The sequence below is a fragment of the Epinephelus moara genome, chromosome 13, assembly GCF_006386435.1.
Source record: "Epinephelus moara isolate mb chromosome 13, YSFRI_EMoa_1.0, whole genome shotgun sequence".
In the NCBI taxonomy this organism is placed as follows: Eukaryota; Metazoa; Chordata; class Actinopteri; order Perciformes; family Serranidae; genus Epinephelus; species Epinephelus moara.
This window is the reverse complement of record NC_065518.1, coordinates 24,315,143-24,459,321: the sequence shown is the minus strand read 5'-3', so window position 1 is coordinate 24,459,321 and position 144,179 is coordinate 24,315,143. Positions and strand designations below refer to the sequence as shown.

General features: G+C 40.9%; 6 protein-coding genes, 1 long non-coding RNA gene and 2 other non-coding genes across 9 annotated transcripts; 5 read left to right on the top strand and 4 right to left on the bottom strand.

Moving 5' to 3' along the window:
• Window positions 1-37,108: 37,108 nt before the first annotated feature.
• Window positions 37,109-65,600, bottom strand: si:dkey-121b10.7 (heparan sulfate glucosamine 3-O-sulfotransferase 6). Its single transcript, XM_050060484.1, has 2 exons — window positions 64,535-65,600; window positions 37,109-38,753 (listed from the first exon to the last, which is right to left on the bottom strand). The coding sequence occupies exons 1-2, from the start codon at window positions 65,065-65,067 to the stop codon at window positions 38,135-38,137; spliced, it is 1,152 nt and encodes a 383-aa protein (XP_049916441.1). The 5' UTR covers window positions 65,068-65,600; the 3' UTR covers window positions 37,109-38,134.
• A 25,087-nt stretch (window positions 65,601-90,687) lies between these two features.
• Window positions 90,688-90,806, bottom strand: LOC126400357 (5S ribosomal RNA). Its single transcript, XR_007570964.1, has one exon. It is a non-coding gene; the product is annotated as a 5S ribosomal RNA (ribosomal RNA).
• A 498-nt stretch (window positions 90,807-91,304) lies between these two features.
• On the bottom strand, window positions 91,305-94,881 carry msrb1b (methionine sulfoxide reductase B1b). The gene is made up of 4 exons (XM_050060488.1): window positions 94,698-94,881; window positions 92,948-93,090; window positions 92,708-92,825; window positions 91,305-91,911 (listed from the first exon to the last, which is right to left on the bottom strand). The coding sequence occupies exons 1-4, from the start codon at window positions 94,750-94,752 to the stop codon at window positions 91,895-91,897; spliced, it is 333 nt and encodes a 110-aa protein (XP_049916445.1). The 5' UTR covers window positions 94,753-94,881; the 3' UTR covers window positions 91,305-91,894.
• On the top strand, window positions 92,050-92,168 carry LOC126400355 (5S ribosomal RNA). The gene has a single exon (XR_007570962.1). It is a non-coding gene; the product is annotated as a 5S ribosomal RNA (ribosomal RNA).
• Window positions 94,882-95,755: 874 nt separating the features above from the next.
• Window positions 95,756-101,466, bottom strand: neurl2 (neuralized E3 ubiquitin protein ligase 2). Its single transcript, XM_050060485.1, has 3 exons — window positions 101,202-101,466; window positions 96,976-97,776; window positions 95,756-96,019 (listed from the first exon to the last, which is right to left on the bottom strand). Exons 2-3 carry the CDS (start codon window positions 97,760-97,762, stop codon window positions 95,904-95,906), a joined length of 903 nt encoding a protein of 300 aa, XP_049916442.1. The 5' UTR covers window positions 97,763-97,776; window positions 101,202-101,466; the 3' UTR covers window positions 95,756-95,903.
• Window positions 101,467-103,140: 1,674 nt separating this feature from the next.
• Window positions 103,141-126,825, top strand: tex2l (testis expressed 2, like). Its single transcript, XM_050060476.1, has 12 exons — window positions 103,141-103,278; window positions 109,173-110,589; window positions 114,345-114,545; window positions 116,357-116,687; window positions 118,468-118,745; window positions 118,937-119,086; window positions 120,078-120,177; window positions 120,765-120,897; window positions 123,116-123,253; window positions 123,717-123,926; window positions 125,910-126,030; window positions 126,119-126,825. The coding sequence occupies exons 2-12, from the start codon at window positions 109,204-109,206 to the stop codon at window positions 126,290-126,292; spliced, it is 3,222 nt and encodes a 1,073-aa protein (XP_049916433.1). The 5' UTR covers window positions 103,141-103,278; window positions 109,173-109,203; the 3' UTR covers window positions 126,293-126,825.
• Window positions 126,826-137,213: 10,388 nt separating this feature from the next.
• Window positions 137,214-140,694, top strand: LOC126400059 (NADPH oxidase organizer 1-like). The gene is made up of 8 exons (XM_050060483.1): window positions 137,214-137,366; window positions 137,469-137,549; window positions 137,643-137,715; window positions 137,966-138,149; window positions 138,239-138,447; window positions 138,554-138,664; window positions 138,945-139,062; window positions 139,352-140,694. Exons 1-8 carry the CDS (start codon window positions 137,292-137,294, stop codon window positions 139,989-139,991), a joined length of 1,491 nt encoding a protein of 496 aa, XP_049916440.1. The 5' UTR covers window positions 137,214-137,291; the 3' UTR covers window positions 139,992-140,694.
• Window positions 140,695-142,149: 1,455 nt separating this feature from the next.
• LOC126400255 (NADPH oxidase organizer 1-like) lies at window positions 142,150-143,036 on the top strand. The gene is made up of 5 exons (XM_050060815.1): window positions 142,150-142,306; window positions 142,447-142,527; window positions 142,623-142,695; window positions 142,801-142,936; window positions 143,030-143,036. Exons 1-5 carry the CDS (start codon window positions 142,232-142,234, stop codon window positions 143,034-143,036), a joined length of 372 nt encoding a protein of 123 aa, XP_049916772.1. The 5' UTR covers window positions 142,150-142,231.
• LOC126400066 (uncharacterized) lies at window positions 143,036-143,831 on the top strand. The gene is made up of 3 exons (XR_007570945.1): window positions 143,036-143,173; window positions 143,307-143,438; window positions 143,713-143,831. It is a non-coding gene; the product is annotated as an uncharacterized LOC126400066 (long non-coding RNA).
• The last annotated feature ends 348 nt before the right edge of the window (window positions 143,832-144,179 follow it).

Here is a 144,179-nt window from a genome sequence, read left to right as displayed (position 1 = left end):
TTCCTAAGAAGATAAAGTCGCTGTGAACGTTTCTTTAAATAAACTCAGAATTTCCAGAGAAGCTCACATGGGAATCCAGAACCGTACCAAGATATTAAAAAATTTCCATAGTTTCAACACGTTGGCCATTGAGTGTTTCCTGCAAATAATCATCAACATGGTGGCACACCATCTTTGGTCTTGGCCACATTGATTTCTAACTTGCTCATGTGACACCAATTGGCAACTGTTTTAAAAATTGAATAATTGTTTTAGTAAAAAAACTAATTAACTGATTAATTAATAATGAAAATAATCATTAGTTGCAGTCCTAATCAGTAGTAAACACACCACCATATGATATTGAATTATATACTAGTGACAGGACCCAGTGTGTATCGGCCACCAGTGCTTTAATTTTTTTGCTCATCATTCTTCCACTCCTGTACTTTTAAACGCACAAACTTTACTTGTAATGGAGTATTTTTACATTGCGGTATTCCTAGTAAAAGACCTAAATACTTCCTTCCACTGCTGTCATATTTAGCGACTGTCCTCTGGACCTCCACGATGGCACCAGACAGGAGATTTGTGGTTCGGCTGCACACCCTGTGTAAAACATGAGAAGACAGACGGAAGCAAAGACAGCGGCGACTGCTCAGAGGCATGGCAACACAAAGACAAACACAAAGCCAAGCCCAAGTCGTCTTAGAGACGGAGGGATTGAAAGGATGTGACAGCTACATATTCCTTCTTTAGTCGTCTGTGTGCTTGTTCTTTGTCCAACAACCGACTTTTGGTTTGATCTAAATGAACATTTGTAATCAGGAAGTCTTAGAATTGGTGTTTACACTATATCCACATGTGATGTACCAAAAAACCCTGCACAGGAATACAGGAAGTGGTTAGACAAGTTGTAGTATTTAGGTTGGTGAACCAAAGGGTTTTAGCTCACATGCAAGCATGCACACACACATAGACAATAGAGCTATTGTTTTTCAGTGCAGAGATATTCTGTGAGGATCTAATGGACCAATCATCATTATTTTATTGAATCCAATCATTAAAACATATTGTTCGGAATGGTGAGCAATATTTTGGCATGACCCATACGTCTACATCCAAGTATAGCTTTCGCAGTCGTTGGCAGCAGTCTTTATTGGCTTCCAGAAGTGGAAGACGTCCAAACTACAAGTATGTGTACACTGTAATTTCCCTGCCACCTGTGTGACTAACTACACTGTAGCTGCTCCACCGCTGGGTCTGCTCACAGCCATTGAATCCAGCTGGGCTCTGCTAGAACAATGCGCTCTGTCTCCTCATCCCCGTGTCTAGCGAAGGGAGGGTGCACGACTGCGGAGGAAACCTTAAATGATGTTAATAACGTGCTGTTGAAAAGCAGCACAGAGACAGAAATCAGTGGCATGCATGATGTCAGCTCCCATTATTGCTGTGTGCCACCATGTTGAGGTAATGGGAGCAACACTGTGGCGCTGGTCATGTTTTTGCTATGAGTCCTGACCGAGACTGAAGTGAGGCAGGAAACGTTACATTACATGACATTTAAATGAAATGAGGGGGAAAGTGACATTTATGTTGCGAAAACATGACTGAACAACAACTCTTTTCAGGGAACATTCCCACACTGATACTGAATGAAATGCATGTTGTTTTGATGCTGCTTGTGGTTTGGGCGCTTTTACGTCACTGTCTACAAAAAACAGGTATCGGCACCTACACGCCCAACTGAGGCATGTCTTTTATCCCTCTGTTGTCTGGTTTGCACAGTTATGGCCTTAATCCAAACTTGTGGTGTCCTCATATGCAAGTTAAAATGACTGTGGGGGATGGAGGAGATATTCAGTTTGTGGCCTTGCCTCACAAACCTCTCTGCAACCTCGGCTGGTGCCATGACAGAGGTGGAGTCAGTAATTAGCTGTGCATAGATAAAGGCAAAAAAGGTGCCAGCTAGGTGACATTTGCTTGTTAGCATGAAACAAGAAATATAGCTGAGGCAGGTTGGGCATGAGTTACTGCCCCATGCAAAGGAGTTCCAGTATCATGGGGTCTTGTTCACAAGTGAGGGTAGAATGGAGTGTGAGATGGATTGGTGGTTTGGCGCAGCATCTGCAGTGATGCTGGCGCTGTCTGGAAGGCAAAGCTTTTGACTTACTGGTCCATCTACGTCCCAACCCTCACCTATGGTCATGAGCTCTAGGTAGTGACCGAAAGAATGAGATCGCGGATACAAGCGGCCGAAATGAGTTTCTTTCGTGGGGTGGCTGGGCTCAGTCTTAGAGATAAGGTAAGGACCTTGGACATCTAGAGGGATGTAGAGGGAGCAGAGCCACTGCTCCTTCAAATTGAAAGGGGTCAGTTGAGGTGCTTCGGGCATTTGATCAGGATGCCTCCTGGGCACCTCCCGTTGGAGGTGTTATGGGTACGTCCCACTGGTAGGAGGCCCCGGGGCAGACCCAGAACCAACTGGAGGGATTACATATCTTGTCTGGCCTGGAAGCAACTTGGGGTCCCCCAGGAGGAGCTGGAAAGTGTTGCTGGAGAGAGGAACGTCTGTGGTGCTTTGCTCGGCCTGCTGCCCCTGCGACCTGGCTTCGGATAAGCAGATGAAAATGGATGGATGGATGGATGGATGGATATAGCTGAGGCTGATGAGGCTGTCATTAGTTTTGCAGCTATTTGGCCATAAAACAAAGTATTGGACACATTTAAATTTTGATCTTATGGTGCAAAAGAAGAAGTTAAAGTCCCGGTAAAGTAAAATCAGAGATTTCTTTCTAGACACATTATACATGTAAATACACAAAAAATACTAATATGAAAAGACTGGGAACCTTGTATTAGAATATTGTGTCCGTTACCCCAGAAAAATCATTGTGCACTGCAGCCTTGCACACCGAGTCCAGTATGTTTTATTGTTTCATTCGTAGTGAAAATTTGTAATACACAATAAAATGTAAAGACACTTTTGCTCCCTTGCTTCTCTCCACTGGAGTTACCTCCCTGTCTGACCTGGGGCTGACAAGTCACACTCTCCCTGTCTGTGCCATCATCATCCACCTTAATATTATTATCTTACCTGTTGAAACTGATCTGAGTTATGAAATTATATTGTGTGACTCATTCCTCTGTCCTGTTGCCATTTTCTTCACTGCATCTTGGTCTAACAACTCTCTAAAGGCTTTGCTGGCTGTGAAAAACACAAAAAATCTAACCTGTTCTGAAAGCTATAACAATGGATAAAGGTTTCAGAGTCAGTGTGCAAACTCCATTGACACAACAGGAGATTGTATTTAGAGTTTTTGTGTCCAGGATTTTTTGGGTGGATCTGAAAACAAGGTTTAATGCCTCACTGGAGCAATGCTTTCCATAGCCCCTCCCCTACTATATAAAACCTACTGTATGTCACTGCTAACATTAGAATGCATAGCATTAGCGTAATTTCGTTCACTCCCTGTGCGTGAGCGGCAAGTTTGCTACGTTCGTCAAGCTCTCTTAGCTCTTTAATTACATGAATAAATAACTTAAATGCCAAAATCATATACACAAGCAAAACAGTTGTCACGAACGTACCTTTCAGTCTTTCCGTCCAGTGCTTTGTGCTAACGTTAGCTGCTGTTAGCTGCTAAATTAGAGTCTGTCTCTGCGCAGTGGCTCACTCGTCCTTTGGCCCGGGAGGCCTGTATGGTACTGTGCAACTGGGTTAAGCCTAGTTCACATTACATGATTTTCACCCGGATTTTGTGTCACGGAGAGTAATCTTTTGAGTGTTCATACCTGGCGACGTGTGTTTCTGTCATCGGGAGTCTCGCCAACTGTGTTACGACCTGTGTGCACACCACAAGATTTCTCCACGGAGCCCTCGCCGACAGAGCCCCAGATAACGCGGTGACATCACCAAACGTTTTTTAACTTAGAGACGACACATCGTATTGGATATTCTTCCCAGTGTGGAATCAGATCTGCCTCCAGGGCCTGGGTCCAAACACAACGCGCTCCCCGTGATCCTGTGGACGCCACCATTGTTGTTGTTGCTTGCCCTCCTCACATTTCTTCCGTCCTCCTGCGTGCTGGCATGGGACGTATCCCGCCTCTCATTGGCTGATGCTCTTTATCTGGACTTCCCTCCCACAGTTCTTGAGACGTTTCACTCTGAACTACAAATCTCAACCTCATGGTGGTGCTAGAGCAAACTATGATCACTAAAGTCATTAGGATTCATCATCTGGAGACCATGAATGTCAATCCATCTAATAGCTGTAGAGATATTTCAGTCTTGACCGATGTGGTGGACTGACCTACCAATGAACCAGCGTTGCGATCCTTAGAGCCATAATGTTAGCGTGGCTAAAACTGTGGATCTTGAAGAAAAGATTTTTTTTTCAATTTAAAGTCATATGTTTTATTTCACATAGGCTAATACTTTCTACACACACACACACACACACACACACACACACACACTCGTCTTCAGCTCCCAGTACAGTATATCATTACTTTCTGATCTGCATTTGGAACACATGAGATGTTTTGTATGAGATATTTCATGGGAAACAGAGGTGTATTATTTTATTCATCCTAAATCAGATTTTCAGTGTGTAGGTGAGTGTGTGCATCTTGTCACGCATGTCATGTGTTTAAATGTGCGTATGCGCATGTGTGCACGCATAGTTTTCAGTATCAAGTCGCGCATCGCTCAATTTAAACTTTTTATCCACTCAGACAAAAATCCCTCCTGATATACTGCTTCTGTCAATTTAATGTTACCCAGAGAAGTTTTCACCCATTCATCATTTTAACTGTGGAAAGGCCAAGAGCTGTATTTCAGCTACATCAAAGCCCGCCCTGCTGTCCCAGTCTATCACAAACGTCTTCGCAACATCCACTGTTTAGGTAGTTCCCCTCTGACAAGCCGTGACAGAAATATCTTGCTCCACATTTGACCCCTACCAGTCTTTTTTTTTTTTTCAATACAAAGAAAAAAATCTTTGAAGTGTTTTTCCTTCCACAAATGAGGGGAGAAACACATTTCTTCAATTATTACAGAGTGATATATGAAACAGAAGCTTTCATTTCTTTGCCGCATGTGTTCCACTGAACAATGAAATCATTATATTCTGGAGCATCGCTCCTAAAAGTTGGTACAAAGCAGGACACAGTTTCACGCTATAATGGCATTTATGAGCTGATTGTTAAATGACTTCAGTGTTGCTTTGTTTAGGTGCTGATTTTCTGGTATGCAGGACTGACGGTCTGTGCAAAGCATCATCTGTATGGCCTCAACATATGCAGACAAGCATCTTTTCTGTTTTTTATAATGGAATACTGTCTTTGGAGAGTTTCATTAGAGAGTGAAATATGCAATGTTTGAATAACAGTGACATCAAGTCTAGTAAAGTGCTTACTGTTTGGAATATAAAACTCATTATGGTGTATTACTGGACTTATTGTAAAACTTTGACTTTCCAAAGAGTACCAGATTTGGGCATGAATCATTTGTATGTTTTTTTTTTTTCCAAATGTGGAATGAACACACTGGCATTTTTGTCCTCTAATTTACTGGTGCCATGGTTAGACGTGCTCGGAGAGAAGTTCAGGAATCTCATTGTAACAATATAAAACAAAATATGATTTATCAGATCTGCATTTTTATGCTTATTCATTGTTTATGTTCATTGTGTGGTTAAAAGTTTTTCTCTTCCTCTGTCTTTCTCGTTTACTTATCGTAGTTACGATCTGTTTACTGAAGAACTGAATATGCAGTACAGCAGAGACAACCAGATCATCTGATATTGTGGTATCTCCAGATCTCAAGGATGTTCTGCCCACTGACGACAGATCTCTGCTGTACACCATGCCCTGCAATCAATACTCCTCTCATGTCTGTCCATTAAATATGAAGCCAGCCAGCAGATAGTTAGCAGTTAGCACATGACCCCTGCGGAAACCCCAACTTGTTGTTCTTTCACTTCTCTTCGTAGAAACTAGATTTAAGGGACTGTTCTTTATTTGTCAAAGGATGGAGGTGGTTAGATTTGGTAATGTTTCCTGATGAAAGCATTTGTTGCACATAATGTTTTCAAGGACTGTCAGAAATTCAGTTTTTGTCAAAGTCAAACTAATGAGATGAATTTTGGGAGCTTTAGAGGCGCTGGTAGGTAGATTTTTTTACCTTTAGACAAAGCCACACTATATTTTCTCCCTGCTTCTAATCTTCATGCTAAGCTAGCCTAGGGTGATTATATTTTCAAATCCCCAAACGACCCTTAAGTGAACCGCACGCTCATGCACTCGCATATATAAGCTTACGCATGCACCATAGGAACTGTCATCAGGATGGGGGACAATTATTTCAGTGCTTAGCACACCTACTGAGCGTACCTTGCAACACCATGGATACCATCAACAAAGCATTTTCATCATGCACAGAAACACAGAGAAAATGTTAGCTTTAAAAAAAGAGTATGATATGTTGTATTTATGGATGCTATTGAACAAAGGATGTTCAGAAAACTGACAGCAGTTTTGCGTGTGTTGTTCTTGTGTGTGGATCATACGGGGCACTTTATGAAGAAAGGAGTAGAAGAGACCGACATTATCTTAACCATTAGCATACTGACAGGTTCTGTCAGAAAGAGCCGCAAACATCATAGCAACAGCCGTGATACCACACATTGATTAAATAGCACACATACAGACAGATCAGTGTTGAATTCAGATGCATGGTGCAGTAAAGTTTTTGGACATTTTAATGTTTTCCAGATGTTAGTTGGGACTGGGGGACACCCAGCTTGAAACTGGGAAAAACCAAGCAGCTGAAAAATGAAGCCAATGTGAAAGTGCCAAAAAAATTGCAGTTCATCGAATGACCACTTGGGGCTGGCTCCAAAACAGAGTCAGTCCCCATAGATACCCATGTTTAAATGCCCAAATTTTCAGCATCAATTAACAATGTTTACAGCCTGATATAAAACCGATTTTAGTCTCTATAGCTATTTTCAACATTCTTGACAACTGCACAGGAGTTTGTTTTTTTTTTTTAGAACTCACCTGTTAACATTTCATGTCTAAAGTTATGAATATTTAAGGGCAGGGCTGTTTGACTGACAGGCTGTCTGCGGGGCGTCGCTACAGTCCTTGACTCAGATCCACTCCTCGCTCCTCCACAGCTCCAACCTCTCGTCCAAATACAGTCACTTCTGGCTGCAAAAAAACAAGATGGCGACGGCCAAAACACTGAACTCGAAGATTTAAAACAGGGGTCCACAAACCAATGGGTGACGTCACTGTAGCTACGTCCATTATATCTACAGTCTATGAGAAAAAAAACAAACAGCCAACCTGAATGGTGCTGCTACTGCTAAGTAGCTGTAGCAACATATATTAAACCCCTCTTTAAACACACTTTAATAAGCAGTATTCCTGAAGCAGAAAAGACATAAGAGTAATAGCAAAAAAACTTTTTTAAGAGACTGGTTGTAAAAATAAAAAACTGTGGAACCAAATTATCTAAAAGACACTGCAGCTCTCTGTCACCTTTCCTGATACAGAAGGACAATTAGTATTTAGGAGACTTCTACATCGCCACTGCAGAAATGTCCACAATGAGCCTTGCATTGCAGTGATGCATTAGACGCCTGTGAGAGCGAGCCACGCCGCTCTGCACCCATACCGAGGCCTTCTTCAGACCAAACTCCACCATTAGAGAGAAAAGGCTCCGTCTCATCTGCCTCTCCCAGTCCTCTCTCCTTGGGATGGTACTAACATCACATATGGAAGATATCATGCTGTTTCAGAGCAGCTCTCCTCACCGAGCACTAATAACAGTGTGGCTATGGGTTTAATAAAAAGGAATGGAACGAATTATGGCCCCATCCCAGCCAGGGCCATCATGTACTGCAGCGCATTAGCGTGGACTCAGCAGCCAGTCCAGACCAGCAGAGACTGGGAGGGATGACGGCGAGAGAGAGAGAGAGAGAAAGAGTGGGGGAGAATGTGACTGGGAAGAGCCAGGGTTCCCAGCAATTAACCAGTCAGGCTCTTAGGGTTCGATGCTGTGGTGAGAGGGGGAACACACAGAGAGATATATAGAGGGAGTAAGCCTGTGGGCAGCACTGAGACAGGCTCTGCCAGGGGTAATGGGACGTCAAAACCAGTTTTACAAAAGATGTTAAGCTGAGTCTTGATTAAAATGGAAGTCAGAGTATGTCATGCTCAGCTAAATAAGTGCATAAATGGGAACGCAGGGAGTCTCTGGGGACTGAGCAGTAAAGAACCCACTGAGAACGAGAGGAAGATGTGGAGCTGCAGGAATGTAAAATTGGAGACAAGAAAAATTAAACTGGAAGCTGGTTGATTGATTTGCTGAATGAGTGATTGATCAAGTTAGTGACTTATAATAACAGTCAAAACTAAGAAAAGTGGGCTGTACTTGTTTTTATTTTAAATCTCTTGAAGTCCTTTAGGGCAGTGGCTCCCAATTTGGGGGCTGGGACTTCAGTTCCCCTTCTATGACATTTTCAGTGCCACCAGACTCTATTGAGAAAAACAGTAATTTAAGCTCACCCAACACAGGAGCTGCTGGTCTACAGCTGCCTCCAACAGTGTGACTTTGGTGAAACCAAACTAACCAGTAGACCAGCAGCTACTGTTTAGCAATGTTAAATTATTGGCTTGAGTCTGGCTTTGAAGGGTGCGATATAATGGCTTTAGTTCCCATCAGAAATCACTGGTAAAGCAGTGAAAATCTAGCGTCTCAGTTAGGTGGCTAAAATGTTTTGCTGCTGACCCCTCCACAACATACAGTGCTTAGCGTCCATTTCAGTACTCCTGTCTCCAAACTGGAGCGTGTGCTGACTGACATCTACTGTGACGTGGATACAACCCCACTTCAAAAAATCCAAACTCTCTCTTTAACCTTCTGAAAATTGTTAAAGGTGCCCTGGAGTTTTTAAAAAAAAAAAAATAAACACACAAAAGTTTTTTGTACATTCAGTTTTACCATAATGCATTGTGTGTGTTTACTTTCTTTACAAAAAACAAACATTTGCAAACACAATTTTTAAATGTCTTAAATCCTGCTCTGTTTATGTCGGGCCTTTTCCAAGACACCCCCTACATGCAACAGCGAGTCAGCATCAATGCCATCTTACTGTCCATGTTTTTTAATGCTGTATTGTGTTCAACATGGAAGACGCTCTGTACAAATAAGTTCCACGTTTACCCTTACAAACGTAAACTAAGATAAACATTTGTCATACAGATGTTAACATCTTAAAGGTAACATTGTATAATAGATAAAATATATCCTTTTCTAGTCTCTAGAAAATAGTTGTGTTAATTTGAATGTAGTGCTGTATATTTACAAGAACTGTTACAAAAACCAAGCAGCTTATAAACATCAGAGTGGAAAGCCAAAAGATGTTTACAAAAAAGAAAAGAAAAAAATGCTACCAAAGAAGCTTACAAGTAACTTTTATTTCTATTTATTTATTGATTATTATATATATCAATTGATTTAATTTGTTTAAGTTATTTATTTCTTTTAATGATAAAAACATAATATACAAAAATTAAGGTAACCAACTGCTGATCAGTGGAACAACAGGAATCCATTGTCAGGATGCAGGCTAAATCATGCTGGCTGCATGCTCGTGTGTGTGTCCTCTTTTACATGCATGATTCAAACAAAATGGATGCCCATTCCTAAAGTCATTGTTACATTACTCTACTTGTGATGAAAAATTCCACAGGGTACCTTTAATATATACTAGGGGTCCCGGTTCGGTACGTACCTCGGTACACAAGTCATGGTTTGTTTTTTTTCGGTACAGTAATGAAAAAAATAGACAACTATTAAATATCTTTTACTTATTGGTAACCTTATTAAAACATACCACCACAGCAGTTAACTCTTTTTACACAATTTTTGAATGAAACAAATATATATAAAATCCTGCTTTTTCACATTGTTTGAATGAAAATAGAAATATAAAAGTGAAAAATAAAATCCTGCTGTTTTTTTAACACATTTTTTGAATGAAAAATATAAATATACATTTCTGCTTTAACAGTTTTACTCAATTAAAATAAAAAGTATAGTGCAGCTGGTCAGCTTTAAAGCCTGCTCAGATTCAGTTTTACTAGGAACTTACTTAGCTTTCCCACTTTGTTAAAGTGCAGTAAACAAAACATGCTTATATCTAAAGTGCAGCTTAAACAATTTTACTCAACTCCAATGGCGTTGGTTATTTCTTTAGCGCGATGGTCAGGGAAACGCTCTTTCTTTTTAAACGACGACGATATCGTAGTTTGCACCAGATTGCTTTTTCTAGTCGTGCCGGTTAACGTTCAAACTCGGGTGGTGTCGCTTTAGATGCGTTAGCATGTTAGACGTGTTTCCAAGTACATACCCGACCGCTGTTCTGCAGTGTCGGCACACTGCTTTTGTCTTGTCCACTTGTTTATTTCCATCTTCGTATTTTACCCTGAAACCAAAGTGTTCCCAAACGGAGGACTTAAGGTTTGCGGGTGGGTCTTCAGGTTCGTCAGGCTCACTTGCCATGTTGTCAAAATGTGAGAATGCGCTGCACAAAGTGAAAGCGGAGATTTACGGTCGGACTCGGTCCGTCACTCAATTATGTCCGTCGGGGAACTAGATATTTTAAATGGTTCGGCTCGCAAAAACGGAATTAAAATAAAACAAAATAAAATAATATCGTGCGCCCAATAATTCGGTACAGGGTCGTGCCGAACCGAAAGTCGCGTACCAAACGGTTCGACACAAATACATGTACCGTTACGGCCGTAATATATACCATGCTTAACATGTAGATATTAAGGGGACACAACCCTGAAAGGTTGGGAACCACTGCTAGGGTACCATGAGTCAAGGGCTGAGATCAGATATAAGTGTGGCTGAGTACTTGCAAAATTCTTCTTGCAATTTTTTTTTTGACGAAATCAAACGCAACAGAGCAGTGACACAGAAATGGGACGGGGACACACATATTTTTTTAAAATGTTATTTTAAGTAATAAGTAACTACTACAAGTGCTCACAAATGTCTGGAGATGTTCTGTTTTCATTATTAAATCACTGGCAACAGTTCACTTACACACACACAGATACTTCACGCTCTGTCTTTCTCAGTGTGTGTTCCTCTCTCATCTTTGTGTGAGTCAACTGTTGCTTTTTTTTAATGCAAAAAGTTGCATGACGAAAATTTGGGAGTGCTCGCCCTTCCTTTTTGGTTAATCAAAGTCAAATGCAGTGACATGTTAATATAAATTCTTTATATGCCAGTTTGGCTGCTTAAACAAACACCTTAAGATATAATACAATAACATGTCATGGCCAGTTAAGTAAATCTAGTTTGTGGTGTGAAAAAATCCTGTTATTTGTATTAAATTTAGTTTAGGAAAAATCATTATTTTATTCTACTTGACATGGTTGTCTTTGCCACATACAGGGAGCCTCACCCTGACATTTCACCTCTCATGGGGGTCTGGACCCCACCACCGAGACCCCCTTGGAGTGTCACCCCTGTGATCACCACCTTAACGACCATATTGCCTCTTGTCTATTTATGTGAATCTAAAAAGTCAATCAAGCTTGATTAAGAGAATGACAGAGCGGATGAAGACATGAGCAGAGCAGTTGGCAGTTGGTAGTGAAAGTTGGTGCCGTCGCTTCCTGGGTGGGCAGACCTGGCCGTAACCTTCGCCTCAGTATGCAGTGACATGTCTGTCCTTAGATCAGCTGCCAGCGCAGGAGATGACATGTTAGTTCAGACCTACAGCAATGCAGGGAATCCTAATGGCTCCATCAGGACAAGTGCACCGTCTGTTATGTTTTATTTCCTCTGCTTCTGACCTGCGTGTCACTGTTTCAGCCTCTGCCTGAGATTAAGTCTGTTCAGGCAGCAGGCTTATAATTGGTCGGTGGCTGTCTGGGCTATTTTGAAGCTTAGATTCAACAACTTTGCTACTGTCTGCTTCACCCTTTTACTGTGTTTGGTCATTTGATACAGACCTCCATGCCAGCTCACCGTCTCTGTCTGTCTGTAAAACGGGTCTGTTTCATTGAACCTACACAGACGTCTGTTATATTTGGATTAGAAGACACCAGCTCGCCTGATTTGCTCTCCCACTCTCTTTTTGGGACATTTATTTTGACCTCTAAGTCGTTTTCCCCTTCACTGTCTGTCAGTGACGTTATACTCCAGACCACCAGAGTTGGTCTTCTGCTATTTCACTCTGGCATTGGGATTACATACCTACAGTATATGTAGGAATAATTACATCTTGAAGGTTTTTCACTGAAAGCACTCATTGCCGCTCAGTCCTGCTACTGCACACTGTCGCAATGATTAAATAACACAGAAAATTTACTAGAATAGTCGAAGATTATTGTATAAAACTAAATATCAGTGACTTGTAAGGTAATCCATCTTTCAAAGATCATTTGGAAGATTTTCCCTGCTTGTTTATTTTTCAATAACAGCTAATGTATGTGTAAATGGGGACTCTATCATGAGTAAGTGCCAATACAGTCCTGATATTAACAGACTAGCCGCGGTGTAATTGATTTCCTTTTGGCCTCATGACTACTCCAGTGTGTCAGAGTGATCAGGTCCAGCGAGCTGCAGCCTGGTGAGCAGCTCTTACGAATGCATTGGCATGTCAAGTTGGCCAAAGATACATTTGTGTTGTAAAAAGATATATTAACTCAGACACACATGCACGCACAGACGCCACATACGCACAGGCATAAAATCGCATACATCTGCTCACCATCCTTGTAATTGTGGGTCCATCAATATCATATTACCTGTTCCTTTAGCTGCCTATTGATCACGCCTGCAGCGGCTGTTCGTGTGCTGGTTACGATGTGCTCTATTACCTGTGTGTAAGTGTCAGCCTCTCAGATCGGGGGGTGTTAGGACTGTCCGTGCATCATGGGAGGGTTGGGAGTGGAGGGGGATTATGGTTTGTCCAGGCTACACATTCATCTCTGGGAATGTGAAGTGTCTTTGGTTCAGATGGACACTTTATGGCATGAGGAGCATGTTACAGTGGCCTGCATAGGATGTATGGATTAGGTTCTGACCGGTATGGATTTTCAAAGGCTCATTTTAAATGTGATGGTTTTGTACTGAAGGTTGCATTCAATTATCATATTTTAAATTGACCATTACAATACAAATATATGATCTGAAATAACTGCCTTGTTCACTGATCCCCCATTCAAACCATAATAAACTCTCAATACAATTTACTGAGCAGTAAAACCGGTTTTAGACACATATTCAATACTGTTAGCATCTGGTGCAGTGTTGCATGACATTAAATAAATTCATATGAAAAAAAGAAAGAATTGCATTATGGGGCTTGTAGTAAATCAAGATAAGTCTACAGACATGCTACTAACTGTAATGTTTTACTTAGGCATACTTATATTCTCACAATGCCAAATTACAGTTCACCATCATATGCTGTATCTTAAATCAGATACTTCTGTACTCATGCTTGATATTTAGAGTGCGTAAGTGCATTTAGACTGAGAAGTATGGCAAAATTTGGTGAGCTACGAGTACCCAGATGGTGCACTCATAACGGTCTGTTGGACACTTCTCACCCTCAAAGTGCTCTAGGGAGGATATTTTTCTGTAGGCTGATGCAGAAGTTAGCACTACATTGGTTCCCTTGTCGAAAAGCCTATGGGATTTTTTTTTATTTGATTTTTTGCAGAAAATAAGCTCTGTGACAAACAAACAGTTACTTATACTTACATTTTGCACACCACTTTTATGGTTTTTTATGCCTACATGCAATCGCCAGAAGTAAACAGATAACGTTAGGCTATGAGCAAACTACACTATGGGCACATGACCTAACGTCACCACCATAACAACACTATAGAGCTGTGTTTGCGTGGCTCGGCGTGATGTCGTTCTATAGTCCAATTTAGCCACGTGTTAGCAACCACCTTTATAAAGACACAGAATTTTTAAAGTTCACGAGAAGGGTATTTGCTTCATATTTTATGTCATAGACCAAAGTGTGAAAGTCTCTTAAGCTTTCGTCAACCACAAACCCTTTTTCAGGCATCTCATCAAAAACCTATTAGAAAAACCCACTGACTTTGAGACAAGAGAACTTTGAGTGCTAAAATGCTAACTCATTTCCAGGTTTCAGGATTTGGGTCCATGTCATTGGTCCGACATCCCATTAGTCCGACGGTCCGCGGTGCTGAACGGCTCCCGGTGGGCGTATTTCTGCCTTGATGGTGCGCCGCGACCGGCTCTGGGTCAGCTGGGAAAGGCTTGAGGCGAAGCAGGCTCACGGCTTATGTGTTTGCCACTTTCTTTTTCATTTTAACCCACACCATGATCTTTTCCTGACCCTAACCAAGTGGTTTTTGTGCCTAAACCTAACCAGACCTTAACCACAGGGCATCATGATGATTTCGGAACAACGGGACTTCGGAACAATGGGTTTAATATGATCGAAACAATGGGATGTCGGACCAATGGGCTGTCGGACCAATGGGCAGTTCCCTCAGGATTCATTCCTGCTGCACTCTATGGTCGCCATGTTGGCTACGTAGCAGAAGGGGGCGGGACCACAGACACATTTCAAACATGTGGAACGACAGCCAACTACCACGATAAACACCAAAGCAATTCTGTAACATTTTGGTAGGCAACTGCAAATGATTCATTTGCTAGCTAGCGAAAAGCAGGACATTTTATCAGCAAGCACTGCTGAACGCTAGCCCGTCAAAATCTGCACATTACACAAGTAAGTACATAGTTTATGCAGTGTAGCCAACTATATGTTCGTGTACTAACAGAAGTGTCTGATTTGAGACACGGACATAGATTGTTTGTTAGCATGCTAGCATTTGCAAATTTGCACTAAACACAAAGCACAGCTGAGGCTGATGAGAATGTCCTGATTTAGCAATACCTTGACCCGACTGTTGCACTACAGGAAAAGTTAATGGATAACCAAAATTCAGCAGGAGGCATACCTTAATGTCTGGACAAAATGCTTTTGAGACATTACACTAAACCCCACAAATGTTAACCTTATGGTGGCGCTAGAAGAAAAGTCAGAGAATCACTGAAGTCATTCGGATTCATCCTCTCAGGGTCATGACTCTCTGTACAAACTTTTAAAGCAATCCATCAGATAATAGGAGATGAGATATTTATTAACTAACTGACATTGCCATTTCTAGGGCCATGCTGCTACCATGGCTAAAAAATGTGTTCATGCTATTGACACAACATTTTTTTATGGCTTCAATTTCAATTTCAAGTTCTAGCACCCTTGAAAAATGGTAGAGAGTAGTACACTAGATAACGTGGAGGGAGTGATTGTCACAGTCTGGAACAACCTGTGAATGTAATTGTAGACGAAACTGTTAAATCCTTTATTTTAGATAGCTCTGTCACATCCCGACAAAGAGTGAAGACTTACTGACTTCTTCCAAGAAGCCGAACGAGGAGAACAATAACCACCATCATATCAGCGAGGAATCACAATGTCTTGCCAGTTATCAGATTTTTTTATTAAACGCTCCAATATGTCTAGTATTTCAGTCTGCCATTGCATAGCCTATTTGAGTCTGTTTCCCAGAAGTGAATATTCACCCTGACAAGATCAGACTTCAAGATCTACATTATGTCTCTTAGTATAAAAGTTAACCTTCATTGTGGAACATGTGCAGCTGTATCGCTGCTTAGTGTTGTGGGCCTTCTGATAAATTAGACGCCTGAGTTTACATCAGTCCATCAGTAACATCAGAGCAGTCAGTCCATATGATAAAAAACATAATGATATCTGTAGTGATGTTTGTCTTTCCAACATATTCCCATCTGCTGAGTACTATTTAAAGTCATTGGGATTAATGGCAGAAATATTAGATATGTAATTTTTGTCTTTGTTAATTTCTGGTTTGTCTTATCCCTCAAACCAAAGGATGTCAGTCTGATGTGGGAGCATCTGCCTCAGAGTGACAGAAATGACAAAACTGTAGTTTACAGACATTGTGGCTGGAAAACAATGTGATATTTTGGAGTAGATGATGAACAGTTATGACTCTATATTGTCAGTGCATTCATATTATTTTTTGTTGATTTGAATTGTGAATGATAACTACATCTGTTTGTAGTTATAGCTGCTGATCTTCTATCTCAGCCTGTGTGCTTCTTATTGTGAAGGGAAAGGAAAAGAAAGATGGAAAGTGTGTGTGTGTGTGTGTGTGTGTGTGGCCAACGATTTCTATTTTTCTTGGGACCTCTCGTCTCATTTCTCTCCCCGGTGTTGAAGGCCTGACCTGGACACTGAACTCATTCCCTCTTTCTCCATCCTTGTCTAATCGCCCTCATCCCGTCTTTTTGCTCTCCCTCTCTTTCTCAGTTGCCCTTTAGCCGTCTGTACGCAGTAAGTAAACAAGCACTGTTTGAAATTGTAACAAAGTGGCTCACATTTGAATATTTATACCAAACCACAAGCAACGCCGTTGAAGAATGAGAACAAAGTAGGGCAAGTAATCATAATGCAGCTGAGAATCAGGCCATTACTTAGTTCACAGTACTTATAGAACAATAAAAACCAGAAGAGAATATACTACCAAGTGTACATAGTGGAAGACCACATACAATTTTAAATAAAAACTACATGTAAGATAATAAATGGCAACCGTTTCACATCAAAACAGCATATCTCATGTTCTGTGCTGTACGAGCCTCAAAGATAACATTAGCCAAGTACATTCAATGACATGAAAAATTTTCATGATCCTTTTAGGAAATTTGGTATCATTGGTATATTCTAAACACTACTGAATGAGTTACTGTCATGTTAAGTCAGTACTGTAGATATTTGTAGCAGAGGAGCTACTTGTTTTGAATGTCTGATGGACTTATACAGTATTTTATACTTCATAATTTGTTAAAGACATCAAAGAAAGTCTTTCATGTTCGGCTGGATGGATAATTCTTCGGCCCTGATGAGACAGAACATGTTTTAGCAGCCTGGAGCAGCTTTTTGTAATTGTGCTCAATGAGAGTGAAGCATTTTTCTTGCTGCTTTTGCGTTGCTGAACGCCTCACTTTTAACTCGTTTTAACTCAGACCAGAAAAGTGGTCAACATCATTGGCGTTCTTTTCCGATCGTCCAATCAGATAAATTGAAAGGTGGTCCTTCTGTGGCATTTACAACAAGTTAGTGGAGCAGGGACATGGTTTGTGTTAAGCTAGTTCACTTTAAACATTGTCCAAGGCAAGCTGCAAGACATATCTGAGCAAATTGTAGTCTTAACCACTGTCTAACGTTCTACCAAATGTAAATAGGACAGACAATTGACAGCAGATTGTCAAACTATCCCTGACTAATCCTAAAATAAGCCTTGAACCGACCACTAGGCCTATCCTGATGAAGCTCCTGGATCAGCTGCCCTGTGATTTCTCATCTTTCAGAGGGTCTTATATGTGCATACAGATCTCCTTTCCCTGTGTCCGATGTACTATCGGAACTGGAAGAGCAGGACATTCTGATTCAACAGATGGAGCAGGAGACCCTGAAGAAAAACGCTTCCGAAAAGGAGTTGTTTTTCAAAGGGTTGGAGGACCTCAAAGGAAAACAGGCTTTCACCAACACTAAGCTCCAGACTGAGATGGAAGTCAGCTATGGCCTCTGTACTCAACTTACCCAGCTCAAAGAAGAGCACCAGGACAAGACCAGGGAGCAGGAGAAGGACTCCCTCCAGGATTCACAGAGGGTGGAGGTGCTGGAAGAGATAAAAGACTCTGAGAAACAGCATGAGAAGGAAAAAAAGGAACCTTCAATCTGGAAAAAAATCAGACACCGCATTGGTTTGAGGAAGAGAAAGAAGAAGGAGGAGAAGCTGGAGGAGGAGTCATAATCCACCTGAGGCTTCTTGAGACATACTTGCATTCATTTTGCATAAAAATTCAATAAAGCATTTATAAAATATTTTACATTTGTATTATTATATTGTTATATAGATTTATATGATATTTTATTATTTTGATGTATATAATATTGGGTATATATATATATATTTAATGTTATAATAATATAATTATAAGTTAGCTCAGTTTATTATATATACATATAATATGTTCATTATATATAATTATATTTTTATGTATTTCTTATATCTATACAATAAAAAAATAAAATAAAAAATAAAACATAAAAAATAAGAAAAAAGGTCGGCCTATTTTCTTGTATTTTTCTTGTAAAATTAAATTGTAAAAAATGTAACAGCACCTAGATTACATTTGTGTTATATATATTTCTACATGGTTCATTTCGAATAAAGTAAACAAATAAATACAGTATTTTATTTTATTTTTTTAATATTTCTTCCCATTAAAATTGTTACATTTCAAAACACAGCACAAAATATTGGCTATCATTTACAAGTTCTTCAACTTTTAAACAACTAAAGATTAAAGGGTGACAAAAGGCTGTTTTGTCAGTGGCTACAAAAATAACCAGAATAGCACTCATATAATCTTCCAGTTTACTGGTGAAGTTTCGGCAACTAAAACTGCCGAGGTAGGATTTGCAAAAGAAGTTGGTTGTGGGTAAAGAATAAAGACAGGATCAATCACAGCTGTGCACCATGTATGAAACCAGCATACAGTTAGCTTAGCTTAGCATACAGAGCAGAAACAGGGGGCAACAGTCTAAGCTTTGCTTTCTCCAGACTTCAAAAATATGTCCGCCAGCACCTCCAAAGCAACAGCAATGCTGCTGTGTTGTCTGAATCTGCAGCAGTCTTTCTCTGGGGATCTCTTGGTCATCTCTGCAGCAAAACTAGTGTCTGTAAACCGTAGGCTGGTGTGTGTCTGTGTTCTGGTTTTCTAGTGTGTGTGTGTGTGTGTGTGACATGATTCTTATTGAACACTGACTATAAATCTCTGACCTCCGTGCAGCCTCTGAGTAAAGCGCTCTGATATTAAATAATGAGACCAGGGGACGTGATCTGGTCCCCTGTCAGGCCCCCCGAGGGATGAGATGTGATATTGCTCCCATCTCTGGCTCCAAAGTGGGAATTAACTGTAGCCTGGCTCCCAGCAGTACACAGGAAGAGGACACTGTTTCCAATGTGCTCGGGTAATCACTGGAGATAATAAAGCTTGATAATCTTTCCTCATACCGACAGATAATATTTGCTCAGACTCAGCTACTGACATTCAGTGAGTACACAGTGAGTCAGCACAAGTACACTTTGACCAGGGTGGGTTTTTAAAAGAAAAATGATACTAATGTGTGTTATAAAATTTCCACTGTGGTCTCGAAAAGAAGAGACATGCACTTGAAAATATAGAGGTTATGAAAATTAAAGCAAGGTGCTGGTGAACGTCCAAGTTGTGTTAGTTAGCTGAAGTAAACTTTGTGAGTTAGCATACTGGCAAAAATATTTTAACTACTGTTACAAGCATAAGAAGAATAAAAAGACACAGTAGCCAACGTCACGTCACCCACTGGTTTGTGGACTACTGTTTTGAAGCCTCAAGTTTGGCATTTTGGCTGTTGACAGATGATCATCTATCATCAATTTTACTCTAAATGGGGCCATATTGTACAAATCATCATGCTGTATTGAGGAGGACTTGAAACTGGCGATTGAGACCATAAACCTATCAGGAAAATGAGAAAACTAAGGTCATAAATCAAGCGAGAAGTTGGGTCATTTTCTCATAGACATCTATAGTGTGTGCCAGGGATAATGTTTTTCTGTAGGCAAGGTAGCGTCACGCTGGTTCCCTCATCCAAAAACCTGTGGAATTTTTCCATTGGATTATTGCTGAAAATAAACATTTATGATACTTAAGGGGCCACACACATGCTGCATTTTTTGCGCCCTCAAATTCATTGTTTTGAATGTAGCCGTGCGGCAGACCTGCTCAATCGCCAGAGCGACGCTGTTGTGGTGTACATGCGTTCCCCAGCACCTATTATCAGGATGCGACGATTGCACCCTGAGATAAACTGAGTTCAACTTTTGGAACGCAACAGCCCACACTGCATGTCATGTGATGAGGACCGACCAATCGCAGCCAGCAGATATCTTTCCCTGAAGTTGATCATTTTGGTGCAGGGCTGTCAGAGCTTTACATCTGTCCCACGGAAAACAGGCCCCCACACAAACAGCACCTGGAAGAAGATCAGCTCTGCAATCAATATATCAGGTAAACCGGACATGATACGGTGCTTGTTAAGGTTACTTAGTAACCTCAGACACAACATGGCGCTGTGCTCTTGAAAGCTGGCACAGAAAAGGCACAAAAGTTGCATCCAGTGCCTGACCTCGCCATTTCCAGGTGGTAAAAGACACGGCATGTGCACGGCCCTTTACACAATTTGTTCAGGAAGATGATCATCACAAATGAACACCATTTTAATTATTTTTTTTAAGCCTAAATGCAATCGCCAGAAGTAACAAGCAAATTTTTGGCCGTGGAAACTCCATGACCAAACAGAGCTGATTTCAGGAATCTAACCAAAAATGCATTTAAAAAACACCCATTGACTTCAAGACAAGGGAACTGGGAACGCAAAAATGTTAACTCATTTCCGGGTTTTAGGTCACACTCCTGAGGCGCTCTGTACAAGCAATCAGTGGAGACGCCCCCTGCTGGCCATTAGGAAAAAAAAGCAGGTTTAAGGCACCTTTGCTTCACTTGGCTGTGCTTTTCAGAAACGAAGGCTATGTCTACTTCATTTTTTTACAGTCTATGGTTACAAGAGCCATGATACTGCAGCAGTGTGTACTGTAGAACACAGAATACAGATGTTTCACATGCTGTGCACTGGCTGGTTTAATTTTATGACAAAATTTGGCTTCAGCTAGGTTGCTATCTTGAAAGGCTAGGTCTCATCTGTGTTTACTGTAGCTGCCAGTGTTTTCAGTTAGGGTAGCTTACCACACACACACACACACACACACACACACACACACACACACACACACACATACACATACACAAGACCAAAAACAAATGAAATAAATGAATTAATAAACTGATAAATTGAATTAATTATTAACTGATTGGTGGTACACAAAAGGCCTTTTTATAACTAATAAAAGAAGTATGGAGCCTTATTTCTTTACACTGTAATTTAATAATTCAGCAAACAATATCATTTATTAATCTACTCAATTAGACAACATTTTTGACTTGTCTGATGACCTTTTACTGCATTTTGTTAGCTTCGGGGCTCTATAATTAGAGCCTAAAACAGCAGTTAAACCATCATGGGGCACTAAATAAATAACAAAAAAAAAAACTTGAGACAGATTAAATTAAACAATAAATCCATAAATAAATTAAAAGATGAAAGTAAAATGAAAACAAAAGTATCTACTGTGTCACAGTTTCACTATTGTCAAATGTGACGTTGGTTATACTATATATAATATAGTTTATAAAGGTTATAACTTAACCTTTAATATATTTCTCTATTTTCTAAATGACCAGTATCAGCAGCAGACTTAGGACATACATGTTGGTTGTATTGCCTCACACTCTGTCTCATAACATGCAGAAAACCATCATGAATTGGTTTTATAACAGCAACAGCACATTTTCCATATGAGCAGGAGTTTTTGCTTTTTCCTCTCTGCAGCGTCCCCCGAGCTGCTGAAAGACGATCGGGTCCTTGAGGACATGCTCCTTCTCCTCAGCGGGAGCGAGAGGAAACTCCATCTGACCTGAGAGAGCCTTCAGAGAGAGGCTCCAGCATACGAGGGGAGACCTGACTCCCCAGACATCTGTTAGGTGGAATGGCATCTAATTTACCTTTTGGTGCAGAGGGAAAAACAAAGGACAGGAGGGGAGGGGAGGGAGGGCTGTAGGAGGGAAGTAGAGGGTTGGGAATGGGAAATAGAGGTCTGTATGTGTGTGTATGTGTGTGTGTTTATCTTTGCTACTGCCTGTCACATCTGCCTGTGGCATTTCCCATGTACATTTTGCCCCATGAATACTGATTCGACCTACACAGGAAGTGATGGATTTTATATGGAATTAGAAATAATATCACGATTGTGCATAGAAAGAACACATTACACACTTTCAGTTACAGTCCAGAAGCACTTGGCACCAAGGCCGAGCATCTCACAGTGTGTGTGCTGACTAAAACAAAGTCTCCCATGTTGTCTGTGAAGTGAACTCGAGTGAGCAGCAGCCTGTTGTCAGAGAGCAGGCTTCAGAAACAGCTGTGTAATGGCAGGTCTCTCACACTGAGGAAACTATAGGGAAGCAGAAAAGTGAGCAGGTGAGGTTTGGGGTCATTCCAGGTCCTCAGGTTAACTGCAAGTCACACTTTGCAAAAGCTCTTTTGTTAAGAAATTGTAAAAGCATGTTTAAAACATAAGTTAAACAAAATAAACAATTAAATATAATCAGTGTTCCTCAATAAATTGTATCAATTGAATTAATTAATTGTCATTTATTTATCTAATAAACCCTTTATCAAAGTTTTAGTATATCAAATATATCTTTAGCTTTTACTGTTTTGTTTCAGGATTTTAGTTTCTCTCTCTGGACTGTCTGTATCAAGCTGAACATGTAAAATATAACATTTTCCGTACATGTTAGGAGTAGTGTTGGGCAATTACTAGTTACATATAAATAAATTACAAAATAAAATTAACTGTTATCAGCCACAATTAGTGAAAAAATATGTAATTAAATTACAGTTACTCATCAAAACGTTGGTGATGAAATGGTTGATGAAATCTGAATTTAAATGATTTTTCTTTTAATTGACAACAAATATAAATCCATATAAATAAATAACATATGCACAGCTTCTTCAGGGGGCATCACATCTTTATACAATGATATTAAAAGGAAAAGAAACACAATAAAGTCCAAGCCCTTACCTCAGTTCATGTAAATATATTCTTCTCAGTGACAGGTTTAAATGTTGAATTTAATATGAGCTCTATTTCTGGACATTTTTCTGCTTTATTATCCAGTTTAAAACATTTGTTAAAAACAATAACTAAAAGTAATAAGTTTCCTTACTTTGATGAAGTAATTAGAATGATTACATCACTTATTTTATTTTAACAGGGTTACAGATAATCTGTAACCTATTCAGTTTCAAAAGTAACCTTCCCAACACTGGTTAGAAGCACATAGAAAAATGTACATTTGAATTCTGGCTTTGGTCAAAGGGTGACCACTGAGAATATTTTTAATTGTTCACCTTTGTATTCAAAATAGAGAGAGCTGGGTTTAAAATTTAAAACAATTATTCTAGAAAGATTAAAATGAATAAATAATGATCAATAAATCATTAATAATTAATAATTAATGACCATAGTTCATTTAAATAAATAACTGCATATTCTCAGTTAGACAACTCACCTTTTCTTTCTAAGAATAGCCTGTTTCAGGAGTTTGACATACACTTTAAATCAGAAAAGAATCAGAAATACTTCATTGATCCCAGAGGGGACATTGTGATTTGTTACAGTTGTTCCAATTAATGCAAAGAATTCCGGAATATAAGAAGTAAGAATAAGAGTATGAAAATAAAAAGTAATAAAAAGTAATAAAATACAATAAAACAGCAATAAAAATGTGCAATATGCTACAATGTTAACACTGGTGCTTAAGATGTTAAGAATGAAATATATCTCTTCACTGTGCTGAGTCTGTAAGTGTGTAAAAAGGTCAAAGGTCATCCATAGATACCCACTGTGGGGTCAGCTTCATTAGGTGTTAATGACCCTCCCTGAGGGCAAGTTGTCAGCTGCGCTTTTAAACCTTTTGTCTTATTAATCACCTTCTTTATTCATGATAAAAAAACAACCTGTTCTCTGCGATCTCTTCATCTGGCTGTTTCTGCACTTTCCCCGTCTCCTTCCTTTCCCCGAAACGCTAACTGACTGAACCACCAAACATCTTGGATCTGAAACAACACGAAACCTCACTGAACTGGCTCTGCTGAACATATGGTGGAATCAATGAGAGGGCCCATTCATTAAGCAAACTGTCATCAGGAGGCCGCTCAAATGGAAAATAGCGTATACGAGCATGTAACACAGGAACTTGGATTTATTCCCAGTGATTTGTAATTAATGTATGGTACATGTCTCTGGTCCTCCCTTGATCTGCTAATTAGAGAGGAAACACGGGTGCAAATCCTCTCCGCTTCGTTGGAGGAATGCGGCTCTTGCAGCCAGAACCAAGTGTTTGCTCCTAATTTGAAGCTTGCTTGTCAAAGTATTGAAGGCCTCACATTAAACTAATCACAGGCTGTATGATTTGGCGGCCATTCAGGGATTTTATGATAAACAGACAACAGCAGGACTGAGAGTTTGAAGGACACCTTTTTGATGTTCAAAGCTTTGATTCCAATTCCCTCTGGAGTTGACCAAGTTCTTGTTAGCAGGATATGGGTGAAATACAACAGTCCTCTTTTACAGAGAGCTGGCCTCTAGTTCAATCACTTTACTGCCAATGCAGTCCCTCTAGGGGCTTCTGAATGTGGGGGTCTACATGGAACAGTTTAAAGGAGGGGGGCACATTTTCAAGAAGTGTAAATGTGTTAAGACTCAAATTGAAACCCCTGGTTCTTGACTACAAAGACTGTGCTTATTAATGGTTACAAACAACTGCATTTGTAGTTGCTTTGTGTATTTTCACGTCTTCATGGCCATTTTGCATCTCCTTGTGGCAATTCTGTGCCTCTTTGTGGTCATTTTGTGTCTCTACATAGTAATTTTATGTCTCTTTGCAGTTGATTCACATGTCTTTGTGGCTGTTTTATGACTCTCTGTAGACTTTCATTTGTGGTCATTTGTGCCTCTTCTTGGTCAGTTTGCATTTTTTTTTAGTCATTTTTGTCTCATAGTGGTTGTTCCGCACCTCTTTATAGTTGCATCAGGGGTCATTTTGCCAACTCCTTTTCTATAGTAATGTTTATCGTAAGCAGCACAACAAAAATGATTAACATTTTACTCAGACTTCATGTGGGCTATCTGACAAATTAAACGTAATAAAGACATTAACGTTAGTTCAATAGGCCCATGAACATCATTGATGGGCATTGGCTAAATGTGTGGCTAAGTAACTGTATGAGAGCTAACATTAGTGATGGTGGATTGATTAGCACTCACAAATTGGCCCATTTTCATCAAAAATGCTTCACGCTTGGTCAGTGACTTCCAGTGTTAGACACCAACAAAAAAAAAGCCATTCTGTGACATCGGCATGATACGCAGCCAGTCGCTGTTGTTGTTTAATGGCACCTGGCCGCATCAGGAGGAGAAGTGGTGGGACAGCAATAAATGTTAAGGCGGTGCAAGTCTGAGTAGGGTAGGCGAGAGGTGTGATGGATGGGGCCAGCATCCAATGACCTTCACCCAGGTGGCCGGTGTTCACTTCCCGTAAGATTGTAAAGCCAAACCCTGTTCTTCTTTCCCCAACTGTGTGTGTGTTGGCAAAATGCCGTTGCTGAAGGAAAAAAATGTCAATTCGTGGTGCTGTACTGACGTAGTGAGTTTATTTTGAAAGACACTGTATGCAAACGGTACATTTCCTGTGAACATGGAAGTGCATTTTGAAAACAGACAATGCATGTAACAGGCAGAAGTTGACACGGCATCCTAGACAGTCAACAATCAATGCACCCAGGGTACCTGGCACGTCATATGTCGACGTGGAAAGTCCATGACCAAATGTCGATATGTGACGAGGTGGGAGTGAGAATGTGTTGTTCTTTTTACTCTACGCAATTACACTTCTAAGTGAAATATTATTTATTTCCACAATTACAGTTCCAGTGGAAAATGACATATTGATGTTGATCAAAGGCTTCTGCTGGGGTACGGAAACACCACTTGGACAAACTACATGCAGAACTGCAGTAGCAGTAATACTAGAATTGGTAGTTATAATAATGGCAGTTTGTTAAGTGTATTTATGATTATAATTACGTTTACTAATGATTATTTCAGAAAGAAGTGTCTGATGTGGCATAACAAATTTTAATTTAATTATATTTCTTTCAATCAATATATAAGGGTAGACATTTTGAGCATATCTGAAAACTGGAGGGGATACGTCCTCCTCAATATTGTTATTACTGTCTTGCTTTATAGTGATTTTGTATCTCTCTGCAGTCCTTTGTGGTCATTTTATGGCTCTCTCTAGGCTTTTTGTGTTCATTTGTGGTTGTTCTGCATCTGTTTTTAGGCATTTTATGTCCCTTTTTAGTCGTTTTCCGACTCTTTGTGGTCTCTTGTAAACATTTTGCATCTCTTCAGGTTCAATTTGCATCTGTTTTTAGTTATTTTGTGTCTCTTTGTAGTTGTTTTTCCACTCTTTGCAGTCTCTTTGAATGCAAGTTGCATCTCTTCATGGTCATTTTGCATCTGTTCTTCGGCACTGTATGTCTCTTTTTAGTAATTTTCCTACTCTTTGTAGTCTCTTGTAAACATTTTGCATCTCTTCATGTTCATTTTGCATCTGTGTATAGTTGCTTTGTGTCTATTTGTTGTCATTTTCTGACTCTTTGTAGTCTCTTGTAAACATTTTGCATCTCTTCAGGTTCATTTTGCATCTGTGTATAGTTACTTTGTTTCTCTTTGTTGTCATTTTCCGACTCTTTGTAGTCTCTTTGTATGCAAGCTGCATCTCATCATGGTCATTTTGCATCTGTTTTTAGACATTTTATGTCCCTTTTTATTCATTTTCCAACTCTTTGTGGTCTCTTGTAAACATTTTGCATCTCTTCAGGTTCATTTTGCATCTGTTTTTAGTTACTTTGTGTCTCTTTGTAGTCGTTTTCAGACTCTTTGTAGTCTCTTTGTATGCAAGTTGCATCTCGTCATGGTCATTTTGCATCTGTTCTTAGACATTTATGTCCCTTTTTAGTCATTTTCCAACTCTTTGTAGTCTCTTGTAAACATTTTGCATCTTGTCATGGTCATTTTGCATGTGTTTATAGTTACTTTGTGCCTCTTTGTAGTCGTTTTCAGACTCTTTGTAGTCTCCTTGGGTTCATTTTGCATCTGTTTACTGTCATTTTGTGTCTTTTTGTTGTTGTTTTTCCGATGCCTTGTGGTCTCTTTGTAGTCATTTTGTGTTTCTTTTTGGTCATTTGATTGACTTTTAAGAGGAAATGTTCTTCACTCAGAGGTTCTGGTCCAGGCTCATTTCAGTAATCCATCCATAATAATAACAAGCCAGCTGTCCATCACCTCCTCACTCTGGTAGGTGGGGTACGGCGTGGTTTCTACAACAGAGTTGCATGTTTTGATATTAGCACGTTAGCCAAGAGTCGGTCAACTTGAGACAGAGACGTAATAATTATCTGAGAATTGTTTCAGCCTGTGGCCAGTCCTGGACATTCAGTGTCCGGTGGTATATCCTGAGAAAGATCCTTTGGTTTCTGGCAGAAACACTAAATAGAGGAACTGGATATTTAGCGCTTAGAACTGAAGATTTGGGCCAAATTCAGAAAAGTGTCGGAGAAAATGTGGTACGTATTAATAAAGGATCTTTGTGTTGAGAGTGATAGAGTTAAAGTGTCAGACTCAGGTATATCTGGCTGACAGCAGACTCTTCCTTTTCCCCACACTTCCATACTTTGAGGTCAAAGGGCAACAGATGACTCCTCTATTAGATGACCACCAGGACACACCCCACCCACAAAGAAATCAGTCTGCTTGGCAGTTGTTTCATTAAATCTATGCTTCTGCTCTGATTATGTTACACTGAGTGATCTACATTTCAGATTAATATATTATTCTGTAGCTGATTGAAATCCCACCACAGTCACACTCAGCCGCAATCTGGCAAAACATAAGGGATCATACATAATAATGTCAATGAAAGGGTTTCTCCACGAGTAATTTCCTCAATAATGACCAATTTAGCTCTATCATTCACAGTAAATGAGTCCATTACATGGAGACGGCAGCAGATCGCAATCACTTTCCCCTCATCAGTCTGAGAATACCCCTCAGCATATGAGGGTCAAATGACCATAAGTGACCCTGGTAGTGGAATGCACTTTGAACTCTGACCTCTGGGCAGGCCAGAGGGCTGATCCTGACCTCCACAGAGAGGAGCAAGTCGGGGAGCGGGGCAGTGACCACTGACCAGTTGCTTAAGTCACTTCAGGAGTGAGAGGAGATGTTGTTTGGGGTCATTAAAGGGGAATGTGGGCAGGCTGTGTGTGGACACTGTGGGAACAGAATAGGCTTGTTTTCAGTAACCAAACTGAAAACCAGCCTGTTTTCGTGCTTATTCAGCGGGTTTTTAGAGTACAATGATGGCACGGTTTGGTAAACATATTAAGGAACATGAAGCTGTTAAAGGGCCAATTCACATCCAATTCAAAAAATACATCTATTTCCTCTTACCTGCTATTTTGTGTAGGTGTGAGTTGCTGAGTGTTGGTGATATCGGCTGTAGAGATGCCTGCCTTCTCTCTAATATAATGGAACTAGATGGCACTCGTGTGGCTTGTGGTGCTCAAGTGCCCAAAAAAAAAAAAAAGAATAAAATAAAATAAAATAAAACAATTATGAACAAATTAAACCCCCCCAAAAATAACATTTGAAAACTCAACAGCAATGTCTCTTTCCAGAATTCATGACCTGGTTACTCAAAATAATCCACAGGACTTGTTGTGAGCAGTTTCATGTATTTTTTTTCCCATCACACTTCACCCATCAACCGTATCACCATGTAGAAGGAAGCATGCTTCTACCTATGTGCTTCATACAGCTGTCTCCTTACGCGTTGGTAAAATGTTTGGTATTTCAGAGCAGAGAGTGAAATTTCACCAAATGAACCAAGGAATCATTGGCATCAGGTCAGACGTGCAGCAGGCACTGTGGTAAGCTGTGTAACTGCCGAACAAGTGTTGTGGTTTATAAAAACTTCCCCCTGTCCTCCAGCTGTTGGATGCCTGATTGAACCCAGTGCAACGCCCTGAAAACAGGCTGGCAGGCAGCGCTCAAGCAGCCACTCCCCTCCCACCCGAGTGAGGACACTTGACCTCCTCAACAAGGGTCACCAGTCACTTTCATTCAGGGTGTAAGGATCTGAAGGGGTGACATTCGTCCATCCATCCCAATATCCGGGTTTGGGCTAATCCATGCTTGTTTGGATCCTATGCACCCTCAGTGGAGCCAGACGCTCACATGGACCATTGACAGGCAGGTCATTGTGTGTGTGACAGAGAAATGTATCAGGAATGGAGCCAGGGCCTTTTTGGATAAAGGCCTGTTCTGCAGACCTGCAGCTGAACCAACCTGTTTGCATATCAATACCTTCAGACCTGAATAACTTCAGTCAGCTGATGAATGAGAGATTTGCTGCTATCTCAGGTCTCAGCGATCTCTGGTGCAGAGAGAGGCATAAAGGAAACTTTTCACCAGCTGGGAACTCAGCGATATAGCTGGCTGGTTCCCTTTACGCGCTCCTCATCAATGAATGGTTGGGGTTGTGTGACTTAAAGAGTTTCTATAACTGGAAAACATGCAGGTTGAAATAAACACCACCCACTTGTCAAATGCTACCAAGTTTTTGTAAGAATGGTTGGTGATCATCAAGTCTACCCTGAAAATGTAGTTTTTAAAGAAAAAAAAGACTTTTCCTGCCCTAAAGTTATGTTGTAGATTTTCTAATCCTGTTTTTGCTTTTTAAATCTGCAGTAACTGATTTATTGGTCATTTGGCATCGGCATTCATCTAGAGCAACGTCTCTGGATACCTGGCAAATGTAAATCAATTATTCCCCCTCCTTTAATCGCTAATTTTGGTCTCCACCAGAATAAATATCTGGAAGTATCTGTCTCTTTAGCTGCTAAATGTCCAGGATGTTCACCAGCTGATATTAGTTGCTAACTTTAACCTCGTTCCCACAAAGCAGTCCAGTTCAGTGCAGTTCCTTACATATTAGAATGGTTATTTTTGCGTACTTTTGTATGGTACCAATATAACCGTTCAATACCATCCTAATTTTTCGTCACCCCTCTGTTGAGGCACCTAGCACACTTATCCACTTGCTCGACAACGACTCACTACACAAACCCTCTATTTCTGAATATCCCATTGATTGCGACAGTGATTGTAAACACTCCGGCCTGTTTTTTTTTTCTTCTGAAATGTTGGTGTGCAACCCCGTTCCCTGGACAATCGGTGAGGTGCAAATGTTCCTCTGCATCGCCCGGGAAAAGGAAATACAGCGAGAGCTGGATGGAGAGGTGACATGGCTATTACTATCCAGTGACACAGGCATGGTTTAGGTCCATGCCTGTATGGGTTATATATATGGTACTAAGGGTACCAGAGATGGGGACTCGAGTCATTGTGACTTGGACTCGAGTCGACTCGAGTCGCTGTTTTGATGACTTGTGACTTGACTTGACAAAAAATAAAAGACTTGAGACTTGACTCGGACTTGGAAGTTAAAGACTCGGGACTTGACTTGACTTGAGACACGATGACTTGAATGACTTGAGTGTTATTCACATCATGTTTTCGGTTAGAATATAAAATTAATAAATTAATTTAAAAAATAATGTCGATTACCCGGTAGGAGCGCAGGCTGAGAATGGCGTTGTCATGATTGGATCACTACCCTGTCAATCAGTCATGCCCTCTCTACGTACCTTACGTGTTTATTGGAGAAACAGGCCCTCTTATATCAGATAGGCATCAACATGTCAGCGGGAGGGGTACCGAGAGTCATCGTCTTCGGCTTTCGGAATTACCATTATTACGGCAAAAGACGAACAGCACAGTGCAAGACATGCGGCATAAACATCTCGGACAGCCAGGCGACAACTTCAAACTTTGTTCGTCATTTGAAGAGCCATTCTGCCCAGTAAGTGATTGTCAATTAGCTAATATTATCTGGTTAGTCGGTAGTTAGCTAACGTTAGCTTGATACGATACGGGGTTGGGGTGGGCGGCTGGGTCGGTTTGGTGGAACTTGTTTTTTAATTTATTTGCTAACATTAACCCCAGAAAACGTGAGCGAACATTCCGACCAGTTCATCACAAGAACGGCTGTACGTTTTATGAACGAGCAACACAGGGTTAAATGAGCTAAATGGGTGATTTTGGCCGCTGCCTTGGTTAGTGTGTGTGTGTGTGTGTGTGTGTGTGCACATGCATGGGGGTCGTCCCTGCAAAGTAAACATTGCAGCGATGAATTTAATGTTTAGTGACAGTTATCTTGTCTTTTCACTTTATTAAGATCAGATTCTGCAGGTAAAATTACAAAAATAAGGTGACTTGACTTGGACTTGACTTGACCTATTGCAGGACTTGACTTGACTTGACATAACCTGTGACTTGACTTGCCCAAGAAAAAATGACTTGGGACTTACTTGAGACTTGAAAATTAAGACTTGAGACTTACTTGAGACTTGCACATGTGTGACTTGGTCCCATCTCTGAAGGGTACTATGACGAAAGTGTTTGGTGGAAACGCGGTTTTTGTCTGTCTGCAGGGGTTCATCGGGGGTTCCTATGTATTTTTGCAAAAAAAAAAACAAAAAACAAAAAAACAACTGCCTGCTTCCACCAAAAACAGTAAGATTGACAAAACAGTACACAACAGTAAAGTTGTAGGCTGGAAAACCATACAATGAGCTGAAAGTTGCTTTAAAGGTCCGCAGTGTTGAGGATAACTGCAGAGTTGGGTGATAATTCTGGCTCTTCAACCACTTTGACATTACTTGCATTTTTTGATTAGTGCAACTTTAACCTCTTCAGAACTCTTGTCAGTTCCAATGGACATAACTTTTACAGGATGTCTACATCTATGATCACTGTCTTCTGACTCCACCCAAATGCAAAGACTTATTTGAGTGGAGCCAATCACACTGTTCTTTTTTTTTTTTTTGTTTCTCTTAAAGATGTTATTTGGGCTTTTTAGCCTTTAATGTATAGAACAGACAAGTGTGAATGGGGGAGATAGAGAGGGAGTGACATGCAGCAAAGGGCCACAGGCTGGAGTCAAACCCGGGCCGCTGCGGCAACAGCCTTGTACATGGGGCGCCTGCTCTACCCCTTAGCCACCAGCGCCCTGAATCACACTGTTCTACAATATCCGAAGTGGTCTGCAGTAGAACCACGCCCCCTTTTTCAACAAGCATGGCTGACTGTGAGGCTCGGAGGAAGCACAAGGCACATTTTAATCTATAAATCATATTGTTGAAGGACGTAATTTGTGTTTAAACAGCTTTTAAAGTAAACATAAGATGCTAATTATAAATGTCAAAACATGGTATGAAAGATTTATAGCTTTTACTCAAGATTTCTTAAAAAAAAAAAAAAAATCCATCCATTGGAATGATCCGGAGATCTAAATGTCATTGGAAAATGGATAGGGGAAATACAGTTTAAATGGGGAAATAGGCCTACTGTTCTAGATTTCATTTTCTAATGATACAATCAGCTTAGTATGCATATACACAGGATGCAAATATGCTGCTGCTTATGTACACAGAATATCCATCTCAGGAATTTTTGAACATACTGTTTTGATATTTTGAGTCGTGATGATAAATACAGTATAGAAAATATATATATGTATATGAAATTGATGAGGTAACCAGTCATGAATAATAAATAAACTCTTGCTTTTTGTTGAAAAACGGTGTATTAAGATTATTTATTGCCATTTTTACTATTACCTGGTTACATGCATTCAGATACTCTGTCTGTTGGGATGGAGAGAAAAAATCATTCTTTGCTGATGATTTATGAGTGCATTAAGAGTAGAAATTCACTTTAACAGTATTTTTGTGTTTGGAACATAATTTGGCTCTAAACAGGTTAAGTTCATCTGCTATGTTACCTTAACAGAAAAAACTATACATTTATAAACATAAATATAAATGTCATACACGTGCATTTAACAACCACGTAAATGAGAAACTAGATGGATGGACCAGGAATCGGGGAAAGATTAAAGCCATACTCTGGTCCAGCGTCCTTGCGTGCTCCCCTGTGTATGTGTGTTTAGGTCCTGCATCGATTACAGATGTATGGAAGATATATCAGGTGTTAAATAATATTTTACAAATGTATGATAGCGACCCGTGCTCGACCCCTGAGTTAAATCACAGTGACAGTGGGACATGGTACGTATAAGCACATATCCCCGCTGCCTATAAACTAAACAGGCAGTTATTGATCTGTACCATTTCCCCTCAGTGGAGGTCCCAGAGGTTGAGAATGCAATATTAATGGATCAGGGGGGAGTTGTTGTATGCCTGTGTGTGTGTGTGTGTGTGTTTATTTGTGTGTGAGTGTGTGCATGTGTGTGAGAGCATGCATCCGCACTCATAGCTCATGCAGGGTGACTCCATTAACCAGCTTGGCGGACTGGCGGTAGTGGTCAGCAGTTTATGGCGGCCAGGCTCACAGGTCAAGGGGGAGTGAAGAGGTCAAAGATTGTCCATTCCCAAAAGGTCTCCAATCACAGCAGTGAATTGATCGCTTACACATCAGAAAAGCCACTGTCCGTGAGTTAACTTCACATTTAGCCCCTGCAGCCATATGACCCCACCTTTACCGCCCCAATCAGTCGTCCACTCCAACCACCAACTCCTGCAACTGGGAAGTGTTTGCCAAAGACTGACTAACTGCTCACTTGTGCTTAAAATGACAGCTCCGAATTTTGGGAGATATGCTTATTTGTTTTCTTGTTGATAGAAGGAAAAGAAGATTGAAACCATTCTCATATCTGTGTGTCCAATAAGGCCATAGCCAGGCATAAGAGGTGCCATACCATTGTTCCGATGGCTCGTTATTCAGAAATCCCAATATCCCTCAAATTTTCCCATTGGACCTAAAGCCCATTGTCCGACAGTACCCCTGAGAACAAATGGCCATTGCTCCTGAATGTCTCTTTAAAAATGCACACTGAAGTTAGAAAGATTCACGGCCTGCAATCAGTCGGCCCTGCTTCCACAAATGTTTCACACTCTCTTTCCCTCAGTTGATTGGGAGCATCTGTGTATATATGTTGAATATACATGGCTGTCGAACCTGATGGTAAAGCACCAATTACACAACTCGGCTGCTCCAAACATTGGACCTCCAATCTAAAAACCTATCATCCCTGTGAGTCTGTGAAGAAACGTGAGTAGTTTGTTCTTCTTTGAGAATTAAGCCTTTGTTACCCTCGTAATATTACTGCTGCATGGAACAGTATAATGCGGGAACCAGGGAAGAAAGATTGTTAGACTAAAGCACCCAGTGTATTTATGTATTGTTATGATATTTCATATTTTCCTGAATGAATGTCCTGACATTGTTGTCAAGCCACACTGTTTGTCATATATTTTGTCCTCCAAGCTTGTGCAGGTGCACTGTTATAAACATCATACACTTAGCCAGTCATTCTATCTTGTATTTTACCATAATTGTAGCACGATAGCCTTCATTATCCCTCTCTGTGTAGCTGCCCTCCACCTAAGTTTATTGTGTTGTTTATTTCCATATTGGCATTTACAGCCTCTGTGTGTTGAACGGCTGCATTAAATGAAGTGAATTACATAAAATCCCACCAACAAAAATAGCACAGCACACCTCTCTCATTTGCTCTAGTCTCTCGGTCTCAAGGTCCACTGTCTGAAATGCAGTTTCGGGACGTGTTCAGAGTTTGCAGCATCCACCAGCAGCTGCGGCTCCCAACAACTGCTGGGAAGTGCACAACTTTCAGTTAAACATTTGAAAAGTCTCATTAGAATAACCAAAAGACATAAAAAGAATTAGTCGGTGATTTGTGCTAATTGTTACCTCATTAGTGCTCTGATAAACAGTAAATTATTTGAATTGTGCCATATTGCTGTTTTCCAGTACTGTAGCTGCTATCTCATTGCTATAGAAATGGATTAACACTATGTGTTACTATTAACCGCACCCAAATTCTCTGGTTAAGAAAGAACGTTAACTGTTAAACAGGAAGTAAAGCTGGTAGGACATGATATCCGACAGCCTACTGTAACTTCAGCAATATTATTTTTCCTACCATGCCTCTAGCCACTTTTACACTGCCAAATTTTCCGCGAATGTTGGGCCGTTTTGCCGGCAAGCTGAGAGCATTTAAACACACTTGATTCGAGGTGCCCAATTTTCCACCTCGTAGGGTAGTCATATTGGTGGAATGCCCAATTTTCCACCTCGTAGGGTAGTCATATTGGTGGAACCCTTTTAGTTTAAACAGACCGAGGAGGCCTTCCGCAACAGGAGGGGCTGTTGAAGACTTGTGGGAGGAGCTGTTGATGACGCCGCACGTGCGAGCCACTGGCGGTGGATAAACAGGAAACAGCTGATAGCAGGAATTAGTGAGCAGCTAGTAGCAAGAGGGAAATGCAAAACTGACAGACACTGTAAAGATGAGCAACTGGGGAGGCAAGGAATTGCGCGCCCTTCTTGCCCTTGCAAACAAAGAGACCATTAACTGTCAGATGACGGGGATAGTGAAGAACAGGCCGACTTACGAGAAAATAGCCGAAGGACTGACTAGCCGTGGCTTCCCTCCCACATCACTGTTTACGTCACACGCTGAGCTACACGTTTTGTTACTTGCTCACGCCCCCTATTGCCCCGAAAAAGGTGCATTCTGTATAAACAAAAGTAGGTAGGCGGCATTTTGTTTTTATACTGCCAATGCTGAAAGACTGATTGGGCCCTAACCCCCCTAACCCTAACCCTAACCCCTAACCCTAATTCCCATCTAAAAAGGGCTTCTGACTGACTCACTGTGATTTCTTACCCTAACCAATCTTATTCCTCATGTCTTAACCCAACTAACCAAACAAACCAAGAAGGAAAGAAGTACTAGCCAGTAGAGGCATAGTAAGAAGGTCCAATGACATCATTTTGCGTGATAACTTGTCATGTGGTTCTGTTTCGGAGAATGTGTAGCCCTTGTATTCGGAGCAAAGGGCCTTTGGAGCAATTGCAAAAGCATTTGTGTTCAGGATACCAGCTGTTGAACCAATTGGTTTTCAGTCAGATGTGACATTTTTTGGGCTACTGGGGTTTCAAAATTAGGAGCCGTCGTAACAATGGACAGCCCCCACTGGAAACGAGTTACGTTATTTTGGCTCTGTTTGAAGGTAACAACATCTGAATCAAACAAACATGTTAATTTTTGAGTTTAAGAGGTGCTGGTAGGCTGATTTTGTTATGTTTGGATAAAGCTAAGCTCGCTGGCTCATCATGTTTTTAGCCTGAGCCAAGCTAACCAGCCGCTGCCTGTAGCTTTATATAGCCAACAGACAAGAGAGTGGTATTGACACTCTTACCTAACTCTCAGCAACAAAGTCAATAAGCGTATTTCCCAAAATGTCAATCACTTTGACCATGATGGCAAGTTTTGCTGTTAAGTTTCCAACATGGCTCCCTTTAAAGGATTTAAAACAGCTTTTCAAACTGTGGCAGGCCTTATTGTTGTTTTAATTGTGTTGTACTGATATAATGTTACTGATTTATTTAGCAGATTTTAACTCAGTGGAACGACTGAGTTAATGTCAGAAACAGCGAGAAATGTTTTAAAAGTTGCAATCACCCTGACATTTAGCTGCAAGTTGGTAGATTCTGTTACATTCAGTCAGAGCAAGGCAATGTTTCCCTGTTTCCAGTGCTAAGCTAACTGGCTGCTGACCCTAGCTGCAACTGTTGTTGTGAATAATATTCCTCATTCATTTAAGTCCCAGATTATAAAAGTTATTTTTTTTGCCGTTTGTGAGTTTAACACTTGGTTTAATAAATAAGCAAAGGTTCAGTATTAAACTAACAGTCCACAAGATTTCCATACACTGTAAATAAATGTCAGCTTTCCTACTAAATCATCCCTTAAAATCACACAACAGTGATTAATTGCATTTTCTTTTCTAATCATCCAGTGTCTGCTCGGTCTCTTCCAGGAAAACAATCATCTGCTAAACAGATGTATTTTAGATTCCCGGCAGCCGCAACATGGGTTTGTTTGGAATAAATACAAAGAGGATGAACTGAGTGCTTCTCAGAAATGCCTTGCAAAAATCAGCCCCAAACACATGTTTCAGAATAAAAGTTTTAGTCAGAACTTCCAGCAGAATTTCATATACAAAAAAAGGTCTCAGAGAAAACATCTCAACAATAGTTTGTCATCTTATAAATTAAGCTTTTAGAAATATACAGTTGCATGTAAGTACCGTTTGTGGAGGTGAATGTTGATTAAATGAAGTAGAGAACATTCACAGATACAGGTGTTGTTTGCAGAGAACATTTTATACAAGCATTGTATTGACGACATAAATAACAGCAAATTTACAGCACATGGTGGACTGTTTAATATTTATGGTATCTTTTTGCACCAGTACCAGGTATCCTCCTGCGTTTGCTACATCTTTAATTTTTATTAAAGACAGTCCAGAAATGGAGATTGCATCGAAAGAACTGAAGAAAAAAAGAACTGCATACACTGTATAAACGGATTTAAATGAGTCTGAATGATTACTTTATGTCTCAATAACCCACATTTACATTTATTTTGATTGTGCCATTGTGCATAACTCAAAACCCCTTTGCTTCTTTTCTCTGAGTGTTTTCTTTTTTCAAGCAGAGCTGGTTTATCGTAGCTTTGCCAGGCTGTCAAGGCTTGTTACTCTTTTGCCATTTGGTTTAACTTTAGGCACATCTCTTTGCAGTGTTAGCGTCTTTGTGGAGTTATTTTCAATATAGAGGCTGTGCTTTTAAGTGTTCTGGACAGCAATAAGAGCTCAGTGTACCTCTGGCACTCGGGGTGCCAAGTGCTCGTCACTCGTCACACTTCAGCAGCAGCAACCAGCACTTCTCACAAGCTTTTCCTCAGCACTGCTTGCTAAAGTGGCTCAGGGGATCGAAGCTCTCACAAACTTTGCTAGCATGGCTGTAAATCTGGAGGAAGGCGGGACTTTTCATAGCTTAAGAAATGAAGGAAAGGCATATTTTGCACAGTAACAGCTTTGGTAACACACAACGTCTTCAAGATATCCCTGTCTGGTTCTGGTAGTTGGCTTAACAAGAATGCTACTAACAGTTTTTAAGAGCTTTGGCGAGTAGCCGTTCAGTCCCAGCCAAAATTGTGGCCAGTCATTTGGTAAAACTTGAGATTGAAGGGTCTGTAGAAGTCTCTGAGCCGATGCAGGACCTCAGAGGGGATCTGGGGATGGGGCCTGCCCTTCGACTTCCCCAGGCAGCGCGGCCTGCTGCTCCCCTCGGGCTTCTTTAGGCAGGGGAAACCTTTGGTCTGGTTGAAGTAGAAGTGCTTGTCTGTCACCACGCGTTTGAGCCCCAGGAAGTCCTGGACTCGGCCCATCTCGCCCGCCGGGTCCGTCACAAGGCGTTCCCCGCTGACGAAGAGGAGGCGTGAGAGCGGGAAGAAGCGCAGCCAGTTCTCTAGGTGCTTGGCGTAGATGCCGATGCGCACGGCACTCCATGATGTGTCGATGAGGCCTGTGGTGGCGTTGCGGAAAGCCAGGTTCTTGAAGGACGGGAGCCCGGGAGATTTGGTAAGAGTCTGAGTGTAATCAGAAACAGCCCGGGTCACCGGGTCACGCACCACCACGATGAGCTTGGTGTGGCGGCTCATGGAGAAGACGCGACGAGGGGCTTCTTTGGTGATAAAGTAACTGGGCGTCTTCTCCATGGTGATCTGACCCTCCAGAGTACGAGGCATCAGGTTCCTGCATGACAGAGGAAAAAAAAGACAGCCATTAATAAAACTGTAATCTAAATATATGAGTATACCTCCAACATACTGTATGTTCAAAAATAACATCTTCATATTAGAAGAAATGAACACACTCCCATGACTTTCTCATAATTCTCAGAGCATTCCTGTGATGATGCCTCACTTGCCTTGAAGCCTTTTTGATTTCGCTTTGTAATTAGTGGGCTAAATCTGCGATTAGAGGGAGATAAACATGACATTAGCTGCTGGCATTGATGGAGTGACCATGTCAGTGCAGACTGGGAGGGAGTCTGTGAGCGGCTACTGTAGGAAAACCGCAAGGCTATATTAACCTCAGGAAAGTAATTTCCTCTCATCCGCTGCCTCCTCCTAAACAGCCTGGACTCTCCCTCTGCGCTTGGTCCTTGAAGCTGGGAGACCGTCCCGCAGGACCGAAATAATAGCCACATTACTGTCATACCACTGGTATTTGTAGCCTTACAGCAGGGTTGGAAAAGTTACTATACAGTTTCACTTTAATTGCTTGTTTTTCCTTTTTGTGTGTACTACGAGGTAATCTGTATCACATGACAGTGTAAAAGCAACAAACAAAAAGAAAAAAAAGAATTTGGTTTAACAAGCTGCCAGCCTTGTTTGGATATATTAACTGAACATCACCAGCTAGCTTAACATTAGCGCCACATGACTGCACACAGCTGCTTTACAATCCTCACAGTGATGCTGTGGGCTTCACACACCCTCCAACTCTGACCGAAAACAGTTGATTCTTAAATGCAGGCTAAACAGCAGCTAATGTTAGCAACCCACACTACATGAAAACTTAAAAAAAAAAACGTTGTAACTGGGAGGCAATAGATGCTAACTGCATCTTCAACCCCTGCATCAAGCTAACGGGGTCTGAGAACTGAATTTCCTAGTATACGAAGGCATGGCCCGCCATTTGATTGGTGTACCCTGACATTCTTACCCTAACCCTAACCAGCCCCACTCCTCCTGCCTAAACCCAACCCCTGCAAACAATTAAGGCAACAAGTACTAGCCAAACAGAGGGAGAGTAGGGTAGGTCATGCCTTTGCTATCCTAGGAAATGTAAATTCACATTACAGTAATGCAGGGGTGTCCAAATTGTTTTGAATGGGGGCCAGATTCAATAATGTGAAAAAACCTAGGAGCCAGCTGCTTCTCACATCACATGGGTTATTTCAAAAATCACATACAAATAAGACAATTGCAACTGTTTCATTTTTCACTGACTAAATAGTCAACCTTCCACCAATCTTGAAAGCAGCTGTCAACTTTTTTGCTGTGGCCTCTCTGCTGCACAGCAGGAAATGTCTGCTGCTAGGTAACTGTTTGCTTGTTTACCCTCTGCTTAAAAAAACACATTAGTTCTGCCTGCGCACTTGACACATGTCTACAAACTGTGTGATAGTCCTGCCATCGTAAAATGAATGTAAAAATGCAAATATAGTGTGTCACATATAGTATATTTTGAAAGACAAGCTGCGGGCTGTTTAAAATCAATCGGCGTGCCAGGCTTTGGACATGCCTGCAAAATTGGATGACTTTTGTCAGTAATTAGTAGTGTAAGGGATTGCAACTGGTAATTCTGTAACCACACTACAGTCACTTATCCTAGTGAGCCTTGGCTCTTGAACTGGGGGTCTGAGACCACTGAGGGGTCCTCTGATTTACTGCAGGGGAGCTGCAGAATTATTGTTCAATACATTTTTTTTTTCTTTTCAAAAATTAAAATATGTGTGTTTTTGCCTATTGCAACAAGTTATCCTTGTTGGAAGTTTCATCCCTAACCTACATGAAAAAGCAAATACAGGTCAAAACTGCAGACTGAGGCTGATATGGCCCTCTGCCTGACAACCGGCATCTGCCTGTGCATGTAGTATAGGGGTCCCTGCTGTCTTTCTTTCAGCTAAAGGGTCCTTAGCCTGAAAAAATGTTGAAGACCCCAGCAGTAGAAGAATTGCAATCCCTTACACTAATTGCTGACAAAAGTTATCACATTACACATTTCTAAATACCACATTACTGCCTGACACCAGACATTAAATACATCTTTCTTGCCCTTATGTCTCATTTAAAAACAGCAGTTCGTAGCAGTTAGCGTAGTAGTAACATTGTACTTCCAAAGCTGACAGGCCTTTTTCATCGACATTTGACTCGCCATAGGAAAAAGCACACGTTACTAACAACAGTGAGGATGGCTCTGTCCTCAAGTGTCCCAGTAAGCCATGACAGTGTGACAATGCGCCAGCATGAATAACCGAAGCAGCAAAATGGAATTCAGCCATCGCTGATTTTTTATTACTAACACCTGTGCTTCTCTGTAACATGTCAAAATATCCTCAGTGAAAAGGGTCTATTGCTGACATCTGGGTACTCAGGAAGATTGCTGAAAAGAGATCTGGAAGGGCAAGCAACATAAGAAGTGAGACAATCACACAGTTTTAATAAATGCCCGGGTTAGCCAAACTTTGGAAGAAAAAACAATTTTATCTCTGAATAAAGTGGTTTAGCTAATTAGGCGAAACTGGTCTGATAATCTGACCACTCGTTTCTTCCCCCGTTGTTTTATATTGCCACAATCCTTCTTACGAATTATTTTGGTGAGTACAATGTTATCATTACTGATAGAAATGAGGACCAAGTATGAAAATAAGACTCAGTTTGTAATATACTGGAATTAACCTTTAATTTATTGAATATTTTGGCTGCGGTAGTCGAAAAAAAAGGTCCAAGTTCAAAAGTATCCTGTAACAAACAGCAGAGTTTTGTCTTATGGTAGCCATGTGTTTGCATTCAGTCCTGGATGTTGCCTTTGGCCCTGTGATTGTTATTATCATCAGTGGCAGAGGTATTCTAGGCACACTTTGGCTCTCACAGGACTGGGCTGCCCTCTTCCTCTTGATCTTTACCCCTACTTAGATGACTCAGAGGCTGAGGAGACGAGGTAGTACCTAAAAAAGATCAACAAACCCTGACCAGAGTCTGACTGAGAGTCCTCATAGCCTGCCAGTGTACATTGTATATAAAACGAGGGAAATGGGAGGGAAAGGAAAACCTATTTGTCTTGTGTCCTTTATTACATTCAAATGCTACCGTAACGCTAAAATGGAATTTAATAACCTCCGCTGTAAAAAGAAATGCCCTGCCAATTTTTTTTTGTTGAGTTTAAAGAGGAGATTCAAAGCTCGGGCTTAGTTTGTGTTATAGAAATCTAAGCGATGAGGAATGCCAGTGGTGCAACTGTGAAAGATCCCCCAGCTAATTTCCATGCTTCTCCCTCCCTCCTCCCTCCTCAGCAGGCATGTGGTGACGGTTGGGTCGGAGTCTTCGTGGTTGGTCTGTAAGTGAAGGGCTTATAGGGCTCTGAGCTCTGGTGTGTGGTGATGGAGCCGACTCCATTCCTCTCTCTCTCTGATCCAACACACACAGTTAGCTCCAAGTCCGACATGTCCCCTGGCATGAATCTACAAGGGTAACACCAAATACATAACTTATGGTATTCATAAGGAGCCCCTGAGATGTATTACAGGCCTAAACAAAAAATCAGGAGTAATACAGCAAATACCAAAGGGAGAAATGTTTGGAAAAACAATGCTGTTTCTATGGCTAGTCTCAACATCGGGGTGTATTACAATGAGCATTTCGGGCCAAAGCGTGAGCTGCAACCTATCGCTCCGAAGCCAAGTTTCTGTGAGGCTGTGGGTCGCGGGCTTATTTCTGGTCACCACATGACGTGAGTGGCAATATAGTTTTTATGGATCTAAAGCTAAATTTCTCATTTGGATCCAAGGACAAGTTTAACAGCTCTGGCTTTGACAGGAAATTCCACACTTGGATACTTTTACTCTCATGTGCCATCAATCTGTCAGATTATTTTGTCGTAATTACTGCTCGTTTGGTTCATCTATCTACCTCCTCTCTCATCTACCTGTGTTTGCAACGTTTCACAAACTGATTCCCGACAACCACAGAAAAAACATTCCTGAGAAATTAAGTGTTTCCAGTACAGAAAAAAGGCAAAGTTGCATCCTTTAATCATCATATTTTTGGCTGCAATACACTCAAGTCCCTCAATATTACTTGTCAGTGGAGTCTTCCAGTATGACTGGTGAACATTACTTTGCATTCATGTGGTGTTGGAATAATCGGAAAAATGAGTTCCCGGTTGGGAAAATTCACGTGATGGTTCGAAACTCAGAAAGCAAAAACTTTGGTACTGTGATGCCGAATTTACCTCATATATGCAGACACACAGCGGACGAAAGTAAATGTTTGGTCGATTGTAAAAAACTTTTTATTATTGGATGTCATTTTTTGCTTTTGTATTATAGTATTAGGTTGTAACTGTTAATAGCTGTCCACCCAGAGTGGGTAAAGTTTTAGGCAACATATCTTCATATGGTTTGCGTGATATTCTACGAATTTGCATCCCAAGAATGACATTTTGTACTTAATTACAGAGGTTAGATTTAGGCAAGTAAAGTTAATGTGGTTAGGTTTAGGAAAAGAACCATGGTTGGGCGTCTTTAGCTTTAGAAAATAAAGGTACACAGGTTTGATTTTGGAAAAGACACATGGTGATGCCGTACCTAAAAATGACTCAAAGTTAACATGCTTCCTAACACCAGTCTCTTGAGGAAAGTCCAATGCTTTGTGACTCATCCACCATTACAACCTGCCACTTTGTGGGACTGCTTCTTTCTTTACACACATCAGGGCATTAGTCATTTTGCTGCAGTCTTCCTAAATTTGTAGGTTATACACAAATTACTGGCTCACAGTTTCGTGGTATATATACAAATTTTGGTGCATTACTTTTCGTAGGAAGAATGCAAGAGCCACATACACATACAGTCCGATTTGATTGCAGGTGGAACAGACCAGTCAAACCATTGCATAATATCCTATAAATGACAAACACCTCCAAATATTTTCCTTTTTTTGTTAAAGAAGTACATTTAAAAAACGCCAATCCATTTAGAAAACAGCCAGTGATGTCTCCAGAAGAATAAATGCAATTTTAATAATGTAAATTTTTTACTCAGTCAGTCAGTCTGCTGCTCACATGTGCATTTTTCTACACATTTCCACTCCTGTGTAGTAACCCTGACAACACCACACCAAACTAAAGTGAAAGAAAAGCAATGCAAAGGCCTCTGAAGCTGTATTTTACAAGAGGAAAGCTACTCAGTGTTTAACTTGCTCCTGAACCCTGGAACATTTTAGCCTTCACAAATGCATCACTATTACAGTAGGTGTGCAAGGTCATCCAGTGGGCTGGATTGGACTCTTTGGCGGGCCGGTTCTGGCCCCCGGGCTGTATGTTTGAAACCCCTGGTCTACGGGGATGTACTGGTGCAGCAAGTTTAGGTACAAAAAATTCCTTTGAAATATAAAGTTTTAAACTGTTATCAATGTGTTGATTAAATGCTCTGCGCAATAAAATACAACACACATTTTATTTCAGGGTCAGTGTTGTTTCCACATAATGACTTCAAGCTCATAAACACTTGAAAGTTGGAGGAACCACGTCCCAACTCGGGAAATGCGATCATCTGAGGAGCACATGAATGCAGCATTAGTTCATAACAGAGGCTGCACAAATAAAAATCTCTGCTCTACAGGGACTGTCACTAAAACTTAACTGTCTGTGTTTCACATTGTGGAACAGTTGTTTCTTATCAAACAAAGTTGTTGTGCCTCCGAAAAACCTCGACTGGCATCTTCTTTTTTTTTTCTATCCAGAGGAATGCAAAGAAAAACACACTACAGAACAACACTATGGGCCCAGATATGCAAGATGCAAGATATTCTCAGTATTTGTGTTTCTCCCTGTGGCTACAGGCAGTGCTATCCAAAGCCCGCAACCAGATCTGAGAGCTGAAAACAACCGAGGTGCCGGTGTGTTTGCACTGTTTGGTGTTTTGCGAGTGTGTCTATGGCACTAAATGGATGTTTGATTTCATCCAATCAGTCTAATGGAAGCCATCGTGTTCCATTCGGGGCTGAGTGGGGCTCCCATTGACATCATGTTTACATTTTGAACCACTAGCCTGTAATCACAGAACAGCGCGGCTACAACAGAAAGCCCAGGAGGAGGCCACACTGGTGGAGTACAGGGAGGAGGGTAAGGGGGGATAAAACAGAGGGATAGAAGAAGAAGAGAAAGGGAGTGGGCAAGAGTAAAAGGAAAGAGGGAACGTGAGGAACGAGCACAGATGAAGAGAAAAACAGCAGCAGCGTAATCCTCTCATTAACCTGGAGTCGTTGCTCAAAAGCATCTAATCTCTTCTTCTCTCATGAAGATAGTGTTTGTTCTTTTATATCTGATACCAGCCTCTGTACGGCTTCCAAACCGTGTTTAGGGAAACCTAGCGACCTCATGTTTGTTTTCATCACACCTTTACCGTTAGCATCTGGAGCAGGAATGCGCTCAGCTTTGAAAGTGCGCAGATGTGCGTTTATCTGTGCATGCAAATGTGTCCAGACGCTCTCACTCCACATCTAGCTGCGCTCTGTGTGGGTGGGCTGAGCTTTATTAGGGCCTGTTTGAAGCACTGCAGGCTAATAGGCTACTGTTTATGACTAGAATATGAGGGCACATGGGTGAGCCGTGTATACCGACCTGCGTCAGGCTCTCAACAAAAGCAACAGGAGACAAGCGGGGGCTGCTTCATGTGAAGACAGATCGGATGAATAGCATTTTCCATTTCTGCCTGACAGGCCGAGTTCAGATAACAACATATTTGGTAAGAAGTGAGTTAGCACCAGAATCTTTGGACATTTGTACTACAATAAAATGATTGTGCCAAAAAAATGTAAAATTTCCATGAAAACACTATGCAGGATTTGCAGTAAGTGCAAATACAAGCCAAACCGCACTCTGCACCCTGGCTTGCTAAACTGCACTCTCTGCCACAGACAGACAGCTATGTCAAGTTAAAGCTAGTGGGTGGTGAGATAGCCACAGCTAGCCTTAGCTAAAGGTATATTTAGTTTCAATGCCTAGTAATAGCTGTTCTCTGTAATTGAAAAATATCAAGTTTGATGAACTGCCATCTTGGTACATGTAAATGATGCAGTTGCTAAATCCAATCCACTTACGTTTATCTAGTGCTGCTAAAGGGTAATTAGCCTAGCTTAGCACAGAAGAAGTAACTGCTTATGTCACACTATGTGATCTGGTTAAAGGGGCATTCATTCAACTTTACATATAAAGTTGAGTTTAGCAGTCATGTGTGGCACTACGCTGGCTCTGGAGGACAAAAATAACCCTGGTGATGTCATCAGGGTTATCTCGGCTTTAACCTAGAGACTACACATTTTTAACAGTAGGATTAATGGGTGACTCCATTATGTTTTTTTCTGTCTTTTTTTGAGGTTTTTATATCATTCTGTAGCTTTCCTGTATTGTTCCTGATGTATTCAAATCCCAAAATTCAAATTTAGGTCTCAGTATGTATGTATTAGCCTTCAAATGCTATTTTTCCAAGCGCTTTTAATAACATTTTCCAACATGACCTGATGTAGGTTTCTGCATGCTGTCTTGGTTGCATGTTGTAAAGCCCTCACTCTTCACTGTACGCTTTGTTCCAGGGCTGATCGGCAGTACTTGAATTTTCGTAGGCACAGTCGCTGGTATTTGTTCATTTATAAAGCCGTACTGGGTAAACTCCCCTCATACATTTGTACTTTGATTGAACAGTAATTTGACTGCAGCTACAGTCTGAGATCTCAAGATTTTGTCTGATCCTAGTGTGTAGACCGAGCTGGGAAAAAAAGCTTTTATCTGCTCTGCTCCTCTCATTTGGAATAACCTTCAAAAAGAGCTGAAACCATGTGAATTGGTCTCCCTGCCTGATCTTAAAGCTCTTATAAGTACAAGGATGAATAAATCAGTTGGCTTTTGTCATGGTGTGTAGGTGTTCTAACATTTCTACACGTTGCTGTAAATCTTTTTTATTGTGGTTGTTGCTTGGCTGTAACTTTTCTTTTGCTGCTGTATTGGCCAGGTCTCCATTTAAAAAAGAGATCGTTCATCTCGACAGGACTTCCTGGTTAAAAATTGTAAATAATAAATAAATAAATAAACAAATTCATGTACAGCTGTGGACACCACGTTTGTGCGGTTCCAAAAATCATACAGTAACGAACTAACTAAACAATCGAGCTGGCAGGAGACCAACAACTCCCATGTGCCGTGAGGTAAAATTACTGTTTCTGTCAAAGGAGTCTTGTGGCTTAGAATAAAGATCGATAACTTCAATTCCTTGTCGGAAAGGGCTGTCTGACAGTAAAGCGATAAAAAAAAATCTTAATATAGTGAACACTTCACATCTTGATTTTTTTTAGGTGCTCTATTTTTCAGGAGGCTAAAATACATTTTGCTGTTGCTCCCGTTCACAGCCACCAGACTCCTAATGGCTGTGGTCAATGCAGTAACCTACTTCACCGCTTTTTGATAACGGCTGAGTGAGAGTTTCCATTTGATACACATGGAAAAGAATGCAGATGGACCCAGCCTTTAAGTGTGTTGGCGTTCGACACACTTGGGAATAAAATTTAAATATTATTTCAACTTCACGTTTTCAAGTCTTTCTCTTGCAAGTCTCCAAACTATGTGAAGGTGCAACACTTGGTCACTGAAGTATCCCCTTTAAATAAATAACATTACATCACAACAAAATGTTTAATGAAATTGTTTTGTATTAGATTGTTCATTAAAATGAAAATATAAATGTTTTTTTTTTAACAAATGGTAGACTGGCACAAATACTGTATATTTTACTGAACTTCTAGGTCTGAATGATAAAAAATAGGCCAACTTACTGTTCAAAGAACAAAAAGCTGAAAGAGTTTAGGTTTGTAGACAAGCACGGATTAAGAAAGCAGAGGCCCCTGAGCAGAAAAATCTTTTCCCTGATGATCTGAGTGAGTTGCAAATTTTTCGGAAGTCTCTCTTTGGAAATAAAATCACCAAATCTAGCGAGAAAGTCGCCAAGTTGGCAACGCTGATTCCCAGAAACCTATCGTAATATATTCCTGATGTGCAAATAAGGTAACTCTGCATTCATTGGTTCATATTTCGGCACACGCCATTATTTGATTTGATTTTTAACAAAGCAAAGACATGATACGTTTGTGTTTGGTGGCCCCTAGAGATCTCCAAGCACTGGCCCAATTGGCCTGGTGGATTATTCTAACTATGCATTCCCTGAAGACTGTTAAAGGAGCGCAATATTTGTATTTTTTGGGTGTTATGTTTAGTCCAGACAAAATATTTGGGAGGTAAAAATATCTCAAAGGGCCTAAAACAAAGGCATTACATCTTGTCTATCTGTTTTGCAGCCAGAAAACCCATTCTTTCCTATCAAATTCACTGTTTCTGTTGCTCTGTGACTTTGTAGGGCACGAAAGGGTTCACACTGCTTCTCAAATATGTGTGTGTGTGTGTGTGTGTTTAATTCTAAGGAGAAAAAAAAGGCACCTGCAGGTACTGTAAACACAGCGGTTATTATCGCTTTTCTAGTTGGAAGCAAACACTCCATCCAATCTGTTTGTACACCACCCATCTCTCCCTTTTCTATGCTTTCTAGTATGACATACACAACACAGACACGTACACACACACATCAACCATCTGAACATGCCTTCCACAGGATGGATCCACATCTGGGAGCAATGAAGCCCTCAGTATGTGTGTGTGTGTGTGTGTGTATGGCGGAGATGAGGGAAGTGTTTCTGGGTTAGGAAGTTTCCCTCTGGTACCGGGGTTCAGAGCTCCGAAAGCTGTGATCCATACCGGCTCTGCTAGGCCCGGAGCCAGACCCCCAGACCCTCTTAATCCCAACCAGCCTGCACTGCACGGAAATGTACTCTTCCACCCCGAAGGTCAGCAGCAGATGTTTGTGATTCAGAGGGCGAGACCACCTGGGATCACGGGGGATCATGTAATGCAACATGTCATCGTGCAGAGTTCTCTCTTGTACATGCAACGTTTCCCCCTCTTGTCCTCCCTCTATCCCTCCATTCCTCCTTCACTCACCTCTATTTTTTCCACTTTCCCCTTTCACAACTTCAAAGCCTCCACTTGGCCTCTGCTGTATCCTTCGCAGCGAGATTGTTATGAGTACATTTGACACGTATGACGGGATTTTAAAACACATTGACATCCTCAACCACTACAGAGGGACACATGAAGACAGATACAGGCTGCCTGCGTGTGTTCAAAGCTCTGTAAAAGCTGCTGCGTGGAGGGAGAGGTTTGTCATTACTGACGGCAAATACAGGGCTGAGGAGCTTCTGTGGGCTGATTAGAAGTCAGCGGGGACTGTAAGCAGCTCAATAAAAGGGGAGGTAAAGTAGTACTTCTCTTTGTGTCTGTTGGAGTCGGGCCATTACATTCGTTGGATGATGTTTCTGGCCAAAATTTAGCTCTTTGTTAAATGTATCAAAAAACATATTTCTTGGACATTTTCTTATTTTTTCAGGTATTCTGGTCGTCGGGCTGCCAAAAGGAGATTTTAAGTCTAAAGTAATTAATGATAAGCAATTGCATCTGGTTTTCATTGTGGAGTTTTTGTGTCTTAATGCAAAAGAATTCAAAAGGAAATGGTCTATATTTTTAAGTTTAACATTTACGGGGTTTCTGAAGTGTTCACCAAATTAGATTTAAGACTTCTTAAAGAGTTTTTAATACCACATAGTATGTGATTTAATACCTTTTCCACAGTCAAAGAATAATATTAATACCAGTGGGGACAATAGGGCCTATATTAATTTATTAAGCATATGAATTTACTGACTTACATGTCACATTTTTGTTAGCACTTCCCAGTTAAACATAACAATAATTCCTAATAATATAATGAATCAATTCACATGACCTGGACCAGAATAAACAGTAGAAATTTGTGGATTATCATAAATATAAAGCAGTATGTCTGTAGCGGGAACTTAATTCAGTGCTTTTAATGTCTTTTCTGATCCACTCTGAATATTGGCACATGATCCACCCCTTACACAATATTTGCATTACATAAATTGCCCTCAGCTTTACTGTATCACGCTTCAGCGTGTGTGTGGCAGACTATTACACACTCCGAAGGTTACCGTCTGGCTGACGCACCAGGGTGGCGGGGAGTATTTTTACCGAGGAGGTTTGCATCACTGGGGTAGGTCGGTAGGAAAGAGATGAAGAATGTGTCTAGCTGAGGGGAAAAATAGAGGCGTAACAGTTAATAGAGACATCACAGGGCCTGAGAGCGGTGAGTGAGAAGTGGTCAGTCAGAGTTTCCTCTGAGGAACCAGGGCAGCCCTAATGACAGAGGAAGATCTATATGTGTGTGTGTGCTTTTGTGAGCGAAGCCGCCAACTCTACATAGTTTGATCTTTACCATTAGCTTGCAACTGTTTGACTTAAGTCTGTCTCTTAATTGCTGACTGATGTACCACAGTAATGATTCATCTTAAAGGAACAGTTTGACATTTTGGGAAATACGCCATACGCTTTCTTGGTGAGAAGTAAATGAGAAGATTGATACCACTCTCATGCTTGGATATCTAAAGAGAACTGGATACAGTGTTAGAGGCACGGCCCCATTCATTCCTATGAAAGCTGCTCACTGGTGCATGAAGTGGCTAACATCTGCCATCCGAACAGTACACTTCTCGTTTCGCCCTCTGCTACCTTGAATGGGGATAAAATGATTTAATCATGCAGCTCTTTTAGAATCTCAAAATGTTATTGGACTGAATGGATCAAATTCTGATCACAATGATAAATCAGTCCCACCAGGATCTCGCAGCAAAAAAAACCTAGAATTTGCGGCCAATTTTGTCAAAAATTGAGATGAAAATTGTGACATTTTTATGTTATTTTTTGCGGGAAATTGCAGCGCTAATGACAAAAGGAGAGGACTACTTCCAAAAAAATATGTCATGTAATCACTTGCTATAAATAATATTGCGGACTTTTGTTGAATTTGCCTTAATTATTGCGATTGCAAGATTGCGATTTTCTGGAGGGACTGATAAATGAATCATTGTGTGGAGGTTGTGATGCTAAAAAATGTATCCACTGATTTAAAGACTTCTCTTTTACAATGTAAGTCTATGGGAAAACGTTTGCTTGGGCCCAATGGCATCACGTGACAGGCCCAGAAGAAGTAATACTACCTTTTGGCCACTAGGAAAATTGGCTTCAAAGCCTAGCACACTTCCTGGAGGCCTGCGCTCATGTATATACGCAAAATATATAGCTTGAGCCAACAGCCGGTTAGCTTAGCTTAGCCTTAGCATACAGACTGGAAACAACTAGCCTGGTTCTGTCCAAAGGTGACACATTACGTCTCATTAGTTTAATTTGTCTGCTGTTTTATGGGAATTTTTGTCTGGCACATAACCCCCATTAAACAATGTAAAACAAGATATAAAGTGTTACTGTAATTAGTGAGCCTTAGAGGAGCTGGCAGGTGGGTTTTGTTACCTTGGAACAGAGCCATGCTAGTTGTTTCCCTCTGTTTCCAGTCTTTATGCTAAGCTAAGCTAACTTGCTATATAATTATTACCTTACAGTCAGGACAGGGTCAATCCCGTTTTCTAGCTCATGGCAAGAATGTGAACAGGCTTATACCCCGGCTAAATATAAATTATGATAAAGTAACAAAGTGAAAATATTTTACAGTATATTAATGAGAACCATATTATCACCCAAGTACTTAATACCTTAAAGAATGACCACAGTAAGAAAATAAAGAACAGGAAGAAAGGATGCAGTGATTTTATCTCTCTGATAGCGTAACAACCTGTAATGGCTGAACATGGAAATAAGCCTGTTATGTGTTCAAATGTTTATGTATGAGTTTACTGTATGTGTCCACATGAGCCAGTTTAAGTGTGTGTATGTGTGTGTACACTGATTGCTCCCACCCCTCCTGACTTATCAAATGGGAAAATCTGCAGTCGTGTTCCTGCCAGGCCCACAGTGGCCTACTTGTGTGGCTTTATCTCTCAGCTGCCGGGGGCCCCGGGGGCCCCGGGGGCCCCACCCTGCCTTCATCCGATCCCCTGAACACAGGATGGAGGGGAGGGACGGACAGATAGATCGGGTAGATCCTGACCCCAGTGATGTCATGATGTCCTTGCCACAGTTACATAATTGGACTGTTCGTGAGATGAACGCATGTCAGTTCAGTTTAGGTTACTGGTCATTTAAATTTAAATTTATAATGAAATCAGCACATTAAAGTTAAAGCAATTAGCCAGTTACTTGACTAGGTAAATGACAGAAAATGGAGTGGAAATTATTTTGATAATCACCTAATTTTTAAAATGATTTTAAGCAAAAATTCAGCATATCAACTGATGCTCACTTAATTTTTTTATGACACTAGACTCACATGTCAGTGTGGGCTCTGGGAATGTCTGACGGACATATTTTTTTTGCTATAAACCAAACAATAAATGAAATATTTGAGAAAATACCACATAAATTAGCTGCAGCATTAGTGCACATATTCATATTAACATATACTTAAAGTATTTAAAAATATCAAGCAATGAGAATCTTACTTAATCATTAATATCAGATATTATACTGATTGTACATCACCTTTTTTTCTGTAAACTTTGGCACATAAATTGGGAAAAATAAATGACATCATATCCGAAATATGGGAATATTCTGAAATATATTGCAAGGACGTTATTCCATGTTGTCCAAAAATATATTACATATATTAAAATATTTTATTATGGATGGATGGATGGACAGACAGACAGACAGATTGACAGATACAGATAGATAGATAGATAGATAGATAGATAGATAGATAGATGTGGCCTTCAGTTCAGTTCAGTTAAAGATTAAACCTGAGTCAACACGTACATACTTTAATGTTTACCCTCCTCTCTGAGTCTGCACAGGCGATAGAGAAAACAACCACGTTTTCACTAATTAAACAGCTCCTCTAAATGAGTACACACACACACACACACACACACACACACCTCACAGAAACACTGTAATCGACTCAATATGGACTTTTGCTCGTCTGGCAACTCCCCAGGTCCCGACCAATAAGAACACTCGATACTGTCCGATCCTGAAAACCCACTTCCGAGCAGTTTCAGCCTGCCACTCCTTGTGGTTTCTCAGCTCATTGTTAGCAGCATCTTAAGCTGAAAAAACGGAAATCACTGCTGGCAGAGGCACGGCTTTTACAACTGGAAACAGTCCATTCAGCGCTCTGCTATTAGTGCCATCTATCAGGCTCGTCAGGGTGGACTCAGCACGCCTTGGCTACGTTTACACACATCAAACACGCAGGACACAGTGGAGTTTGGATGCACATGAAGCGGGAGCTGGTGTCCGTTTCCAGATTTCCTCCCATCACAGCGTCTTGTTTGATGTTTTGCTTGTCCTCAAATTCAGCTCCAGCTCTGTGTGCCAGAGTTTCAGGCATAATTAATCTCATTTCCTCTCAAAGCTGGCGCAGACATCACCAACAATTAACCAGTTCAAGTTGGTTAAGTCAAACCGATGGGAGTTTTCTAGGAAAGGTTATATAGCAGACAAAGAAAGGTGTGTTTCTCTGTGGGATCCTCAGGGTGGCTGTGGGTTCTCACGACCCCCCACCCACCCAGGCAGTCAGACATTAAACAGAGATAGACACCAGTGAGAGGTCCACTGCCACACACACACACACACACACACACACACAGTCAATAATTACCTGCCTCTACAGACAGAGCAGTGATGGTTAACTGGGTGTGGGTTTGAGAATCTGTTCTGCCCATAAAAACCAAACAGCAGAAACTATGAATGAGCGTAACCATATCAGTATGTATCTCTTTTCCTGACAAAATAAGTGATGTAATGGAGAGTGTGACTTCATATTGAATGTCTTTCTTTAGTGTATTTGTGAGATAAATAGAGCCAGAAGAAAGCAGAATTAAAAGGTGACTCAAATCCATGATCCATGAAATGACTCACTGTCTTAACCCACATCATATTAGGTAACTACTACTCGGACAGGGCAATATGAAGGAAATTATATCTTAATATTTTTTATTCAATGCCTTGATACTGATATTGCTACGATATTGTCGGATTGACTCTTGGTGCTTTTACAAAATATTCACACAATGAGATTTTTGATAAATAATCACCAGTAATGTAGATGTAATGACTAAGCAGATAAAGACAAACAACAGAACAGCTACAACAGTTTGCTGTGTTCAGAAAATTACATAATTTTACTGTAATGCAGCCTTTAAAACTAGGAAAAGACAAAAGACAAGACTTATGATGCCACGATATCCAAAATCTAAGATGATATCTAGTCTCATATCACAATATCGATATAATACTGATTTAGTGCTCTACCCTAACTACTATCTTCTCTGTTGGTCGAACAAAACAAGTGAGCAAAGACCTCATTTCAGGCTTAAGGAAATTGTAACAGACATTTTCCACTATTTGATAGACCAAACAACAGATGTATTAATTGTAAAAATAATCTGCAGATTCATCAATAATGAAAATAATGGTTAGTTGTTTTTTTTTTTTTTTGGCTTTTATTAGACAGGACAGTCCAAGCGCAGGGGATAGAGTGAGGGGATGACATGCAATGAAGGACCGCAGGCTAGAACTGACATTGCCCTGTATATGGGATGCCTGCTCTGCCCACTAAGCCACCATGAGCCCCTTGTTTATTTTTTAAAAGTGTTTTTTGTTTTGTTTTTTATTTTTGGGGTGCATTTGCCTTTAGTGATAGCATAGCTGAAAATATACAGGAGAGGTGGGTAAGAGATGGGGGGATAACATGCAGCAAAGGGCCTAGGGTTAGAATTGAACCTGGGCTGCTGCAAAGAACTATGACCTATGTGGGCACCTACTCTATCAGGTGAGCTACCCAGTTCAAAATATGAATTGTGTTTGAGTACTGTGCTTTGAATGTAGAGGCTCATACACGCCTTCAAAAACATGTAGACAGGTGCATAGGGAAGAAATTGTCCATGTGTGAAGAAAAGAGAAATCCCACACACTGTCCTATCGCTTGCAAACTTTATCAAGCAAACAAAATTTGCATATCGCGTTTTGAAAAACTCAAGCATCAACCAAAGTTAACAGCATTGTCCTAGAAACAGGCGCAGCATGCAATGTGGGTTTGTTTTGCTATTCCCTTTTTGACAGAGTGGGCGTGCAGCAGGAAAACCCAGTGATGCTACTGGTCTTGTTTCCACAGTGACACAGATACTCGAGCAGTTATTCCACAGACAGGCTGTCTTTAAAATGAATTCACATTTGATATGGTTTTCATATGTTTACATAAGGTGTTGGCTGTATTATTATTTTAATGTTACCGGTATGCTGCTAATTTTATTTGTGGGTTTTAATATAAAACTTGGTGATTTTTATTTAGTGTGTTTGTGTCAGTACTTTTTTGACATTTTCAGCACTTTTTACCAGTACCGTGAAAACTATCACTATAAATGTCATAACAAATTGACACGCTGTTTCATCTCCAGTTGAAAACAAATTATTTTACTGCATTTTTGAATCATAAATTGAGATCCCAACAACAGATTTTCTTAGAATTCTGATACAATTTCAGTGTAATTAAACGATTTTGGACAAAAACCCACAGTCCTCGCTCTGCACATGTTCAGTGGAGGCTAACATGAAGCTTCAGCAGTCAGACAAATCGAGTTAGACAAATCGAGTCAGTATCTTTCAAAGTTAAAAAATTCCTTCTTTGTGTTATGATCCCTCTACTCAGCTAGGAATCCCTGTTCAAACACAAAGAGGTCATTCTCACATCGAGTGAACTACATTAAGAAGGGATGACTTAATGGCCAGTATGAACAGGAGGAATACTTACAGTGACCAAAAACTCTTTCAGTGTACATATGAGCATGTGTTACTCTTCTGCTGTTTAATAGGAACATCATGTTTTATTATCTAATCATCAGTAGTGCAAGTATTAATTTAATTTTTAATTTAATTTAAAAAGTGACTGGTAACTATGGAATATGAGTCAAATGAAGTCAAAAGTGACATAATTTGGCACTAGAACCTCAAAACTGTGCAGCACTTCAGTAAATATATTTGTCACTTTCCACCACCGCACGTACCTTACACAATCACAATTTTGTTCCATTTTTTATTCCTCTTTCAGTTCCTGTTTTCCTGTAAATACTTATGTCAAATTTCTTTGTCATCTTTAGTCATCTCTAGTATGCACGCAAACTAAAAACACAAAGTTGGCGACACAAAGCAAAGACAGATGAAAAAAAAGAGGTTGAGAGGAAGTAAAAGCATGACATAGAAAAGGACAGTGGAAGTAAAAAGATGATTAATTTGTTGTGGTCCATCAAACATGGCGGCTAAATGGTCATCCTGATCTCCATCTGTTTAACAAAGAAAAGGCAGACTTTGACGAGTTTGTGGCTAAAGTAAAAGTACGAGTCTTTTACTGTAAATGCACATTCTCAGTCTGATCGTCAACCCAGACGATTGAAATTAAAAATCACTCTCAGATTTTGATGAACGACACAAACCGTCTCTTTCTGCGCGCCTTAACTGTGATTGAAGTGTGGTGAGGTTCATAGTTTCCCTGGCGATCCTCTCATCGTGCATCTGATTCCATTATTTCTGATTGGATGAGACACGGCATGCTGGGAGTCGAAAGGTCGACCAATGACAAGCTGTCAAAATATTGATGACTGAGTTGGATCAGACCCTTTTTTTTTTTCACCGAGTAAAAATCCATACCTGTCCCGCACCAATTTATCAAGTCATGTTTGATTATATACATATACTTTTTACAGCTTGATTTACACATTAATTCTGACAAAAATCCCTTTACATGTAAATAGCAGCACATGTCATGTCATGTTTATTAGCTCTGACAGACTTGCCGGATAGGGTTGCTCATGTTCATGCATCTAACCGACTAGTTTTTCCTTCCTACGCTGATGCGGCTCGAAATACTCGCAAAGCATTCAACCCTGTCTTCTGCACAAAGCCTCCTTTCTTCCAGCGAGATCTATACATTTTCTATTTTTCCAAATTCTTCCCTGAAAGCCTCTCTTTCCCCCCAAAACCCCTTTGTCAGTCTGAGAAACACTCCCTACAACATGCGGCTTCCAAGAATGCGAGCGGAGAGGAATTCAACCAGAGAATCCCCTGTGATTGGTAGAAAAGTCTGACAGGAAATAAAACCTGGACATTCCTGTCTAGGTAGCTGAATTATACAACATGCTTCCTGAGAGAGAGGAGACTATGAGACAAAGAAATGAGTCGATAAGGAGAGAGATTTAGAGACAGAGAGAGAAAAACATCGACTCTGAGGACAGCTGCTCTAACAGGAGCAGTGGCTTTACATTACACAGTTTGAGTGACCTGAACAAGCCAATAAATCCGCCCCGGCAACACTCCGACTGTGTGGTATAAATGTCAGCAGACGAAGGGAGTAACAGCTCCTTGTCAACAAGATTGAATATTCAGAAGTTAATTCATTTCTGCTGCAACAGCGTGATAAAGGCAGAGAGAGACAGATCAATAGAAAGAACCTATTTTAGGCGATCGATATCGGGAAATGACATTTATATCTGCTGGATATTTATAGTGTCAAGAGCAGCCTGAGAGGCGCTGAGACAAACGGGGGGAGTGGACGGACTTTCAGGTAGAGCTGAGGTAGTGTGAATGAATCTCACACACATGCTCACACTCACTCACTTTGCACACCATGGCTGTCTAAACCCTCATTCCCCACCACGAAACCACAGAATCGTTTCCAGTAGATGGCAAAGCCAAGGCTTTTCCACATATAAGCATTTTTTTCTAAAACAATTTGCCAAATGCTTCCTTTAAGGATGTCCATGTGTTTTACTTGGTTACCAGCTGAAGACAGAGGCCAAGGCTCTCTCTCAGAGCTCAAAGACGCAGACAGCGCTTTGAAATGAAGAGCTCTGTCAGAGAATAAATGTTTAAGTGATACTTTCCAGCCGGTTTCAGATGATATTGTTGGCCTCACATTCAACGGTTCTGTTTCAAATTGATATATGTGAAACACAGGGTACTTAACATGTAATTACACTAAATGAATAATATTTTTATAACTATATATGATATCTGGCAGTATGGAATAGGCTGGAGGGCAGAAAGAGAGGTAGGAAAGGACAGGAGCAAGGCACAAGGAAGTCCGATGTGTCTACTGATTATCATTAGCTACAACATATGCAGACATGCAATAACTAACACATTATTACACTGAATTAATAACATTTTCAGCACTATGGTGATGTGTGTGACAAAAGAAACGCAGCGCCCTGCTACTGTTCTGACGATTATAATACCAAAGCTCCAATAGTCCGAAAAATGTTCCATTGGACCGAAAGCCCATTTTTCTAACAGCCCGGTATCCCGAAACAAACGCCAATTGCTCTGTGGGCCATTTCTCCAAAAATTGGCTACACCCTCTCATACAGAAGTACATGGCTAATTATTTTGTAGAATGACATCATCTGACCTCCCATTCCTACCATGGTCAAGGCATGACCGCCCTGCTCTGATTGTGACTGGGTTACCCTGATATTCTTAACTTAGGCCAATCTCCAATCCAGGTCATGCCTTGCTATATTGGGAAGGTTCGATTCTGCATAATAATTAGCCATGTGCTCTGGAGAAATGGCCCTTTAGAGCAATGGCATTTCTTTTTGGGATACCGGGCTGTTGGACAAATGGACTTCTCAGCAGAGGGTACATTTTTCAGACTAACAGGGCTTTGGGATTTCTCTGGAAAAGCAAGGACCCTTTATCCATTACTTCTAGCAAACTATTTCAACCATTTATCCACCACTTTTGGCCATTTCAACCGTTTATCCATGACTTCTATCTAACCATTTCATCCATTCATCCATGACGTCTAGCTAACCATTTCAACCATTAATCCATGACTTCTATCTAACCATTTCAACCACTTATCCATGACTTCTATCAAACCATTTCAACCATTAATCCGTGATGTCTAGCTAACCATTTCAACCACTTATCCATGACTTCTGTCTAACCATTTCAACCACTTATCCATGACTTCTATCAAACCATTTCAACCATTAATCTGTGACGTCTAGCTAACCATTTCAACCACTTATCCGTGACTTTTAGCTAACCATTTCAACCATTTATCCATGACTTCTATCTAACCATTTCGACCATTTATCCATGACTTCTATCTAAACATTTCAACCATTAATCCATGACTTCTATCTAAACATTTCAACCATTAATCCATGACTTCTTAATCTGTGAAACATTTCTTGCTATATCAATAACAACGACCTGATCTCTGTATCTGTGTGTGCGTGTGTGTGTGTGAGTGTGTGTGAGGGTGTGGGTGTGAGTGTGATATCATGCCTTTATGCACATGACAATGTTTAATTTAATGTTTTTTTAGGGAAGTCCTCTTGTCAAGCCCCTTGAGGGTTTTTTGGACCTCCTTGCATGTTCCCCATTGTTCTTTTTTTTTTTTTTTTCCTAAAAAAGAAGTTCTTATATCACTGACTGTAAATTGTTTTAATGGTAATTGTAATGTTAACTTTTTTTTTAAATACGTGCTAAATAAACAAACAAACAAACAAGCAAACATCTAGTGAACTATTTCAACCATTTATCCATTAAGTTGAGTTAACTCTTTCAACCATTTATCCATGGCTTTTAGCCAACAATTTCAACTATATGGCTAACAAATTTAACCATTTATCCATTACTTGTAGTTAACTATTTAATTTATTCATTGCTTTTAGCCAGCTGCTGAGACCTACCTGCTTGCTCAACCTGGTCTCATTACGAAGTCATGCGCTTAGGCAGCGACTTCCGTGTCAGACACCAACGAAAAAAGCCGCCCTTTCATGTCAGAATGAGACATGGCAGGGCACTGTCAGTGTCTAATGGCATCTGACGATGTGAAGGGGAAACATGCCCGGACAACATCGTAAGTTAAGGGAGCAAAAAGTCTGAGTAGGATGGGTGGAAGGTAGGGGTGGTGGATGGTTCCAAGAATCACCGACTTTCACCCCAGAGGTCAGTGTTTATTTCCTGTATTAATGTAAAGCCAAACCCGGTTGTTGTTTTTTTCATAATCCTAACCACATGTATGTGTTGGCTAAACGTAACCACGTGTTTGTTGTTGAAGGAAAAAAAGTAAAATTGTGGTGTACATTTATTTTGAAAGAGACCGCATGCAAACTGTGCATTTCCTGTGAATATGTAAGTGTATTTTGAAAAGACACAATGCATGTAACAGGCTGCAGTTGACACGGTGTTCCAGAACGTTTACAGCAGACACATCCAGGCTACTTTGCACATCATATGTCGACTTAGAAAGTCCACAACCAAGTGGCGATATGTGACAAGGTCGGAGTGAGAATGTGTTGGCTTGCTTGCTAACTACTTTTTGTGCACTCCAAAAACTATGTTGTGTGTAACAGCCCTGTAGAATGATATATTCAGTGGAAGCTGTTCTGACCTGACGCCATCATTCGTCTGTGCCTTTCAAAACACTTACTGTTGGGAAAAAATGACTACTTCGTTAAGGTCATTGGACTTTCATCATCATGGTCACAGTAATAACCACATAGTTAGGGTTAGGGAACGGTCCCGGTCATGATTAAAAGCAACCAGAGTTGACCGTCAGCAGGAAACAGAAATGAACAGAGGTCTCCCATGGTGACGTCCGACATTTTGTGGAGCCATCCATCCAACCTGACTGCATCCCTCTGCGGACTTTATCCTGTCAGACTCAGACTGGGGTCGTATTACCCACCTCTGCTAAAAAGCTTTATCACTTGAATGTAATGTTGTTTTCAGGCACTTGTTGAATTGTACTTTCTTAGGAGGGCAGTTTCTGTGTTACAGAGTCAAGACGTGGATATATTTCCTAAAATCACAATTTCTGTTTTTTTTAAATAAGTTGAGATACTCGACAATCTTTCAACAGACCACCTGACAACTGCAGAAGTACATGCTTCAGACATTTACATCTGTCTCATATAAATGTAAAAAAGGTGGAATGACTGTTACTGCTTGTCTGAAAGCCAGTGAACTACACAGCCCCTGGGTCCAATAAGCTTCGCCTATAGCTCTAAAGGTTGAGGCGCAGGAATACTGAAGCGCTCATCATGGACCAGTGCTGCGAGACGAGGGGGTGGCTGGGTGGTGGTGTTGACTAATGCTTCATAAGGCCTTGTTTAACTGCGACTGGGGGCCTAATCCTTCTCAGCCACTCTGCATGTCCCTGAGCTGTCCACGTTAATGCCTGACCTGTCATTACACCGGTCCAATTCACAAAGTGTTGACACGAGCTGTCGGCGGATTAGGACGGAGCGAAAACACACGTTTCATTATGCCTTCAAAAGACAAAAGGAGAGGAAGAGAAAAAAGAGAGGTGGATACGTCATGTCTGTGTTGAGAAACTACAAGGTAAGGTCAGTTTCCCCACAACAGAAAGCAGTAAAATGAAACGCGTAAAGGTCGCTCATCTTCTCACCTTTAACCCTTTCTAGTGCTGCTTTGCCACCTTTCAGGTAGCTACAGATCCTACAGAGTGTTGCTTCAGCTGAAAATGCATGTTATCATACACTTATGAGATCAAATTTAAAAAATGAAAAGCTATTTTTTTTTAATCACCAAAGATGAGTTGCAGCTGGTCTCCAATCAAAAACATCGTGCAAAGATAGGCCATTTTTTCCGATGGAGAGAATTTCAACTTAACTCAACTTTGACCCACGCTGACCTCAACAACACACATTAAATCTCTCTAAATTCAGAGTTCTTTAGATCTACTGTGTGATCATATCAGGACTTGATTAAAAAATCTGAAGCCTGGTGGAAAATATTAGAGAGGACAGAGATAATGGTTAAAAAAAGAATTTTGTGATTATTTAATATTCCAGTGAAGTCCATAGTATCCTAAAGTTGCTGCTTTGTAGGGTTGTTTCCTGCTGATTATTTCAGGAGAGACATGACTGCACAGGACAACACATTTTCAGTCTCACCAAGCCCTTATATTCCCCTTAAATATCCCCTTACATCTGCTAAGCTTAAGACCATAATGATAAAAAAAAACCCATAAAACACAGTTGCAAAGAAAAAAGAGTAAGACTTCTCCTTCTAGCACTTTTTTATAACTCCAAAAAATGTTGAAATTTGAATTGTTGTGCATTTTTTATACACATTTCCCTAAATTCCAACTAGTTAGAGCTGAAACAATTAGTCAATTAACTGATTATCTGATCTGCAGAAGATTAATCTGCAACTATTTTGATAATAGACTCTTAAATATGAGGATTTGTTGCTTTTTTGGTTTTATATGATAGTAAACTGAGTGTATTTGGATTTTAGATTGATGATCAGATAAGACAAGGAATCTGAAAAAGTCATCTTGGACTCTCGGAAAAAATAATGTGCATTTTTCACTGTTTTCTGTCATTTTACAGACAAAAATATTAATCGAGAAGGTAATCAGCAGATTAAATGTTAATTAATAACTGTTGGTTAAAAAATAATTGCTGGTTTCAGCCCTATCCCCTATCATTAACAGAGTGGGAAGATGTTACGTACAGAATGTACAACCACTAAGCTTCTTGTTCATCCTGTATTTTTGCATCTAGGCGAAGTGATTGCAAACAGCTGTTTTACAGATGTTACAACTACTTGAATAAAAGTTACATGTCTGCGTTGAAACCGTTCCAGAGGATTCAGTTTTAGTAATTCCTAAACTCAAAGTTAAACTGCCTCGACACAGTGCTGCCCACATCACTCATATCTGTCTCATCACACATGCATCGGACATTTTGCATGCAGCAGGAAAACCCCAGCCTCCTCATGTTCCTGAAAACTGTACAGAGTAATAAGAACCACACTTGGTGCACACGCACACACACACTTTGATCTCTGATGTCACTGAGTGCTGTTCCACCTGAGCCTCGCAGTGAACCGATCATTACCCGGCCGTATTGATCTCTCCCTGTGTCTCTCTGTCTTCTTCTCCCACCGCACATTTTTCTGCCACACCTCGACGTTCTCCTCTCTGCTCTACTCGCCTCTTTATCAAACCGTCATTTACTCCCCAGATCTTTTTTCCTCATTCTTCCTCTGTAATGGCTTTCCCCTGTCCCTCCCTCTCTCTTTTTCTCCCATCTCTGTGCAATCACATATCAGGCATGTCCACCCCAAATAAAGAGCTTCCTCCTCTCCATTCTTTAAATTGCAAAAATATATTTTTCACCCATTTTATTTTTTAATTTCTACATGCAAACTAAGATAACAGTGTCTCTCTGTATGCTGCTATGCTGAAAAAAAATGTCTGGTTTTCATTGGAAAAATTAAAATAGAGACGATGTGTGACAAGAAAAATATCACCGTCAGCCTTCAGGAACCCATTTTGGCTGATCCTCAAGCAAACACCTGACTGAGGGGTCATCCACACTACCACCATCCACAACAACCCATCCTCCCTCTGTGATCAGGCCGGTGGCGAGGCCCTCAGGGGACCAACATCGGACACTTAGGGAAGCAGCGTGTCAGCTCAATAAACAGCAATTTATTGGCAGGGGACTGAATACGCTGCCATCCTTGGAAGCTATCAGCACAGGCTCTTATTGGTGCTGAGGGATATTAATGAAGACAGAGGAGGAGACGGATGGATCACACCATGCGTCAGATGATGTGTTTGCCTGCACGGAAATATGCTTTAAGTGGAATAAAAAATGAATTTAAAATACCTGTGTTTTTGTTACATGCTCACTAATGTCTCTTGTCATTTATTGTAAAAGGAAACTATAAAATACATGATAATTGTCTGATGACAGCACATGAACACACCTTTTTTTCCACTGTGGTCCCAGTGTGGTCAAATAAAAATCAGAAAAAGAATCCCTGATACACATAAAGCAATAAAAAGTGTTTAAAACTCACTTCTCGATTTGAAATCCTCATCATTTACTTACTTATATTTCTAAAGACACTTTTCAGTTTGAAGACCAGACAGATTCCACAGACACAAAATGAGATTGAACTTTTACGTCTGCCTAATCAGACATCACCCACACCATCAGACTGGTCAGACAAGATCTGTAAATACACTTCATGTGTAACTATTGAAGATAAAAGAGGTACCATGCATATTTTGCATTGCAGAGTGAATTGGTAGTTAATCTAGAGCAATCTAGAGAAGAACACGGGACTTTTTTGGCCACTTGTAGTTGGGGCCTCAGTCTACTTGCCCTGCATGACCTGATTTTATTACAGCACGTTAACACTGCTAAGCCTAATGCAATACATAACCCATCACAGGAATATTCAGTCAATTTCTAAATGAATTTATATCATATATTTTATTGTTGTTGCCTTCAATGAACCAGCTTAATGTAGGAAATGTTCCTGTAGCTTTCATATGTAGTGTATGCAGATCCTGAAGACAAAAAGAAAGTCTCTATCTTTACTTTATTATACATATATTAAAATTTTCTATTAGAAGGTGAAAGCAAACAGCTACAACTTCTCAGACGTCTGTGACTCCTGCCCTGAACTTTGACCCCTACAGTTCATTGCTATTCCGGTCAATTTCCCGTTTGGGCACAGCAGCATATTTATCCTGCTTTTAGATAAATATTTAATGACTTGTATCATCAACTCAGAAGACAAAATAAAAGAAAGCAAACAGAAAAAACACTGCCTACCTGTACCAGTCCAGTCCCTTGTCATAGAAGCGGTCAAAGAAGTGCGGCTCAGAGCCGACTGCTCTCACGTCCGGATGGATGCGCAGGAACTCTAGCAGAGCCCGCGTGCCACCTTTCTTTACCCCGATGATGATGGCCTGAGGAAACTTTTTGCTGCCGAAAGTGTTGGCTATAGAGATATTATGAGATGGAGCATCGCTGTTCGACAAGTCCGACAGCTGATCCCGGACAACCTGAGACGCGTTATACGCGCCGAGCTGCTGCTGCTGCTGCTGCAGGGACGCGTCATGTCCATCATTTAAAATGATTTTGTTCTGAAAATTACTCTGTTGGTCATAGACTGGCCTGGGCAAGGAGTCACAGTATCCGTTGAGGCAGTAGAAGAGGTACATGAAGAGGATGATCATGGTAAAGAAGACGGACAGCTTGGACTGCACCCTCAGGTGTCCAAAGTTGAACGCAGCTCTCCATTTACTACATCCCATGAGTCGCAGCCCTGAGCGTGAAGACACAACGGAGGAAACATGCCACATCAAAGGACTTCATGCTTTAAAAGTTGCTCAAACTGAGAACGCTTTGGGAAGAATCACCGCGCTCCTGCCACAGCAGCAAGTGGCGTAAAACTTGCCCCCCGCGCGTCAAACAGCTCCCCATGTTCCTCAGCTGATCTGACTCTCCCTCTTTCGTCAAAGCATCAAAACAACTTGTAGATTTGTTCAAAAAAAAAAAAAAAAAACTTGAGCGAAGTCCCAGTAAGGCTCAGCGGAGAGGTGGCTGCGAATTAACGTCCCGCAGCGCTCCGTGCCTTCTGTGCGCTCCCGTGGCTCCTTGGCAGCGGCTCTGTAGGAAACCCTCAACACCCCCTTTCCCGTCTCACTGCCAAATCCACGCCCTGTTTATCAAACGCACGCCCCTTCCATCCTCTGCCCGCGCGACACTAACATAACACCGAGAAATAATTAATCTCTCCAGGTTGTCAGACAGGGAGAAACTCTCAAATCAAATTATTATTATTATAGAGAAATATAGTCATTAGTGTAATTGTATCTAATGTGTTGGAAGAGGAGGGAAATATCTGGACATGATGAAGAGGGGATATTAGTTTCTGATTGCGGACTGAGGGTGCAATTTCCCCTCATTTCCCCTTTAAATCACCACATCCACCGTGAGACGTCTTGCATTACTGGTCTGTCTCTTGCCCAGTCTGTCCTCTGTGGATGGGGCTAGTGGCCACCTGCTGTCCGCTGGCCCTCCTGACCACACACCCCCATGGAGCCAGCTATGACACACACATTTAACCTTTACACTCCTGCCCAATAGGGACAGACAGGTGTCAACAGCTTTCTCTAATTCTGTGTGTGTGTGTGTGTGTGTGTGTGTGTGTGTGTGCGTGTGTGTGTGTGTGTGTGTGAGATAATAGTTAGACCCCCCCGTTTCTCCTTTATTTTTTGCTGCTGTTAAATCATAGAGACCAAAACATTCAAACACTTTAAGTAAAACAAATCTAAATTTAGCCGTCACATGAGATATTTGCTGATATAAAGGATTTTGGAACCAAATCTTTAGTATGTCCTTGAAATCTACCCATGTGTTCCTGAATCTTGCCAAGAAAGCCTAGGACACAGATTATATTTTCAGCAATGACGCAGGCAGATAAACTATCTGGATCTCTTCCTCTTTGTGATATTGTAGCCTATGTTACTGGAAGTGTACAGCTCCACTAAAAAACCTATAGCCCGGTTTCATTTCTGCAATCTGAAGATGCACATTGATGACTCTCACAGTTTTGAGCTGGTTCTTCCCTTCGATATATGTCTGTTCCTTTTTTTTAATTTTATTTTTGAACCCATATATGATCCATATATTTAGCTTAAAATCCCCCTCAAGTGGCTTCAAAGCTGTAGTAGCATTGCATATAGCATAATGAAATTTAAAGATGTCATGTTGCATGTCTGCACTGTTACATCAATTTAAAAATGTAATGTCTTTGCCATTGTTCTGGACACGTTACGCTTGCCTAGTGCCAAATCTGGCACTAGACAGCTAAAATTACACAGCTTTATTGAGCGTTAGCAAGCTGGTGAGATATCCATGGTCGGCCTCAGCTAAAGCTAAAACGTAACATTTTTTGTTTTTCCTATTGTTATTTGGTTCCAAAAATATTCATTGTGATGACATTATATTTTGGTAATTCGATTAGTTAGATGACAGTCGTGGAACCCATTGGCTATCATCTGACAACGAAATAGTCTCAGGGGGCAATGGCCAATATTTCAAGAGATCCAGGTTAGCCAGACTTAATCTTCTGTGTGTTGGTCATTGATTACAGTTTGATTCAAGGGTGTAGGTTTGTTTCAGCATTGGGGTGGACACATATGAACAAGGGATTTAGAAGGTATATCTACAGAATATCTTGAGCATCAAACACTTGATTATTCTGCACCAATTTGTGCTTTTTCTGCATCAATTAACGGCGTAAATGTCTTTAACTCTGTCAAACGTATATGTTCTTAACAGTGAGGGGGATGCGCCCCCTATGTTCCCCCTGAAATCTACACCTATGGTTCGATTAGCAACTTGACACAGGTCCAGACAACATTTTGGCTAACAAATAAGTATCTGCATATGCGGTCAGCTAAACTATAAAAAAGCTTAAAAAAAAAGCTAAACCATTGTCAAACAATAGCCAATGAGTTTCAAGGTTGTACTTTGTCTGATGCATTAGATCTCTTGCTGCAGACAGACAACCAAACCCTGCTCAAGCGTGACTGGTCGTCGATACTACTTTGTCTATAAACAAAAACAAGAATGCGTCCAATACCAAAATGTTGTAACATTACCTACAGGGTCTGCATACAGATATCAGTTTATTAAGATTAGTAAGGCTATCCCACATATGTAAATGAGGTAGTAGCTCAATCCAATCGTGATATAACAGCTGATGCAAAACTTTGGCTAAAGCTAACTAGCTTAGCAAAGAACTATAACTGCAGTCTCAGCTTTTGATTCAAATGGAATTTATGGAATGTGGTGTAAGCTACCTTAAGTCACATATTTAACTGTATTAAATAGTAAATCATTTTATTATAGTGAATACAATATGGGCAGACTAGCAAGCAAAACAGAGATATATAATCCCTGAAACAAACGTGTCCAATTGGAGATAAAGAAGAGGAAAACTGTTTCTGAAAAAAAACATCAGTCAAACTGTATAACAATCATAAAGGGAAAGATGCATCACAGAAGATACAGAGAGACAGACTGACAGTTACAAAACCCAGAGAAACTTTAACAGACTGCAACAAAGCTACAGCTTGAATCTTTACAGGTGTGTTGCTGGTTGAGTGACAACCTCTGTTATCACATTACCAGATTTTCAGTATTGTACTCTACTGTTCTTTTAACCGCACATACAGAACCACATTTGGGTTCCTTGTACTGGTACTGGGTTGAGGATATGACATTATGTTTGATGCATTGTGGAGTTTCAGATTCATTGTGTCATAGTGAGAGATCTTGGGCTGATTGAACCCATGAAGAGCCTTCAGTATCAGACCGTTCTGAAATGGATGCTTCTGGATACTAAACCCATTTTCCCAAAATAGTTTTTGACAATATATGTGTTACAGTATAAATCACATTTTATTGGCACTTTCACCCCATATGTTGAAATATAAGTGAGGTGCTACATGGCAGCACATCCATATGGATGATAAATCTGAAGGAGATGACAATATCTATCGACCCAGGCCTCCTCCAACCTGGCAGTATGTCAATTTCCCCAAGTCTCTAAACAGAGAAGGCATCATTTACCCTTCTGTACTCCACAAGCACTCCTCCATATTGATCCACTGTGATGTTGAAAAACAATCGGAGACGTGCCACTCTGCAGTCAAAGTGATCAATAATGTGGGCTTGCTTTGTTTTGTTTAATGTATGCCATACAGAGCAGTGCTCTCTTTACTTCAAGTGCAAGGGTCAAAAGATTTAGGTTTGTGAAGGCAGTTTTACATCTCCGCTCATATTTGATTGTCTGCAAGTTTATTTTTTAAGGGCACTCTGCTTTTGGACCGAGATGCTCTGTCTGCTTTTCACAGAAATTATATGTTCAGTGTTGTGATATCATAAATCAGATGTTGAAAAATCATAGCCTGTTCAGGTCATAACTCAATTTTGGCCAAATATAGTCGTTATATTTTGCTTTTGTGAGAAAAATGTAGCAACATTTTGTTTCAATAATGCTCATATTTAAAATTGACCATTTCCATCCTGATAGTTGAATACATTTATGTTTATATGCTTGTTTTCCGTTTGTGTACATAACTGCAAGACACAAAAATGAAATAATGCAATGTATTCTCATACAATGGTGTGTATGATAAGTAATGAATTAGTGTCCTACGAATGGCATCGTCACAATACGTAAAGTACCCAATGTAAAGTTACATACTTAACATAAAGTTCTGAAGGTAAGGTTTGGGAAAGTACAGTTAGCAGTTAAGGTCTGGGAAAGTAAAGTTACCTTCTCAACGTAAATTGTAGGTTAGGACTAGGAAAGTTAAGTTATGTAGACAAGTTTAGGAAAGAAAAGATATAAGTTAGGATTAGGAAAAGAAACACGATGGGGTATCTTCACATCATGCACCTAACATAAAGTTATGTACTTCACATAAATTTATGTAGGTTAGGTTTAGGCAGTCAAAGTAAAGGTCCGTTCTTAATGTAACATTCCGTTGGTTAGGTTTACGAAAGTGAAGTTACGTAGGGTAGGACACTGACGGGAAAGTTATGTAGGCAAGGTTTAGTAAAGAAAAGTTTTAGGTTTGGATTAGGAGAAAAAAAACATGATTGGGCATTGCCACATCCTGCACCTGATGTAAAGTTACGTACTTCACATAAGTTACGTAGGTTAGGTTTAGGCAAGTAAAGTTACGTAAATTAGGATTAGAAAAGTAAAGTTACGTAGGTTAGGACATGGATGGGAAAGTTATGTGGGCAAGGTATAGGAAAAAAAAGTTCTAGGTTAGGATTAGGAAAAGAAAGTTATGTAGATTAGGTTTACTAAAGTAAAGTTACATAGGTTAGGACTAGGAAAGGAAAGTTCTATGATTAGGAAAAGAAACCTGATTGGGCGTCATCACGTCATGCACCTGACTTAAAGTTAGGAACATTACATAAAGTTACGTAGGTTAGGTTTAGGAAATGAAATATGCTGACGATGCACCTTAATATAACTCCAAGTTCACTTGGTTTTACGGGGGACATGATTACCGGTCTCCTGGGGAAATGTCCTGTGTTTGTTTGACCCTTACACCACCCCAACCTCCCTCACAAACTTTTGCTCTTTCTACTACTTGCATCTTTACTCCCATCAGTGCATTGGTCACATGATCACGGCCTAACCCGATTACCTGGGACATATACAAATTCTGGTGCATTGCTTTTCTTAGGTATACCTACGAACAGTGTATGAGAACAGCCTGGTTCATGCTATCAACTTAAACCTGAGTTAGGTCATAACATAAAATGTAAAACTGATTTATAGGAGTAAAGAAAAAAAAACCATAATCACTAAGTTATTTTTATACTATGTTCTAGCAACGAATAAAAGAAGCCATGATGTCTGCAATGTGTGTTATGTTCAGGCCGATATCAGCCATCACGTACAGTATGTGTCTAATCCTGAATGACAGTGTTATGTCATTCCCTTTGACAGTTTACAGGGAACACCTGAACTCAGGTATTCCCACACACACCTGTGTCTGTGAGTGACATCCTCTGTGTTGAATTCCTACCCACCTGTGTAAGGCCTGTGGCTATGGGAAGGCAGACAGCTGTACAAAGCTCAGCGGTGACTGTTGTGCTCTGTAATCCTCGGTAAAGTCCCTGTGACGAGCGGTGGCGGCTGCTTCAAAGACGGGAGGCAGAGTACTCCAAGTTCCGACTCACACACTTGGGAGTTCGATCTTTGCAAGTTTAACTTGGTAGTCCTAACAACTGTACCTTACTGTAATGTGACGAAATAATCTCAGCTCATAGGAGACTAAGTAACTTTTTTGAAAACAAACAAACAAACTCTATTTGACTTGAGATGCAGATTGACTTTACCCTCAGACAAAAAAGTGTGGTGGCACCAAATATTATAATTCCACCAATTTTTTCTACCAAAAGGAATTATATCATCCATCAAAACAGAACAGAGACATCAGGGCAGCTCAGGGTTTTCCGAGATAAGAATGTTCTACCTGAGATAACAAAGGATGTTGACTGGTCCTAACATTTCTGAAAACATCAGAAACATTTCCAAATAGGCATTATTTAGATAAAATGACCTCATATTCAAAAACAAAAAGGTTTACTTTCTCACATGAAAAGCAGTGGCATCTGAAGAGGTGGCCATGATACAATTGCTGACCCCTAACTCACCTCCCAGACTGAAAATAATTGGAGGCTAACATTTCTGTCTGTAGAAGGGTCATTCTTTAAGCTAGGTAGTGGTATCTCGTGAAACTAGACCACCTAAAGCGTCCATTTGTACCAACCATGTTGGCAGAGCTTGTTGGGAAGGGGGCTAAATAACACTCTAAAGTTCGGCTAACTTTTGGTAAGGTAACAGTAGAGTAGGGGCCCTTGAACTCTCAACTCAAGATGAATGAAAATGGGTCCTGTAACGTGAGGGTTCGATGCGTGGTGGTTGGGTCACTCTTGTTGAGAGTACACATCAGGATGGAGATGGATGTTCTGTTAAGCAGCACTTTGCTGTACTCCACACTTCTGCAGCTTCACAACAACCACATTTCCTGGTTCCACTTCCTTGTTATGGGTCACATGTCTCTTAAGTAACCAATGAGAAGCTAGAAGGACTTAGACTGAGGTAAATGTGTGTGAGAATTACTGAGGTGGATCCAGCAAATTATTTAACTGTTTTTTACAATGCTGCTGCGATTATTTAAACATGTAAATATGTAAATACTAATTAAGTTAACTGTACAAACACTGTTAATGTATTTTTTAGCAAATTACTAAAACACATGAATTAAATAAACTTGTAAACCTTACAGTTGTATGGATACCCACGAGTCTGCCCTGAACTGTATATTTGTGTTTTCAAAGAAAATGACAACCAGCCAATATGAAGAACAATGAATTGCAAAACATGTACCAATACTCACACATTAGACATTAAAACAGGATTGTGGTGGAACTCAAAATGTTACCTGTACTGGTATTACCCTATGCACATTGGATAATTTCATGTAATTTAATTTAATTTAATTTGATTTTTATTTGTTCCACTCATGCCTATACGCAGCAATCAAAATCACAATCAAAAAAATTCTAATACACAATAAACACAAATAATCATGAGAAATAGATTGTCTGTCAGTTACAGTTAATAACCAATATCTACAGAAACATAAATAAATAAATAAACAGAAGAATTGGAAGCCATACACAATGTCCCCTTTGACAAGGGAACAACTTCTACATGACAACTCCAATCTTAATATTAATATTAAGTGTAAAATATGAAACCAAAGTATATCGGTATGGAATTCCTTAATTCTCCAAATAATTTGTCATTAACCTATATATTTCAATAGCATAATAGAGTTCCTGAAATTCAGTTATGGCTTTTGCTTTTAGTGTGCCACCCCAAGATTTTCAGCAACCCCATCTGGCCACCCCTATGAAAAATTTCTCACTGTTAAAAAATATCAGAGTTCGACATTATCGCAGTCCTACGTCAAAAAGATGTGGCCTTTGTTTTAAAGTTACAGTCTCATTTTAAATTTTTGTCTTGTATCAGTTCACAGTGGGATAACAGAGATTTCCCTCAGAGGTTAACAAATTCAGTGCATTTAAAACCAATGCATGTATTTCCACTGACTCTCTGCTTTGTGTCTCTTTTAAAAGGCCTCCTGTTTTTGTGTTCCTCACAATACCTGATCCCCTCACTGTTTCAGGTCAAAGTGAATACACCAGACTTCTCAAGCTGTCCGGGAGGGCGTTGCAGTCATTGTCCCGCAGGAGAATACATAGCATTGTCCCAGTATTGTACTGGATCACTGAGGATACAATACATGCGACCAGCTACTGAAGAGCTGCTCTTCAAATGGCCTGTTAACTCACCTGGATGGAATGCGTCTCACACACACACACACACGTACACACAGAAACTTGTCACCAGACTCCGCCAGACATCACCGTCATTAAAGGCCAGCACGGATTAAAGGATAAGTTACACGCAGGTTTTCTTTAAGTCAGTCCAAGTGATTCAATCCAAAGTTCAGGGAGAGCTGTTTCACTTTCCAGGTTGTATCTGTGTGTGCAGATGGGGACAGCATTTAAACTTGTTTAATTTGCCAAACTGATTGCATTAATCTTAATTTTGGACTTCATTTTGATGCAGCTGCTAGCAGTGATTTGCAACCATTTTACCACCAGTTTCTTGACACTAATATACTTCTTTTTTACCAAATGTTAAAATTCTTGATATCTCTAACTAGGAATTAAAGTAGCGGGCTGACCTGAACGATTTTTTTCTTCCAGCTGCTTGTAATTATGGTTGTGAACGTGGCATAACCCACAAATGTATTATTAGAACAAGAAATCGAACTAAAAGATGGCAGCCATTCATTTCAATGAGAGTTATTTCACTTCCTGATTTGCGTCTGTGCTGTGTGGTCCATCTAACATACTGTACATATTACTGTCTCTCTCTCTGGCCTTGTCTGCCCATCCCATAGACTTCACATAGAGATTATGTCACATACAGGAAGTTCTGCAGATTTTAAATCTTTATGATTTAACAAGATTATATATTTAAAGACATTTTAGTGGCTCTGTGAGGCTACTTATTTACATGCTAACATCAGCATGCTCACAATGATAAATGATATATGTTCATTGTGTAATTCAGATAATAATACATCTCCATGTGTGCTACTCCCTAAATAAATCTAATATAATTGAGTAAATGTTCTTCTTTTGGCCTACTACTTAATTCCACATTTACTTGACATTGTTGAGGATCCTTGATTTGCAATTAGAGCAGTGCAGATTATTATGGGATGGATTCATATGTAGCAGATTTAACATTCATTCTTTGAACTCTACTCTACTCTATGGTATAATAAAAATCAGGTTCAAAGATAAGTAATGCTGTTAATGTCAAATTCCTTCCCTACCTATGTTATGTAACTTAGAAGTAGTACCTGCCCCCGACCAAGAATTTTCCTAGTCGACCAATGGTCATCATTTAGGGCCATCAGTCAACTAGTCGCCCACATGTTAATTTAATTATTAGATTATATATTTTGGGCAGGGCAACACAATAGTTTGAGTTCCAGGTCTGACAAAGAATAGTATCAGTAACATTGTTAACACTGTGCTACATTACAGAAAAATACAAAACCGTACTAATGAACCTTCATTAATATAGGCCTATATTTTATCTACAAGTGCACGTCACACACTGAGCGAGCCGCCTGTTAATGACGCTGTCGGCAAAGCAGTAATGATTATGCTAAGTGGCTAATGGGCATGTAGCTACTTCCATGTGTCAGATGATACGTCATGTTTGTAGTCGACCAATGAAGGAAGATGAGTTTACATATCACCTTGGGTTCGTCCTTCACCTTCTCAAAATGATCCCACACTTCCCACACGGGATTTCCTGCCCGAAATGTTATTAACTAGCTTGTGTAATAACCACAGGTACCAGGCCTGGAAATTAAGGGCCGTACACATGCTGTGTTTTTAACTGCCTGGAAACGCGAGGTCAGGCGCTGGCTGCCACTCCTGTGCTTTTATTGTGCCAGATTTCAAGAGCAGGTTGCGTCTGAGGTTGCTAAGCAACCTTAACAAGCATCGTATTATAGCTTATTTACCTGAAATCTTGAGTGCAGAACTGATCTTCTTCCAGTACTGTTTTAAAGTGTGTAGGCCTATCGTCTGTGACACCGATATGAAGCTCTAGGTAGCACTTTGTTTGTTTTTTTCTGCAACTAAATGACCAGTGAATAATGACCTAATGACCTTTCTGGTCGACTAACGTTTGGTCGACTATTAGGGGGCAGCCCTACAATTTTTGCCTCCTTTTAGGTGGCAGGAGTGAAAATTATTCATCCTTAACTATCATGTTTTTTCCAAATGATGTGCATATTTTAGGCATTATATTATCTCAGATGGCTTGAAAAATAGTGCATATAGCTGCCCTAAATAAATAAAAAAAATCAAAAAGAAAAAGCATGACCCTGCACCCCCTTTATGTTTAGGCTGAGCCTTGTATGTTTACAACATCTGGCTCCGCCCCTGCTCAGCACAGAAAACAGCAATTTGCACTCAGCACCAAAGATGCCACCAAGAAAACAAACCCTTGCAGATGGCCATTTAAAAGCTTTACACACAAACAAAGCCCAGACACCAACCAATGAGAGAGTCCATACAGTCTGAGCATCTGTGTGCACTGCCCGTCTGTTGTGTGAAAGCCAGTAGCAGGGCCATATTCTCAGCCTTAACTGCAGGGCAGAGCTCTGCGGCGAGCTGGGTAAGTATAGGGCACAGCAGCACTGTACATTATCACATGGGTGTGGCCAAGAGCTCGCTGCTCAAAAAATGTTTTCAACTGAGGAGTAAAGAAGGCACGTAAAGTGCCAGGCATGCCTGCACAGGATCGTCGCCTCACTGTGTCACATGGGGAAATTTCAGGGTAATAACAAAAGCTGTTTACCAGTTTAAAGCATTACAGAGGGAAAAGGTGAGTGTACCTGCTTTATGAAACCCAGCCTGAAACCTCTTATCATATTTCAACATTTACTGCAGGTCATTGTGGTTAAACAGTGGCCATTGTCTCAAATAAAACCTCACAGTTTTTCTGCATCGGCCATTTACAGGGAGCAATAGCAGCTTTTTCCTTGTGTTTATTTCTTGGCTGATTTTTTTACTTGATTTCCTTTGATAGCATAAACTGTGAAGGAAGAAAGCGTCTTGGTTGAGAGCAAAACTAGAGGGGAACAAATCAACTTCAGATGGTTCCTGCTAAGCGGAAACATTCTGGTTTAGCCCTAAAACAAATATTTGGACTCTCATTGAGTCATTATAAATGCACTCTCTGTGTAATAGGATTGGGGGAAATCCATAATGACCTGTTGATTTGTGTTGACAGCACGCTGACCAATCACATGCCCCAAGCTTTCCGGGCCCATTCACAGCGTTGAGGAGTAGCAATGCAGGAAGAGATAAGGCTTCAGGTGTTTCATGCAGCGTTGAGCTCCAGACAAAACAACATGGCGAGAAATCAGCTTATCTTTTGACATCTGACATGTCTGTTGCTACAGGATCGGGAGAAGAAAGTGGCTGAGACGAAATGTTACATTCAGTGGGATGAGGAATGTGTTTCTCCTGCAATTTAAAACCCTACAGTATACAAGTATTTCGTGATGAAAGATTTAAGACACTTCATTTTACAAGTCAAGTGGTCAAACACTTTCAAAATGTCCACTACAGGAACAGGAAGGAAAACAGCTGTCTGCAGCCGTGTGCATTTTTGAGGCTGTTGGGTTTTGAAAAGGTTTGAACCCAAAGCTTTTAGAATTTCCTGTCTCTATAGAAAGCACAGAGTCCTTCAAATTAAAAAAAAAACCCCCACAAAAATCACCAAAGTGAGAGTTGCAAGGTCTGTATCTGGCTGCATTAACAGGAACTGATTCCTAACTGCAGGAGCAGGTGTCACATTTTTCAAGTAGTTCAGTGTTTCAAAGCTCATGCCCTCAATTTGCTGCCTCAGTTTTCTTACCAAGAGTTAGATGAGAAGAATGACAACAGGGGCAGAAGCTCCTGTATACACATCTACGGATATTTTTGAAAATATCCTTCATTTAAAAAAAGAATTCTGTCCACATGAGAACACAAAGACAACTCAAAACACTCAAGGGGCCAGTAGGTGGCGATAAAGGCGACATCAATGATGTGTCAAAAACCAGGGAGGAAGACTCTGAGCGCACGTAGTGAGTACTGATATATATCTAATTTGTATTTTATCTTTATTCTATAAGTATTCTATTGCCATTCAACTTGCTTTTCTATCTGTGCTATTTGAGCTGCTGTAATGTGAATTTCCCTGGTGTGGGATCAGTAAAGTTTTATCTTGTCTTATCGTACAACAATTCACCAAAATAACAAAGTGGACATGCTTTACTGCGTGATCCAAATCTTTGTTGAAACTTGCCAATTAGCTCGGAGGTTGTTGTTGTTTCCTGTACTGTTACTGCTTCCTTGAAGACAGTACCATGCAGACAGTGAAGGCAGGGGCGGGATGCCGGCCTAAATGTCAGGCTTAAAGTCATGGTCTGCATCTGGTGAGTCAAACTAAGCGTCACCCTACAATGCTGGTAGTCTGCCATTGTTGCTGTTATTTCCAAATGCTTAGTTTTGCATGTCAACACAATACGTTTCGATCTTCAGTCTAACATTGCATCCACTCTAACTGATTTTCCCTGACCAATTACTAGATACCAACATATCTGCCTGAATCTAGTGTCATTATAATTCCTCACTGATGCACAGGACTGCCAACAGACATGTTATACGGGGGTTTTGAGTGGCACACTGCTTGACAACAGCTTGACAATGGCATTAATCCTGACTGGTTGATCATACATCTCTCCGATGGCGTTCATTCATTGGTTGTTTTTTTTATGTTAAGCAAGAAACTGCTGTTTCATGTTACCATGCCAGACCAGAATCAGTCAACCAGAACTCAGTGGAATGGGCGGATTCAAAGGCTTGGATCAAGGAAACCATAGGCTCTGATGTTCAGGCAGAGGGTACTTGCTCTAGCGCTGGTTGAGGGTAGGAGGCTGTCAGCAAATAGGAAACGGAGATCTGTGTGGGTACATGAGACCCTAAAAAAGAGGGTGGATCACGGGGAGTACCACCAGTTGGTCCAGGAGCTTCCCCTTGCTGGTGAGCGTTTACAGGCATATTTTAGGGTGACTTGGAGGCAGTTTGACAACCTGCTGTCTATCGTCGGGCTTTATAGCTCTAGGTATCCAGCAATCGCTACCACCAGTTTGTTTTCCATTGTTTGCCAACTGTAAACTTGTTGTCATGACCACCACAGAGGGATCGCTTCTCAAACCATCCGATTAGACAGCGGGAAAAAAGCAGAGTTGACATGGGTTGAAGTTTTTTCAACTCGAGGAGTTCCCTCCAGTAAAAATGCAGGCATGTAGCAATAGAAAAACAGCAAGCAAATATTAATTCTCACTAAAAACAAAAGCTGCCTCTAGCTCCTAAAATGCTTTCTGTGTGATTAAGGCCTTAGAAGAAAATCTTCATTTCAATGACCTAAACCTCAGTGTACCTGTAGACAGGGCCTTAGAGCTTTTTGCCTCAGGACAGAGCCAGTTCCCCTGTTCCAGTCTTTGTGCTAAGCTAAACATATCAGCTACTGGCTGCAGCTGCGTCTTTACCACACAGACTTGAACGTGCTGTCAATATTTTCATTGAACATTTGGCAGAAAAGTGTAACAGCCAGACTGGTGTCGATCTTCTCAACTAACTCTCAGCAGGAAAGCTAATAAATATATTTCATAAACTGTTCCTGTAACTGAAAACATTCACTTGAAGTTGGACAAAAACAAGTTAGGTCATAAAACAGCCTGGATCCAAACACAGGAATGGAGTAACAGCACAGGTGACGTCAGGCTCTTTTAATGACAGCGGAACTATCAGCTGATCTGTGGTACGCTAAACAGCAGTAAGCAATCAGCTCCTTTGATAGGTTATCAGACGGCCAGGTGTAACTGGGGGTAATAAGGCCACCCTGTAAAATGTGCTGATTAGCACTCCACTCTACACACAGGTTATGTGAGAGCAGTAAACGTGTGTGTGTGTGTGTGTGTGTGTGTGTGTGTGTGTGTGTGTGTGTGTGTGTGTGAGTTCTCGCGTGCAGGCATCCCCTCGTTGACCTTCCATTTTCCTCGGCATCAAATTCAAACATTTAGCCAAGAATCTTGGACTGCACGCTACAGCTACTGTGCGATTTACTGCGCCGCGTACTGAGGATTTGCAAAACCGTACGATTCCATGATCTACAGTCATGATGTCATTCATGCAACAAAAACTGGCCTATAATCATTCTGGTCACTTCTTCTCTCTGCTATGAAATTCCACAGAGGAGGATGATATATCAGAAGCTGGACGCGGCTGTAAATATAGACACACACCGCGCTGGTAGACCATCTGATAGGTACTTGCAGAACCCAAGGACAAAATAAAAATGACTAATGCCAGCATGGGCCTCTGACATGGTGTTTGTGTGGATGCCTGGCTTTAACTTCATCAACATGCCATACAATCCTCTGTTTGATTATTTGACAATTTAAGCTGCGGAAATCAATGGCCTGTGGAGCACGAGGGGCCTCAGGAAAACTTTGAAAACTAGTAAGATCTTCAGCAGCCTCACCACAGAATTATACCTCTATGAGCCTGTGCCTGACCCACTGAAAGAGACAGGCAGCCTAAACAAACATGACCCCCTTAACCACAACCACCACACACACACAAACAACACACACACACACTACCGTCTGCTTTCACAGAGAGTATCACAGTTCCAGGTCTGCAGCAGAAGCCAAGAGAAAAGCTCCTGATTAAATAGTTTTGGAGCGTGCGCCGCTCCGGCTCAGGGAGCTCAGCAGCTTTGAAGCCAGTCCCTGTGTTCGGCTGTTATCTGCTCTCGGGACTGAAGATAACGCAGTTAGACAGCGTTCACAGGCGATGTTTACTAACAGTCAGCGGTGCTGTCAGGAGGGATCCATGGTGATGCAGAAATGTGGCTCAGCAGAAGCAGACGGTGATGATTGGGCAGATGTAGCTTGAAACCTGGATGTGCTTCTACCTGCTGCTGCCAGACACGCCATAAATCACTTTTTGTAAACTTTGAAATAGCTCATAGCTGGTCCTGCTTTTCATTCGGTGTTTGTTAAAGGGTAACTTCATCCAAATTATGTAGAAACATATTTTGTTTCACTATAGCTGCGCAAACACTAACCTGACGCACCAGCTGGTTTGTTACACAGAACAAACTGAGAAGCTGTCAATGGAAACTGTTTGGAAAAGGGCAGGCACTTTCAAAAAATACTTGGCAGGTGATTGGATCTGTATATCATGGGCCAGTCGGAAGAGGAGCAAATATATCTCTCTCATCAAGAAAAGCCTTCATATTGTTCTTTGCTGTTTTTTGATGAAGCAATACTCTCCAGTATGCTATTGCAACATCTACACTAACTTTCTTAAGAGCTGCCATTTTTGTTTTGGACAAACAGTTGCCTCTGTGTCGTCACACACACCTAAACAACGCTGTAGCTGCCAGCAGCTCCTCACAGAACGCTGTTTGGTCCAAACTACTGGTGGCATGTACACAAATGCAATACTTGAAGCAGAGATGGATTAGAAATGAGATGGGACTCTCTAAAACAATGGTGTTTCGCCTAAATTGACGCGGTTTAGCAGAACGTAGCAGTGTACTCTTCAGCGAGCTTGATGACTGACTCAGCCCTGCTCAGCCAGTGCTCTGAGTTCACATCAGGCACCCAGGAAGGGCATCGGGCTGTGAAGCCAATTTTCATAGTGGTCAAACAGTGGTAGTGCAATTTCCAGGGCCCGTCACTTGATGCCACTGGGCCCAAAAGGACTTTTTCCCATAGACTTACACTGGGAAAGAGACGAATATAAATCAGTGGATAATTTATTTTAAACATCACAACCCCCATCAAATGACTCATTCCACTATCAAGATTTAATCCATTCAGTCTGATAACATTTGGAAAGTCTAAAAGAGCCACAACATTACATTATTTTAACCCCATTCAAGCTAGCGGAGCGCTAAACCAGAAGTCTCTAGTGCGCCTGCTCTATGGGCCCAATGATGCGGAAGCAGCGCTAACCATCCTGGTTATTTCACACTGCAGAAATAGAGCAATTTGGACTTCATGCTCCACTGAGCAACTTCCATAGGAATCAGCAGTCAGGTACAAGTTTGAATACCTGCAGAGAAGTCTAACATTAGCCGCGGCTGCAGCCGTGTCAGCAGTACAAGTGCTTCTTCGTAAATCGATGATCAGAAAAAACTAAAAAATCATCTGTGTTTCAAATTACAGTGAGGTGCGAGGTCTGCTGTAGGCTTAATCTTGGGATTAAGGCAAAGATTAGGTCAATAAAAAACTTTTTAGGTTATGGTTTTGCTAGCTCATCCAAAAAGTGACGAGGTGACCCAACAAGAACGCACATCAGGCACACAACACTCTGTGTGACGCTGGACATAAGGCCTCTCCCTTTAACACCATCCATCTGCACACATTGCCCACACCACAGCCTGACACAGACCTGGTTAAAAATCCGCAACATATCCCTTTAATTTGTGGTGCTTAAAGCATCAGAAAATGACATTTAAAACCTCAAACAGCGGGGGCACCCTGGTGGTCTCGGGTTTAAGGTGTCAGTCATGAACTGCAACGCCCCAGTTTGTGTCTGGTCAGGAAACTTTGCCATTCAAGACGAAATGTCGAAACATCTTCAAGAAACGCAAGCAAGTCCAGTTGCATACGATATAGCACTTACGATTACCATGACCTGGATGACTGAGAATCTTCACCTACAAGTTCTCGCCCATAAGTGCCCACCTTTGAGAACGGCCATTAAAAACAAGTTAGACATAGATGGGATGACACTTCGGACGAACTAGTTAGCATCAAGCATACCTATCCTTAGGCTTTGTTGCCCTCAGTTTTAGTTTTCTGGACTGAGTAACCCTTTTACAAAAACTGTGAAATAGTGTTGTAGCAAAATAGTATTACACATATACAGACACATATTTAACACACAGACACTTAACAGAATCAGAGCCATTGTGAGACATTTAGAAAGAAAGGCAATAAGTCAGTAAAGTCCCTTGTTGCTCTCTAACTCAAATCCCATCTGAAGCTGAAAGGTGTCGATACCTCGCTGTCTGTGCCGCCTGTCCACTGACTTATTGAGCAGCAGCTCAATGCTCTGGACCTCAGAGTATGATGCATGGCGATCCGTGCGTGGGGTCCGCAGGGACCTGAGAGAGGCCAGCGCCGACACTGGGGACACGCAGCAGGCTCGGTGAGCTGGGCGCTGCAGTCAGCAGGCACCACATGTCAGGACATCAAGATGGATGGTGGAGATTTGCTCTTTGTCCAGGGGATGGAGCATAATTTAGCCCAGATGCTGAGTGACTCTTGTCCCATTGATGGACTGGTTAGCTGCCTGCGGGAGGATGGTGGTTGCAGCCAGTTTATGATTAAACTTCTGGCCACACAGTCTTCACACATCAGAAGAGGACGACTAAACGCTTTAGAGAACAGCTGGTGGTGAGCGATTTTGCAAGTAAGGGCTATTTTTCCATCTTCAGTATTTTTGCCTTGTGTGTCAGGGAGATGTAACAGGGATTGGAGAGATTTTTAAACTGTCAATAACATCATCAGTCTAGGTGTCAGGATCCAAATTTCACACAAACCTCCACAGATTTTACACATGTAGATCAGTTTGTGCGTCATTTGAAATATGACTCAGGCTGTGAAAACAGTTGTAAAACAGTTATATAATGTCATTTATGAGCTGACTTTGTCACTGGGAGGTGGAAGGGATGGTGGATGGTGTGACAACTAGGTGAGACGCCTGCCAGGACCACTGTTCAAGACCAACAAACAACAAACTCAAAACGGATTTCTAGCCACCAAACATGGGTGATTAGCAAGGGGATAGTGCCATGAAAACTGATCGCTGACATTGCTGCTCTTCCAGCGGTGATTGTGCCCCCAAAACCAGATATTTTAAGCCAAAACATGATCTTTTCCTAACCATGACCAAAGGATTTCTGTGCTCAAACCTAACCACAGGTTAACCACAGCTTTGCTGAACCAAACGAACATTAAGTTTCAACTTATCCACTGGATAATAATGTACAAACGTAACATATCCGTTGGGTTGCATTTTTTCAATGGACTCACAGTTAGAACTCTTGTACGACCTGGATCGGCCTTAAATCTCTTAAAAAATCAGCAACTGCATTTTAAAATATATGGTTCTTTGGTACAAGCATGTGCACATAACAAAATTGAGGGAGAAGTTAACTATGACCACAAAGGTGCATCTTGGCAAAATCCATCCAATCATTGAGTTTTAAAATGGTGTCACATGTGCCACTAACAGCAGTTAGAAATTGAAGACTATGTTGTTGATAAAACTGGTTTCAAAAAGCAGTTTAAATCAGATCACTTCTACTGTTTTTTATAATTAATTCTCCTAACTTTATAGAAGTGCAATCAGCAGTGTAGTGGTAGTTGGTAGACCCCAATGACAGAACAGGCGGAGGATGATGGCTGACTTTAGGGGAACCTCATGACGAGGGGAAAAGCAAATGAAGGCTGCAGCAGAATTGGGCCCCCATTCATCTTGGACTCCATGCCACTGGATCCTGACCCATATCTGTCAATGACCATGTGGTGGCTGTCTGTGTGCCAGTCTCCCCACGTTAAACAAAGTCACGCACAGACGTCCTCCATAAAGAATAACCTAAAAGAATTCCACACCACCTCGAGCAACTGGAAGCACATTGCGCTTGATAGGCACTCCTGGAAGACATCTATACAAGAGGGTGCTGCATGTCACGATATAGGTAAAGGACAACACTGCAAGGAGAGAGAGAAACAGTCTCAGTCACCACCAACCACCACCACCACCACATTCCCCTACTCACACTGCACCAAAGTATATGGATCAAGGATCGGCCACTACAGCCATTTGAAGACCCATAAGTTGACAACCCATCATGGAGGACAGTCATACTCACCTCGAGTGACTGCCGATGATGATGATGAGTGGTAGCTGAGGAGGTAGGTGTACCACTAAGTAGATGGGTAGGTTGCCAAGGAGGAAGTGAACATACTCTTTAAATCTACATACTGAAAGGTGGGTATACTGTAAACCCCCAAATACTCTAACCCTAACCCTGCAAACACCCTGCACTACACTACTGAGTGCAATACTTTATAGGTAGAACAACCCCCTCAAGCCATGTACAGTAGCTTGACGCCCATTTTAAAGTAAAGACTGCTAAACAAATGAACAAACAAATAAAAGAAACAGCTCTGCATGAATGCTACCATACTTTGCACTTGCAACCATCAAGTTTCATCATTTTTCACCAATGTTTAACAACCATACGCAGTAAATTCATCAAACTGTAAGAGGTACGTGGCTGACATCATAAACACACCCTGCTGTTAAAACTTTGTTGCCTGCCAACAGCAGTTAGGCAGAATATAATTGCTTTTGTGCAAAATTACATCACATGCCTTTGTGTGAAAGCAAGTCGAGGCCTGAGGAATGAAGGGAATAACAGGTTGAGACATAATGTGCCAAAAATGTCAAGTACAACATATTTCTGATATCTACCGGCATGAGACTGTCTTCCTGTAAGTATGACATCCAAAGGCATTTTAACAGTTGGTGAGGGAGTGGTGGCCATTTTACAATAACACTTCCCTTTCAGTGAGGTTTAATTGAGCCAGATTTTGTATCTGAAAAAGGAGATTAGGCAGTCTTCCTGTCAGACAGGATACCACCAATATGCCCTGATGCTGGTGTGGTAAAGCCTTCGCTGCCCCTATGAGTAAAGGGCGCTTACATGAATTTTTAATGGTTAATTATAACTTTATCTAGATCTAGAGAATAGTGCTTCACTGTCCCATAACAAAACCACCGTCCGTGCTTGTGTGTGTGTTAAAGTGTTTGTGTGTGTTTTGGCCCGGCAGGCTGCTCTAATATGCCCTAATAACCATGATGTCATCCACCTGTTTTTTGGCTCCGGGGCGTCGATGACTGATGGGACAATTTTGAATAATCATCTTATCTGATCTGGAGAGCTCATGAGCAGAAACCTGAAGAAATTACAAACCATAAACGTGAAAAGTCGTCTATTCAGAAATACCCTGAGGGTTTATCTACTTTGGGGAAAATGGTACAACAGAGGTTTTTCCACACAGTTCCTCTAGAATAATGTTTATCAAGTCTGAATAAGTGTTTGTTTTGTAGGCCAAAGCATTTACTTTCATAGAATACACTAATTTGGTTTCAGTTACCCTTTCAATCATTTTGTGGCAGGGGATTTCTTCCTGGGCTCTTCACATTTAATGGAGGATTCACCTGTACAGCCCCTGAAAGGAAAGGTGGGGGTCCTTGAATGCAACAGCGCAATGAAAATGACCTTTAAGAGGATGTCCTCTGAATACCCTTTCCTTTTACAACATCGTGTAGGTAGCACTTTTGTGCTAACGCAAACATTCCCCCCCCCCCCTCTGAATCAAACATTAACTCCGTGTTCAGAGTGTCTCAGGGCAGCCGGGTTAATGCAGTGCCCATGTGACCCAACAGCGTACTGTCTGCTCTCTCAGGAGATTCACCATTAACCTCGAGCTCAATGGTACACAGAAAAGGTGGCTTGAATTCACACTACATTAAGAAAGGACTTCTCTTTGTTCATCAGTTGAAAACAAAAATATGAAACCCAAAATGCTGCGTGGGTCTGAAGATGAGTCATGCAGTGGGTAACGTCAGTGATGAGAAGATAATTTATTGCTGATGTATTTGTCTCGTAGTTGAGTGCAAAATGCCCGGAGGAAGCATTTTATGAAACACATCTCTGTTCAAACCAGTTTTTGTGGTCCAGACACATGCCACTTTGTTTTTGCCGAGACACTCCTTTGAGTCCTGGTTTCCTGGGAAATAGAACTGTAAAACACTGATGGGAAGGTTACTATCATCCACCTACGTCACCCTGGGAGGAAAAACATTTAAGCGCTGTCTCTCATGGTGTATTTTCTTTTCCCTGAGGATGACATTATGTCATTAAAAATGTAGTCAGGTGTCAAGTCAGGCAAAGGGAAGAATCACAGAAAGAAAAATAATAGTAAACCACCTGAAGGAAGGTTCAGTCTCTGAAACCACAGTAGTTCTGAAGCATTATAAATCACAAACTGAAGTAGATAAACTGACACATTTAGAAAAATAAAAGTACAGCAACCAATTGTGGTGTGAAAGCATCGACTTCATTATAGCACAGAGTTGAGAGGGGAGACGAGAAACTGGTGACAAAAACAAAAAAGAAGAGAGAACAGGAAAATGCTAACAGCTAATGCGTAAGTTGCTAGCTAGCTTACAGCTATTGTCTGTAGCCTACAATCAATATATTGTCTGTCTGAGACAAATACACACTTTCCAGTGTTTGAATAATAAATAAGGCAAGGTGAAAATGGACTTTGCTTTATGTTTGTACCATAGAAATAGAATGGATAGAAAGGACATTCCTATTCAAATTAACATAGCAGGTGAGTCAGCTGCCGCCATTTTTATGTGTACCATTGCCACTGCAATCATTGTAGTGAGCTGACTTCCGAATAAATGTCCATATTCACTTCTAACTCTGTGAATTAGGGGACTATTTCGACCAAACCAGAGTTGGTGAACCTTAGAACAGTCGAGTGAGTAATGTTAATGGTGAGTTTTGCTTCTGTTGAGTCTGAATTTAGTGTGTTTTATGGAGAGTGAACAAGGTAGGCTAATTAAGCTAATGTTAGCCTTGCTGTGTCTCAAATCACATGCTTCTGTTAGTACACTTCCATGTCATATACTATGTGCACTACTTGGCGTAGTGCGTGAATTTCAACAGGATAGTGTTGTCTCAAACTAAACATGGCCGTTGTGCACTTACCGGAAATGATGGCCGCAAATTAGCTAGTTAGCAAACTAGCATTAGCATTTGCGTTATTGTTCACAGTACCAAATCATTACAGACTGCTAAATTAACCCAGTAAACATACTGCTGGCTTATATCCGACAACAGTGGTGCTTAGTGTAAAAAACACATGTGCAGCGACGTTTACGGTCGCGCAGTCCTCGGCCACCATTTTCAGTTTGAAAAGTGGTCCCTCCCCTTCCGCTACGTAGCCAATAGGGGTGTAAATCACCAGCTTCATCACGATACGATATTATATCGATTTGTTTGGATGACGATACGATGTTTGCCGATATCACAAAGTCTGTCACGATACGATTTTGATTCGATTCGATTCAGGAGCCTGCGATCAATATGACGCGATATCATATGCCCATCTAACACAATCATTTACATCAACTCACAAAAACAACTAGAATATGATTTGACCATTTTATTTCTGAGCTCTGTTTGTTGTTTGAGCGGAGGCGCACTTGCCCAGAAATGGTGACACAGACGTGCTATGTGAATTTCAAAATAAATGTGTATCTTTAAGATGACGATATGGATCGATGTTTTCATTTTGCATCGATATAATCGGATCGTTAATCAATGAATCGATGTATCGATGTGGATCGATGTATCGTTACACCCCTAGTAGCCAAGATGGTGACCAGTGAGGGCGAGAAGTGATAGTTCCACACTCAACTTCTTGACCGTTTTGGTGTACAGCTGTATTTTTCTGTTTCATAACAAAACTGGTGTAAGAATAGGCCAAATCTGAGTTCTCAAACTATTAAGCGTGACATGCTTTATGGCTCCACTCTGTTGTCACCCTAAAGCCCAGTTCAGACCAAAGCTTCGCGACAAGAAAAAACTGCTTTGGAATGTTGCAGTGAAAAGTTGCAGCGGTGTGAACTGGCTGGTCTGAGCTTGACTCAAGTTGGCTGATGGTGTCACCTGCAAGTCAGCTGGTCAAATTGCCGGCAGCTGGCTTTAGAACATCAAGTTTCAACAGCCAATTGGCTTGTAGTAAAGTCAAGTCAAAATCACTGCAGACGGCATGTTTGCTTATTGTGGCAGGTGTTCCATCCCCACCGAGCCCTCTGTTTCCACCCTAACAGTGTGCTGGTGTCAGACAGTGGGTCGCTGCTGCTATTTATTTATATTATTGTGGCGTATTGATTATGAATACAGGCCATCTGATGCATGTTTTGATAATATTTTTCACCGTTTCATCACTAACACAAATGCAACTGTAGCCAGGATCTCACTATCACTATCCTCATTCATATTTTAAGAAGCTACAAATTATATTCAGCCACAAAATGAGCCTGAAAAGCTGGATATCAGAACGGAGGTACAGAGAGTTGTTGCATAGAGATGATACACCATCTCATCTAGTTGCATTGGTGTGAACTGGCAGGTTTTTAGAATATCACAGAATGGTGCATTGCAGGTAGTTGCATGTTTCAACTTGTGCTGTCGAGTAAAAACCACAATCGCCATTTTCTTTGAACTACTCAAATTACAATGTCAAACAGTTCAATGTCCTTTCTGTTCTGTTTCTGTGGTTTTAACACCTTAATAACTTTGGTCATCCCTTACTTTTTATCTAGCACCATTAGTTTAATTTGTACAATACTTTTGTTCATTTATGACCAATCGTATGTGTAGTGCTCATTAGACAATGTTAGCATGCATGCTAACACAAAGATAGTTACATTGGTCAGCATTATACCTTATAAATGTCAGCATGTTTGTATTGCTGACCAATGTAACTATCTTTGTGTTAGCATTTGTGACATATGTTTTTAGTTCAAAGCACGCACAGCCTCACAGAGCTGCCAGCATGACTTAAGTCATTTTGAACAACAAGTATTTCCCTTCTAAGCTGCTGAGGAAAAACTCAAAATAAGAAGAAAAAGGGAAACTGAAGAATAGGACACAAGGGAAAGCTAATGTGGGAGGCAAAGCTGAAGTAACCTAACATAAATTACAGGCTAAAGTATTGTGAGTAGCTACATCAAAAAGGTAAATTACAGCTGGAATGCACCAAACCTCAGACTGATGGAATAACAACAGGAGATGATCCAAGGGTTGTTTTTCAGCTTTAATTAGAGTTCACCTCACTTATCTGACGCTGCAATCACATTCTCATCTCTGTGTATTTTGCTTTATGCTTATCTGGCATAGCCACTCCTGTACAGTTAGACGGGCAGAGCGTAACACAACCACTGCCAAGGCTGTGGGTTTGATTACTAGCGGGACCACCTATGCTAAAAATGCACGCACTCACAGCACAGTGAAGGCAGCTTGGGTAAAAAACATCCACCATATGGACTACGCTGTGTAAAAAGAATAAACTGCTGAGCGTTTGCCTGCCAAGACAACACAAGAGGAAATTTACTCAGCCATAACAACCTCAATGCAAGGTCAGGCTTCTCCACCACACTGAGGGCTGAAATTCATTTGAATACCTTTGGCAGCGTGCAGAAGTGCAGTTGGATGGATGTGGAGTGGTGCTCCAGAATATTCAAATTGTTGATGCTGAGAGTTCAACGACATCTCCCAGTGTTATGATGACCTCCCGTAATTGCACACTACAAGAAGTGATGTTATGAAAGAAAATATGCTTCAAACTTAACTTGTCTGTGGTGAGACCAATAAAAGTGGAGTACAGTGTGTGTGTCTTTGTGTGTGTGTGTGTGAACGCTGTATGTAAAGGTGGTGTGTAAGACATTAATGCATGCAATAACATGAGGTGAAAAAAGACACGAGTCCAAGAGGAGCATGGCAGCGTGCTGATTGGCACACGGTTTTTCTGGGATAGTGTGTGCGTGTGTGTATACTTCCTTTGTAATGATAGCTCTCAGTCTCTCACCAGGCGGCCAGGCTACTCCTCTAAACCTCATGGTCTCTGCCAACCCTCAGAGCCCAGAGAATATGGCCTGCAGCTGGGCCACAGAGAGAGCCTGAGCCCCCTGTTAGTTACTGAAACAACCAACAGTCATAATTAATCCAAGAAAGCAAACACGTGCAGTTTCTTTTCATGTAAATCAAGCTTTCACTGGTTCAGATAGTGCACCACAATAACAGATAGTATCACATTGTTTACATCAGACTGTATGAGGAGGAGTGAATATGATTGAGCAGGATGATGGCTCCCTCTAGAGGACAATTTGGGGAGCAAATCCTCTACTTGCCTAAAACTTCAAGACTTCCTCATAAATAAACAGTATTATAAGTACAAGTCCTGCATTGAAAATTCTTTTTAAATAAGAGTATGTCTTACCCGCAGTGGTGGGACGAAGTCATTGTTTTGCAAGTCTCAAGTTTTTGCACCCAGGGTAGGACACAGACCGGGTTGGAGGCACACAAGCGAACTTTTTATGCTGTTGGCTGGACATAACCTGCACATCCCAAGGAATGTCTTACAGGACCTCCACAGACCACATGGCCAGACAGGCCGGACCACACTGGAGGCCGGAGCATCACAGCAGCAGCAGCTGGACTCAAGTGGGACGCTCACACACGGGTGGTACATTGGTGGGGGTTGACAGACACCAGTACAGGCGAGGCCAAGGAGAGTGGAGTAGGCCCACAGCTGAACACCATAGGCCTCCTTAGAGTTCTCAACGGGCCCAAAAATTCAACCCGATACCGAAATGACCCGAGGGACCTGAAGACCGAAACCGATATACCATATAGGCACAACATAAGTATCATAACAACAACAGTACTCATTATGCCACATGATCTCTTTCATAGTGATTTATACTGCAGTATATTAAAGGATTATTATCATCATCACCACCACAAGCTGGATGGCTGCACCAGAAAAATGAAAAAAGTGTTTTTCAGTCCTTAAAAAAAAGCGAAATATAATAATAATAAAAAAAAAACATTTTTTCTTCATTGGGAGATGTGTGTTTTACTTTATAATAAGAATAATCAGCAGAATTTTTATAGTAAGTTACATAAAATGTAAATAAATGTATTTAGATAGGTCCCACCACTGCAGTTTATTCTATGTGTGTGAAATATGTGCTTTACTGATACATTTATGTCACACTGTTGTTCATTTTGGGTGAATGTAAACTCACAGAGTGCCAAATGTGTGATAATGAAAAGCAGTGCACACTTTACAGAAACATCTTCCCACTGTCTAATGAAATGAAATGAAAAATGACGAAAATATAAAAAGTAAAAGCACAATACAGAACACATAAGTTCAGACTACCAAATATAAACCATAGAATTTCTCCACTGGTGCTGGTTTTCAAAGTGGTGTCTGTAGTAAAGGAGGAAGAGCGCCCTCTGCTGGTGAGTGTTGATAATGAAAAGCTTACAGCACCGGGTATTCCCAGGCGGTCTCCCATCCAAGTACTGACCCGGCCCGACCCTGCTTAGCTTCCGAGATCGGACGAGATCGGGCGTGTTCAGGGTGGTATGGCCGTAAGCGAGAGAAAGAGTTGCACACAAACTATTTAAAGATGATGAAACAATACTAACGTTCAAAAGTCTGTTAAACACAGCTAACAATAATCTATAATTTTCATTAAATCAACAAATCTCATGAAAACACTAAAACCACCCATTAATTAAAACGCATGAACACACACACTGTAGTTCATTTGAGGTAAACTTACTAGAGGGCGTGTTTTTCACTTAGTTCACCATTTACTGACACACTGATGGTAACAAAGTGGGTAGTTAAATCTGCTCATCATATGTTTTAAATGTAAAATCCCAATTGGTTAACTGACTTTAGCTGTCAGAGAAATGTAATAAAGCAAAACAGCATTATATGTTCCTCTGAACTGTTTTGAATTAGAAGTATAAAGTAGCCTAACATAAAGTAGAAACAGTCAAGCAATGTACAAGTATGTCAAAATTGTACTTCAGTAGCCTGCTGTACTCGAGGTGCCACCACTGCAAAGAAATCATGAAAGGCAAAAGTCTATTAAACTATCATTTATTGTTTGTATCTGTTCAAGTAAACCTGCTTACAGTACATGAAAAATCTGAAAAAAATGTAGCTGATAAATGCAGTTAGTTAAGTTTCATTGCTGTTGAATAATCTTGAAATAAACATACAAACAGCCACAGAGAGTGCAGACTGACGAGGAAGGTGGACTTCTTCAGTGCATAGATATTATGGTTATATTTACCTTAAAGAGGTGAATGGGAGTAAATGATACCAGCAGTAATGTGAAATTAAAGTGACAGTGAAAAAGATGATGTTGTTGCATCTTTCTGTGTCTGAAAAACCTAAATTGTTGCTAAAGTGCCATCTGCTGACACATTGTATTAGAAGTGACATAATAATAAGTTAATGTGTGTTTAAATATGAGGTATTGAAGGAATGTAAGATATTGCAGAGGTGTGGTCCTGTCACTGTGTCACAGGCTGGTCAAAGATTCTTCAGTGGACAGGACGTCCTTCTCAGGCCTTTCTCCCGTCCACGTCACCCACTGACCCGACCTGATCACAGCTCCTGGACCGAGCAGCAGATACAGCAGCTGGAGTGGAAAGTCATAGCTCGCTCTTTACTGCTTGTCCTTACCTGGGATGGAGACAAAAGAGAAATACATATATGAAGTCAGAAAAATGAAGATTCACAATTACACAAAAACTAACAGTTTTCAGAAACACTAGTATTGTTTCATCATCTTTAAATAGTTTGTGTGCATCTGCTTTTCTCGCTTACGGCCATACCACCCTGAACACGCCCGATCTCGTCCGATCTCGGAAGCTAAGCAGGGTCGGGCCGGGTCAGTACTTGGATGGGAGACCGCCTGGGAATACCCGGTGCTGTAAGCTTTTCATTATCAACACTCACCAGCAGAGGGCGCTCTTCCTCCTTTACTACAGACACCACTTTGAAAACCAGCACCAGTGGAGAAATTCTATGGTTTATATTTGGTAGTCTGAACTTATGTGTTCTGTATTGTGCTTTTACTTTTTATATTTTCGTCATTTTTCATTTCATTTCATTAGACAGTGGGAAGATGTTTCTGTAAAGTGTGCACTGCTTTTGATTATCACACATTTGGCACTCTGTGAGTTTACATTAGCTTGAAATGAACTACAGTGTGACACACTTTGGAGGGTTCTCCTTATTTTCTACTTTTGTCTAAAAATACTACCCTGGGTATTAAAGGAATATTTCCTGAATGACCATTTGTATATCAGTAACTCATCTCATGTTATGTTGAATTCATAGAGAACGGACAGCCCTTTCTGACAGGTAACTGGATTTGAAGTAAAACTTATCGATGCTCTCTTCAGAGACAGTAGTGCTTAAACACCTCTGGCCTGCACACCTGCCCATGCCTCACCCATGCCTGTGTTCCTCTTACCTTTGTTGGGGACAAACTTGAGCGAGTGACTGAATATTCAAAACCGTGAGACTCCTTCCTCTGGGCCGTCATTTACAAACTCGTGGCCTAGCCCGTTGCCACACTTGCCACACAGAACCTGCGTACATGAAGCACAGTCACATCAACTTCCTGGGTCACATCCTGATGGAACAGGTGCCAATTAAAACCATGTGACCGATGCAGCAGCAGTGAAACAAACAGGGTTCAGAAGACCCTGACCTTGTAGGCAGTGAGAGTCTCCATCATCTTGGTGACACTGTCCTCTCTGATGGTCTCGGTGAAAGCCGGCCAGGGAGACGAGTGGGCGAACTTGGACCGACTGGCGAACAGTGGATGGTTACAGTTGGAGCACACATATATACCTGCAGGAACAGTTAGTTTTAAGAGTTGTTGCATTTTTTTCATATCGTACCTGAGATACAGAGAGGAGACTGGGGTTGGTTGGCATGCTTTTCACTCTCCATATTCCTCTGGCATAAATTGTGATAAATGGAATGTAAATGTCTCAGCTATATATATATATATATATATATATATATATATATATATATATATATATGTTTAATGTACAGAAAAGCTTTCTAAAATTACATGATTCGTCATTAAAGTCACATTGTGCCAACCACATCACAGGGTTGCTTGACACTGTTAAAATGCTATAGTTACAAACAAACAAACAAACAAACAAAAAAACATTTAATCAAACAAGATCCAGAAAACATGAACATTTAATAGAATACCTCCTCATTTAAAAAAACAGCAACAAATATTTTCAAGCAATTCATGGGTAGGAATATTTAAATAATTAAATAATAATTATAGATTTTATTTAATAATAATAATTAATATAATATATACATATAATAATATAATAAAAAATATATTTATATTGTTTATTGTTTTTTATTATTATTATTCAAAATAATAATAAAAAATAAAAAACAATATAAATGTATTTTTTTTAAATCTTTTAATGTAGTCTTAATATCTTAAAATACAGTTACAGTTGCAATTGTTACTGTTAAAATTTGATAGCACATGTGCCAACCATAGAAATAAAAATAAAATAAAATTCTCATTCTATTTCTTTGGTGCCAACCAACAGTGCACACACCTCATCCAACTTAATGATAAAATTATGTTAGCCAGCTCCCCTCACTGATCACAAACTTATAAACTGTCTCTGTGACCTTTGAAGGACCAGAAAATAGCTGTGTCCCACATTTACTAATAAAAGTTTAATAGGCCAATTGGGTCCATTTTTTCTTAAATGTGCTTTTCTTTCTTTGTAATGCTCAATACTAAAAAAAAAACAATACTAAATTACTGAATTTCCCCTTTAGGATTAATAAAGTATATAAAAAAAAAATTACATTAAAATTAAATTTCAATTCCCCCCTGAGGAGGGGAAAAAATCAGTCTTTGGTTGAAGAGCTGAAAACTTGTCAACACAAAGGCCATATCATGTGATGATGGGATCCAAAATGGTTTATCATAAGAGGTCACAGGCCAAAAAATAAAATAAAAAAGGTTAGAAACACCGTAATAGGGTCATTTTACTTAAATATACCACAAGACTATGGCTAGTTGGTTTTAAATGTGAAACAAAATTATATTACTGTTGTATTTTTACAGTAATCATGACTAACAGCTTTATTATGATTATGATTATTACTATTACTATTTCTATTAGACAGGTCACTTAAATCTTACAAACCTTAATTATTATGGTGTAATAAAGAGAAATATCCTCACATACTGTATTGTCACAGCACGTGCCCCTCCTCTCTACTCATCACCATGATATTGCACAATAATTGAATAACAATTCTTCATTAAAGAATCTCATGTGAAGCCAAACCTAGGCCCAACATAATCAACGAAATGTAAATGTTGTCCTATATAATCCAGACTAAAGGCAGGTTACATCACTTCACTGCTGACCGAACAGCAGCCACAGCCTGCTCACCTGGTTTGAAATGATCCTTGTAGACCTCACCGCCAAAGAATTTACAGAAAGACATGTTGTGGTGTGTGCACGGAGCAGCTGAAGGTAAAATAAACCGTTATCTATTTCAGTCTGTCTTCAAGCGGCCGGACGCTCTCCTGTTTTTCCTCCTCTCGTGTGAAGTGATCCTGGCTGGAGATTTAACGGGAGCTCCGCCCACTGCTGTTACCTGTATTTACCACCAGATGTCAGTGTCTGGCCACAGGAGCTGCAGGTGGATGGATGGTACTCCAAGGAGGTATTTACTAGCCCTGTATTCACTGAAAGGAAAGTTCAGCCTAAAACAGACAAATTATTAGCTCCATGATTTGTTTCTGAACAAACATTCACGAGTCTGTCTAATCTAGATTTAAGAGAAAATTGGTTCAAATTGAGACATTAAATAAATCTAAAGATCACAAAAACAAGGGCACAGGTTTCACTTAAACACGGATGGACACATGAAATGATGGGTTGGGGGTCCTCAGAAAATTTTGACAATCAAATTAATTTTCCTTTTCTGGTGAATTTTTATGGCCCGATTTGTGACTTTTTTCACTATTCTATGGTGTAAATTTCTTTAATTTTGTCAGAATGAAAGTCCTCCACTATTTTTATGTTTTCATTCAGGGAGACAAATCCAGTGTTCTAAATATTGGGGGGAATGTGTCTCCTGCACCCCAACCTCACCCTCAAAACCTACACCTATGCGCAAAGAAATACAACACTGACAGTCAGGTCCGCCTGTTTTTACTCTTAGCCATGTTTTCATATCATATTCTGATAACCAGGACTTAAGTTATTTACTAGTTAAATGACACTGATCATTTGAAATCACAAAAAGATACAATAGACAAGACATGCTTCACTTTTTGTGAACTAGGGTTGATTATATTAAAATCAATGTAACTTTTCACGATCATCATGTAACTTGTTAGTAATGTGACTCTGTTCTTGTGGGAGAGGAAGTAGTGATGAGTCATAGTGCAGTTATTCCTGACGCTGACACTGTGAGGAGAAATTAGACGCAGAATCACACAGAGAGCCAAACTAACAAATACCGTGAATTTATTTCAGTTAGCAGTTGTCATCACAGACAAATGATGTCAGCGCTATCAGTGTCTGGCAGGTTAAAAACTGGAAGAGAGTTCAGATATTGTGTTTCTGTCCATGGCAGGGCTGTATCCTTTATTCATACTTGCAGTAGTGCTTAAGTGCCTCTGGCAGCTCCAGCCAATCGATCGCCATCCTGTGGACAATGTGCTTCTGGATGGCCTTCCTACATAACGTCTGCAACGACGAGACTGAAGGCACATGGAAAGAGAACAAGAAACAAAAAGACAGTGGATGAGCAGAATAAAAGTAGAGAAAAGAAATTATGAAGAAATCATGAAGAAATATCTATTAAAAGCATGAATAGATTACTGAATGGGTTCCTGAGCCTGAGCCTATTAATGTATATAGTGACAGTTTTAGTTCTTGTGGGAAAGTTGATGAAATGACCACAAAAAGACACAAGACGACCACAAAGAGTCATACAACCACTGGAGAGACATAAAGCAACCACAAAAAGATACAAAAGGACTGAAGAAAGACTCAAAATGACCTCAAAGAGACCCAAAATAACTACAAAGACATTCAATACAACTTCAAAGAGACAAAAAACAACTTCAAAAGACACAAAATGACATCAAATAGACACAAAGTGATCAAAAGAGGACTGTAAACAACTGCAAAGAGATGTAAAACAACCACATAAACACTCAAAACAATTTCAAAGAGACACAAAGCAACTTCAAAGAGACATAAAGTGACATCAAAGAGAAGCAAAATGACCACAAAGAAATGCAAAACGACAATAGAAAGATGAAAGGCGACAATAAAAAACAACTACAAAGAGATGCAAAACAACAACGAAGACACACAAATCAACTTCAAAAGATACAAAGTAACATCAGAGAGATGCAAAATGACAACAAAGAATTGCAAAATGACTACAAAGGATGAAAAGTGACAACAAAGAGACTCGAAATGACCACAAACAGACAAAAACAACCACAAAGACACGCAAAGCGACTTCAGAGAGAAAGAAAGCAACATCAAACAGATGCAAGATGACCACAGAAGTACACAAAATGATACATATAACATCTCTGAGTCATTTTCGTGTCTCTGAGAGTCTGCGAGTTCTGGATTATCTGCCCAGGGGCCCTTTGTTTTACAATCCATCCATGATTAAATACATCACTGTGACACTCACATCCATACTCCACCTGGACAATCTGGACACACTTAGTAGCAGCAAAGACGTCCACCACAGCGTGCAGAGGCTGGATGGAGGGAATCCCCTTCGCAGACGCTCCCATGTCCTCACCATTGATGATAATGTGCATGTCAGCCAGGCCTTGCCCTTTAGGCACATACAGTACTCCAATGCGGCTGCGTCTGGCTGTGGGAGGCAGAGCGTTGGTCTTATACAAGTCGTCCAATATGTGGCTGTAGCGTCCGGGCCTGCTCCGACCGACCAGCTTGTCTCTGGGGATGCGAACATCCCCAATGTGCAAGTGAGAGTCAGTGAAAAAAGTCTTTGGTTTGCTTATGTTGCCTCCTCCTTCATCTCTCTCACCACCTCCAACTCCATCTTCAACCTCCCCTCGTCCAAGCCTCTGACCCCCACCCAGTCCTCCATCTCCAGCCTCTTGAGCCTCCGCTTCAGGATCCTCTATGATCTTGTTGTGGTTGCGAGTGATGGCAAATACCCAGCTGTCCCCTGAGTCTGTCAGGTCCGGGATGGAGTATTCAGGTACCACGTCTAAGCTCCCGGGGTCCCTGGCGGTCAGGCCAACCCGCAGGTGGCCACACCAGCCCAGCTCCTTATCCTCGATCTCTATGAGAAAAATCTCCCCAGGCTTCAGAGGGTGTTTGCTGAAACACACTCCGTTTGCAAAGCTCTCCACCCTGGTGGCCTTAGTCCCTGAGTGGTCCAGTCTGACATTGGTACCATGGATCGGGTGGAACTCCGTGAACTGGTCAGGAAAGGGCTCCATTTCCAGTTGGACAGCTGTCAACAAACACAACAAACAGAGGCAGACTTACTGAAACTTCCCAATCAGTCTTGCAATGGTTTCAGGCTTTTCCGGCACACGTGGTCACAGCAGAGACACAACAACTTCCACTGATACAAGCAAAGACCCCTGTTCTACTTATCTGTCAGCCACTCAGGGAAGCTTCTGGTGGAGGGCTATTTTTGAAGCTGCATGTCAACAGATGGCAAGGTATGTGTGTGCACGCACATGTGCTGAGGGGGGGTGGCTAACACGCACATGCCCACAGTCACTCACTCACACCAGACATGCACAGAGGTGAGGTTAGTGGGAGCAACAAAGCCCTCCCGGCCACGGTGCTCATTCAATTTCATGATCCCATGTACTGAAGTAATAGTGTGCGTAATTATTATAATACCATATGCCAGGGAGATATGTTACACAGAAGGCCTCTCATATCTGCACTCTAAATATAGTCATGCTACGCAAATACAGTGTGGATTTCATTCTTATGTAAAGCAGCAATTAAAGTAATAAACCAGGATAGAGGGGGCTGTGGAGATTTATTATGATAATGGAATTACAGCATGAGAATGTGAGGAAGAATTTAAAAAAAGATAATTTTTACATTCACTATATATAACTGAGAGTAAAGGATCCTGCACACTGTCACTGCTGATTTACAGTAGCTCATATCATTTCAGTCTAAAGGTATCAGATATTTTTATTAGGTCATATTAATTATACAGTATGGTAATTAGGAGCCGTGGTATAGCCCTCATTAGCTACATAACAGGTCTAATTTTAACAGTGCCAGACTTATATTCAGAGCCCCAGGAAACACCCGACTCCACCATTTCCCTTACACTCAATTTTTTGAATATCAGTTGTAGTTGTGTTCCTGCGATGTCTGACAACTCTCTCCGGTCTGGCAGTGTGATACAAGGCAGGCTGCCAGCTGACATCTGCCTCAGCCTCCTCAGTGTCCACTATCACTATGTAGGTTTTCAGGGTAGGACCTCTGAGCGAGGCTGTGAGAAAAGTGTGTGATACCCTGGTCTGCATCCAGCTGCGGCATCTTCTCAACCGGATCTACTAACAGATGCTGGTCTCTCTGGTGTCCCCTCATCTTCATCACCTGCTCAAGGCCATCAAGACATCTGAGAATGATGCTCTAGGGTCTTAAATCTCTGACCCAGAGTTTCGACGATGAAGCTGAGTACATTGTAGTTCATCTCCCCAGGGTAGAGCTAGTACCCTGTGGACAGCTGTGCAGCTACATATTGATGACCTCATTAAATGAAATACGCAGCATGACCTCGGGTGCTCTTTACCAGGTGGTCTGCACACAGACACCAGGCTGAACAGCACACAGGACATGCCAGGCCAAAGACAATGAGTTTGACCTTTTTAGTGACTGCTGCAGGCGGTCCAACTATAGCATCGTCCGCTTTGAGAACTGCATGTTCAGTTCCATTTTCGTTCTGAACTCGTCAAATATTGTGTCAGTTTGTAACACCGCCAGTGACAAGGTAATATAAGGAGCCCTATAGGGTGGGCAGGAGGGAAGGTGGATGGGTCAAACAAACCCTGGACTTTCACCCAGGAGCCTGCTGTTTCGTCTATACTTCATCTAAACTGCACCTGCACATTTAGTGTTTCTTAGTAACCAATTTAAATGTAAAAAAGTCCGTCAGTAAGACATTTGTACATTTTAGTGGTGCAGACCTATGAAATTAAGCTCGTTCTCATACCCAGCTTATCAGATACCACTGCTTTGTCAGTGATCTGGGCATTGGCAGTGTTATGTTTAAAATGCACCAGCCAGCAGCAGTCGTTGAAGCACCAACCTAAGTCATCAAATATCACCGCTATGTCAGTGGATGTCTGCGGGGCCTCCCTAGTGTAGTGGTTAGAGCACCAGTCGTCCATGCGGAAGGTCAAGGGTTCGTATCCTGCTGAGGTCAACGTCAGCAATGGTATGCAGTCACAAGAAGTTCCCACCGCCGAATCATACGGGATCAGATTCCTTAAGGAGGCTTCAAGACAAAAACATAATTCTGGAAGCAAGTCATCAACGAGGCAGTGTCTGAGGCCCATCGTAGACCGTCGTAGATGGGAAGGTCCAGACGTAAAACCGAATTCACATCAGTGGATCTCTGTGTAAATGCCCCGACACACAAAGGCACCTTACACGGTATTATGAAACGCACTCTGCCAGTAAGGGTGTGATATAAGGAGCTTGAAGAAGCCAGTCTTTCACCCTGGAGTTTTACCTGAATGTAGAGCCAAATTATGTTTTTTTCTAAACCTTACCTTGTGCTTTTGTTGCTGTTATACCCTAAAGTCCCCATCAAGATCATGTTTCCTTGTTTTCAGTTTTGTTAGTATTTCCCGTTTTATTTTGACATTCACTCTTGTCTCTCATTTCAGGCACTTCACTTCCTGCCCCTGTGTGTTTCCCTGGCGATTACCTGCCCCGCCCTGATTGGTTTCACCTGTCCCTCATTACCCCTCCTCCCCTTTTGCATTTAGTCCACCTGCTGCCCTTTGTCTGTGCCAGTTTGTCTCTGTAGTTTGGAGCACATGTTCTTGCCGTTTGTTCCCAGTGTTTTCCAGTTTTTGATCTGATATCTTGCATTTTTTATGCATTCTGCGTAAGCCCTAAGCTTTTGGAAACGTCAAAGTCCTTGTGTTTTTGAGTCCTCTCTTTTGTTGGTACCAGTCTGATAGTTGCAGGAGGAAATAAATGTAAAAATGAGGTGGTTGACCTTCATCCTACATATATTTCGCAAACGACTATATGCATAAGGAACAGAAACTGAACATTTTCTATGACAATGGAAGTGTATTTTGAAAAGACACATTGCATGTAACAAGCGTAAATTGACATGCCGTCCCACAACATCTACAACAGATGCAGGAGGGTACCTAGTGTGTCATATTTAGACGTGAAAGCCCATTGATAAAGCCTGATATTTGTCGAGGATGAGAACGCTTTTGACAATTCCCATCAACCTTAGGTGGGGTAGGGCTGTGACCCACTGGTGTCTGATCAGTTGCAGCTCTGTCATGGGAAGACACTGGTTGTTTCTGTTCTCCATTTTATCGCAGATTCTAGTGCTGTCACAATACTGGAATTTCTAACTCTAAATAATACCTTGAAAAAAATTGACATTCGGTCATGAACTTTTAAGTTTTTATTAAAAGATAAATATAGAAAAGGCTATAACGTGACAACAGCAGAATGACTGTCGTAACCATTAACAACAAGAGAGAGCAAGAAAGCACAGTTGTATCGATACTCTGAACAATGAGTATTGAAACCTTTTTGAACATTCAGAATCAATATATATTGATAAATCAATGTTTTTGACAACACAGGCATTGATCCTGGAGTTTGAGGCAGTTACGATATTTAACAAAGAAAAAGACACTTCACCTAACGATTCTGCTGCCTGGATCCAGACCACGCAGTCATCAGTCAGTGAGAAATCTTTTCATATTATAGCCTGTAGAGGTAAAAATCGGTGCCTGGAAGTGGGCCTGTAGGCTCCCGACCTCATCCTCCACGTAACTTCTCAGTTGTCCTCTGATGTCGATCTGATACTTTGGATTCTACTAAGTAATATTCAAAGAAACACTGGAGACAGGTAGAGTCCGATGCAATCAAGTTTAATGTGTTCACAAGCTCCAACACATACAACTCAGCGTTTAATGTGTTCACAAGCTCCAACACATACAACTCAGCGAGCCAAGCCCCGGGACTGGACTGAAACACAGCTCTCCGTGCGTCTGCTTTTATGCTGGTGGAGACTGGGGAGAGTCTCCACCTTCTTTCGCTAATCCATCCCACTTTACTGTAAAGCTACTGGTGGCAACCGTTTTCTTTTTGTCCAACAGGCCAGATTTTAATGGTGTATCACTTTCGTTTTCAGCCTGGAAGNGGGGAGAGTCTCCACCTTCTTTCGCTAATCCATCCCACTTTACTGTAAAGCTACTGGTGGCAACCGTTTTCTTTTTGTCCAATCGCGAACAGGCCAGATTTTAATGGTGTATCACTTTCGTTTTCAGCCTGGAAGTCCCCAAATTTCCCACCCTTAGCTTCGCTTTTGCTTTCACTTTATTTTTTAAAAAACATGTGAGTTTTAGGGACTTTCCTTATGCAGTCCCTTGTGCTCTGTTACAATACAGACCTTTAAATGTGTGTTAGGTAATACAAGCATTTGAGTGTGTGTGTTTTCATTATAGAACATGGTGAGTTATATGTGTGTTCTTTTTAGTGTAGATACAATATCAACTCATAACTCTGTATTATGCATCTCAATCAGTCTCTTAACCCTTTTACATTATTTCTCAATCAACTTAAACTGCAATATAGCACTTTTACTTGATTAGGGATTAACTCTTTACACTACAAGCCCTCTTTTCTTAACAACTCTATGAAGCTTTCATTATGAGGATGTAGAACAATATAGACAGTATTACATGTTGAAAATAACTTGCCCAACACTGTTAACAACACTTCAAAATTGCAGATTAAAAGGTACTTTTGACTCCAGGGTCCTCCTCATGTTGTGGCCCTGGGGACTTGGATCCCTTATTCCCGTGCTTAAACACAAAGAAACTGATATAAATCTGATAAACAGATAATGAGAGTAAGAAAGTGTGTTCTGTACTAATGTGGTCTGGAGGGTGATATTGTCAGTCATGCATCCAGAGAGCCGGGCTATTCAGGAGCATCTCCTCCAGTCAGTGATGGATGGAGGTTTTTGTCTCTCACCCCAGCTGCAGCCTGCACACCACTCAGCCCCGTTCTTCATATTGTCATTTCTAGGGCTTCCGGTGTGTTTTATGTAGGCCAAGATGGAGGGAGGGCAGGAGGGCGAGAAAAGGAAATTCATCCTTTTATCCTGTTCTTCCTTTTTTCACTGTCACGAGAATACTTATCTTTGCCGGTGGACACATTAATGAAGTCAGCAGGAAAACAACTGGAGCCCAATTAGCAGTTATTTGGACACTGCTGCACTTGATTATAAAGTGAGTACCTCAGTTTTGCATGTGTGCTCACCAGATTAGAAAATAACACTATTTAACCCTCGGGCTGAACTTTAGCTGTCACCGTGTTTTGTGCAATTACACAGCATTTACACTCTGGATGGAGACTTTGTGTGGGTGAGTTTTGTGTGTGCGTCTGTTGGGGCTGCTGCAGGACTCTTAATCTGGATTATCATGCAGCGCGGCCATGCTTTTCATAATCAGTTTGGTGAGCTGTGATTCTCGGCAGCGCCTGACACATCTGGATGCAGGCAGTCGGTGAAGGGGAGGTGTGTGTGTGTGTGTGTGTGTGTGACTGTGTGTGTGAGAGAGAGAGAGAGAGGGAGAGGGAGAAGGGGAGAGAGAGGGAGCGTTGAGACTCACTCCGCGGTCCTCGCGCACACAGATGGAGAGGGAACCAGCAGAAGACATCCCTGACCGGTGGGTTTAGTCACATTTCCATGCACAGAACAATTTCTCATGTAAGTACTGCATTCCTTATCTTCATTTATGTTTTTTATCATTATCAGCACTGCACACATTTGCATTGCAAAAGTAAGACCATATTACTGTCCAGGGTGTGCACTGACTGCAACAGTCACTGTAACTTCTGCTGTCATGTCTGCATGTCACTCTTGTCTTGTGTATGGGAATCGTCCAGAAAGAGAAAGAATGCAGCTCTGGAGGCGAAGGTGGAGGTGCTACACTGATGTCTGTGACCTGTATTATAATAACATACTGTAAATACTGCATAAATTAGGTGCCACATGCTGTTTTGTGTGCATTTATAATTTTGGCCATATTGTTTTTTTGATTAGGTCACATATTTTCTAGTTGTGACAGCAGCATTTGTTTTTACTTGCTTAAGGATCTGCCTGTCTGCCCAAAGTTTACCTATTCTGGTGTAACTATGGCTGCAACTATCAATTTGTTTATTATTTTCTCAGTTGATCAAATTATTTGTATTATTTTGTCTATGAAATGTCAGAAAGTAGAGAAAATGGTCATTATAACTTCCCAGAGCTCATATGCCATATTTGAGATGCATGTTTTATTCGACTGAGAGTACAAATCTCAGTTCACTCAGAAAAGAAAAGCAGTAAATCCATCACATTTGAGAAACTGGAGCCAGCAAATGTTTGATTGATCAGGCCTTTATTCATTTCTGTGACTGAATAATTAACCTGCTAATGATGATCTGAAGGTCAGCGTTTACATAAAATGATATACAGTGCTACAAGAAATAATTTATAATGGAGAAATACTTAATTGTATTGTTCCCAAGCAAAATATAGGTCTATGTAATTTGGATTTATCAGCTAACTCCAGGACCGAGTAAAAAGGGGGGTGCTCTCTGAGTCCCAGCTGTTATAGGGGGGTCCATGGGGGTCCAACAATGATCATGTTCAACCTAAATATCAGTTATCATAACCCAAATTTTATTTTGAACCAAAATATTCCCCATTTACCATTATTCCAACAAAAAAAACATTGTTTCTATTGCTTTAGTAAATTGTTGCCTGTTTCATAATAACAACCCCCTCTCCTGGCAGTCATATGAGTCCCTTTTTTCTGTACGCAAGCGTTGCAGGAAAAAAAAGAAAGAAAAAAAACGGTCTTTCACTGAGTTAGTCTCTTTTAGTTTGCATATGTTTGTTTAGTAGGATAGAAGTAAAGCAGGTTTGGGGAGGGCCATTCACTGGACCTTTTCAGATGCCCTGCCAGGCTACGTCTGGTGTGTGCTTTGAATTGCATTTAGGGGCGTGTACTTTTAAAGTGACCTGATACAAATTAAGTAATTACAGGGTACATACAGGGGGCCACTGAGCTTGTTACGTAAGCGTATTGCATTCACTTTACAAAAAAAAAAAATCAGTTTTATTGAGTAATAGTTTAGTAGTAGTTTTTCATGGTATTTTTTTGTTTTTCAGGGTAAATTTTTCTATATTTCGGAGTATTTTTTCTGAGTTAAGAGAGCAATAGAACAGACGCTTTCATTCCTTTCTTGAGAGCTCGATATAATGGAAGCAAAAATGACCCGCTTGTTTAGTTTAATACAGTTTTACTTTGTTTTGGATTTGAGACACTGGGAGATACTCTTGTCTTTAAGTCATATAGATGGTGTTACCATTACTTTGTCGACTACCACGAAAAACAGAAAAAAATACTCAAAAAACAGAAAAAATTACTCAATAAAACAGATTTTTTTCTATTTGTCAAGTGAATGCAATACACTTCCGTAGCTTGTCTTATATGTCGTTTCACAATAGGTGCATTTTTTTTAAGACTTTCTTTAAATTATGATATCTTGACTCTCACTACATGCATGAAAGGGGGATAACTTTCTGTTTAATAGTAGGCCTGTTTATCATGACTGAGACTATGCCACAGTCACTGAGAATAAGGGTTGCTTTCCATTTCATTTCAGTGTTTGTTTTCATTGGTGAAATGTGTTGTAAACTCATTAAACCATCCAGTGACCCCCTGCACCCTGGACAGGAATATCTGACCTGAAGCATATGGGTGAGAGCAAGCAACTCTGAAGGATTGTGATGTTACTAATAACTACAATCAACACCGGGTCACGAAGATGAGCTAGCTTGGAAACACATCCCACCAAATGTTGGTTTAGCCCATAATCCGGCTGTGTGGTTTGTCAGATTTCACAGTAAAACCCTGCATTTATGTTAATCTGAGATTGTTACTGTTCGTGTCTGATCAGAGGGTGGCACAGAAACACACACACAGACCCTAGCACACACACACACACACACACACACACACACACACACACTGAGTCACAGTCACAGATATGCTGTCTGGCTGATGCTTAACTGATTGAGAATGTAAAAGATTCATCAAACATGTTACAGAGCACTCAGAGCAGATGTGTGTTTCGTGCTGCAGTTGTCACATGATCGCTCTGTGTTTCACACGCAGCCACATGGAGACATTAACAGCTCTCTTATATTACAGTTCACCATTATAAGCATGACATGCCGCTGTTGAGGGACCTAAAATGACTCCTCGCAAACAGAAGCTCAGGTGACGGGAAAAAATCAAGCAGACATTGAAAAAAAAACTTGCACGTAATAGGCGATTTATACAGAACAACATTCACCCCACTCTTCCTTCTGTTCTTTTCTTTAGTTGTCCTCAGCTTTCTGTGGCCTCTGGGGTTGTCACAGCTGGATACTTCCAATGACACGGTTAAAACAAAAACCCAAAGGACAGTCGCAGGAATCACACAAACACTTTACAACATATTGGGGAATTTTGGGCAGAAACCTTTGAGATAGTATTTCTGCTAAATGTACACTATTGGGTCAGTATACGCATCAGCTACTATCAGTGCAGATATATGACACATTTATCACTTTCAAACCTTAAATTGGATCATATTTTTAGCCATGATTGTGACTATGCGAGCAGTGTGACTCTATGGATCAATTAATTTGGCAGACACACACTCATGGTCCCCAGAGGATTAACCCTACTGACTTTGTTTATCCAATGAGTTTTTCTCTAGCGTAAACATGAGGTTTGTGATTTTGGGTGAAATTACTCAACAACTGTTGGATGGATTACCATGAAATTTGGCACACACATTAATGTCCCCAATGGATGAATTGTAGGCTAATTGCATTAGTAATCCCACAATTTTCCATCTAGCTTCACCATCTTGTTGAAAGTTTGTTGATTAGCCACTTCAGCTTATTGGCAACAGCTAATGACAATCTCATTAGCTTCAGTTTCACTTCATGTTAAGTGTTAATTAGCAAATGTTAGCATGCTAACACACAAAACTAATGCTGTGTTCATACTACGAGCGACACAACAACAGGCTACAAGTCATTTTTAACGGAGGCCGGAGGCCAGCGTCACAGGCGTGATACGTTACAAATCAAAGTTGTGCTGGTCTCAACTTTTTTCACTTTTCTATGACATGGTGAAGCATCAGCCAATCAGATGTTTTTGTTTCGAGCTGTAATACTGTGTTATTTAGCTGAGTTTGCTGATGTTATGCTAATTTTATGTGCACTGTGGTGCACAGTGGGATGCAATAGGGTGGCGAAATGTGATGTGCAAATGAGGCTCAGACATTTTTTTGATCAATACAAACTTTAGTTGACGTTCAGTCAAGGTGTTTTGTGGCAAGAAGCAGATACACCCAAACCCTTCATGACATAACTATGTAAATGAGTGCTTGAGCAACACTTCAACAGTACCATGGCGATAATGTAGTTAGTCACGTTGTTGCGTTGTCGCTCGTAGTGTGAACACAACATAAGACGATAAACATGTATCTATTAAACGTCAGCACGTTTACATTGTTCTTTTGAGCCAGGCCCACAGGAAAGTTGCTCGGCCCAGAAAGCATTTTTCCCATAGGCCATCATTGTGAAAGAGACATTTGTGAAACTGTTGACAAGACACCTCTGACTGCAAACAAGGTCAATTATGAATCTTTCTATCCTGAATTTTTGAGCCATGGTGGTTTTATGTTTGTAAAATTTTCCCCAAGCTGAGAAAAGTGATTTAAAAATCTGTAACATCATCATAATGTAAAGTCTATGAGCTAAGCGGGAACTCGCGGGTTGGGCCAATGGGAGAAACAGTACTGCACATATTGAGTGGGCTACATACTGTGGAAGTAAACCCAGAAGCTAGAAACTTTTTAGGGGTATGCACCAGGTGAGCAAATCCATTGGAATGAATAGGCGCCATCTTGGCGTCTTGTAGAGTATCATCTAGTATGTAGTTATTATTAAAATCTATGTTTTGAGCATGTTAGCATGCTGATGTTAGCATTTAGCTAAGCTAGCATGGCTGCAGACTCTTAAAACAACAATTTTCAGTTAAATACTCTCGGCACAGTGGATGTTGTAATACTCAAGGCCGAAAGCTGTATATTAACTTGTTGATTTGGTCCATCCGCCATGAGAAAGGTTTATTTCATACCCAGTTGCCATGAGATTAAGTACAAAAATTGACTTGTAGCTTCAGTGATTTGATAAATTAACTTTTGGATTAGTGGAAAAGCACATCTGGAGTCCCTATACAGCACTCTCCACACTAGCATGACAATATGGCAACACTGGTCTGTCCCGATTGTGTTCTACAATTAGCTTGGACAAAACACTGTTAGCTTAAGAGTGGTTTAGCCCTCCTGATGTGTGTGTGAATGCATGCGTGTGTTTTCTGGCACTTTGCAGGCCCTGGTCCCTCGCTCACCCTGTGAAAAGCTATGAGGAAAGTCTAATGCCGCCTGGCTCGTGTGTGTCTGTGAGGTTTATCTCCCCACCGTCCATTTTGGGTGAGAGCAGATTAGTCAGAATCCACCAGCTGCTGTGGAATTGGTTGAAATTGTGCCACACAGCGCTGTAATACAGTTACGTAAACGCCACCAGTCAGAGGTAGGGTTTAACTTGCATGAAGAGCAGGGCACTTGACCCAGAGAGACAGCGAATGAAAGGGTCCCTACTGGGGCTTTGTGCTGTTTCCCAGCTTGTGTCCAGTGATGCAGAGCTGCTCTTTTCTCCCACTAAGTGACGGCTGATAGCACACATCGCCTCTCTGTTCTGTGTTGGGCTTTGCTTACTATCATTTTTGACAAGTCAGTAGGTGGTGGCTCGATAATGCGTTAATGCCGCTGACACACAACAGGCACATGTGGAGAATGACAGAGCATATCTGAACTCCCCTCACTTTTCATTTCAGGGTTACATAAGTAATTCTTGAGAGGACACCAGAGGGAGGGTTGTGACTCGGCTGACGGTTAGCTCTGTAGGGGTTTGAGCTGTAGCCGTTTCCTTGGGGGGATAGCGTGCTGACTACTACTTCAGAGATTACAATTTTAACAGGCCAAAAATATACCCTTTTTGTTTTACAGAATGGATGCATTTTACTCAAACTATGCTTTTTAATGTGGACAGAAAACACATAAATCTAATGAATTCTGTACAGAAATTCAATCAGCCCCAACAGACATTAGATCAAAGCCTGAGCTGTCCTATTTTGTGCAACATTTGGGGGAGACAGAATGTCTATTTTTGCATGCCTCTAAAGCCCATTCACTATGTGGAGCGACAGCTATGGGAGAGGTAGGCTGCTTACTTGGATCTGATTCAGTCGCTTGTCTTCAGATTAATGTAGGTTCCCACAACTCTTCAGAGCTAAACTACGTGACATTCACACATTAATGCGGAGCTGGCACCGGTAAGCAGTTTCTGTGAAAATGAGGCACAAGCGTAGAAAAGATGCCCTTCCTCTCCCTCTGTGGCTCATTCCCTCACTGCTTTTATTTGTTCTGCCTCTGAGGCTTAATAATGTAGCTGACCATGGTCTTTATTTATTCACTATCACTGACTCTTAGGTGCCTTGGCTGTGCGATGTAAAGTCAAGAAATGGCAGAAAGTGGAAGCAATGGGGAAAGAAGAAGCGAGGATGAAGGAAGAGGAGGCGGGAAACCTCTCCAGGAGCCTCGCAGCTCGCCTCTTGGCCTCTCCCCAGGTGGTGGGAGCAAGAGGCACCTCCCTCGAGGGATCGTGATTCAGTTGACTGGGACAGAGGGAGAATGGGACAGTCTGGATGACAGTGAGCTCATCTTCTCCCTGGACCACGATGAAGATTACCCATCTATATCTCTATCCAGGGAGAGGCAGCTTTCTGTTGAAGATGACAGACGGTTACAGTCCCAAGCTTTCCATGTCCCTCTTTCCCCTTCGTCCCCTGGCTCTCTGGGCAACTGCTCTACCACTGGCCCCAGCTTCCTCTCCCCAGGCCCTTCTTCACCCACCCACCGACCCCTTTCAAACCTGGTCAAGTCTCTCTCCACAGAGCTGGAGCTCAAAGAAAGCTCCACCCTCAGACCCAAGCCCCTTCTCAGCCTCGTAAAGTCCATCTCCACGGAAATCTCCCGCTCAGAGCCGGAGGTGTCTCAGTCGAAATCAGACTCCCGCCTCAACCTCCACCTGTGGAAGCAACTCACCCAAACAAAGACCCGCAGCAATGGGGACTCTCGCACCGCACCCCCTTCTCCTAGCTCGCTCTCGCCCAGCGGAGAGGGTCTGAGAGGGGGCTTCTTCAAAATGGAGTTAGAGGACACCAAGAGGAAGCTGTCGGAGGCCATGCATGAGCCTCTGAGCAGCATGTTCAGTAAGATCATGAGGGAGGAGAGCGCAGGCAGCCCCAAACACCAGAGTAAGAGCCAGGGGCCTCATCAGGGTAGCTCCAGAGGTTTGGGACGTGAAGGTAGCACGGACACAGTTCTTTCTGAGTCTCCTGTGAGGAACACTAGAAAAACAGATGCTGATGTTTTACCAGTGTTTGACTGGCCGTCTGTTAGACATCCTGGGAGAAGCCACCGTAGCTCCTGCCCTGTGCATCACCACAGACAACACTACAGGGAGGAGGAGCTGGAAATATGTACAGACGGTGATGTGATGCAAGTACTGGCTACGGAGACTCACAGGCAGGAGAGGAGATCACCTATACTTGCAGCACCCCTCATTAGGACTTCTCCTCTCTCTCAGCCCCCTCGCCCTCTGCCACGCATGAGTTTATTCTGCGTGGGAGTGCTGTCCTATGGCTATTTCATCCTACCTCTCAGTCCATACTTCTCTGGCCTGGCGCTGGGATTAGCACTGGGCTTCTTGTTAGGACTGTTGCTCATTAGGATGGGTTCGCCCAGGTCTCGCTGCACAGCTCCTCCACACAGACCAGCACATACTCTGTTGGGAGAGGCGATTCTGACAGGTGGCACCATCAGCGCCGAGCCTGACACCCTCAAGGTAAATCCGATGAATCATTAAGGCGGCAAGTGTCACATTTTTATTCTCACCTTATTTTCAGCCAACTCAGTCTCAGTCCAACACTGACACATTTCTCAACATGTTATCCAATATAGGTTTAAATAACACCTGAGAAAGAATAAGAATCATTAAGCACTGAATTTAAATTCCTTTGTTCCAGCACAACCCTTGTGTCTTAAAGCAATAGTTGGCATTTTGGGAGATATATCTATTTGCTTTCTTGCTGAGATCCGGAGATTGATACCATACCATCAATAGCATAATGAATGGGAACAAGAGGACACATCTAGAAACTTAGTGAAAATGACCAGGCTGTTCTCATGCACTGTTCGTAGGTATACCCACAAAAAATAATGGCCAAAGCGTATGGGGGTGCGGTGTTCTTTGATATACCTACCTAGACTCTGTGACGTCTATGGTTGTTGCTCGTTCATTGTTTGTTTATCTTCCGGCTTTGCTCTAGTCACAGTGAAGATGGCGACCGAGAGAGCAAGACTGTTGTTGGCAGTGTTGTGGTACTGCAGCAGGAAGTGAAACTTCGCGAAATGCCGGAAATTATGTAGTTTGAAGGACCAATCATAGCTCTTGGGGTCTGCGTTGGGTCTGCGTTGCCTCGATGCATGGTTACAATTTTTTGGAGGTGCATGTCGTGTCTCTGCGTCGGTCGCATAGGGATGCAACGCCTCCGCGAAGCCCTCTGCAGCGTAGGCGCGCAGAAGCATAAACCTTGATTAAGGCATAGTTGGGTGGGTCATTCATTTGCTATCTACGAAATGCAAATTCACATTCAGGACCATGTGAAACTAGGTGATCTTCTTTACCTCCCTAAATCTAATCCTATGTAACTGTACATTAACTACATAACATGAAGACACCCAATCATGATTGTTTTTGTAAACATAACCCTGTAGCTTTACATTTCAAACCTCAAGATGTCCAACCATGTTTCTTTTTCTAAACATAACCTTTACTTGCCTAAATCTAAGCAACATAAATTCACATTAAGTACGCAACTTCATTTGTGGGGCGCTAATTCGTTAGCCATTGAAAGATTCATAAGATATCATACAAACTGTTGTATGAGGATAAAGTCACTGACTGAAGAGACTGATATCTGAATGCACTTTAATAAGCATGTTTACACCAAACACAGAATTAGTTTTCACATTAGTTTTCACCCGTGTTAATTTTTTCTCAAAGAACAGTGACAAGTCGGCGAGTCGCTTCATCACCTCCGCTGACTGTTTCCTTCACAGATGAAAGCTTCCCAAAGTGGCATGCAACTACATAAGATGCCCAGAATGCAATTAAAACCTTCAATAATAAAATCTGCCTGAGCCGCAGCGGTAATTATTGTTCTCCTCCTGGCTGAGCTCGACACAGGGCAACTGGAGAGGACAGCTACCATCCAGACACTGTCAGTTCCACAGGCAATTAGTGTGGGATACAGGCAGGAGGAAGCTGTAATTTGTCAGGGCGCGAAGCAGGAATGGGGTAGAGAGTGGTGGTGATGGTTGGAAATGGGGGGTTTACTGTCTTAGTGTTGAGATAATTCCCTTGTTCAGTCATTAGCAGTTTGGTTTCAGTCTTTCGGCTGTTGAAATGTGAAAGTCAAGTTTTGTGAAGTGCCGGGTAATCAGATGACACACAGTCACTTCTGAGATGAGGGCAGAGGCTGACACTGCTATGAATAAAGTACAAATAAAATTTCAGTATGAATAATACATTATTTATTAGTGAACTGCAACATTAAGAAGAAGCTTCAAACTCCTAAAGGGAACTGTATGACAGAATTCAGCTGACATGCAGCTGCTCTAATGAACGCTTCAGCATATATTTCCGAGTTTTATACTAAAGCTTCGTCATTCATTTACTTTAAAACCGGCAAATTTAAACTCATTATGCTTTTATGTCTCTCAAAATTAGGGAGTTTTGTTCAAGCATCTGAATTTACGTAGACCTATGTAAGTACAGATTAAAGACATAGACTTGAAAAGTTTGCTATCATGCTGAGGTTTAGATGAAAGGATTGATATCACTCTGGTGTTAGTGAGCTAATTATGTAGCTAGAACCAGGAGACAGTTAGCTTAGCTTTGTATTCAGACTGGAAACAGTGGGCCTGGCCCTGTCTGAAGATAAAAAAAAAATCACCTATTAGCAAGTCTAAAACTCATTATTTCCTCTTTTTGTTTAATTAAGACATGCAGGTGAAAGTATTTCCATTCTTCCCTGTGAGACTTGCAGTATAGCAAAGACAGGACACATTGAACTGCAAACGAGGACAATTATTACTCTTTTTATTGTAAATTTGTGATCCAGGGAGGTTTTATATTTGTAAAACTTTCCTCAAGTGGCGAAAAGCGATTTTTAAATCTAAGACATCATCACAATGTAAAGTTCATGGGAGAAACACTGTTGCACATATTTAGTGGGCTACATACCCTGGAAGTAAAACAGGAAGCTAGAAACTTTGTGGTGTATGCTCCTGGTGAGCAATTCTCATTGGTCTGAACAGGCTCCATCTTAAGGTCCAGAATCCAGATCTGATAACTCAACTATGGTCATTCCTCACCAATAGTTCCAATATGTAACTTTGCACATAACTTGATTAGCTTTACCAAGGCAATTAGCTTAGCCAAGCTACGCAAGTTGAGCAAATAAGCAAAAAAGTGAATGACCATATTTTCCTAAATCACTAGAACTAGGCTGCATCCAAATATCTGGACGTCACCGCACTTGCAGACTCATTGCGACTTTGCGGGTGCGATCCCAGGAAGTCTGGGAGTGCTAAAGGCTGTCCAAATCCACAACCCAACCAGTCCACAAGGGGCCTCTAGCAGACTTACTGCAGATTTTCAGAGTCCACTTGGGGTGCAGACTTCAGCAGACTTCAATGATTTAATTGCCTACAATTCACTGCAAAGAGGATGTGACGTGGGTTGGGTTTTTTTCAATAGCCAACTTTAAAAACAATACTTAGGTAAATGTGAAACGGTTGCTGTTGCCTAAAACAATACTTGAATCATGTAGGCCAGAAATAATATTCAGCAACATCATGATACATCTCTGTATTATCTTGTTATCTGCAGGGACAGATGAGCAGACAGAGTATAACAGCAATTTCAATGATTTCAATGATTCAGTGTAATTCTAGCTGGAACGTTTCCATGGCAACGAGTAAAACAGTCAAATCAGACTTTACGTGATAATAGTGAACTGGTCACAGTACGTACGACTGAAGTCCATGAGGGCAGAGGGTGGACATTTTGATTCAGCCATAGAATTTCTCAGCCACTTAAGTGAGATTGAATGTGTAGTGCAGTAGGTACAGGGGTTGATTTGTTCTGATTGGCTTACTCCAACCTTTACCATCTATACTCTAAAGTCTCTGATTGGTAGAGACTGTTGCCAGGGCAGGCCACATCCAGGGCACAATGCCCCTTAAAATAAAAGCTATTTTTTGGTTATATTCCAAGCATATTCTCCAGTGCTTACATTACTATAGATGACTAATCCTCTAAATCTTCAGCTTGCAGACTTGCCTTCTGTACTGAATTTGCTCCACGACTAATTTGCCGATGTTAGAAATCATATGTTGAAATACACAGTGGAAAATTGACCAAAGGCATATTTACCTTCTGTCGTACATTCAATTTTTAGACTGTTTACAATCATAACAACATGACTGTGTACAGTGTTGATTGAAATTAACACTTAGCGTCTGCCGTTTCAGGGCTGGATGAATGAAGTACACGATTACGACCCAGAAACCTACCATCCAGCTCTGACTCACTCCGTGTTTGCCACCCTGGAGGGCTCCTGTCTCCGTCTGGACTCTCCGCGTAACAACATCAGCCGCAGGGCCACGTACGATGAGAGACTCCACGAGGCCACCTTCGTCAAGTCACGCTCCTTTCATCTCGCAAAGAGCAAAGTATGATGACTAAGTTCCTGTTGTATGGGAATATTTGTTCTGTATCTGAGGCTGCTGTATTTGTTTATGGGATATACTAAGGATAGAGAAGACGTGATATATTCTGTTATTCTGGTGATGTTCTGATACTGTTTCAGTGCAGAGCTGCTGTAAACTTAGTCCAACTTATATAGCATTTACTATCCAATTAATGAATGCATAGGATTTTGACTAATTACTGCATGGATCTTGGAGTCACATTTACAGCTAGTACAGTGCCTGAAAATGTAAGTAATGCCTGAGAGACAAAAGGGAGTGGAAAGCATACTTGACTGTTGACTTGAATGTTAATTGGTAAGAAATGTTAGAAGAGATCTGTTATGCTTTTACTTATCTTCTGTTGTATATAAAAATGTTACAGTGACCGATGTTCATATTAAATGTGGCCAAAGTTTCAAATAATGAGGTAAAAAATAATCACTGAGCCAAAACCTCAGGCTTCAGACCGCTCAGAATATTCTCTTTTCAACATTTCATGACATCAACTTGTGACGTATTTCTTTAAATGGTCATTTGCTCCAGGCACGGTACGGCAAGTGTTTACATTACATACACTGCTACATGTAGCTACATACTAACATCAGGGAAACATGTACGTAATTATGGTTGCCAATGTTGCTAACCTGGCTTGATTTCTTTTAAAAACATGTGAAGAACGCAACAAGCGATGAGAGAAGAAATGACACAAAAAATTAGCAAAAAAATTGTAAAAAATTAAAAAAAATAAAAAAAAGAAAGAAAAGAAGAAAATTAAAAACAAGAAAATTAATTTTAAAAAATCGTTTAAATGACCTGGAAAGACTGCTTAAAAATATAATAATTCTGTAAAATGTATACTAATAATAATAATAAGTGTAATAAAATAAGTATAAATATAGTTTTCCCCAAGCTTTTTTCTTTTTTCCCTAGTTATTTTTATTTATATTTATATATATTTTATATTTATTATTATTATCATTATTTATTTTTATAATTTTCTAAATCTTTTTTTTTTTTTTTTTCAATTTGTGGGACATTTCTTATCAAGTTGCTCTTTGCCTTTTTTTCTCATGTTTTTTTAAAAAACAAAACAAAAAAAACCCCACACCAATCTGCTCAAAGGTTCAAAGGTTTAAATACTTGCGAAAGGCGCCTGAAAGCAGCACAATAAAAAGTGATGTCACTCCAGGTTTCAAAGGGCTTAACTTCTCCATGGTTTCAGGTCATATTCCTGCTGGAACATGTCTGATTGTGAAGATTTTGGTTTACCTTTCATTGTTGTTTTTCAAGGTAGAAAGTGCCGCTATGCGATCGTTAACATGTTGTATTTGGAGGGAAAACTGCTGAAACTGTAGTAAACTATTGCTTTACTATTAATGCTTTTAAGCCATGTTTTATATGTGTTTTAGGTGTTTTAGTTGATTCAATCAGAAATGTAACTCAGTATCATAGAAACAACACCTCCAACTAGCGTTTTGGAGGTGTGAATGCAGAGTGACGCACACACACCACCACACATGAACCCTATAAATGCTCACAACAGCCTAGATCATTTGTGTAGGCTACAGCAGAGCTTATGCACAACTTTTAATCAGCCTTTAAAGAGACAGGCTCTAAAACAACGTTCCTAACACAGGTTAAATACAGTTGTTCCAGCACAAACATTATAAGACAAATTAAGAGTCTTTTTTTAACATTAAGGAATGTAAACATTTCTGATGGAAACCCAAGTATTAACCTGAAAATGAGTCTTCTGAATTGACTCAACAAAACTCTGCCACTGTTCCCCAAAGGTATTCCTGCTGCCATCTGTGCTGGCTCGGAAGAGGACGTGGAACCCAAAGTATCCCATCTGCATCCAACTGGCCAGGGGAGCAAACTCCCTGGAGGATGAGGGAGGAAGGCCGGAGGGGAGTCGAGGAGAGGAGCTGGGAGCCGAACCAGCAAGTCCGCGTCAAAGCTCTGCCAAACACGTCCATGACTTTCCCACCACTCTTTACCTCTTTGGCCGCACAGGGAGAGAGAAAGAAGAGTGGTTTCGTCACTTCCTGTTTGCATCCATGCACACAGAGAGGGAGAAGGAGAGGGACAGACAGAGGCCTGGCAGATGTGTATCCAGATCGGGTACGAGAAACGTTATTAATGCATTAGAGAAGAGAGGGCTTCCGGATAAGGCATCTATACAAATGCTATATGTGTGGATTATGGATTACATGCTCCAATTCTTTGCATTTCAAAGCCAATCCCTCTCGAGGGAACACACAGATCTCTCAGTTGTTTGGTGACATGGCAGGTCAAAGGAAAAAAAAATAAAACAGCTTTGTTTTTAATCTGTTTTGAAGAAAATATTTGAGTGGGAATACATAACACTCTTATTTTTTTAAAACACATCTGTCATTTGATCTGTCATCTTTCACACCTCCTTTTTACATTGCCACCCTCTTGCTTCATGCATTACTTAGGAGCAGTAAAAGCAGTTGGGAATTGCTGGCGAGTAATGGAAGTGATTTGAGGATTTTAACGAAGAGTTTGAGTTTGTGCAGGGAGTCAGTTGAGAAGATTTGTACCACTCTCATGTCTATGCTTTAAAGTGGAAACAGACTACTTTTTAACTCCGCTGATGCAGAAAACTGTATCGCTTTCTGTTTTTCTCAGAATTTAGCATCATCTAATATCTGGGTTTCAATTAGAAATACCAACACACTCAACTTTAAGCATTTATGCACAACAATAAACAAAACTAGTATACGTGAATGGTGAAAAAACATGAGACTGTTTTCAACCATAACAAATGAAACTAAACCTTGTTGCCGACTCGTTAACACGGCAGCCCCAATGACATCACTTCGGTGAGACAAAAAAAATTACTATCAGATTAAAGCAAAAAACAGTAATGCAAAAGACAGGCACACTTATCACACAACAGCGTTGGCTTTATAACATACATTGAAACTCTTTGGTAATTGGGGATGGCTAGTTAGTGGGCTGCGCAATGGTTGACTTCATTTTCTTGCCTCAAATGTTTTCAAAGACATATTTTAGTTCACAACCTGAGATTGTTTGTTACCAGCTGACTGCCATATTGTTCCTTGTCAAAACCAACAAGTTCGCATTACAGTTCCCACCAGGGGGAGCATTTATAGGTGCAGTGTGGGGCAGTGCATGCTGGTAGTTCTGGTTTTCTACCTCTTCAGCAAATTGGGCAAATACCACAGCCCTTTTCCTCGATTTTCTCTGGTCATGTAGCACCAATTTATTTTAAAGTATTTGCATCTTTTTACTGCATAGACAATACCATCTTTCCAGCAGTGAAGTACTTTTTTGATTATTGGGCTGGAGCCAGCAGGAAGTTATCTTATCTAAGCCTAAGGACTGGAAATTGTAGGAACATCTAGCCTGGCTATGTCCAAAGGTAACAACCTCACATAGTAAATTTTATGTATTTATTTTATATTTTATTTTCATTTTTAAAGTTTCTCTTTTTGTTTTCAATAGAAATTATGTTTTCATACAAACCTCAACACTTCCTGAAGTTTTTCCACTTTAAAAGCCTACCTTTGGATGGAAAGCTGCGAGACTTTCAATGTGAAAATTAAAGTTTTGAAAAAATCTTGCTGTACCAATGAAACTGCTGTAGAAATGGAAATCCCAATCCCAAATGGTTCCTTTTACCACTATTTGAGAAGTTAGGGTGAATACTCTCCATTCAAATAATTTTGTCATCGCGTTCTCAAAAATGTTTGCATCCTCTCATGCTCTCAAAAAACAGTAGTTAGTTTTCTGTGAATGATCATTGTCACCAAAATGTATCGATTTCTAGTGTACTGAGAACAAATAAGAAACAAAATCGTTTCTGACATTAACATGATCTCAACCAACTCCAAATGCTGCCTGTTTTTCCCAGGTGATCCAGCATTAGCACAGAGCGTTACTAACCAAAGTAACATCCCAAGCAGCAGAGGCTCCAGCAGAGTGGGCAGTAGTGACGATGACGCCCCCTTCACCCCCCCAATCCCCTGCATCCCTGCAGCTCCCATCAGTCAGACCTCCAGTAGCACCAGGGGCCTTTCTCTGCTAGACTACCCCGGATACATGGCTCGTCTCCTGGCCACAGAGGAGCTGACGCCCCTCTCCAGTCCTGGAGCTTGCAGCACAGAGACAAGCCCCACCATCAAAGGACATGTAAGCCATGCTTACAGATACACTTAAGTGAAGAAAATGAAGTGAGACTGTAGGAACATTCCAGAGGTGGACAGTTTACATCTTATATAGCATGTGCAGAGAGCGAAGTGACACATCTATGAAATTATTCTACTTTTCTTTCTCTGTTTTTCTTGTCCTTGCTCAGTTCTAATCAGGTGTCTTCTTTACAGTGTACCTGTGATATAGCAGAGCACCCTCGGACGAGCCGGACAGACTGGGCTAACGCTCTAATTGGTCGAATCTTCTGGGACTTCCTGCGAGAGAAGCACTGGGCTGATGTGGTTTCCCACAAGATCCAGAAGAAGCTGAGCAAAATCAGAGTGTGTGCAGTTTAATTTCAATTCACTGTCTCAGTTTAAAGTCAAAAGAAACTACGGCCCAATCCCATGATAGCCTTTGCCCCTACGACTTAGCCCTTACCCCTCCGCTTTGTGCAGTCACGTCTAGCGGTAAGGTTTCTTGATTCATGTTTGGATGGAGGTTTAGGGTGATGTGTTGGGGCCACATGGCCCTCTAAACTGAGGTTTTCAGAGGCACTCTCCACACCAGTGTTATTATAAGTCATTGGCAAGATGGCTGCTCAAGCACCAACGAAACCCACAGCTGATTTTCTTCGTTACTAAAGATTTAAAATTCACAATAGTCATTGTATTTTCTTAGTTTAATGTCTTTGAAGTGTATTATGGTCCTTTTTTAATAAAAAGCATAATGAAAGAAATCCCTAGTATGCTGATGCCTTGGTAACTCAGCTAACTAGCTAGATAGCTAGCTAATATTACGTTGTTATTTGTGTATGACAATCCCGCATTTTGACATATCCCCATGTTGCCCTGCACCCGATGGCATATGATGCCCCAAATTTAAGTCAAGTCCAGAAGTGAGGGATCTGCACTTATTATTGCTCCTTGAATATCAGTGCAGATTGGCAGCGTTGGAGCACGGGTTGCTAATGTTAGCTTACACAGCATCGCTAGTGGCATGTTAACGAAGCAATGTTGATTGATGGCGTGAAACATATGTTGTGAACAAATCGTGAGCATCCTGACAACCACAAGACGGCATATTTACAATGTCTGACAACACTAGTCGGCACTGTTTACGTTAGCATCTACGACTACTGCTGACGTATCAGGGTCTTGAAGGGTTGTGCCATTTCACAGGGGAAGATCTCAACTACCACCCCTTGTAACTCTGTTCCCAGGGACAAGGTAGCACCCAAAAAGGACAGGAAGGGGTAAAAATAACAAATGGGATTGGGCCTTTAAGTGTAATACTTTTAACATCAATTTGAATATGGTATGTTCTTTACAGTTGCCTTACTTTATGAATGAGCTGACTCTGACTGAGTTGGATATGGGCTGCTCCATGCCACAAATCACCACTACCTCCAGACCAGAGGTCAACTACAGAGGTGAGGACAGACTGGAGATCAAACAAAAAACACACACGCACATCCAGTGTAACACTCATGTAAGAGATGAGTGAGGAGATGACCTGTTGCTCGTGTGATTACAGCTGAGCACTGCAGAGCTTCAGATCAGACGTTGTTATCCTGTTGTAATCTCATGGAGCAGAAGAGCCATTACGCCACAGCCTTTAAAATTTAGAGCATATTGGCTTGTGTGTGTGTGTGTGTGTGTGTGTGTGTGTGTGTGTGTGTGTGTGTGTGTTATAAAAACAGGCAATCTGGCAGACAACAAAGGAATTAAAGTGTGTCAGCATTCGTCTACGTGTGTGACCTCATAATTTTTCTGTCTCTCCACCCAATTCGCTGTTACACAACCACCCCTCAACAAATTATCCCATTTTCAGCTCCTAAAGGCGGATTTAAAATCCCTCGTAATTTGTTATAAAATTTAATTTCAAGGCTCGATAATCACTGTAAAAGCTGTTTAATCTGCCCACTAAGCAGTGTGTGTGTCCAGATTGAGCTGTGTGTGTGAGTTTTGTCTTCATTTTGGCGGTCTGGTGTTGACCTCTTCCTGCTGCCCCCTGCAGGCCTGTGGGTGGAGCTGCAGCTGGTCTACACTGGTGCCCTGCAGATGACCCTGCAGACAAAGTTCAACCTGTCCAAGCTGGGGAAAGAGGGCGGTCAGGACACGGACTGTACAAATGAAACTGGTAGCCCTCGGTGTGTACTACACACACACACACACACACACACACACACACACACACACACACACACTCATATCCATAAAACTGGTTTGGCATTTGTATAGCGTGTACTGTCAGTCTAACCAGAGGGCATCTTTTCCGATCAGCAGGAAGTTTATGACTAATTACTCACCTCATACTTCCTTGTCGTTCTCTATAAACATAATAAATCCTTTCTTTGTGATAACAACTGTCCTCACCCTAGCACATTCCTATGTTTTTTAAACAGTTTCAACACCTACTTGTAGCACTTTGTGTCTAAATCTCCACTTGTGTATGAAATAATGTAAATGTAATGCTGTAAATTGTGGTAGTAGTAGCAGCAGCCACTATTAATATCAGCACCATTTACGGATAGGGGTGAGTGCTATGGATAAAGTTTCTGTCACAATATATGACATTTTATATTGGTAATACTGTGATATTTTAAATTTGCTGGGAATTAATTTGAGAAGTACCTCATGGTCAAAACAACCTCATGAGAATGGCTGTTTTCAGATAAATAATCTGTTTCCAGTGAACTAAATACCTGATGAATCAAGACACCCAGATATATCAAAGGGGTACTAGAGCTGGGTGAAATGTTAAATACAAAAAGACAGGAAATATTCTTACATTTATTACTCATTAAACAGAAAAACTGCTATACCGTTTCTGAATTAGTTTCTTTCTTTCACTAAATGAGACCAGCAAACAAAATAAAACTGTCTTAGTTAGTTTTTCCATTGTTCCAACAATCTTCATCTTTGGTTTGGTCAAAATAAACTCTTAATTTACTAAGTTTAGATGTTAAAATATGTTGCTTCTGTACGCTGTTTTTACCCGCTCTCTGTCATTGCTAGCCCCTTTGTGCTATTGGGTTAGCTCGCTGAACAAGAAGCTGTTGTTGAGTAGTCTCGCAGAGCCAGACCTATATCCATGCTTTGTTGTTGAGCAGTGGCTTTTAAGGCCCAGAGACACCAAACTGACATCAAAAAACAAAGACTGACTGTTGCAATACCTCATGTCCCCTGTGTCTTGGCCAAAAAGTTGCACTTGAACACACCACAAACGCTATAACCAACAGCTAACTAGCGTGTATGATCACAGGAGGAAATTACTCTCCATATCAGTAGGCGACAGTAGTCTGTAATCGTCATTCAAAAAGGGAAACCAGAAGACCAACAGGAGGGATTCAAGACACTAGTTAGCCAATTAGCACTTTAACAACACAACCCTGTGTTGAAAGAATAAAGCATATTTACCCTGTGCTAGTGAACAATAACACAAACAATTACAAAGCATTTCTGCTATAGAGCTCAATGGCTAAAAAACATAGTCTTACCTAATACAACAAGTTTGTTTCTCGCTCCCTCTAGACCTAAGACTTTTGTTTACTTTCCTCATTTAAGTCTTTTCTTGTGCACTGAGTTGAACTACCAATCAGAGGGATGTCATTCACTGACTGGTTCAGGTCACATTGCAAAAATGAGGGCAACCTCCAACCAAATCCTGTTGGAGCCATGCGCAGACGTAGAAAAATCGAACAGCCACGCAAAAATAGAGTTGAGCAGTGCGGTGTCCTCGTGGGCAAGCCTGGCTTCTGTGTTCAGTGTAGCAGCTTCAGATGATTAAAATGATCACGGTCTCCTGCGGGCCACGTCTGACGTTTTGTCTCGTGCCCATGTATTTTGGCCGTGAGTCAGACTCCTTGTGATGAGTAAGCTGCCCTTTATGTGAAAAATCTGTGGTTGCCCTTTAAAGAAAATCAATACCTCAATATTTCTGTCATCCTAAGGTGTATTTCATCATATCACCCAGGCCAAGTAGCAGCAGTAATAGCCCACATAGCAGTAAACCCTGTATTTGCATTTTTATCATAGCACGCATACACGCCTACGCACCTCTCTTTCTATCCCTTTATCCCTCTAGTGTCAGATCTACAGAGCAGAGCTCCACATTACATTGATTAGCGTAGACCTGCCTGTCACAGACCTGCAGCTGTAGGGATTACAGTTCAGGCAAAGCTTTATATTAGCTGTCTGTGCTGCATCTGGAGCTTTACACAGAGACAAACAACTTGATCTTAAACATGTCTGTCTCTATTTCACTTTTCTAAAATGATGAAAGTTCTGTATAATTGATGTTTCCATGCATACCATCATTTTGTCATCCATCCGCCTGTTCCTAACTTGTTTACTGTGCGTCTGCAGCTGCAGGCCCATCTTCAGCGTGTTGGCGGACAGCGATGAGGAGTCCTCCAGCGCTGGGTCTTCTGATGAGGAGGAGCTGCCTCTCTCCGAGCCTCAGGGCCCGGTGGGGGAGAAAGGATCCACACCAGCCACTGATGGGTAAATACTGAGATATTAAGTAGTGTACTATCAAACAAAAACACTGCCTACATGTAGATGTGTACTAAAATATGTTGCTAAATACGAGACAGAAGTATCATATGACTCATTCAAAGCTAAAAGTTGTCCAGAGTAGGTTACGTTAATTCAGGAATATTACCCATGAGCCACCAACTGCTACTTTTGTGTGATAATGAAGTCAAAAGATAGGCCTGTTTACAGCTACGTAAAAGGAGTGAACGTGTAACTTTGAGTAAGCAACACCTCTAAGTGTTACCTCTGCCCTTCTGTGTTGTGAATGCTCATTTTTCTAAATCAGAAAATGAAGTGCGTCACACTCCAGATGGCTCTCATTCTCCTTTTCATTTACATTTCAGACTCTTAATACTGGAACTTCTTTCCTTTCCTTTCCTTTCCTTTCCTTTCCTTTCCTTTCCTTTCCTCCTCTAATCCTCTCTTACAGGACAGGGGGCGGAAAGACTGGAAGGAAGATTTTGAGATTTGTGGACAAAATCGCAAAATCCAAGTATTTCCAGAAGGCGGCAGAGAACGAGTTCATTAAGAAGAAGTTTGAGGAGATGTCCAACACGCCCCTTCTGCTCACTGTGGAGGTTCAAGAGCTGTCAGGATCTCTAGTTGTCAACATCCCACCGCCTCCCACAGACAGGATATGGTAAATACTGAGTCATTAGTGCAGCTTCTCACCACGGTTCATGATTTGGAACATAGAGGTTATGATAAAGATGAATGATATGACAACTCCCTGTAAGTGAAGCCAAAACATCTCAATCGCCCCCTGGTGGCTGGCTGCAGTATAGGTCATAAACTCTGCCCCCTCCATGTTAGTGGATGGGCCATGGGCCAAACTAAAGAAATAAAGTATACATCATAAAAAAAAATTCTAACAGATGGTTTCTGTTTTTCATGTAGTTCTTATCACACTGATGCAGGTTTGAGTGTTTGAATTTTCTGATAAATTTGGTGCTATAAAAAAGGGGGTTTAACGTCCAGGTGATTCACTCGTGATGGAGTTCAGTGAGTGTATGGGTGGGATCTTGATATACCATGGCTCCACCCTCTGATAGCTACTGGGCAGATTCTTGTGACATCACAAAGTAGCATCGCCCTTTCTTGGATATTTTGGCATCATTTTTGTACAATGGGAGGAATTAGAGACGAGTAATCCATCTCTATATAGGCTACCGTCTATGATTTGACATATACACTACGGGTTGTAGCTTTAAACCTACAGTTGGTAGCTTCTATGAAAATAACTGTGTCAGATTTGCTGAAACTGTTGGTATATTCTGAAAGACGTACATGAGACAGATGGTAAAACAATCATGTCCAACTGCTTCTAACGGCACTGGCTAAAATCCGACCATTCTGCTGTCGGCAACAAATGTCAATGATGACATCACTGGTTGTTTTCCCTGCAGTAAGGCCGTTAGAAATGCTACAAGGCAATACAGTAGGCAGAAGAGATTATCTATCTAATTTAGTGCTGTGCAAATGTAGTGACAGTTTCAGCAAATATAAAAAACGTTATTTATTATTATTTTTTACAAAAAATTACCCAATTGTCGCTTAAACTGGGAGAAGGAAATAAGTTTTTACTGTTTTTTACAATTGTAATTAACATTTTTCTAGTTAGGATTGCAGTTTTTATATATTGTCTCGCTTTACTTGTGTTTTTTTTTTTAAGATAATGTGTAAAAAATGTGCAAAAGTGCAGGTGCAGGCGAATTAAGTTATTTTAGAAGTTTTTCAAATGATTTCAGAATTTGTCCATCAATAATAGCTCTTTGTTTATCCATTTTTTAAAACCCAAACTCAATATAAGAATTTCAGATTTGTTGTTTGTCGTTAGTGGCTCTGGATTATCGGCGACCGAGAAAAAAAAAGGGATTTATCTACCCATATTTATTTATTTTTTGACATAAACACATAACTTTTTTTTTTTTTTTTTTTTTAAATTGCGACCAAGAGACATACTTAGTGGGACATTTTACAGTGTAAAAATCAACTTGTGATCTCTGGTGGACAAACTATATAATAATCATGACACAGTTTTTAAACTACCTGAATTTCTCTACTACCTCTTGCTAGTTATCGGCCGATATATACACACCAATACAGATTTATCTGCAATAAGCTAATAAAAGCAAATATTGGTTGAGCTCTACTCTGGTTATAGACAGAACTATCTTAAGACTATATACATTTATACATCTTTTTAAAAAAAAATCACTCAGGAAGAGACTCACAACAACCACAAAGAAACACAAAAAGACTACAAGAGAGATGCAAAGGAACTACAAAGAGACATAAAAACTACAACAGCTGGCAAGAGACACAAAACCACAAAAAGATGCAAAACAGCTGCAAAGAGGCATATCATAAATGCACTGCTGCTTCAGAAACAATGCTAATTCAAAAACAAATCAGTTCATCTTCAGCAACATGTTGTGTTTGTGAATGTTTGTGGTGTGACTCACTCTTCACACCTCATCTCCTGCCAAGAGAACATTTATTTATTGTACTATTTTAGTTGAGTACTGAGCCTGTTTCAAGCAACAACATGAGGCTGAAATGTGGCTGAAAAAACATTATTTAATAAAGATGTGATTTGATTCTTGTCGGATCTCCTCTGCAGGTACAGCTTCTGCGTGCCCCCCAAGCTGGATCTGCACGTCCGTCCCAAACTCGGGGAGAGGGAGGTGACTTTTTGTCATGTGACGGAGTGGATAGAAAAGAAACTACAGGATGAGTTCCAGGTAAGATGAAATAAAATAAGAGAACCTGCTATGTGCAGTGCTGCCATTTTCTTAGCTTTCCTACCAATCATGTTCCCTCTTCTTCCAGAAAGTGTTTGTTCTGCCAAACATGGACGACATCTACTTACCCCTGATGCGCTCCAGTGTGGACAGCCCTAAAGCCTCCCAGCATCTGTCCTCGCAGTCCCACCGGTCCCAGAGCTCCTCCACAGAGTCCATAGAGAGGATCCCACCTGAGATCTCTGGGGCAGAGTCTGACTAGTGCCTCGCTGTTGACCCTGCAAGATTCATTACATTATACAGTATACTCACAGTGAGAAAAGGGGGAGGAAGCAGAGGAATGAGAACTCAAAGTGACATTTGCCTCCACAGACTTCAGTAGCTCTTAGGCAGACTCACTAACCCTCATGTTTATGTCTGAACCAGGAGTTTCTACAGGTCTGATGTTCAGTGTTGTAGGTGCTCAGGTGGGGTTTGTTTGTAACAGATTACTGCACAAGTACAAGTGATACCTTCTGCAAATGTTTACATGTGAATGACCCCTATGAGATTACATACGTGACGTTTACAGCTCAGTGTCACTTTGGATATACGATGATTAAAAGCACCTGCTACCACAGAGTAAATGTGAAACTTTCATGACACACCAGAAACACATTTCCTCTACAAATCTTACATTTGAACCTTTTTATAAATACCGCAAAGATGCTCACGAATCTTTTATGAGACCTCCTGCACATACTTGAACTTATTCTCCTGCAGCATTTTCATGGATCATGAAGAATCTATTACACATAATACTGCTCTGTATTAAAAACCATCATCAATACTTTTCTTTGGTGTAGCTCTTATTAATCTGTTGCTTATGATTTCTTTTGTTGGTTAATATTTATTCATATAGCAAACCTTCAAAATGCTTAAAGGTCCAGTGTGTAGGATTTAGGGGCATCTTTTTTTTCAGAAAAAGTGTATAATATTCATAATTACATTAGTTTATAATCACCTGAAAAAAAATAATCGTTCTGTTTTCGTTAACTTAGAGTGAGACGTTTATATGTACATCATGGATGTATAAAGCTAAGTGGATACAGTGTTGGAGGCAGGGCCATAAATATCGACAGTGCAGGTGATGCGTTTCCATTAGGGCCCTTGGGGTGCAGGGGCCCATAGAGAGAGTGGGCCCTTGCAAGTGATTCAGACTGCCACCTTGGAAATATACCTGTGATAAATGATAAAACTGAATTATATGCTTTTTCTATATAGGCTACAAAATCTATAAATATAGGCCTACTATAAAACTATTCAATTAAATTATTAATTTCTTACTTTATTTGATATTTTTGTCAGATATGCAATGCTGATGTTGTCCAATGTCAAGTCTCGATTTGTGTCAAGACAATACGTGCACGACAGTGTGTACTAGGACCCGTCATAATAGTGTGCACTTGGGACGTTGTAACTTCCTTACACCATAATTATTGCATAAAAACTTACCCGGATCGGATGATCCGCGTCATTGCCAAGTTAACTACTTTCAATTTAGTGCTCCGTTAACTATGGGGATGAAATGATTTAATTTTGTGTCTCTTGTAGAGAGTCAAATGCAATCTGACGGAGTGGATCAAACCCAGGTAGTAAAATGAATCATTTTGCAGGGGCTGTAAAAAATGTATCCACTGATTTACAGACATCTATTTTGTCTTGTGTGTCTGTGGGAAAAAGCCTCTTTGGGCCCCATGGCATCATGTGACAGACTTGGAAATTGTAATTTCACTCCAAAGCCTGGCCCATGGGAGCCCTCTGATGGCCTGATCCACATTCGAAGTGGGTCTTCCTCCAAGGAGTCTGCCATGTTGTTCTACAGTAGCCCAAAACAAACAAACCAAACATGCGACTAAATCTTACACACTGTACCTTTAATATTCTAAATTATTCTTAAATCAAGCACCCAAAAACCTATTGTTTGCTGTGCTTCTTTGTCTGTAATGACAAAAAAACTCTTCATTTACAATGCATTACAATGATCAAGAGAGGGGGAATACAGCATGTAATCTATTATCAGACTCTTAAAAATAAAGCAAGAACTACTTTTATTTTACTACTGGTATATATTTTCCAAATTCAAAAATGAGGCTGCATTCAGTTTCTTCTGATAAGTTATCAAGTAAGGAAAGCCAAATATTGTGCTTGTATTTTTAAATCATATCTTAATGTTGGCTGTTAGATGACCAATGCGAGACAATAATTATGGCAATTTTAACATCAGCTCCAATGGCATCAAATTGAGTTGCATTACAGATAAGATGGATAAAATATTTACCCCCGTACTCGGGTGAGCACTCTCCTGCAGGCCACAAGGCAGAGTTTACTCCCCTGTAAATACACTCCGATGAACAGGAAGTTATTTTTCTGGTTTGTTTGGGATAATTAGAAGAAGAGCATTGCTCCACATCACTTGACCCAAATAATATGAATATCATTGCAGTTGTTATGAAGTGAAAAAGTTTGGGGATTAGTTCAAATGACTGTGACTCCATCATCTCATAGCCACAGCTTCATTTAACAGGAGAGATAAGGGGAACTGTAAGTCAGGGGAAAATGTGATTCATTAACGCTTTTTTGGTTTTGAGCTCTGCTTCAATGCTTCAGAAAATATGACTCATTACCTCAGGCTTTATCTGAAATCAAACATCTCAACTCTTTGCCAACAGCGAATGCAGGAACAGAAGATAATCGTGACAAATGGTCATTGATTAAAGAAAACACAAGTAAATCAATGATACAGAAGTCAGGAACTGTTCAACAAGACGACAACACAACATGGTGGTAAAACAGCTCACACAGGATGCAAAGTCCTGATGCATGAAATGAAATCACATGGAGAAGGAGGTGTGATAACGTGTGGGAGGGTGCGTGTGTGAGAGTGTGTGTGCACATGTCACTCTGTGGGATACTGTCGAGTTATTTGCAGTATGGTTCATTAGACAGAACCTAGGTCTGTGTTTGAAACTTGTATGAGATGCAGATTCACTGCTGCAGTGATTGTAATTATTCCACAGTCAGAAATAATCCACATGAAGTTATTTGTAGTAACTTCTTAACTATATTTTTATGGTCCTTTGAATGATGAAAACAAACAAAACCAAGCCTCACAATAAACAAATTATTATCAACTGGCGAGACTTTAAAGTAGCATGAATAATGCTGTTTGAATAAAGTTAGAGTTTATGAAAAGGGATCGCCTGTGCAGACCTCCTCCTTCAGGCTGTGTAGTTGGACTGACCATATGCCATGTAGTGTCTTCAGGCAAACGTTAGAGGGCAGCACCTGCTCAACATTTAGGAGGGACATCTACAGCACTCTTATACCTGCCAACAGCACGAGTTTCTTATCATCTCACTCTCATCCTTGAAGGATGTGTTCCTATTTTTCCAAGTCTATCTTAACCCAGCGCTCACCGGCCTGTAGATTAAAAGCAGTATGTCCATCCACAGAGTTATTCCTTTCTTAAAGGACTTTAAAGGGTCAGTTCACTCCAAAATCAAAATTGCATATATTTCCTCTTACCTGCAGTGCTATTTATCAGTCTAGATTGTTTTGGTGACGGCTGTGGAGTGTTGGAGATATCAGCCGTAGAGATGTCTGCCTTCTCTTGAATATAATGGAACTAGATGTCACTCAGCTTGTGGTGCTCGAAGCACCAAAAATACATTTGAAAAACTCAACAGCAATGTCCCTTTCCAGAAATCATGACTTGGTTACTCAAGATAATCCACAGACCTTGTTGTGAGCAGTTTAATGTAGGAACGATTTTCTTTTAACTGCACCACACACGTCAACTGTATCACTGCGCAGAAGGAAGTGTGCATCTACTGCTAGCTCACCTAGCACCACTGAGCTAGCTAAAGATACAGCTCAGCCAAGGAAGACGCCATTAATGTTTACATGTCACACTGTAATGAGCACGAACCTCTCATCCATGTGCAGATGCATGCGTGTTGATAAAGGGACTGTGGACTATCTTGAGTAACAAGGGTATGTTTCTGGAGAGACACATTGCTGTTGAATTTTTTAAATGTATTTTTTGGCACTAGGTGAGCTAGCAGTAGATGCACGCTTCCTTCTGTGAAGTGACACAGTTAGCGTGTATAGTGAAGTAGAAAGAAAATAGTTCCTACACAACAGGGTCTGTGGATTATCTTGAGTAACAAGGGCATGTTTTCTGGAAAGAGACATTGCTGTTGAGTTTTTCAAATGGATTTTTTTGGTGCTTTGAGCACCACAAGCTGAGTGCCATCTAGATCCATCATATTCAAGAGAAGGCAGACATCCCTACAGCCGATATCTCCAACACTCTGCAACTCACACCCAAACAATCAAGACTGATAAATAGCTCTATAGGTAAGAGGAAAAATATGCATTCTTGATTTTGAGATGAACCGACCCTTTAAGTGGAAGTGATAGACATGCAGTTTCCATGGAAAGATGCATTTTAAAGTTCAGCTAAAGTTAACATGAAGCCTTAGTAGTCTAAGTTATAAAATGGTGGGTATCTACTAAAGTTACAGCCCTTTTAGAATCAAATTTCCACTTTGTGTTACTGTCCCTCTGCCTTGGCTCAGCAGGGAAACACTGCCAGGAGGCAAAAGGAGGGAATTTAATACTAAAAAGACAATAACAATGAAGGATACCTACTTGATTAAACTTTGACTACTGAAGTGTCGGTTTAGCTTTAGTTAGACTTTAGCATGCATTTTTCTCAGAACATGGACTGTAGACTTAACACTTGCATAGACCTGCAGGAGGTCCAGTCACGGCGACAAATAACCCCATATATGTACATCAGTAATGTTTTAAGATAGACTTGAAATTGTGTATTACTTTAGTATCATCTTGCATATTATAACATGTTTAACACTTTGTGTAATTTTTTTAGGTTTCTGTTTCTGACAATGAACATCTGTTGAGGAAGCAATTTGCTGTAATAAAACAGGCATGTTAGTGGTGAACATGAGCCAACTAGGATCATCAAACTGTATTTCATTCATGATTTTGATGTGGGCATGGCATTACTGTACATCATGTAACAGAAAAAAAAATTTGTTTTGTATGTCTGGAAGTCCTGGCGGTCAAATCATCAGTCAATCATCATCCTTCCTTATTCCTCCTTCATCTTCTTCCTGAAACTGCCTCTGCACAGCAGTCTGGTAAATACTAAATTATGTGAACTAGTAATTTTGCCATTTGATTTATCCAAATTTGAGCCCTTAAAATGATTGCATCTGTAAACATTTTCCCTCAGATTTAAAGCAGTATTTAGCTACTGTTTGTGCAATAACTTTGGTGGACAGAGACCATGAGTACAACACTTGAACTTTAATTGAATGAATTCATGTTAGTTATGATTAATATAATGTGACTGGTGTGAAGTTTTGCAAAGATTCAAAATTGAATGCAGATTTCGCAGAGGACATCAATATGGGATATAAACTTTTGCATATATCAATATATTCCATAACAGATTTTAACAAATATTTTCACAAAATAAATTTATTTATTTTATTATTTATTTCACAGCAGGACAAACCAGTGTAAATAATAACAAATTATGACTGGTAATGTTCATGCATTCATGCATAATTTTGAGTCATGATTGATGTTATTAGTAACACCTGCTTTTCATATGATGACAATATCTACAGCCTATAAAGTGCCACTAATTTTAGTCGTGTAATTTTTTTTTTTTCAGATTCGTTCCTGCAAAAGTGAAAATACACCAGACTTGCAGATTGGTATGTTATCTAAAGTGAGGCAGACTAGTTTTGGGGGAGAACATTCTTGGTGGCTCTTTAACACACACCTGAATTTTAAACCTTCACATGAGAGAGGGGTCTTTCAAATTAAAATCTGAAAATAGAATTCAGAACAAAAGCTTTTCCCGTCACAATTAAGTTCCCAGACTGCGGCCTTACAGTCACAGTTAGGCATAGTATTGTTACATTAACATATTATGTAAGTGCTGAACATGAGCCAGCTAGGTCAATCAAACTGCATTCCTACACATATTTCATGCGTGATTTTTTGATGTGGGCGTTGCGTTACTGTTCATCATGTAACAGAAAGAAACACCTGTTATGTAAGTCTGTTAATTTTAGAAGTGAAAGCATCCATCCTTCCTTCTCCATCTTCTTCCTGAAACTGCCTTTGCACAGCTGATAATAAAAGATGTGTCTTAAATATGAGTGCAGGGATTGTGGTGCTGAAACTTTTAAAATATATATGAATAAGTTGTACCTGACTGGTTATTTTGTTTAAAAAGTTGTCCAAATTTAACTCCTTAAAATGGCTGTAAATGCAACTGTAAACATTTTCCCAGTATTCACTTTTTTTTGTGAATTAACTTCAACAGAGACCCTGTACAATACTTGAACTCAAGTTCAATTCATTTGTCTTGAAATGTGAAGTTTTGGATGAATATTAAACTTTGCACAGATTCATTTATTCGTTCATTTTCCATAACCCGTTATCTTGCTCAGGGTTGCAGAGGGGCTGACAAGTGGGGTGGGGTGCACCCTGGACAGGTCATCAGACTATCACAGGGCTGACACATAGAGACAGACAACCATTTACACTCACATTCACACCTACAAGCAATTTTTAGAGTCAGCAATCAACCCAACCTGCATGTCTTTCTTTTGCTGCAAGGCAACAGTGCTTACCACTGTAATACCATTTGCACAGATTTTATAGAGGAAATTTTAACACTTCTGAATATCAATAATTCCCTGACAATTAACATGTTTGCGTTCCCTTTAAGAATAAAAATACACCAGGGGCACACCACCAGGAGAGGCAAATCCCCACCCCCAACATTTTTTTGTGAGGCCTCCAGTGGCCACTCAAATTGGCACATTTGCAATGACACCCAATCAATTAAACATCCCATAAAGACACTGTAGATAACAATAAACAATAAAAATGAAAATAGAAATACATTGGGACACATGTTTGGGACAAAATTAGTAATAGTATATAGAGTGCACTGCTGCTGCATCAAAAAACGCTGCTGTATGACAGTTGGATACCATTCATTATCAGAAACAGAAAAATACTTTATTAATCCCTGTTGGGAAATTGTGATACATTACAGTCACTCTGATGTGATTTTAAGGAAGTAGAAATAAGAAGTACGAAATAAAGAACTATGTAAAATAAAAATGGTGCATTATGCTACAATGTTAAATGCTTGTATGTAAAATATTTAAAAATGTAAAAATATGTGTAATATGCTAAGTATGTAAAGTGTGTAAGTAAGTGAGTAAAGTGTGAGGCAGGACAGTCAGATACCTACATATACAACACAGGGGCCTCAATGGGCTTCTTCGTCTGGGGCCGCCCAGAGTCTAGGCTCGCCACTAAAATACACCAAACTTGCAGGGTGGCAAAACCTTGTCCAGGAAGACTATCTGTGGGGATTTTTTTTTCAACACCCACCTGAATTTTAAACCTTCATTATGTAATTCTGTCAGATTGAAATCTGACCCATGACTCCTGAACAAAAGCTCAAACTTTAAATCAGCCTTTTTCCCAATTCCCAGATGGCAGCCCTGTGACTGTAGTGACATAATCGCTATAATAAGATTAACTATTGTTAGTTAGCTAGAGCCTCATTGTTTGCTCTCATGCACATGAATAAGATTCCTTTAAGGAAGCATGTCGAACACGTCCCAGGTAAATAATCTCTTAATCAGGTCATCAGCAAATACATGGTTGACTGAATGAGTTGCAGACATCTTACAGGTCAGCTCACTGATACCTGTTTTTCCTTTCCTTTACTTTGCTCTCTCCCAGATATTGTTTAAAATTAAGAAGAGCTTTGCACCAAATATAATTACTGGCAATTTTTCTGGTCATTATTGTTAAAGGTGACTTTACATAATAGTGATGGCAGTGTACAGTGTCATTAGTGTGTAACAGAGTGTCACACACACTGTACATTCCTCAAAATTACTGTATGACCCAATACATGTCACAGCACTTCCTGAAGTTTCCCGGTTACTGTATGACACACACACACACACACACACACACACACACACACACACACACACGCTCATTATATCCATAAAACAGGTTTAGAGTTTGTAAAGAGCGTGCTGTCAGCCTAACCAGAGGGCATCTTTTCCGATCAGCAGCACGTTTCACCTCATGCTTCCTTGTCACTCTCCGTAAACTCAATAAATCCTTTCTTTGTGACGACAACTGTCCCTCCTAAAGTAAACAGAGGAGCCGATTCTTACTAAGAAATATGACCCAGACCTGTTTCCTTCTTACTGCGTGGCAAATCAATGATGATAAAAGTCATATCTATGTTTTATGTTTTTGTTGTGACATTTTATTGAGCAATCAGAATATAATAAAACAATGCGGCTGCATGAGTCTGACTAAATCTTCTGTAACTGTTTGGATGTATTGCTCAGCTCAGGTTTAGGTTACAGAGTCTGCGACAGGAACAATAGGCTCTACGTATATCATGTCTACAGAAACGTTTTTGACCTGGATGTTGCTGACTTTAGTAGATAAGCACTGAAACACTCCCTGTATTTCAAACGCCATGCGTTAGTTCTCTTCTTATCAGTGATTAAAGCAGGGAAAGCCCAAAGCAACTTGTCCAACCTGAAGCTGAATCACACGGAGAAATATGTTCTCTTTGTCAAATGTAACCTAATACACTTTACCTGCATTGTGTGTACTGATTATTCATGACACAGGTTTTACTGAAAATTAGGCAATGCTTTGATTGTTTTATTGCAGCTCAACCTTCCATCATTGCACAAGTTAAAAAACCGAACAGGGATACAGGTCAACTTTCATCTGAGATTCTTTGTTTGCCGTTTGAAGTTGCAAAAATTCCTCTGATGCGTTTCCATCCAACTATTTTGTGAATTCTGCATTTGAAGAATGTGTGCAAACCTGCTAAATGACGAAAATCCTGAAATGCCTTAAAGTTGAAGAAACTTTTTACCACTTGATAATAACGCAAGACTCTCAAGACGAAGAGTCTTCAGCCATGCCAGCAGATTAATGAAGCTGTACTTGGGCACAGTGGTACTTTGAGCTAAATGCTAACATCAGTATGCTAACATGCTCACCACAACAATGCTAACATGATGGTCAGGTAAAATGTTTGCCATGTGCGTAGCTCAGCATGCTAACATTTGCTAAGTAGAGCTAAACAAACAAGTACAGCTGAGGCGGCTGATGGGAATAGTCTTGGTATTGAAGGGATTTGGTCATAAAGCAATCTTTATAAACAGATATATGCATAAGTTTGCAGAATCTGTAGACAAGATTTTGGTATCGGAAGTTTTCTAGTTTCCCTTTGTAGTCTGAGTAGTACTGACACATCACAATGCATTGGCCAAAGTGCAATCTTAGAACCCTCCAAGTATCCTCTGACAACAGCTCTATATTAGCTTTTGTCAGTTTTACTGTTCATAGAAATTAGCTGGAATGACTGGCACATGGAGGAGGAAGTCTTGGCCCAGATATCTACTGGCAAGGCTAAACCAGATCTCCGAGCCCAGTCTCACTCCGAAGTCGTCGAAATCCGGCACTTGGGCAGTGACATGGGGCGTCAGAAACCAACGAAAAAGGTGCCCTTGCCCTTATAGTTTAACGTCCCCTGGCGGACAAGGACAAAAGCTAAGGCGGTGAATGTCCAAGAGGTATGAACAGGAGGTGGCTGGGTCCGGCAAACACCGGCTTGCAACCGAATGGGCAGTGTTTGCGTCCCGTAAGATTCTAAAGCCAAACCCTGTTCTTTTTTCCTAAACCTAACCAGGTGCTTTTGTTGCTTAAACCCAACCGCCATTGTATTGATATTACAGCTATAATTAGACTTACTATTGATGGGGGAGCCTTTTTTTTGCCTTTTCAAATATGAATGTGATTTCTTTAAAGGTGCAGTCAATGATTCCAATACAACACACTTTATCAAATTCTGCAAATATCTCCTCTGTCAGCTGGTCATTGTGTGTCTTTCAATGTCTTTGCCCACAAGGAATGGCACTACACCACAGTCGAAATGAGAATTAAATAATATCAAAGATATTACCATGCCGACTTGGTATAAAAACATTTTACTTGCTACGCCAGACCTTACAGTCTTTGCTTTGGAGTTACACGTCTTCGCCTGTGTAGCGTTACGTATTGAGAATCACTGGTTATCTTAAGTAAGCACGTCTAACACGGTCATAGTCACTAATCTCATGGTTGCACATGGTTGACTGCATGTGTTAAAGGTCAGCTCTTTAATATCCAATTTGTACATAATGAAGGCATTATACAGGCTCGTTTCTATAGAAATATGTTCCTATCCTGTTCAAATGAATCCAGGCATAACACGCACATAAATTTGATTGAAGCAGAAATGAAAATATTCATAGATTAGCTTAGCTCATTAAAACACAATGATTCATATTTTCCTATTTTTTTTTTAAAACTGGCTTTGTGCAGCTTTCAGGAGAAAATACTCCCAGTCTCACCTACTGCCTCTTTAAAGATATTTTGCCCAAAACTCCCCAAAATGCTTTGATTTTAATTCACAGTGATGCATCAACATCATTAACACATGACCAGCCCTGTACTCGCCTGTGAGCACTGAATGGTGTGAATGTTTTGTGAAAGAAAAGCAGAGTCCAACACAAACACAAAGCTGCACCCTTACAGCTAAAGGGTGCAGGAAGGGATTCAAAATTTACTTTTCTTGATGATTACACCATGAACAGAGAATAGAGGGTTCTTTTAAGTTCAAGTCGAGTCAGTTTTATTTCTCATTTTTATATCGCCCAGTATCAACAATTTACCTCAAGGAGCTTTTCAGCCTGCCTATTATGTAACTGAATTGTAAAATGTAGGTCACAAGTCAATTCTTTCTTGTGTGAAGCTTTGATTCTGGACAGGAAGAGAACAGAAATTCTTCTGGGAAGAATGACAGCTCTCCTACACTGATCTCTGTGATGCTCATCTGACATGAGATCCAGCCCCACCTGTTTCACTTTGCCTCTGCATGTGTGCATCATCCGTTTCTCTGCAGCTCTCAGGTGTTTCTCAGTCAGGCTCCACCTCCGTTTTGTGAGGCCTATATCTACAGCAGCAGACTGTCTGATCTGGCAGAGCAGCAGAGGCCGGTCAACGGGAGACTGAAGGTCAAGAAAGCAACTATTCATCCTGAGAGCTGAGACACAAACGAGTGCATCATGGTTGGTGAACAGCGCTTTGTAATCAGTGCCCGCATGATCGGAGCCGTCCACAGGGACTCACCAAAGCTCAAGGTGAGTTAAGACCTCAGACATTTTTATTTTAGATGTTAAATAACTTTGCTGTATTTGAGAGAATCTCTCTGATCCTTGATTTTTATTTCTCTGTTTCCACAGATGTTCATGATATCTGTGTTATGGTCTGATGAGACTGAAGTGATTGTCTACAGGTCCTTCCAGGATTTCAAGAAATTTCATGTGAGTCCAAAAAACAAAATCCAAACAAGTCCTCAGTGTGCTGTTTATGTTGTATGAATAATCACTAATATATTTTTTTTCTTTTTCAAACAGAGGCAGCTGAAAAAGATGTTCCCTCACCTGAACCCTTTCAAGAAAAGCGACAAAGTGATCCCAAAATTCACAGGTAACTTTATCTCTGTGTGTTTCAGGGTTTATTTAAATGGTTTCCTACAAGCAACTGGGCATTTGCAGCCAGCAATAAGAGGAACTGCCAACTAAAACAGTTTATTTAGCTGCTCGTTCTCTGGGGTACAATGTTATCTCCTTAGAGCATCCTTTCATTTAAAGAAAATGCTTTATAAGTATAGTTCTTCTGCTCATCTTCTTCAGAGCCAATGTGTTAACCAGTATATCATTTCCTCTCCTCTATCCAGGGCAGGCCAGGAAGAGCAGCCTCCAGCAGAAAGGATCCAAGCGATCCGTCAAACGCATGAAGTTCCTGGACAGCTACTGCGACAAACTGCTGAAGTGTGACCAACCTGTGACTCAGAGCTCACAGGTCACACAGTTCTTCATGCCCAAAGACCATGACCTGCAGCCAGACTTCACCAAGAACAGGTAGCTTGTCATGTCAGCGTGTTACTTCAAATCATGTGAGAGGCCGATAGAAGTTCTTGATTATTAAACAACTGACTTTTCTCTCACAGCATGATGATCCTGCTGTCTGATGACCTGCCTGATGGCTCAGGTGGAGAAGGTGGTGATGGGACTCGCCAGCATGCAGGCAATGTCACTCACCCGTTTGTCACCCAGACCTACCGCTGCGTGGCTGCTTACGAGACAAAAGACACCAAGAACCGTCCATTTAAGGTGGCTGTGGACGAGAAGCTGGATGTCCTGATCAAAGACCCTGCAGGTCAGTTCTTTAGCTTTCGTGCAGTCACTTACTGAAAATCAGAAAAAAAAACCTTCCTTCACTTTCATTTCTGTTGTACTGAAAGTCTGTGTTATCTCCTCTCCAGGTTGGTGGCTGGTGGAGAACGAGGATAAGCGTTTGGCTTGGTTTCCTGCTCCCTACCTGGAGCTGTGGGACACAGAGGATGATGATGGCGATGATGGATTCCAGCTTGCAGGTGAGAACTGACTGAATAATTGGACATTTGTAAGCCTAGCACTGGTGTGAGCTGTGACATCATTCAGCATTCATTGTGCCAATCAATGCATGCCAGATGCACATACCTAGCATTTTACTGTGAAGCCTGGTTGTTACAAACAGCCACCACTGGGGAGCGCTCTTTAACCATTGGAAGTTAACATGCAACTGATCCCTTGACTTAATTTTACCATATGTCTCAAGAGAGACTTCAGCTGTGCAGCAGTTCCTGATCTTGTTCTCTTGTTTGTGACCTTCAGGTGCCCTGTACTGTGCCGTGAGGAGTTACAACACCAAGAAGGATGACGAGGTGTCTGTGCCCATTGGCTCTGTGGTGGAGGTGCTGAGGAAGTCTGACGACGGCTGGTGGTTCATCAGGTATCACAATCTTATCTGTCTGCAATGCAAACAATGGAGGATAGGAATCAGGAGCACATTAAAAGAGGTTGTGGTGAAGCGTTCATCAATGCCCTGCATTGACTTTGCATGTAAACACATGACAAACGTACCTTTGTCGACCTAGAGAGAAAGGTGGTTTTATTAGTGTAAGAGTTTGAAGTGCTGGCAGCAGTATCAAATGTCAAATAAATTCCTAAACTTCATCTAGGGTGGAGGATGTTTTGCAGGCTTGTAATGAATTCCTTTTTCTTTGCAATCCTTGTTTCAGATTCAATGGCAAAGCAGGTTACGTCCCCTCCATGAACCTGCAGCCATACAACAACCCACGGGCCGGCCTTTACAGTCTGCACAAGCTGCACAGCTCCACTCTGAACCTGGCAACTCAGGGTCCTCGTCGACCCAGCACCAACGAAGACGGCCCACAGTGGGATTCAGCAGGTCGGTCCAGAGGAGAGCCCAGTGTGCCCGGGCGTCTCCACAAGGCCAGATCTCTGGATGTCCTCTCTGAGACCTGGACGCAAACACAGATGGAGAGGGATGCCCCCACCTCAGACAGCACAAGCACCAAGATGAGCTTCTCCAGCTCCTTCTCAAGCAGCGAATCATCCTCAAGTGTAAGAGAGAGCCGTTCAGGCAGTCCTGCAGCCTCATCCCAGGCTAGTGTCAGCAACAGCGGGAGAAGCAGCCCTGATCTCAGCCTCTCTGACCGCCGCAGCTCCAACACCAGCTCTGACAGCTCTGTATCTGTCAGCTCCAAAGGCAGTGAGACGGCTTCAGTCGCTCCCAGGATGCCACCCAGACCCAAAACTGAGGAGATCCTGACCCGCTGCACCACCATGACCCGCAAGGCAGCCCTGGCCACCAAGACCCGGCTTCAGATTCAGCCAGAGCCCATCCACAGCCGCTAGGCCATCACAAGCCTTAGTTTTATTAAGTATGCATGTAACATGTTAATTCTTGTCATACCAAAGATTGTAGAGATATCAACCTGGACAAGATAAATGTATGATGACCACTCGATAAAGTCTATCTATACTGAATATTTCACTCAGAATAAGAATAATAATGTAGCTTCAATGAAGCGTTAGAAGAAGCAGATACAAGAAAACGTATGTGACATAGTCATAGAGTAGTAAACAAATATTTTCTCTAGCTTTGAAGTCACTTAAGGGTAAATTTAAGTGGATTGTTGGAGTTGAAAGGGTAAAGTATTTACACTGAACTGTATTTTGTGTATCTCTCTTTAGTGTTTTTCAAATTTTGAACACATCAAAATCAGATCTGCACGTTCTGATATAAAAGATAATTTATCACTTTTCATTAAATATTAATATTTTATTTGCTTTATTGTTCTCAGCAGTAATTTTACTATTTAATATGTTATAGTTTACCATCTTATATACTTTATTTAAATAGTTTCTCCTAATGGAAATAAACTTATGGCCTCCAGCAGCAGCAGCAGCAGCAAAGAAGACGTCACTGAATAGACTGAATACCAGTGTGAAGGCTTAGGTATTGAAATATGACAGGTGTGGCAAATAAGCTGTCAGCAAACAGGAAGGGATACATGTTTCCTGTCACAACATAGTTGTTTTTAGTGATTACCTTATATTGTTGTTGTGTTGCCTATTGCATTAATATGTATGTTATTAATGTACAGTATGAAGCTTTTCAGTGTAGCTTCATTATGTATATGTTTAACATAAAGTCAATAAAATCCAATTTTTCCAAAAGTAACAAGATGTCTCTGTTTAATGAATATAAAAGAGAAGAGTTGGTATGTATTTCAACAAACATTTCAAGTATTTCTACATTTAATGTGCAAACATCTGAATGCACCCTAAAGTATGCTGACACCACAGCTGGGCTGCAGATGATGCACCAATAAAACCCACCATATGAATACATAAGATCAGTGAACAATACACTAAACACATGAAAAAAGAATCTCATAAAAGCATTTAAAAATTTTCTGCTTTTAACAAACTGTTTTAAATCAATAAAGCAACCCAAAGAGTTGCTGTGTAGCTGGTTGCACCAACAATAAATCCAAAAACACTGATCTCTGATTTGTTTCCCTGCCATGTTGTAACAAAGGTAGAAGACGGCAGCTAGGGCTTTGGCTCCAAGCTATACACCACGCCAGCATCATGCTATAACCAACGCCATGTCTCCTTTTGGGGCGGAAAAGTGCTAAACCTGTTGTGTAGGGGGTAACCATGGCTTTCACTGAAACTTGAGACACATAACATCCATGAATATTCACTATCAGTGTGGTAAATGGCTAAATGATGCTGGTGACAGTTTCTACTGATGGATAGCTGATGTTAGCTCACTAAATCTGAGCCTGCAGATCAAACAGCTGTTAACAAGTTGCTTATTTACAGACAACACTTAGCCTGATGTTACCTGTCCAGATAAGCAATAAGTGTCTGAACTAAACATTTTTTATTTCTTTTAAAGTAGCCATCATTAAAGCAAAGAAGAAAAATATCAATACAACAGGTAATTTCAAACTAATGAACGGTTGTGTAGCCTATCTTAATGACAGCCCTTTAAAAAAAAAACAAAAAAAAAACTGTGTGTGTGTGTGTGTGTGTGTGTGTGTGTGTGTGTGTGTGTGCGTGTGTGTGTGCGTGCGTGTGTGCGTGCGTGCGTGCGTGCATGTGTGTGTGTGTGTGTGTGTGTGTTACTTGGCACATCTGCACATTCAAGTATTTTTGAATGCAGTACATGTCTATCAAAAGGATACTTGGTCCAAATATTTTCATGCTTACATAATATTCAATTTAATGTAATTAGAATGTAAAAAGTAGGTCAGAAGTCAATTCTTTCTTGTGTGAAGCTTTGATTCTGGACAGGAAGAGAACAGAAATTCTTCGGGGAAGAATGACAGCTCTCTTACATGATCTCTGTGACACTCCTAGGACATGAGATCCAGCCCCGCCTGTTTCACTTTGCCTCTGCATGTGTGCATCCTTTTCTCTGCAGCCCTCAGGTGTTTCTCAGTCAGGCTCCGCCTCCGTTTTGTGAGGCCTATATCTACAGCAGCAGACATCTGGCAGAGCAGCAGAGGCCGGTCAACGGGAGACTGAAGGTCAAGAAAGCAACTATTCATTCTGAGAGCTGAGACACAAACGAGTGCATCATGGTTGGTGAACAGCGCTTTGTAATCAGTGCCCGCATGATCGGAGCTGTCCACAGGGACTCACCAAAGCTCAAGGTGAGTTAAGACCTCTCCACAGGGACTCACCAAAGCTCAAGGTGAGTTAAGACCTCAGACATTTTTATTTTAGGTGTTAAATATCTTTGTTGTATCTGAGAATATTTCTCTGATCCTTTGTTTTTTTTTTACTTCCACAGATGTTCATGATATCTGTGTTATGGTCTGATGAGACTGAAGTGATTGTCTACAGGTCCTTCCAGGATTTCAAGAAATTTCATGTGAGTCCAAAAGAAAAAGAAAATCCAAACAAGTGCTCAGTGTGCTGTTTATGTTGTATGAATAATCATTAATAAAAATTTATTTTTTCAAACAGAGGCAGCTGAAAAAGATGTTCCCTCACATGAACCCTTTCAAGAAAAATGACAGACTGATCCCAAAATTTAGGGGTAAGATTATCACTGTGTGACCAAATGTGTGACCATTAGGAAAAAGCCAAATCTTCTTCAGAGCCAATGTGTTAACCAGTATGTCATTTCCTCTCCTCTATCCAGGGCAGGCCAGGAAGAGCAGCCTCCAGCAGAAAGGATCCAAGCGATCCGTCAAACGCATGAAGTTCCTGGACAGCTACTGCGACAAACTGCTGAAGTGTGACCAACCTGTGACTCAGAGCTCANTATCATTTTGTATGTGGGCCAGGCCATTTCATTTATGGAGTACCTCAGGGACATCCCACCAAAATATTCCAGGGTGTCCCTGCAAAAAATCACAATTGTCTTCAAGGAGTTGAAGAAACTCTACAGGGACATTGGCCGCACGGTGCTGGGCCACCAGTTCCTTGTCAAACAAAACAAGGAACAGTGACTGGTGGCCAAAGCCGACCTGGCCAAGTGTCAGGCCTTCACTTCAAGATCCCTTCACTCCTTGGTAAGTCTGTACTGCCTCTCTCTTTATCTCTCTCTCCTACACACACACACACACACACACACACACACACACTGTACTTTTCTGATATACATCATTATTCATTATTCTCTTCTCTCTTTAACTCTCATTTCAGAGGACATCGAACAGGATACTTGGCAGCATACCTCTGCAGTATCTATGGACACAGGGCAGGGTCGTCATACGGATGCGGGTGTCTGAGGTCAAGGAGGCTGTGGGGAACCCTGAGAGTGATTACCTCATAAATGTAAATTTCAGTTTAATTTCAAACCCTTTCATAATGTGATCACTTTCAAAATCAGGTTAATTTAGTTTTCATAGGTTTATCCAATTGACTGCTCTCTCTGTTTTCTGTCTTCCGTTTTTCCGTCTGTTGCANGAGAGTGATTACCTCATAAATGTAAATTTCAGTTTAATTTCAAACCCTTTCATAATGTGATCACTTTCAAAATAGTTTTCATAGCTTTATCCAATTGACTGCTCTCTCTGTTTTCTGTCTTCCATTTTTCCGTCTGTTGCAGGTCATTGACCAGAAAACGGTATGGAAATTTGGGACAGCGCAGATCTACCTGGAGCCGGAGGAGTATGGGTGGTTCACCCAGTGGCTCTGGCTCCGCAACCGGTCTGTGCCTCTGAATAATTTCTTGTGTGGTTCACCCAGTGGCTCTGGCTCCGCAACCGGTCTGTGCCTCTGAATAATTTCTTGTTCACCTCACTTGGCCGGGCAGAGGCCAAGGACCTCGTGAGGTATGTCCGTCGGGCCTGGTCCGAGATGGGCCTCCCAGGTTCCCCCAGCCTCCTTGACCTCAGGACGGCCGTATCCACATGTGTGAGTATGACAGAGACCTGACGTTTGATTTTCACAGGGTAAATTTAATCCATACTGACCCAAGCATGAATTTGTCTTTTGTAGAACTTTGAAACAAACGATGATGAGATGCGTAAGAACCTCTCCTCGTTCATGTGCCACAGCGCACAGACGCAGGAG

Excerpts from the sequence above, each read along its gene's own strand:
- si:dkey-121b10.7 (XM_050060484.1), bottom strand. The coding sequence starts at position 65,067 with ATGTGGCATGTTTCCTCCGTTGTGTCTTCACGCTCAGGGCTGCGACTC. Across the intron at positions 38,754-64,534 it reads AAGGGACTGGACTGGTACAG|GAACCTGATGCCTCGTACTC; the intron begins GTAGGCAGTGTT and ends TCTGTCATGCAG.
- neurl2 (XM_050060485.1), bottom strand. The coding sequence starts at position 97,762 with ATGGAGCCCTTTCCTGACCAGTTCACGGAGTTCCACCCGATCCATGGT. Across the intron at positions 96,020-96,975 it reads TGTCCAGGTGGAGTATGGAT|TCTCGTCGTTGCAGACGTTA; the intron begins GTGAGTGTCACA and ends ATGTGCCTTCAG.
- tex2l (XM_050060476.1), top strand. The coding sequence starts at position 109,204 with ATGGCAGAAAGTGGAAGCAATGGGGAAAGAAGAAGCGAGGATGAAGGA. Across the intron at positions 114,546-116,356 it reads TTCATCTCGCAAAGAGCAAA|GTATTCCTGCTGCCATCTGT; the intron begins GTATGATGACTA and ends TGTTCCCCAAAG. Across the intron at positions 120,898-123,115 it reads AATGAAACTGGTAGCCCTCG|CTGCAGGCCCATCTTCAGCG; the intron begins GTGTGTACTACA and ends GTGCGTCTGCAG.
- LOC126400059 (XM_050060483.1), top strand. The coding sequence starts at position 137,292 with ATGGTTGGTGAACAGCGCTTTGTAATCAGTGCCCGCATGATCGGAGCC. Across the intron at positions 138,448-138,553 it reads CCTGATCAAAGACCCTGCAG|GTTGGTGGCTGGTGGAGAAC; the intron begins GTCAGTTCTTTA and ends TCTCCTCTCCAG. Across the intron at positions 138,665-138,944 it reads TGATGGATTCCAGCTTGCAG|GTGCCCTGTACTGTGCCGTG; the intron begins GTGAGAACTGAC and ends TGTGACCTTCAG.